A 121,073-nucleotide genomic window follows, 5' to 3' on the forward strand; every position below is an offset into this window, starting at 1 on the left:
TCTACGTCCTCTTCCAAAATTACAACTCTTGGTTTAACTACGTATCTTTGTTTGCGGATCTGTGGTGTATCCTTTTTTCCTTCCCCCCCTCAACGTGATGTATCAAGATATTAACATTTTATATCCCGCCTGCGGCGGTTTTTGCTGTTACGATTGCATTGTCAATTTTGATTGTCTGTATCGGAAGTATATTTTTACTGTTATGCAAAAATCTTTTTTCAATAAATATACATTTAAATAAAAAAATAAAAAAACAACAATATTAAACCAACCACTGATTCAAAACCAAAATACCGAATTTGGCCATTAGCGCGATCAACATTTCGTATGTAGGCGCCCCGTGACATGGCGTTAATGTACATGGGGGGGACTCAAAAATTTGGAGGGTAGTTTAAGTGCTTGGGAGGGAAAGTTGAATGTTTTCCACTTAACTTTATTGCTATAAAATAATGGACTAATAGCCCCCCATATGTTAGTATTGTTGGTTGTGACAGGTTCTCTTTAATGACAGTCTATTAGGTCCCCCTCACGTCTCTCCTGCCCTCCACTGACGATAACGGAGAGCAGACTGGGCTCCATTCCCAGCTTCTCTGTCCACAGCGGTCTGGAATGATGGCTCTGAACCCAGAAGTGACCTAATACACATCACTTCCGGGTTCATTCTAGCTAGGGGTGATCAGCGAGCGGATGTTCTCTGGTCTCCCTCTGCTCTACCTGAAAGCCCCCACCATGCCAATGTTGAGCCTGCAGGTGGGATATTGGAGCCCGGCAAACATGGTGGGGAGTCTAGGGAAGCCATCCAGTGGCTGTATAGAGGTTACAGGCCCTGTGATGATGTCTAAGTGCGCACTTATTCTTCACCAGAAGGTTCCAGAAGGTTACTGCTAGTCTCTCTGACAAATGATTCCACCATTGTAGGTAGGTTGGGGGAAGGTTTCCCTGAGCATCGTAATTTGGTGTTTAGTCATTTCTATTTGCCATGCCTGTAAAATATCTAAACCTCCAGTTTGCCGATACTCTGATACAGGTAATATCATCGATTTCCAAAACCAGGAATGAGTCGAAGAAGGATCCATATCGTGTCCAATTATGAAGCAGATGTCCGGCCTCACTCACAGCTTTACTGTCAGATCGAAGTGTAGCACCCTTTAGTATGTGCTAGCGGTTAGTGTAGTGTGGATTAGAAACATAGTTTAGCTCAGGGCCAAGCCTGAGCTATGGAATCTGGGTCAGAGTTCAGGGTTGGGTGACTTTGGTCTACAAGTTTGGAGAATATTCCAGAATTAGTTGGTGGAGGTTAGGAGGAGCTGTTTTGAATATTTATAGAGCCTCAGCCAATCCTCAGAGGCTGGCTGAAAGGGCGCTGTGACCACTTCATAAATAGTCATGACCCATGCCAGCAGGGGCAGTCGGTGGAAGATGGAGATACAGTGCTGAGGAGGCTGTCATGGCCCTCAGGGCTGCTCCCTAGTCGGGAGGGGGTTGTCCACTCGGGAGGGGGGTGTCCTGCCTTGGGCCGGGGCTCAGGTGTTGGTGTTAGGGTTAGGCTTGAAGACCACTTGCTATAGCAGTTGCCAGACTACATCCGATCAGCAGGATTGGTATACAGGCAGCCACCCGGGCAGATGACGCAGGCTCACCTGACGTGTGGAGTCTATGTACGAATCGGTCTTCACCAGAGCTCCTGATGGTGGAGAAGGATTAAGCTACAGTGGTGTGAAAAAGTGTTTGCCCCCTTCCTCATTTCCTGTTCCTTTGCATGTTTGTCACACTTAAGTGTTTCGGAACATCAAACCAATTTAAACAATAGTCAAGGACAACACAAGTAAACACAAAATGCAATTAGTAAATGAAGGTGTTTATTATTAAAGGTGAAAAAAAATCCAAACCATCATGGCCCTGTGTGAAAAAGTGATTGCCCCCTAAACCTAATAACTGGTTGGGCCACCCTTAGCAGCAACAACTGCAACCAAGCGTTTGCGATAACGTGCAATGAGGCTTTTACAGCGTCCTGGAGGAATTTTGGCCCACTCATCTTTGCAGAATTGTCCTAATTCAGTTACATTAGAGGGTTTTCCAGCATGAACGGCCTTTTTAAGGTCATACCACAACATCTCAATAGGATTCAGGTCAGGACTTTGGCTAGGCCACTCCAAAGTCTTCATTTTGTTCTTCTTCAGCCATTCGGTGGTGGACTTGCTGGTGTGTTTAGGATCATTGTCCTGCTGCAGAACCCAAGTTGGTTTCAGCTTGAGTACACGAACAGATGGTCGGACATTCTCCTTCAGGATCTCTTGGTAGACAGCAGAATTCATAGTTCCTTTTATCACGGCAAGTCTTCCAGGTCCTGAAGCAGCAAAACAGCCCCAGACCATCACACTACCACCACCATATTTTACTGTTGGTATAATGTTCTTTTTATGAAATGCAGTGTTCCTTCTACGCCAGATATACTTGGACACACACCTTCCAAAGAGTTCCACTTTTGTCTCATCGCTCCACAGAATGTTGTCCCAAAAGTCTTGGGGATCATCAAGATGTGTTGTGGAGAAATTGAGACGAGCTTTGATGTTCTTTTTGCTCAGCAGTGGTTTTCTCCTTGGAACTCTGCCATGCAGGCCATTTTTGCCCAGTCTTTTCCTGATGGTGGAGGCATGAACGCTGACCTTAACTGAGGCAAGTGAGGCCTGCAGTTCCTTGGACGTTGTTGTGGGGTCTTTTGTGACCTCTTGGATGAGTCGTCGCTGCGCTCTTGGGGTAATTTTGGGTGGCCGGCCACTCCTGGGAAGGTTCACCACTGTTCCATGTCTTCGCCATTTGTGGATAATGGCTCTCACTGTGGTTCGCTGGATTCCCAAAGCTTTGGAAATGGCTTTATAACCCTTTCCAGACTGATAGATCTCAATTACTTTCTTTCTCAATTGTTCCTGAATTTCTTTGGGTCTCGGCATGATGTGTAGCTTTTAAGGATCTTCTGGTGGACCTTACTGTGTCAAGCAGCTCCTATTTAAGTGATGCCTTGATTGTGAACAGGTGTGGCAATAATCAGGCCTGGGTGTGGCTAGAGAAATTGAACTCAGGTGTGGACAACCACAGTTATAGTATGTTTTAACAAGGGGGGCAATCACTTTTTCACACAGGGCCATGATGGTTTGGATTTTTTTTCACCTTTAATAATAAACACCTTCATTTACAAATTGCATTTTGTGTTTACTTGTGTTGTCCTTGACTATTATTTAACCACTTGCTTACTGGGCACTTAAACCCCCTTCCTGCCAAGACCAATTTTCAGCTTTTGGTGCTCTCACACTTTGAATGGCAATTACTCAGTCATGCAACACTGTACCCAAATGAATTTTTTGTCCTTTTTTTCCCACAAATAGAGCTTTCTTTTGGTGGTATTTGATCACCTCTGGGGTTTTTATTTTTTGCGCTATAAATGAAAAAGACCGAAAATTTTGAAAAAAAACGCATATTTCTTTGTTTCTGTGACAGAATTATGCAAATTATAAATTTTTCTTCATAAATTTTGGCCACAATTTATACTGCTACATATCTTTGGTAAAAATAACCCAAATTAGTGGATATTATTTGGTCTTTGTGAAAGTTAGAGAGTCTACAAGGTGTGGTGCAAATCGCACAAAATTGATCACATCTGATGTACTGGTGGCCTCTCTCGCTTCTTGCGACCCGAACAAGTCAGGAAAGTACAAATACCCCCCAAATGACCCCTTTTTGGAAAGTAGACATTCCAAGGTATTTACTAAGAGGCATAGTGAGCTTTTTGATGTTGTCATTTTTTTTCCCACAATTCTTTGCAAAATTAAGATTTTTCATTTTTTTTTTCTCCACAAAATTGTCATTGTAATAGGTTATTTCTCTCACGTGGCATGTGTATACCACAAATGACACCCCCCAAAAAATTCTGCTACTCCTCCTGAGTATTACAATACCACATGTGTGGGACTTTTTCACAGCCTGGCCACATAGAGAGGCCCAACATGCAGGTAGCGCCATCATGTGTTCTAGGAACATAAATTACACATCTAACTTGTTGACTATTACACTTTTGAAGCACCAGGACAATGACACGTGACACTGATGACAGATGGCACTGATACGTGGCAATGATGACACTTATACGTGGCACTGATGACAGGTGGCACTGATGACAGATGGCACTAATATGTGGCACTGATGACAGATGGCACTAATATGTGGCACTGATGACACTTGGCACTTATAGGTGGCACTGATGACACGTGGCACTAATACGTGGCACTGAAGACACGTGGCACTAATACGTGGCACTGATGACAGATGGCACTAATACGTGCCACCGATGACAGATGGCACTAATACATGGCACCGATGACGCGTGACACTGATGACAGATGGCACTGATAAGTGGCATTGATGACACGTGACACTGACAACAGATGGCACGTGACACTGACAGGTGGCACTGATGACAGATGGCACTAATACATGGCACTGATGACAGATGGCACTATGTGGCACTGATGACACGTGGCACTGATGACAGATGGCACTTATACGTGACACTGATGACAGATGGCACTGACGACAGGTGGCACTGACAACAGGTGGCACTGGGGTGGATGGCACTGGGGGCAGGTAGCACTGGGGTGGATGGCACTGGGGGCAGGTAGCACTGGGGTGGATGGCACTGGGGCGGATGGCACTGCTGGGGGGAGGATGGCACTGCTGGGGGGAGGATGGCACTTTTTTTTTTTTTACTTTTTTTTTTTTTTTACTAGAGGCAGAACGGCTGCCGCTGCAGCCGTTCATCTCTCCCCTCTCACACTGTCTGTGCGAGGAGGGAGAGCGGCGCTGAGAGATGATCTCATATGTTTACATATGAGATCATCTCCCATTGGACACGCCGATCCCCGGGGGACACGGCGAACACAGAACTTCCGCGATGCGCGCCCGCGGTGGCGCGCATTGCGGAACTAAACATCAGGACGTCCAGGGACGACCACCCGGACGAACGTGCCTGCTCTACGGCCGTCATTCGGCTATAGGGCGGGCGCGAGGTGGTTAAATTGGTTTGATGTTCCGAAACACTTAAGTGTGACAAACATGCAAAGGAACAGGAAATGAGGAAGGGGGCAAACACTTTTTCACACCACTGTATGTGTTAGTACCAGGTCACGGTCCTCAGGATTGCCTTACCAAGAGGTGAGAAAACCGACTTCCAGTAGCAGATAAGCAGGTAAGGATCAAAGAAAATCTTGGTCAGTAAACAAGCCAAAAGTTCAGGGCTGGTTGACTCTGGTCTACAAGGTTGGAGAATATTCCAGAATTAGTTGGTGGAGGTTAGGAGGAGCTGTTTTGAATATTTATAGAGTCTCAGCCAATCCTCAGAGGCTGGCTGAAAGGGCGCTGTGACCACTTCATAAATAGACATGACCCATGCCAGCAGGGGCAGTCGGTGGAAGATGGAGATACAGTGCTGAGGAGGCTGTCATGGCCCTCAGGGCTGCTCCCTAGTCAGGAGGGGGTTGTCCACTCGGGAGGGGGGTGTCAGGGTTAGGCTTGAAGACCAGTTGCTATACCAGTTGCCAGACTACATCCGATCAGCAGGATGGGTATACAGGCAGCCACCCTGGCAGATGATGCAGGCTCACCTGACGTGCGGAGTCTAAGTACAAACCGGTGTTCACCAGAGCTCCTGATGGTGGAGAAGGATTTAGCTATGTGTTAGTACCAAGTCGCGGTCCTCAGGATTGCCTCACCAAGAGGTGAGAAAACCAACTTCCAGTAGCAGATAAGCAGGTAAGGTTTAAAGAAAATCTTGGTCAGTAAACAAGCCAAAAGGTCAGTAGCGAGTAGTTGCAGTTTGGAATCAGGCAGAAGTGTAGTTGAGGAACAAGCCAAGGGTCGATAACGAGTGGCAGCAAAATATGGAGAGCAGCAGAGAAAACGAGAGCAAGGTACTGATTGAGAAAGCACAATGTCCGGGCAAAGAGCAAGTACAGAGGCATGGCTTAAATCAAGAAGTTCATGGGAAGAGCAAAGAGTTCAAGGGTCAGCAGAAGTCAAGGCAGAGTTGTCCAATGGATCAGACAGGGTACTCTCCAGCATCTCATGTAGCTCAGCAAGAAGAGTCCCGCCAGACACAGCCAAGGTCCCAGGTTCAAGTCCAGGCCCTGACCGTACTACACTCTTCCCAGGACATCCCCTGTGCTGGCTTTGAGAGAAAACCTCTGGTGGAATTATCTTCTTAATATAGGGTCATAGAAAAACTACAATGTAGCGCTAAAGAAAATTATAATGAAAATGTGAAGTGTATAACACTACAGAAAAGTCCAAATCTCAAATGATTAAATGAGTCTTTGAAGTTTTGTGAAGTACAAATATAAAACTCAAATGTGATAATTCACACACAGAGTGTGTACCAAAAAAGTTAAAATGTTGTGATGTGTCACACAAAATATAAACCGAAAGGTGATCCGAGACACGCTTCACTTCAGTGACATCGAAGTAGATAAAAGTGCGTGAACACTAGGTCGTGCAGGCATATATAGATGGAACCCCCGATGAGACCACGCCAATCTATCCGCCACTGGAAGGACTGTAGAATTCTGAATTCTGAGTCAGAATTTTTTTTTTTTTAAAGTTGCTCGTCTTTCAAAACGCTTGTTAACCTTACTCGTTAACCAAGGTCCCACTGTAGTTTAAATATTTCTCAAACCATTAACTCTGAAGTTTGTTCAGCAGAAGGTACCCCTTAACAGGTACAAAATGAGCCATCTTAGTGAGACCGTCAACAACGACCAAGATAGTAGTCATTTCTTTTGAGGGTGGTAAATCTTCCACAAAAGTCCATAGAAATTTACCCCCATGGTCTTCAGTGGGTATTGATTAATACTGCAATGCTATTAAAGTTCATGTGCGTGTAAAGGCAGGTGTCCCAATACTTTTGGTAATATCGTGTATTTCTCTCCCCCTTGGTGGGAGTGGAGATGACCCCCATCTATAAGGATATACAGTACATATACACACAGCACAAGGCCGTGTTCACACTACGAGACGTTTCTCTGGGCTGCAGTTCCTCTGAGCTCCACAAGGTGGTGATCTTCTCACTTATACCATAGAGACAGGAAGTCTCTATGGAAGACAGGAAGTGATGTCAGGTACAGACAGGAAGTGATGTCAAGTATTAAAAAGGAAGAGAAGGACAAAAGGTGAGTCAGACGGAAGTAGAGAGGAGACGTCGCTGGAAGTGGCACCAGAGGAGGTAATAAGATCTTATCTTCTATTTACACCCAGTAACCCCCCCCCCCCCCCCGTCATGTCTGTCCTCTTCCTCCATAGTCACTGTGACGTCTTTTATCTCCAGCAGATGATGATACACACATATATAGTGTGGGAACCTAGATTACCCCCTTCAGGGGCAGAACATTCCCCCCACTTACGGGGCCGGAACATTCCCTTTATTTCTGAGATTTGTCACCTTTTCCAGCAATTACTTTCTCACCAGGGATGGGCAAATGGTTCGGCCCGGGCATGAGTTCTGTTCGAACATTGGCTGTTCGCCCGTTCAATGAACACCTGAATTGTCGGCCATTCGACAGGCCGAACGAACACAATGCATTGCGCCACCCCACACAGTGCATTGGGATTCCCGATTGGCTGAAGCAATGAAAGCTTTGCCCAATAAGAGCACCGAGCACTGTCAGAGCCATGATTGGACGCGATCATGATGACTCTATCCAATCGTTGCTCTTAGTCCCTGCTCCACACTATAAAAGTATTCTTCCCATAGCGGCCATTTTTAGTGTGATATCAGTGTGGAGAGAGATAGAACAGGGCTCTGTTCCGGGCTACTAACAGTTAGTGTGCGGTTCTGATTCTATTGTCAGTGTAGAGTATCAGTTTAGTGTAAATCTAGTGACAGTTCAGTGTATGTGTAGTGCGACCATTCATCGTTTCATTAGTGTCAGTTTATATTGTCAGGGCAGGTTTACTGCAGTATATTTCAGTACGTTCCTGTATGATTAACGCAGTATATTGCAGTGCGTTAGTGCATGTTTACTGCAGTATATTGAGGTGTGTTAGTGTGCGTTTAATACAGTATATTGAGGTGTGTTAGTGCACCTTTACTGCAGTATATTGAGGTGTGTTAGTGTATGTTTACTACAGTATATTGAGGTGTGTTAGTGTACGTTTACTGCAGTATATTGAGGTGTGTTAGTGTATGTTTACTGCAGTATATTGAGGTGTGTTAGTGTACGTTTTACTACAGTATATTGAGGTGTGTTAGTGTACGTTTACTGCAGTATATTGAGGTGTGTTTAGTGTACATTTACTGCAGTATATTGAGGTGTGTTAGTGTACGTTTACTGCAGTATATTGAGGTGTGTTAGTGTACGTTTACTGCAGTATATTGAGGTGTGTTTAGTGTACATTTACTGCAGTATATTGAGGTATGTTTAGTGTACATTTACTGCAGTATATTGAGGTGTGTTAGTGTACGTTTACTGCAGTATATTGAGGTGTGTTAGTGTACGTTTACTGCAGTATATTGAGGTGTGTTAGTGTACGTTTACTGCAGTATATTGAGGTGTGTTAGTGCACGTTTACTGCAGTATATTGAGGTGTGTTAGTGCACGTTTACTGCAGTATATTGAGGTGTGTTAGTGTACGTTTACTGCAGTATATTGAGGTGTGTTAGTGTACGTTTACCGCAGTATATTGAGGTGTGTTAGTGTACGTTTACCGCAGTATATTGAACTGTGTTAGTGTACGTTTACCGCAGTATATTGAGGTGTGTTAGTGTACGTTTACCGCAGTATATTGAGGTGTGTTAGTGTATGTTTACCGCAGTAAATTGAGGTGTGTCAGTGTACGTTTACTGCAGTATATTAAGGTGCATTAGTGCATGTTTACTACAGTATATTGTCATGCGTCAGTGCAGTTTTACTGCAGTATATTGTAGTGTGTCAGTGAGGTGTGTGTGTAGTGAGTACTCAAATTGAAGTGCATCCAACACCACTTTCCATTGATTAGGCCTTTTTCTAGTACCTGTGCAGTCGATCGCCTTGTTGCAACGTGCAAACTTTTGTCTCAAGCACATCAAGCGTGGCAAAAACACCAGCCATTTGGGTACCACGTGCTTGACAAGGCATTGAACCTCCCACCACTCAGCCCGTTGGCAAGAGCACCTGAAAGCCACACAAAAGGGATGCAATTCTGTTCCACCTCCTTACTCACCTCAGTCTGCCCCCCGCTATACCCCATGACCTCCCAGCAGCCTCCACTGACCGGGATGATGATATAGCGCAGTGGCGTCACGTGGGTTGTCAGCGCCCAGGGCAAGGCAAGCAATTAGCGCCCCCTAACCTGTGGACTATGTCATTTACAACATATTGTATAGAGTGCAGGGATCAGGAGTAACTAACCTACAAAACTGCATGTAGAGTGCAGCAGTCAGGATGAACCCTCCGTTCACATCAGAGTCCCCACCGTCCCCCCTTACATCACAGTCCCCAGCATTTCCCTATAAGTCATGGTTCCAGGTCCCTCTTTACATCAGAGTCCACATTGTTCCCCCCTTTACACCAAAGTGCCCCCCCCCCCTTACATATTTTCCTTTACATCAGAGTCCACAGAGTTCTCCTTTTAAATCAGATTCTCCCCAGCATTTCCTCCTTACATCCCCAGCGTTTCCCTTTACATCAAAGTCCACAGAGTTCCTCTTCACATTAGAGTCCCTCTCTTAAATCAGAGCCTCATTTACATCATAGTCTCCAGAGTTCCCCTTTACACTGTAAGAGGGTACTCTGCAGACTCTGATATAAGGGGGAGTTCTGGGAACTCTGATTTTAAGGGAGAAAGCTGGGGACTGGTCTAAAAGGGAACTCTGTGGTCACCAAAGCTTCCTCTTGCATCAGAGTTTCCAGAGTCCCCCTTAAACTTCCATTCTTCAGTCCCTCACAGTCTAGGGCAATGCAAGTCCCAGCACAGCAGGCTGCCATACCTCAGTCCCCAAAGAGGGCATGGAAAATCCCACTATAGCAGGCTGCCCTTCCTCCCCGAGGAAGACGTAATGCCCTCTGTGGGAGGCATGGCAGTCGGCTATGCTGGGATTTTTAGTGCCCTCTGTAGGGGACTGAGGAATGACTGTCTACTATGCTGGGACCTTTGCCCTCTGTAGGGGTCTGAGCAATGGTAGCCTGCTATGCTGGGATTTGTAGTGCCCCTGTGGGGACTGAGACGTGGCAGCCTGCTATCCTTGGATTTGTAGTGCCCTCTGTGAGGAATCCTCAGTCCCCCCTCAGTCTAGGGCACTACAAGTCCCAGCATATTGAGCTGTCATTTCTCAGCCCCCCCCCCCCACAGCTGGGGGACAGACTACACAGGGTTAAACATCCAAAGGAGAGCTCCAATCAAAACTACTAATGATGTACAAAGAGTCCATATGCTATATAATGTCACAGTCCCGGTCCCCTTCACCCTCCCCCCCCGGGCACGGCTAACACTCATCATGGCCCCTCATCACTAGAGGGGCGGTGCTGGGTCTCTAACAAGTGGAGGCTGAGCAGGTACAGCAGTGCGGCCTCTTCTATGGAGCATTAGAGCGGCACAGGGGCAATGCCCCCCTGCCCAGTTTGCCCCCAGGGGCCTTCTCTTTTTCTGCCAAACCCCCAGAGACCTTCTCTTTCTCTGCCAAACACCCAGGGGCCCTCTCCTCCTTCTCCATGTGCCCTCTCCTTCTCCATGTGCCCTCTCCTTCTCCATGTGCCCTCTCCTTCTCCATGTGCCCTCTCCTCCTTCTCCATGTGCCCTCTCCTCCTCCTTCAAACACCCACTCAGGAGCCCTCTCCTCCAGTCACCCAGGTGCCCTCTCCTTCTCCTCCAGTCACCCAGGTGCCCTCTCCTTCTCCTCCAGTCACCCAGGTGCCCTCTCCTTCTCCTCCAGTCACCCAGGTGCCCTCTCCTTCTCCTCCAGTCACCCAGGTGCCCTCTCCTTCTCCTCCAGTCACCCAGGTGCCCTCTCCTTCTCCTCCAGTCACCCAGGTGCCCTCTCCTCCTCCAGTCACCCAGGGACCCTCTCCTTTTTCTCCAGCCACCCAAGGGCCCTCTCCTGTTCCCTCTTCCGCCCAAGGGCCCTCTCCTGTTCCCTCTTCCGCCCAAGGGCCCTCTCCTGTTCCCTCTTCCGCCCAAGGGCCCTCTCCTGTTCCCTCTTCCGCCCAAGGGCCCTCTCCTGTTCCCTCTTCCGCCCAAGGGCCCTCTCCTGTTCCCTCTTCCGCCCAAGGGCCCTCTCCTGTTCCCTCTTCCGCCCAAGGGCCCTCTCCTGTTCCCTCTTCCGCCCAAGGGCCCTCTCCTGTTCCCTCTTCCGCCCAAGGGCCCTCTCCTGTTCCCTCTTCCGCCCAAGGGCCCTTTCCTGTTCCCTCTTCCGCCCAAGGGCCCTCTCTCCTGTTCCCTCTTCCGCCCAAGGGCCCTCTCTCCTGTTCCCTCTTCCGCCCAAGGGCCCTCCCTCCTTTTCCCTCTGTCACCCAAGAGCCCTCTCTCCTTTTCCCTCTGTCACCCAAGAGCCCTCTCTCCTTTTCCCTCTGTCACCCAAGAGCCCTCTCTCCTTTTCATCCAGCCACCCAGGGGCCATCTCCTTTTTCCTCCAGCCACCCAGGGGCCCTCTCCTTTTTCCTCCAGCCACCCAGGGGCCCTCTCCTTTTTCCTCCAGCCACCCAGGGGCCCTCTCCTTTTTCCTCCAGCCACCTAGGGGCCCTCTCCTTTTTCCTCCAGCCACCCAGGGGCCCTCTCCTTTTTCCTCCAGCCACCCAGGGGCCCTCTCCTTTTCCTCCAGCCACCCAGGGGCCCTCTCCTTTTTCCTCCAGCCACCCAGGGGCCATCTCCTTTTTCCTCCAGCCACCCAGGGGCCCTCTCCTTTTTCCTCCAGCCACCCAGGGGCCCTCTCCTTTTTCCTCCAGCCACCCAGGGGCCCTCTCCTTTTTCCTCCAGCCACCCAGGGGCCCTCTCCTTTTTCCTCCAGCCACCCAGGGGCCCTCTCCTTTTTCCTCCAGCCACCCAAGGGCCCTCTCCTTTTTCCTCCAGCCACCCAGGGGCCCTCTCCTTTTTCCTCCAGCCACCCAGGGGCCCTCTCCTTTTTCCTCCAGCCACCCAGGGGCCCTCTCCTTTTTCCTCCAGCCACCCAGGGGCCCTCTCCTTTTTCCTCCAGCCACCTAGGGGCCATCTCCTTTTTCCTCCAGCCACCCAGGGGCCCTCTCCTTTTCCTCCAGCCACCCAAGGGCCCTCTCCTTTTTCCTCCAGCCACCCAGGGGCCCTCTCCTTTTTCCTCCAGCCACCCAGGGGCCCTCTCCTTTTTCCTCCAGCCACCCAGGGGCCTTCTCCTTTTCCTCCAGCCACCCAGGGGCCTTCTCCTTTTCCTCCAGCCACCCAGGGGCCTTCTCCTTTTCCTCCAGCCACCCAGGGGCCTTCTCCTTTTCCTCCAGCCACCCAGGGGCCCTCTCCTTTTCCTCCAGCCACCCAGGGGCCTTCTCCTTTTCCTCCAGCCACCCAGGGGCCCTCTCCTTTTCCTCCAGCCACCCAGGGGCCCTCTCCTTTTCCTCCAGCCACCCAGGGGCCCTCTCCTTTTCCTCCAGTCACCCAGGGACCCTCTCCTCTTTTCCCCAGCCATTCTGGACCCCATGAACCACTCAGGGGCCCTCACCCCCTTTCCTCAGTAAACAGTCCAAATATGTAATCAGGCTGCAGAGGGACCAGTCGGGGACGTGGTTTCCTGCATGTTCCAGGGCCAGGGCGGAGATCTCTTCCCCTGGAGAAGGTGCAATGTGCATTCATCACCAACAATCAGAGCCAACAAGACCCCGATCATCACCACCAGCACGGTGGCCCTCGCAGCCCAGAATTTGCAACAGCCGAGTAATGCAGAGTGGGCTAACAGACTGGGCAGCTGCTTTTTGGTGACACCCACCGCCCGACTCCTCCACATTCTAGAATTACATGGGAAGGGCAATCTGGGGTCAGTATTGATGGCCACAGTGAAGGGACTGCGGTGCACTGCTCCAACTCCAACATCCTAGAATTTATAGCAATCTTCTACTGCCCGAGTCCCCACTGGGGAGATTCCCCTGATTGCGCCCCTCTACTAAATGTTGCACCTGGAGCAGCTGTCCCAACTATCCCCCCCCCCCCACGCTACGCCACTGCCAGTGTGTCCCAGGTCCTTGCAGCACATCTGCTAGTAGTACACAACCATCTGTAGACTATAGCCAGCTAATTTCTCTGCCTCATCTGCTTCAGCGGAAAAAAATAAAACACAGTCACTGCCACCCACATGTCTAACGTCTAAATGCAAGTTGTCAAATCTGCTGGCTCTATAACTTCTGCCTTTCCATCTGGTGGATTCTGCCGAATGTGCTGTACCACAATGGCGGGTTCCCAGTCACTATTTCTTTTCACATAAGGCCACTCCAGCTCTCTACCATCATGCAATAGGCAATCTTGTGGCATTTTTGGGCAAGGCAGTCAGCCGTAAAGTTCACGTTACTGCTGACTCGAGGTCCAGTAAGCATGGTCAGGGATGATATATTTTGTTCATGGCACACTGGGTAACTGTACTTGCAACCCGGAAAAGGATGCAGGATAGGGTTCAGTGCTGCAGCTTGTTTTGCTGCCACATCCCAATACAGCTAGTGGTGAAGATGCAAGCTTTCTCAGCACCACCCCCTGCCTCCTCCTCCGTGCCCTCCTCTACTGAATTCTCCTATGAACCACAAGTACCCCCTAAGCGTTCAAGGGGCTATTCAATGAGTCCGGATAAAAGATGCCATGCAGTGCTTCAGCTGGTGTGTCTAGGGGAAAGGAACCACACAGGAGCAGAGATTCTTGCAGCTCTGTAGGGGCAGGCCCCCGAGGTGGTTCAAGCCATGTCAGCTGAAGCCAGGAACCTCCTGTCCATCCTTAGACAGGGAAAGTTGACATGTTCCATGCATGGCACATGTCCTCAATTTCAAGCGTTCATACACAGTCACTGCTCAGTTGGCTGAAATTCAGCAAGAATTCCACCTGCCCCTAAGCCGCCTGATTTGTGACATGCCTACCAGGTGGGACTCGACTTTGGCAATGCTGAAGCGGCTGTACATGCAGCAGAGGGTTGTCAACGAGTGCCTGTGTGAGTGTGGCACAACGACAGGCTCTGGCCGGCTTGGCTTTTTTCCCCACACCAATGGATACTCTTAAAGGATGCATGCACTGTACTGTTCACCATTTGAGGAGGCCACAAGAATTATGAGCTGTACCAATGCATGCATCAGTGACACAATCCCTATTGTGTTCCTGCTGGAGCAGACTCTGTGTGGCATTGTAGACCGAGCACTCTAGGCAGAGCAGCGGGAAGAAGAGGAGGACTTCCTTTCTTCTCAAGGCCCACTTTATGCAGACACCATTCTTCCTATGCCACAGACCACACAAGAGGAGAGGGAGGGGGAAGGATTCTGGAAGATTGAAGCAGAGGAAGACCTACTTCAAACCTTAAGAGGTGGTTTTCAGTGGGAAGAGGCAGTTGTGTAATCCTCAGTGACCCCGTGGACTCTGCTTCTCATGCCTCCACAAACTTGCGGTGCATGGGCTTCCTCATTCTTCAAAGCCTGCAAAAAGGACCCAAGTATACGTGGCATCAAGGAGAAGGATCACTATTGATTGGCAACCCTCCTAGACCATCGTTACAAGGGGAAAGTTTTAGAACTCATCCCGTCCCCACAGAGGGAGCAAAAGATTACATTTCTTGAGGACACCTTTAAGATGAGTTTATCTAATGCTTTTTCTGACTCTAGTAGGTTACAGTGTCGTGGAAATGTAGTTTTGAGGCTTCTGTTGTTCAAGAGAGGAGCGGCAGAGAAGGGGGCCACCTTAGTAATGCATTTTACAATTTTTTTGGTCCTCAGCGCCCAGTGCTGTCAGCTTCCACACCCCTTAAAGAGCGTCTACATCATGTGGTGGGTGATTATCTGGTTGCCAAAAACAGACATGGAGAGCTTTCCAGTTGATGATCTACTGGGTCATGAGAATAGACCACTGGCCAGGACTTGCCCAGTATGCAATTGAGCTGCTGGGCTGCTCTACATCCAGCGTGCTTTCCAAACGGGCATTCAGTGCTGGCAGAATTTTTTTTTTTTACTGATAATAGAGCGTGTCTGTCCACCGACTCTGTGGATCGGCTGACATTTTTTTAAAATGAATCAGTCCTGCATTACCAGCAGCTATGAAGCCCTGATGCTGATGTCGCTGATTTATGTAACCATTGTTTGCTCAATTGCATATAAGCCTTTAAAATGTGCTCATAGGCTTTAATAGGGGTTCCTTATTCTGTTTCGAACTTTCCTAATGTTTGAAAGTTCTGTTGCAAACTGAACAGGTGGTAGTTCGGCTCATCCTTACATCTCACCTCATCAGTCCATACTAACGGTTTATACGATAATATGGGATGTGGTTGGGGAGGGGGGGGGAGATAGGGGTGGATTTATAATGCATATGGTTGTATTTTATAAGCTTTATTCAGAAGAGGGAAAACAACTATTCATGTGTCTGGATGGCGACTGTATCATTGTGTGTGTCAGGTTCCTATAAGGTGTCAGCTTATCACTGTCTATTTCTCCATGGAGGAGTGGGAGTATTTAGAAGGACACAAGGATCTCTACAAGGACGTCATGATGGCCAATCAGCCGCCCCTCCCATCACCGGGTAAGAGGAGACTTTATTGTAAAGGAGAGAGCAGTATGGAGGATCCACCTAGATCCCCCATCATCTGATAAACACATAGAAACAATGTATTCAGTCAGTGTGTGTGTTTCCTACAGATGGATCCAGTAATGGGAACCCACCAGAGAGATGTCCCCGTCCTCTGTATTCCCGGGATTCCACACAGGAAGGTCACACCATCCCCCACCATCATCAGGTAGATGAGGAACAATCACTGATAGTATCATTAGGATCTGTACATTATCTGCATTGTTATCATTGATGTCATTTTTATTTTATCTTCAGAGTGGGAACTTGAGTGAGTTTAAAATTGTTATTAAAGAAGAGATAAAAGAGGAGGATGATGAGGATGGGGTGATGGAGGAAGAACACAAAGATCTGTACCAGGACACCATGGTGGAGTCATCCAGATACAGGAACCCACCAGAGAGATGTCCCCGTCCTCTGTATTCCCAGGATTCCACACAGGAAGGTCACACCATCCCCCACCATCATCAGGTAGATGAGGAACAAATATTTTAATTTAAAATTGTTATAAAAGTGTGTTTTTTTTTTTTTTTGTTTTTTTTTTACAATAAGTGTTTTATTATATCTTTCAGAATGAAAACCCCAAGGATAATATTGTTGTAAAAGAAGAGTATAAAGAGGAGGATGAGGAGTATGGAGTGATGGAGGAGTTTTCAGAAGGACACAAGGATATGATGGAGCCACCAAATACCAGGAACCCACCAGAGAGATGTCCCCGTCCTCTGTATTCCACACAGGAAGGTCACACCATCCCCCACTGTTACAAGGTTGGTGGGACGGAGATCATAAGACACAGACTCATCGAGATGATGTGTGGATTTGTGATATCACAATATTAAATCTTCTATCTTACAGATGATATTTTCTCTCATTTTCTTGGTTTAGAGTGGAGATCCAATGGATATAGAATTTGAGGTGAAATCAGAAGAAGAAGAGAGGTATGTGAGGGATGATCAGCAGTCTATGGAGGAGGATGGAATAACGGGGACATTTATAGAGGAGGACACTCCTACAGAGATCAGCACAGGTGGGTCATTAACACTAAATACATTCCTCCACCCATACTGCTCACTGATTGGTCCAGAGTAGGGCGGGGGCTGGGTGATATCAGCCTGTAATCCCCTGGTCACTTTCCTGAGCTGTGTTCCCCGTCCTGTATTCCTGGATTTCTCTCCGATAATCTTCCTTCTCTGTGCTGCCGACACAATTTATGTATCTAGACTGGATTTATGGAGATTCTGGGGATCAGCTGGCAGCAAAATGTTCATTTTCACCATAGGCGTTACTAGATCTAGGCACCTGGGGTATGTACCTTGGGTCTTCTGCCCCATACCCGGGTCTAGTAATATCCCAGGCAGGGTAATTCCCCCGGGGTTACTTGCTCTGTTATTTGCTGGCTGTGCCGGGTGGAGGGATATGTCTGTATAGTCTCAGACCCAAGTCACTGAGTGCAGTCTCAGGAGATGGGAGGAGCGGTGTGGGACCTCTGCAACTTGTCTCCAGTAATTATTTCAGCCACCAATATTATGAGTCCTGACCCCTGCACTATATACTCTATGTTCATATATAGAGTGCTTAATTCGATTGCAATGCCCTTGGAAAAGTAGTTCAATTTGACGTAGCGCTCAGCTGGAGACTGTCTGACCCCGGCCGCCTGAGTTTCATCATCAAACAATTATTGGTCATCACAGTTCCCAGTAGAGGTATAAAGAGAGGAGTAGAAGGACATGGAAGCATCCAGTATCTTGTGCGGGGGCGGCACTAATATGGCCGGTAGACGGGCAAATACAGGAAATCGAAGTGGGGGTGGGGTCGGGTCTGGCCAAATAAGCAAGTGAGCACCCAGCCTTGTTACTATGTTCAAAAATGTTTTGGTTGGTATAAAGCATCTTCCGTTTAGTAAGGTTTAGGAGCTGAAGCTCAAACTCCCAACATTTCCATAACCAAATCTCCTGATTATGCTGGGAGGGGAAGATCAGCTCCATAGTTGCCCTCCATCTGGACCATAGCTATCTCCATCCCCTGAGTACATAGCTGTGTGTTTTTACCTAAAATACCAGTAATGGACATACAAAATCCCTTGGAACCCATTTACTAGTTACCTTGAGGGGGGAATTGTAAGATCCTCAGAGGCAAAGCTACCTGATGTGGGCAGAGTCCTGGTTTAGGGGAACCAATCAGCTGATGTCTAGTAATAATCTTTGTATTTCTATTTTAGTAGATGGACGGGAGATGAGGAAAACCTCAGAGGATTGTCTCACTTTGTCTCCAGACTGTAAAGTAGAAGATGAGGACATCACACAGTATAGTCCAGGAGAAAACCCGACTACCTCAAATGTCCATCCGGCACCACACAGTGTAGATGGACCATCGTATTCCTCTTATCCCGAGGAACCTCAGACTGTGCGGGACGGTGCCGGACCATCGTATTCCTCTTATCCTGAGGAACCTCAGACTGTGCGGGACGGTGCCGGACCATCGTATTCCTCTTATCCCGAGGAACCTCAGACTGTGCGGGACGGTGCCGGACCATCGTATTCCTCTTATCCCGAGGAACCTCAGACTGTGCGGGACGGTGCCGGACCATCGTATTCCTCTTATCCCGAGGAACCTCAGACTGTGCGGGACGGTGCCGGACCATCGTATTCCTCTTATCCCGAGGAACCTCAGACTGTGCGGGACGGTGCCGGACCATCGTATTCCTCTTATCCCGAGGAACCTCAGACTGTGCGGGACGGTGCCGGACCATCGTATTCCTCTTATCCCGAGGAACCTCAGACTGTGCGGGACGGTGCCGGACCATCGTATTCCTCTTATCCTGAGGAACCTCAGACTGTGCGGGACGGTGCCGGACCATCGTATTCCTCTTATCCCGAGGAACCTCAGACTGTGCGGGACGGTGCCGGACCATCGTATTCCTCTTATCCCGAGGAACCTCAGACTGTGCGGGACGGTGCCGGACCATCGTATTCCTCTTATCCTGAGGAACCTCAGACTGTGTGGGACGGTGCCGGACCATCGTATTCCTCTTATCCCGAGGAACCTCAGACTGTGCGGGACGGTGCCGGACCATCGTATTCCTCTTATCCCGAGGAACCTCAGACTGTCCGGGATGGTGCCGGACCATCGTATTCCTCTTATCCTGAGGAACCTCAGATTGTGCGGGACGGTGCCGTCCTTCCAACAGATAAGACGTTTTCCTGTACTGAATGCGGGAAGTGTTTCCGTTTTAAATGCCGTCTCAATGCGCATAAAAGATCTCACACAGGAGAGAAGCCAAACGTGGAAAAAACGTATGCCTGTCCGGAGTGTGGGAAATGTTTTTCACGGAAGGCCAATCTTCACACACATCAGACATCTCACACAGAAGAAAAGCCGTATTCTTGTTCTGAGTGCGGGAAATGTTTTTCGTTAAAGTTCGGTCTTAACAGACATCAGAAATTGCACACGGGCGAGAAGCCGCATTCCTGTCCCGATTGTGGGAAATGTTTTGAAATGAAATCAGAACTTTTCACACATCAGAAGTCTCACACGGAGGAGAAGCAATTTTTCTGTTCCGAGTGTGGGAAATGTTTCTCATTGAAGTCCAGTCTTTTTAGACATCAGAGATCCCATACGGGGGAGAAGCCGTATTCCTGTTCTGAATGCGGGAAATGTTATTCACAGATACACCATCTTCACACACACCAGAGATCTCACACTGGGGAGAAACCATATTTTTGTTCTGAGTGCGGGAAATGTTTTTCAGTGAAGTCCCTTCTTTCTATACATCAGAGATGTCACACAGGTGAGAGACCGTATTCCTGTTCGGAATGCGGTAAATGTTTCGCAGCAAGTTCAGGCCTAGCCAAACATCGTAAGTCTCACATGGAGGTGAAGCCATTTTCCTGTTCTGTGTGCGGGAAATGTTTTGCAGTGAAGTACTATCTTTTGCTACATCAGACATTGCACACGGGTGAGAAACCGTATTCCTGTTCTGAATGCGGGAAATGTTTTGTATTAAAGTCGCGCCTTGTCATACATCAGAGATCTCACATGGAGGTAAAGCCATTTTCTTGTTCTGTGTGCGGGAAATGTTTTGCAGTACAATCAGACCTTGTCAAACATCAGAGGTATCACACGGAGCAGAAGCAATTTTTCTGTTCTGAGTGCGGGAAATGTTTTTCGCAGAAAAACCACCTTTTTAGACATCAGAGTTCTCACACGGGTGAGAAACCGTATTCCTGTTCTGTGTGCGGGAAATGTTTTGCAATAAAATCGGACCTTGTCAAACATCAGAAGTCTCACACGGAGGAGAAGCAATTTTCCTGTTCTGAGTGCGGGAAATATTTTTCACAGAAGGGCTCTCTTTTTAGACATCAGAGATTGCACACGGGGGAGAAGCCGTATTCCTGTTCTGAATGCGGGAAATGTTTTTCACAAATAGCCCATCTCTCCAGGCATCAGAAATCTCACACGGGGGAGAAGCCGTATTCCTGTTCTGATTGCGGGAAATGTTTTGTGGAAAAATCACAACTTGTCATACACCAGAGATCTCACACGGGGGAAAAGCCGTATTCCTGTCCTGAGTGCAGAAAACGTTTTTCACGGAAGACGTATTTATATGCACATCAGAGATCTCACATGGGGGAGAAGCCACTTTCCTGTCCTGAGTGAGGGAAATGTTCCTCACTGAAGTCCTGTCTTCCTGTACATCAGGGGGTCCCACACAACCCTGGAGGTGTATTAGTGAGTGCGGGAAATGTCTTGTATATGAATGTTGCTGGACATGTGGGGAAGAAGCACCCCCTGATATACACCTCAGATATACTCCATGGCTGATCTCCATCATGGAAGAAACAGTTGATAAGGAGATCAGAGATCACCAAAGACATGGATGAAGTGTTGTACCGTGTCGGCCATTGATAGCAGGAGAAAAATAAAAATGGAGTCATTACCTCTCATTGGCTGAGTACATTCTGTGGTATGGAGACTTGGAGGTTTATTTTTCTCTTGCAAGAAGTCTGTTTTCTCAAGTCGTCTTCCAAGACGAAACACGTTAACCCCACCACTTAAAAGGCGGCCCTCTAGGCCTTTTAAAATAAAAATGGAGTCATTACCTCTCATTGGCTGAGTACATTCTGTGGTATGGAGACTTGGAGGTTTATTTTTCTCTTGCAAGAAGTCTGTTTTCTCAAGTCGTCTTCCAAGACGAAACACGTAAACCCCCACCACTTAAAAGGCGGCCTTCTAGGCCTTTTAAAATAAAAATGGAGTCATTCACTTCTCATTGGCTGAGTACATTCTTTGTTGTGGAGACTTAGAGGTCTATTTATGAATAAGTAAACAAATAGTTGATGGAATGCGGCACAGGTCTGCCCAGCTGTGAAGAATATTGTCCATATTTTATATAACTCAGTGATTTTCTATGCTCATTGCCTCCATCTAGTGTCCATAATTCTGTATCGTAAAAATTTTACAGATGGAGGTATTTTAGGAAAAATACTTTCTTATGGCCACTAGATGGAGCTGACAATCATAGGAAATCACTGTGTTAGTTACAATACGGCCAGAATTGATCACATCTGGGCTCATTCTTGTCACCCTCGTCCAACAAATCTTCTGTACATTGACCCCTTGGTTCCCGTCATCAGGCATGGTTTCCTACAAGTCCCGGAGATATTCTACCCATACACTTATGACTACAGTAGACATCGAAGAACATAAACCACCAATATTAAACCAACCACTGATTCAGAACCAAAATACCGAATTTGGCCATTAGAGCGCGATCAACATTTCGTAATGTAGGCGCCCGTGTCTTGCTGGGGGAGAGGTTTATGGGAAGGTTGGAGGAGTATTTAAACTAGGATTGAGGGGGGAGGATGAACTAGAATTCCATCGGGCAGACAGGTCAGTTAGGGGGTCAGACATTAACGGAGGGTGGAATGGGGATAGATGGAGGGGAGGATTATGGCAGGTGACAAGAAAGTTACCATGTTGCGAACAAACATTGGAAGTTATGGTACGATTGGTATTACTGAAAAAAAAAATAGGCAAAACACTAGAGCAAGATGTAATAATGTATTAAAGTGTTTGTTCACCAATGCCAGACGTCTGCCGAGCAAAACCGGTGAGTTGGAAGTTCCGGTGCACGAGGAGATCTATGATGTAATCGGTATTGCTGAAACTTGGCTTCAATATTCACATGACTGGGCTATTAATATTCCTGGCTGTGCACTCTTTCGGAGAGACAGGGTAAAAAGGAAAGGGGGTGGGGGTCTGTCTCTATGTGAGAAATGATCTCAAAGCGAGTGTGAATGAGGTCTCAACTGATGGAGAGTGCGATTTGGCTGAGGCATTATGGGTGGAACTGCATACAGATGTGCGTAGTTCACAGTTAACCATTGAAGATTGTTAAAGACCTCCCAATGTTAATGAGGAGGTGGAGACTCAGCTCCTTGCACAGATGGAAAGGGCTGGGATGGTGATAATAATGGGGGTTTTTAACTACCCTGAAATTCACTGGAGTAATAGCACTGCTGGGACAGTTAAAGGGCAAAAGTTTATAAACCTATTACAGGACAATTTTATGGTCCAGTTTATTGAGGCCCCAACTAGGAATGATGCTCTGCTGGACCTGGTAATCTCAAACCATGCAGAGCGTATTACGAATAGTTACATAGTTAGTAAGGTTGAATAAAGACACCAGTCCATCCAGTTCAACCTGAGTGAGGTGTCTACAATTGTCCCTATCCCTTACACACTCACATCGGTCCCTACCCTCAAGGAGCCCACAATCCAAGGTCCCCATTCATATACTAAGGCAAATTTTGAACAGAAACCAATTAACCTACCTGCATGTCTTTGGAGTGTGGGAGGAAACCGGAGTACCCGGAGGAAACCCACGCAGGCACAGGGAGAACATGTAAACTCCAGGCAGGTAGTGTCGTGGTTGGGATTTGAACCAGTAACCCTTCTTACTGCTAGGTGAGAGTGCTAACCACTGTGCCACCCATTACTAATGTTCATATTAAGGAACATCTGGGTAGCAGTGACCAAAACACAATTTCGTTCAATGTTAGATGTAAGCAAAAAAAAACACATACGGGTAAGATAAAAACACTTAACTTTTCAGAGAGCAAATTTTCCAAGGATGAGGGCTGCTCTCCAGTACTTGGGCTGGGAAGGACTATTGGCATCAATGGACACAGAACAGAAATGGGAATTCTTAAAAAAAAAGACTGTGAACTCACTGCAAAGTATATTCCCATGGGCAATAAGCTTAAAAGGTTAAAAATAAAACCTATATGGCTCACAGCCAAAGTTAAAAAAAAAGCTATAAACAATAAGAAAAGAGCTTTCAAAAAAATATAAAAATGAAGGAACACTATCATCGTTTAAATGTTACAAAAAATATAACCGAATATGCCAAAAGGAAATCAAGTATGCAAAAATTCAAAATAAATGACAGATTTCAAAAGATAGTAGGACAAACCCCCAAAAATACTTTAAATAGATTAATAGTAAAAAGGTCAAGTCTGAGCATGTAGGCCCTTTACACAATGATTTAGAGTGGGTGACTGGGGACAAAGAGGAGGATAATTTAGTAAATTCTTTCTTCAGCTCTGTGTATATAAAGAGCATGGGGGAGCTCATGTCCATAATGGGGGTGGTAGTGACACAGCCCCAAATGATCCATAATGGCTTAAAAGTGATATGGCTCAGAAATATTTGGACAGAATAAAGGTGGGTAAAGCACCTGGACCAGGTGGCATCCACCCACGGATCCTAAAAGAATTGAGCTCTGTCATTTCAAAGCCATTGTATCTAATATTTAGGGACTCGTTAATGACTGGAATGGCACCACTGGATTGGCGTAGGGCCAATGTGGTGCCCATATTTAAAAAGGGATCAAAGTCTTTACCAAGTAACTATAGACCTGTTAGTGTAACTTATATAGTCGGGAAGTTACTGGAGAGCTTATTAAAGGGCCACGTAGGCGAGTTCTTGCTGGAAAAAAAATATTTTAAGCAACAGACAGCATGGGTTTGCGAAAGACAGAAGGTGTCAAAGAAACCTGATTTCTTTTGATGAGGGTGGAAAAGTAAAACCTTGGACAGAGGGGATGACGTGGACGTGGTATACTTGGACAGAGGGGTGGCGGTGGACGTGGTATACTTGGACAGAGGGGTTGTTGTGGACGTGGTATACTTGGACAGAGGGATGGCGGTGGACGTTGTATACTTGGACAGAGGGGATGACGTGGACGTGGTATACTTGGACAGAGGGGTGGCGGTGGACGTGGTATACTTGGACAGAGGGGTGGCGGTGGACGTGGTATACTTGGACAGAGGGTGGCGGTGGACGTGGTATACTTGGACAGAGGGATGGCGGTGGACGTTGTATACTTGGACAGAGGGGTGGCGGTGGACGTGGTATACTTGGACAGAGGGATGGCGGTGGACGTGGTATACTTGGACAGAGGGATTGCGGTGGACATGGTATACTTGGACAGAGGGGTGGCGGTGGATGTGGTATACTTGGACAGAGGGGTGGCGGTGGACGTGGTATACTTGGACAGAGGGATGGCGGTGGACGTGGTATACTTGGACAGAGGGCTGGCGGTGGATGTGGTATACTTGGACAGAGGGGTGGTGGTGGACGTGGTATACTTGGACAGAGGGGTGGCTGTGGATGTGGTATACTTGGATTTTGCAAAAGCGTTCAATACAGTTCCACACACAAGGCTCATGTGTAAGGTAAAGTCTACAGGTTTGGAAAGATCAGTTTGTAAATGGATAGAAAACTGGTTGTCGTGGTTAATGATTCTTACTCTGAATGGTGTAAGGTTATCAGTGGTGTACCCCAAGGTTCAGTGCTGGGACCCTTACTTTTTAATATCTTTATAAATGATATTGGGCCTGGGATTAAAAGTAACATTTCCGTCTTTGCAGATGACACCGAGCTATGGAATGGAATAACCTCCTTACAGGATGTCTCCAACTTACAAGCCGACCTCAATGCTCTGTCTAATTGGGCAACTATGTGGCAAATGAGGTTTAATGTTGATAAATGTAAAGTTCTGCACTTGGGGCAAGAATATGCATCATACATACTAGGGGGAGTACAACTGGGGGGATTCGTGGCGGAGAAGGATCTGGGGAAGTCTTTGGTGGAGAAATATCTGCCGGGATCCATGGCGGAAAAAGATCTGAGGGGATCCATAGTGGAGAAGGATCTGGGGGAGTCTTTGGTGGAGAAGGATCTGGTGGGATCCATGGCGGAGAAGGATCTGAGGGGATCCATAGTGGAGAAGGATCTGGGGGGTCCATAGTGGAGAAGGATCTGGGGGAATCCATAGTGGAGAAGGATCTGGGGGGTCCATAGTGGAGAAGGATCTGGGGGGAGTCCATAGTGGAGAAGGATCTGGGGGGATCCATAGTTGAGAAGGATCTGGGGGAGTCCATAGTGGAGAAGGATCTGGGGGGGTCCATAGTGGAGAAGGATCTGGGGGAATCCATAGTGGAGAAGGATCTGGGGGGATCCATAGTGGAGAAGGATCTGGGGGGATCCATAGTGGAGAAGGATCTGGGGGGTCCATAGTGGAGAAGGATCTGGGGGTTTTGGTAGATCATAAGCTCAATAATAACATGCAATGCCAAGCTGCAGACCCCAAAGACAGCAAAGTCCTTTCCTGTATAAGAGAGGTATGGACTCCAGAGAGGGAGATATCATCTGTACAAATCATTAGTAAGACCTCATCTGGAATATGCAGTTCAGTTTTGGGCTCCAGTTCTCAAAAAGGATATCGGGGAACTGGAGAAAGTGCAGGGAAGGGCAACCAATCTGATAAGAGGCATGGAGGAGCTCAGCTATGAGGAGAGATCAGAGGAACTGAATTTATTCTCTCTTGAGAAGAGGAGATTAAGGGGGGATATGATCACCATGTATAAATACATAAGGGGTCCATATAGTGAACTTGGTGTTGAGTTTATTACTTTAAGGTCATCACAGAGGACAAGGAGGCACTCTTTACGCCTAGAGGAAAAGAGATTTCATCTCCAAATATGGAAAGGTTTCTTCACAGTAAGAGGTGTAAAATGTAGAAGAGACTCCCTCCAGTGGTGGTTCTGGTCAGCTCAGGTAGCTCAGTGAGAAGAGTCACCACCAGACAGAGCCGAGGTCCCAGGTTCAATACCAGGCCCTGACATCTGGAAGGATCCTGCCATAACACACGGGGGGAACGCCTTCCTTGAGGCACAGGAACAAGAGAGGACAACACTGCTGGGGACCAACAAGGGGGAGACAGCCACTGGCGTAGCCAGCCTCTGACTGGGAGCTTATAGCGATTCAGCTATGGTGTGTGAAGGAGACTGTATAATGGAAGGTGTCCCTGAAGTTTTGTTGAAGTCAAGTGGGCATCTCATAACCTCCCACCCCAATCCAAGATATTGGGGTGGGACGTGGACTGTTCTCTGACGCTGGGGTGCTTGTGAAGATATGGTGTGCAGAAGTGGGGGATCAAAGTTGATCTGCAGCTCCTTAGGGGGTGCTCTATATAAGGGATCCACCGATGTGCTCCAGGCAGTGCAGTACAGGGCTGTAGGTATTGTTTTCTGAGGGGGGGAGGGGTTCAGCATTGGGTACCCAAAGGAAAATAAATGGGGAATTGGAGGTTTGATAAAATTGCACTAACAGTGGGAGGGGCTTAACATTTGAACCTACACATCGTGCACAAGATCACATATTCCACGGACCTTGTACCCAGGGGCGGAACTACGGAACTATGGGGCCTGCAGTCGAGTGGGGGCCCGGTGAGGATGAGAGCACCGCCGGCACAGTCTCCCAGCCAGGGGAAGAGAGAGGAGAGGAAGAAGCGAGCTGTCCGGATCAGCAGAGAGCCGAATTGCCCGCTGTAATAGCTTTCATTAGAACTTGCAGTGTTCCCGGGGCTCACGTCACACAGCTCCACCTCTTGGCCCGGCGCCTTTGATAGAACGCCGGGCCAATGCGGAACCTGTGGCGTCGTCAAAGGCGTCGGGCCAAGAGGTGGAGCTATGTGATGATGAGCCCCAGGAAGATGGGAAGTTCAAATGAAAGCTATTACAGCGGGCAATCCCGCTCTCTGCTGATCCGGGCGGCTTGCCTCTTCCTCTGCACAGGTGAGGCTGTATTGGGAACTGGTCATGATGTATGGGGCACAAGTCACACCGCATTTGGCACAGGTCACGCTGTATGGGACAAACGTCATGCTATATGGGGCACAGGTCATGCTGCATGGGGCACAGGTCACACTGCATTGGGCTGGTCACTCTGTATGGGAAAAAGGTCATGCTGCATTGGGCACAGTTCATGCTGCATTGGGCAGGTTACGCTGTATGGAGCACAGGTCATGCTGCATGGGGCACAGGTCACGCTGTATGGGACAAACGTCACGCTGTATGGGGCACAGGTCACGCTGCATTGGGCTGGTCACTCTGCATGGGGCACAGGTCATGCTACATTGGGTACAGTTCACGCTGCATTGGGCAGGTTATGCTGTATGGAGCACAGGTCATGCTGCATGGGGCACAGGTCTTGCTGCATGGGGCACAGGTCACGCTGTATGGGACAAACGTCACGCTGTATGGGGCACAGGTCACGCTGCATTGGGCAGGTCACTCTGCATGGGGCACAGGTCTTGCTACATTGGGTACAGTTCACGCTGCATTGGGCAGGTTACGCTGTATGGGGCAAAGGTCATGCTGCATTGGGCAGGTTATGCTGTATGGGGCACAGGTCATGCCGCATTGGGCTGGTCACTCTTTATGGGGCACAGGTCATGCTGCATTGGGCACAGTTCACGCTGCATTGGGTAGGTCATGCTGTATGGGGCACAGGTCATGCTGCATGGGGCACAGGTCACGCTGTATGGGACAAACGTCACGCTGTATGGGGCACAGGTCACGCTGCATTGGGCAGGTCACTCTGCATGGGGCACAGGTCTTGCTACATTGGGTACAGTTCACGCTGCATTGGGCAGGTTACGCTGTATGGGGCAAAGGTCATGCTGCATGGGGCACAGTTCACGCTGCATTGGGCAGGTTATGCTGTATGGGGCACAAGTCATGCCGCATTGGGCTGGTCACTCTTTATGGGGCACAGGTCATGCTGCATTGGGCACAGTTCACGCTGCATTGGGTAGGTCACGCTCTATGGGGCACAGGTCATGCTGTATGGGGCACAGGTCACGCTGTATGGGACAAATGCCACGCTGTATGGGGCACAGGTCACGCTACATTGGGCAGGTCACGCTGTATGGGGCACAGGTCATGCTGCATTGCGCACAGTTCACGCTGCATTGGGCAGGTTATGCTGTATGGGGCACAGGACATGCTGCATTGGCAGGTCACGCTGTATGGGGCACAGGTCATGCTTCATTGGGCACAGTTCACACTGCATTGGGCAGGTTACGCTATATGGGGCACAGGTCATGCTGCATTGGGCACAGTTCACACTGCATTGGGCAGGTTACGGTGTATGGGGCACAAGTCAGGCTGCATTGGGCAGGTTATGCTCTATGGGGCACAGGACACGCTGCATTGGGCAGGTCACGCTGTAAGGGGCACAAGTCATGCTGCATTGGGCACAGTTCACACTGCATTGGGCAGGTTACGCTGTATGGGGCACAGGTCATGCTGCATTGGGCACAGTTCACACTGCATTGGGCAGGTTACGGTGTATGGGGCACAAGTCATGCTGCATTGGGCAGGTTATGCTCTATGGGGCACAGGACACGCTGCATTGGGCAGGTCACGCTGTAAGGGGCACAAGTCATGCTGCATTGGGCACAGTTCACACTGCATTGGGCAGGTTACGCTGTATGGGGCACAGGTCATGCTGCATTTGTCACAGTTCACACTGCATTAGGCAGGTTATGCTGTATGGGGCACAGGTCATGCTGCATTGGGCACAGTTCACACTGCATTGGGCAGGTTACGCTGTATGGGGCACAAGTCATGCTTCATTAGGCTGGTTATACTGTATGGGGCATAGGACACGCTGCATTGGGCAGGTCACGCTGTATGGGGCACAGGACACGCTGCATTGGGCAGGTCACACTGTATGGGGCACAGGACACGCTGCATTGGGCAGGTTACGCTGTATGGGGCACAGGACACGCTGCATTGGGCAGGTCACGCTGTATGGAGCACAGGACACGCTGCATTGGGCAGGTCACGCTGTATGGGGCACAGGACACGCTGCATTGGGCAGGTCACGCTGTATGGGGAACAGGTCACGCTGCATTGACACTAGGGCGGCTGTGGGGGGGGGGGACTGTTTGCAGGGGGCCCCAATACAACATTTTGCTATGGGGCCCTGTGATTTCTAGTTACGCCCCCTGCTTGTACCCACAAAATATTCTTTAATGACTGAGCCACAAGGGAGAGTCACGGAGACACACATAAACCTCAGCACAACCATTGGTATAAATGGAACTTTTCCATCAGATGTGACTTTCTACACACAGCCGACCTTCAGGAAGATCTTTAATAACATCCTGACCACTGAGCCACCAGCGAGTGTTCTACAATATAGCATAAGGCTGGGATCACACTACACACGGATGTGGCTGGCAGCAGGGGTCCGGTGCCTCCCTGTTCTCTGCTTTAGGGACGAATCAGGGGCAGAATTCTAGCCTAAATTCAGCCCTGCAACGGAGCCAAAGATGCAAAGGACTCCTGTGCAACTAATATATCTGAACTGACTTCCATAGAGAGCCGGTCACAGTCTCCTCTCATGCGAAACCCACATCCAATTTGCACTAGAGCAAACCCAACCTAAAGGATGCAGGGGTCAGGAGTATATCATATACAGCCCAGGGTATAGAGTGCAGTGTTCAGGAGTATATCATATACAGCCCTGTGTATAGAGTGCAGTGGTCAGGAGTATATCATATACAGCCCTGTGTATAGAGTGCAGTGGTCAGGAGTATATCATATACAGCCCTGTGTATAGAGTGCAGTGGTCAGGAGTATATCATATACAGCCCTGTGTATAGAGTGCAGTGGTCAGGAGTATATCATATACAGCCCCTGTGTATAGAGTGCAGTGGTCAGGAGTATATCATATACAGCCCTGTGTATAGAGTGCAGTGGTCAGGAGTATATCATATACAGCCCCTGTGTATAGAGTGCAGTGGTCAGGAGTATATTATATACAGCCCTGTGTATAGAGTGCAGTGGTCAGGAGTATATCATATACAGCCCTGTGTATAGAGTGCAGTGGTCAGGAGTATATCATATACAGTCCTGTGTATAGAGTGCAGTGGTCAGGAGTATATCATATACAGCCCCTGTGTGTAGAGTGCAGTAGTCAGGAGTATATCATATACAGCCCTGTGTATAGAGTGCAGTGGTCAGGAGTATATCATATACAGCCCTGTGTATAGAGTGCAGTGGTCAGGAGTATATCATATACAACCCTGTGTATAGAGTGCAGTGGTCAGGAGTATATCATATACAGCCCTGTGTACAGAGTGCAGTGGTCAGGAGTATATCATATACAGCCCTGTGTGTAGAGTGCAGTAGTCAGGAGTATATCATATACAGCCCTGTGTATAGAGTGCAGTGGTCAGGACTATATCATATACAGCCCTGTGTATAGAGTGCAGTGTTCAGGAGTATATCATATACAGCCCTGTGTATAGAGTGCAGTGGTCAGGAGTATATCATATACAGCCCTGTGTATAGAGTGCAGTGGTCAGGAGTATATCATATACAGCCCTGTGTACAGAGTGCAGTGGTCAGGAGTATATCATATACAGCCCTGTGTGTAGAGTGCAGTAGTCAGGAGTATATCATATACAGCCCTGTGTATAGAGTGCAGTGGTCAGGACTATATCATATACAGCCCTGTGTATAGAGTGCAGTGTTCAGGAGTATATCATATACAGCCCTGTGTATAGAGTGCAGTGGTCAGGAGTATATCATATACAACCCTGTGTATAGAGTGCAGTGTTCAGGAGTATATCATATACAGCCCTGTGTATAGAGTGCAGTGGTCAGGAGTATATCATATACAGCCCTGTGTATAGAGTGCAGTGGTCAGGAGTATATCATATATAGGGATGGGGGCGAAAGGTTCAGGCCGGGCATAAGTTCGGCCCTGACAATGCCCGTTTGGGTGTTTGCTAAACACTTGAATTTTCTGCGCGCTCTGTGGGATGTTGGCCAGCCACAGTTAATAGGTTGTTAAGGAGCTGGGCCGGGACGCCAACTGCCACGTCCTTAACAATGGGAAAAAAAATGTAAAAATAAAAAATGAAAAAAAGAAATTCAAAAAAAACATTGCCGGCAATAGAAAATATAAAAAAAGAGCATGGGGGTTCCCCCCAAAGTCCATACCAGACCCTTATCTGGGCATGAAAGGGGGGGCATGAGTGAGCCCCTCCCCCCCCTGAACCATAGAAGGCCACATGCTCTCAACATGGGGGGTTGCTTTTGGGGCAGGGGATGTAAGAAGGGGCTTCCATATCCTGCCCCATGTGAACGAGTAGCAGTACATTGTACCGCTACTCATTCACCAAAACAAATGTCAAAAATAATGAAAACCGTCTTTTGACAATTAATTTATTTAAAAAAATTTAAAGAAAAGGAAAAAAATGTCCCCCGTTGTAAATCCACGACGATCGACGCACTTACATTAGTGAAACATGGGAGAAGGACCCCCTTATATCAGAGGTCAGTGTAGTGGTCCCTTACATTGGTGACCAATAGGAGAAGGACATTTTTACATCGTCATCAGTGGGAAGACTTCCACTCTTACAGATCATTGATGTCAGTTGTCACTGAGAGACAGAAATTGTTCATTGCTCAAGGAACCCCTAGAAACCTTTGGAGGAACCCTGGCTGAGAAAGTCTGGACTAGGCAGTAATATATTTCTCTCCCCCTTGGTGGGAGTGGAGATGACCCCATCTATAAGGATATACAGTACATATACACACACAGCACAAGGCCGTGTTCACACTACGAGATGTTTCTCAGGGGTTGCAGTTCCTCTGAGTTCCACAAGGTGGTGATCTCACCTCTACCATAGAGACAGGAAGTCTGTATGAGGATAGGAAGTGATGTCAGGTACAAACAGGAAGTGATGTCTTGTATAAATATGAAGCTCCGGGTGAGAGGTGAGTCGGGAGGAAGTAGAGAGGAGACATCTTTGGAATTAGCAGTAGAGGAGGTAATAAGATCTTATTTTTTATTTACACCCAGTAACCCCCCCCCCCCGTCATGTCCGTCCTCTTCCTCCATAGTCACTGTGATGTCTTTTATCTCCAGCAGATGATGATACACACATATATAGTGTGGGAAACTAGATTACCCCCTTCAGGGGCAGAACATTCCCCCACTTATGGGGCCGGAACATTCTCTTCCTTTTGGAGATGTGTCACCTTTCCCACCATTCACCTTCTCAGTCTATACTAACAGATTATATGATAATATGGGATGTGGTGGTGGGGGAGGGTGTGTATGATTATAATGCACATGTTTATATTTTATAAGCTTTATGTAGAAGAGGGAAAATAACTATTCCTGATGTCTGTGAAGGTCCCACACAAGGGATGTGTCTGGATGGTGACTGTATCATTGTGTGTGTCAGGTTCCTATAAGGTGTCAGGATGTCACTGTCTATTTCTCCATGGAGGAGTGGGAGTATTTAGAAGGACACAAGGATCTCTACAAGGACGTCATGATGGCCAATCAGCCGCCCCTCACATCACCGGGTAAGAGGAGACTTTATTGTAAAGGAGAGAGCAGTACGGAGGCTCCACCCATCCCCCATCATCTGATAAACACCTAGAAACAATGTATTCAGTCAGTGTGTGTGTTTCCTACAGATGGATCCAGTAATGGGAACCCACCAGAGAGATGTCCCCGTCCTCTGTATTCCCGGGATTCCACACAGGAAGGTCACACCATCCCCCACCATCATCAGGTAGATGAGGAACAATCACTGATAGTATCATTAGGATCTGTACATTATCTGCATTGTTACCATTGATGTCATTTTTATTATATATTCAGAGTGGAAACCTGAGAGATCCTAAAGTTGAGGTTAAAGAAGAGATAAAAGAGGAGGATGATGAGGATGGGGTGATGGAGGAGACAGAGCATCATCAGGTAGATGATTAACAATTATTGGTAGTTCTGATTTGTACACAGCATGATTGTTACAATGAATGTTTTATTATATATTCAGAGTGGAAACCTCGGGGATGATAATATTGATGTTAAAGAAGAGTATAAAGAGGAGGATGAGGAGTATGGAGTGATGGAGAAGTTTTCAGAAGGACACAAGGATATGATGGAGCCACCAAATACCAGGAACCCACCAGAGAGATGTCCCCGTCCTCTGTATTCCCGGGATTCCACACAGGAAGATCACACCATCCCCCACTGTTACAAGGTTGGTGGGGCGAAGGTCATGGAGATGATGTGTGTATTTTCTATGTGATGTCACAATAATAAATCTTCTATCTTACAGATGATATTTTCTCTCTCATTTTCTTGGTTTAGAGTGGAGATCCAATGGATATAGAATTTGAGGTGAAATCAGAAGAAGAAGAGAGGTATGTGAGGGATGATCAGCAGTCTATGGAGGAGGATGGAATAACGGGGACATTTATAGAGGAGGACACTCCTACAGAGATCAGCACAGGTGGGTCATTAACACTAAATCCATTCCTCCACCCATACTGCTCACTGATTGGTCCAGAGTAGGGCGGGGGCTGGGTGATATCAGCCTGTAATCCCCTGGTCACTTTCCTGAGCTGTGTTCCCCGTCCTGTATTCCTGGATTTCTCTCCGATAATCTTCCTTCTCTGTGCTGCCGACACAATTTATGGATCTAGACTGGATTTATGGAAATTTTTACCATAGGTGTTGCTTGACCCAGACACCTGGGGTATGGTTGGTTCTTCTGCCCCATGCCTGGGTCTAGCAAGACCTCTGACAGAAGAATTCTCCCGGGGTTACTTGTTCTGTTGTCTGTGCCGGGTGGAGTGATATGTCTGTACAGTGGGGCAAAAAAGTATTTAGTCAGCCACCAATTGCGGAAGTTCTCTTATAAAGACGAGAGAGGCCGGTAATTGTCATCATAGGTGTCACCTCTACTAGGAGAGACAAAATGTGGAAACAAATCCAATCACATTGTCTGATTTTTGAAAGAATTTATTTGCAAATTCTGGTGGAAAATAAGTATTTGGTCCCCTACAAACAAGCGAGATTTCCATCTCTCACAGACCCGTATCTTCTTCTATAAGAGGCTCCTCTCTCCTCCACTCATTACCTGTATAAGAGGCTCCTCTCTCCTCCACTCATTACCTGTATAAGAGGCTCCTCTCTCCTCCACTCATTACCTGTATTAATGGCCCCTGTTTGAACTTGTTATCAGTATAAAAGACTCCCGTCCACAACCTCAAACCGTCACACTCCAAACTCCACTATGGTGAAGACCAAAGAGCTGTCGAAGGACACCAGAAACAAGATTGTAGGCTGGGAAGACTGAATCTGCAATAGGCAAGCAGCTTGGTGTGAAGAAATCAGCTGCGGGAGCAATAATTAGAAAATGGAAGACATACAAGACCACTGATAGACACCTGTCCACAACACTCCAAACTCCACTATAGTGAAGACCAAAGAGCTGTCGAAGGACACCAGAAACGACATTGTAGACCCACACCAGGCTGGGAAGACTGAATCTGCAATAGGCAAGCAGCTTGGTGTGAAGAAATCAGCTGCGGGAGCAATAATTAGAAAACGGAAGACATACAAGACCACTGATAATCTCCCTCGATCTGGGGCTCCATGCAAGATCTCACCCCGTGGCGTCAAAATGATCACAAGAACGGTGAGCAAAAATCCCTGAACCACACGGGGGGACCTAGTGAATGACCTGCAGAGAGCTGAGCCCAACGTAACAAAGGCTACCATCAGTAACACACTACACCGCCAGGGACTCAGATTCTGCAGGGCCAGACGTGTCCCCCTGCTTAAGCCAGTACATGTCCGGGGCCCGTCTGAGGTTTTCTAGAGAGCATGTGGATGATCCAGAAGAGGATTGGGAGAATGTCATATGGTCAGATGAAACCAAAGTAGAACTGTTTGATAGAAACACAACTCATCGTGTTTGGAGGAGAGAGAATGCTGAGTTACAACCAAAGAACACCATACCTACTGTGAAGCATGGGGGTGGCAACATCATGCTTTGGGGCTGTTTCTCTGCAAAGGGAACAGGACGACTGATCCGTGTACATGAAAGAATGAATGGGGCCATGTATCGTCAGATTTTGAGTGCAAACCTCCTCCCATCAGCAAGGGCATTGAAGATGAAACGTGGCTGGGTCTTTCAGCATGACAATGATCCCAAACACACCGCCCGGGGCAACGAAGGAGTGGCTTCGTAAGAAGCATTTCAAGGTCCTGGAGTGGCCTAGCCAGTCTCCAGATCTTCACCCCATAGAAAACCTTTGGAGGGAGTTGGAAGTCCGTGTTGTCCAGCGAAAGCCCCAAAACATCACTGCTCTAGAGGAGATCTGCATGGAGGCCAACATACCAGCAACAGTGTGTGACAACCTTGTGAAGACTTACAGAAAACGTTTGTCCTCTGACATTGCCAACAAAGGAGATATAACAAAGTATTGAGATGAACTCACATATTGACAAAATTGTGATTGGATTTGTTTCCACGTTTTGTCTATATTGTACATTACATACTCCTGACCCCTGCACTATATTCTCTATATTGCACATGACATACTCCTGACCCCTGCACTATATACTCCTATATTGTGCATTACAAACTCGTGGCCCCTGCACTATATACTCTATATTGTACATTACATACTTCTGACCCCTGCGCTATATTCTCTATGTTGTAGTCAACATAGACTATATAGTGCAGTCAAGTTCCTCCTCCCCCAAACTCGCTCATCCCATGTCCCATGTCTTTAGGTAAAACACCTATTTGGGTGTTTTTACCTAAAATACCATAAATGTTCCTCAGAGGACCCATTTACTAGTTACCTTGAGGGGGGAATTGTAAGATCCTCAGAGACAAAGCTGCCTGATGTGGGCGGAGTCCTGGTTTAGGGGAACCAATCAGCTCATGTCTAGTAATAATCTTTGTATTTCTATTTTAGTAGATGGACGGGAGATGAGGAAAACCTCAGAGGATTGTCTCACTTTGTCTCCAGACTGTAAAGTAGAAGATGAGGACATCACACAGTATAGTCCAGGAGAAAACCCGACTACCTCAAATGTCCATCCGGCACCACACAGTGTAGATGGACCATCGTATTCCTCTTATCCCGAGGAACCTCAGACTGTGCGGGACGGTGCCGGACCATCGTATTCCTCTTATCCTGAGGAACCTCAGACTGTGCGGGACGGTGCCGGACCATCGTATTCCTCTTATCCCGAGGAACCTCAGACTGTGCGGGACGGTGCCGGACCATCGTATTCCTCTTATCCCGAGGAACCTCAGACTGTGCGGGACGGGGCCGGACCATCGTATTCCTCTTATCCCGAGGAACCTCAGACTGTGCGGGACGGTGCCGGACCATCGTATTCCTCTTATCCCGAGGAACCTCAGACTGTGCGGGACGGTGCCGGACCATCGTATTCCTCTTATCCCGAGGAACCTCAGACTGTGCGGGACGGGGCCGGACCATCGTATTCCTCTTATCCCGAGGAACCTCAGACTGTGCGGGACGGTGCCGGACCATCGTATTCCTCTTATCCCGAGGAACCTCAGACTGTGCGGGACGGTGCCGGATCATCGTATTCCTCTTATCCTGAGGAACCTCAGACTGTGCGGGACGGTGCCGGACCATCGTATTCCTCTTATCCCGAGGAACCTCAGACTGTGTGGGACGGTGCCGGACCATCGTATTCCTCTTATCCCGAGGAACCTCAGACTGTGCGGGACGGTGCCGGACCATCGTATTCCTCTTATCCTGAGGAACCTCAGACTGTGCGGGACGGTGCCGGACCATCGTATTCCTCTTATCCTGAGGAACCTCAGACTGTGCGGGACGGTGCCGGACCATCGTATTCCTCTTATCCCGAGGAACCTCAGACTGTGAGGGACGGTGCCGGACCATCGTATTCCTCTTATCCCGAGGAACCTCAGACTGTGCGGGACGGTGCCGGACCATCGTATTCCTCTTATCCCGAGGAACCTCAGACTGTGCGGGACGGTGCCGGACCATCGTATTCCTCTTATCCCGAGGAACCTCAGACTGTGCGGGACGGTGCCGGACCATCGTATTCCTCTTATCCTGAGGAACCTCAGACTGTGCGGGACGGTGCCGGACCATCGTATTCCTCTTATCCTGAGGAACCTCAGACTGTGCGGGACGGTGCCGGACCATCGTATTCCTCTTATCCTGAGGAACCTCAGACTCTGCGGGACGGTGCCGGACCATCGTATTCCTCTTATCCCGAGGAACCTCAGACTGTGCGGGACGGTGCCGGACCATCGTATTCCTCTTATCCCGAGGAACCTCAGACTGTGCGGGACGGTGCCGTCCTTCCAACAGATAAGAGGTTTCCCTGTACTGAGTGCGGGAAGAGTTTCTATTTTAAATTCAATCTCGATGAGCATAAAAGATCTCACACAGTTGAGAAGCCACTTTCCTGTCCTGAGTGCGGGAAATGTTTTTTAAAGAAAGCCCATCTTTTCCTACATCAGAGATGTCACACAGGAGAAAAGCCGTATTCTTGTTCTGAGTGCGGGAAATGTTTTTCAGGAGAGCATAGTCTTAAGAGCCATCAGAGATCTCACACAGGAGAAAAGCCGTATTCCTGTCCTGAGTGTGGGAAATGTTTTATACGAAAATTACAACTTGTCACACATCAAATGTCTCACACGGGGGAAAAGCCATTTTCCTGTTCTGAGTGCGGGAAATGTTTCTCATCGAAATCCTGTCTTTTTATGCATCAGAAATTGCACACGGGGGAGAAGCCACATTCCTGTTCTGAATGCGGGAAATGTTTTATAAAGAAAGCCAATCTTTCTCGCCATCAGAGATCTCACACAGAAGAAAAGCCGTATTTTTGTTTGGAGTGCGGGAAATGTTTCGCAGTAAAATCAGACCTTGTCAAACATCAGTTATCTCACACGGAGGTGAAGCCTTTTTCCTGTTCTGAGTGTGGGAAATGTTTTTCTAGGAAGTTCAGTCTTTCTGTACATCAGAGGTTGCACACGGGTGAGAAACCATATTCCTGTTCTGAGTGCAGGAAATGTTTCACAGTAAAATCAGACCTTGTCAAACATCAGAGATCTCACACGGAGGAGAAGCCATTTTCCTGTTCTGAGTGCGGGAAATGTTTTTCACAGAAATCCTATCTTTCCAGACATCAGAGATCTCACACGGGGGGAGAAGCCGTATTCCTGTCCTGAGTGAGGGAAATGTTCCTCACTGAAGTCCTGTCTTCCTGTACATCAGGGGGTCCCACACAACCCTGGAGGTGTATTAGTGAGTGCGGGAAATGTCTTGTATATGAATGTTGCTGGACATGTGGGGAAGAAGCACACCCTGATATACACCTCAGATATACTCCATGGCTGATCTTCATCATGGAAGAAACAGTTGATAAGGAGATCAGAGATCACCAAAGACATGGATGAAGTGTTGTACCGTGTCGGCCATTGATAGCAGGAGAAAAATAAAAATGGAGTCCTTACCTCTCATTGGCTGAGTACATTTTGTGGTATGGAGACTTAGAGGTCTATTATTCTCTTGCAATAGGTCTGTTTTCTCAAGTCGTCTTCCAGGACGAAACGCGTAAACCCCCACCACTTAAAAGGTGGTCCTCTAGAACGTTTAAAATAAAAATGGAGTCATTACCTCTCATTGGCTGAGTACATTTTGTGGTATGGAGACTTAGAGGTCTATTATTCTCTTGCAAGAGGTCTGTTTTCTCAAGTCGTCTTCCAGGACGAAACACGTTAAACCCCACCACAGGGGTTTACAGGTTCTCTTTAATGACAGTCTAATAGGTCCCTCACGTCTCTCCTGTCCTCCACTGAAGATAATGAAGGGCAGACTGGGCTCCATGTACAGCTTCTCCGTCCACGACCACCAGAAATGATAAAAATAAACCCGGAAGTGACCCAATACATATCACTTCCGGGTTCATTCTAGCTAGAGGTGATCAGCGAGCGGATTTTCTCTGGTCTCTCTCTCTCTTCTCTACCTGACAGCACCCACCATGCCAAGTGCTAGGCCTGCAGGTGGGATATCAACACCCACCATGCCAAGTGCTAGGCCTGCAGGTGGAATATCAGCACCCACCATGCCAAGTGCTAGGCCTGCAGGTGGAATATCGAAGACCAGGCAACGTGGTGGTGAGTCTATGGAAGCCATCCAGTGGCTGTATAGAGTTTTCAACCCTGTGGGATATCGGCACCCACCATGCCAAGTGCTGGGCCTGCAGGTGGGATATCGGCACCCACCATGCCAAGTGCTGGGCCTGCAGGTGGGATATCGGCACCCACCATGCCAAGTGCTGGGCCTGCAGGTGGGATATCAGCACCCACCATGCCAAGTGCTGGGCCTGCAGGTGGGATATCAGCACCCACCATGCCAACTGCTAGGCCTGCAGGTGGAATATCAGCACCCACCATGCCAAGTGCTAGGCCTGCAGGTGGGATATCAGCACCCACCATGCCAAGTGCTGGGCCTGCAGTTGGAATATCAGCACCCACCATGCCAAGTGCTGGGTCTGCAGGTGGGATATCAGCACCCACCATGCCAAGTGCTGGGCCTGCAGGTGGGATATCAGCACCCACCATGCCAAGTGCTAGGCCTACAGGTGGAATATCAGCACCCACCATGCCAAGTGCTGGGCCTGCAGTTGGAATATCAGCACCCACCATGCCAAGTGCTGGGTCTGCAGGTGGGATATCAGCACCCACCATGCCAAGTGCTGGGCCTGCAGGTGGGATATCAGCACCCACCATGCCAAGTGCTAGGCCTACAGGTGGAATATCAGCACCCACCATGCCAAGTGCTAGGCCTGCAGGTGGAATATCAGCACCCACCATGCCAAGTGCTGGGCCTGCAGGTGGGATATCAGCACCCACCATGCCAAGTGTTAGGCCTGCAGGTGGGATATCAGCACCCACCATGCCAAGTGCTGGGCCTGCAGGTGGGATATCGGCACCCACCATGCCAAGTGCTAGGCCTGCAGGTGGAATATCGAAGACCAGGCAACGTGGTGGTGAGTCTATGGAAGCCATCCAGTGGCTGTATAGAGTTTACAACCCTGTGACGACGTTTGAGACCACACTTATCCTTCACCAGAATGTTCCAGAAGGGTACTGCTGGTCTTTGTGACAAATGATTCCACCATCGTAGGTAGGTTGGGGGGAAGGTTTCCCTGAGCGTCGTAATTCGGTGTTTGGCAATTTCCACCGTTGGCCACGCCCATGAAATATGGTATCTAGATTTCCATACCCAGGAATGAGATGAGGAAGGATCCATATCGTGTCCAATCAGGAAGCAGATTTCTGGCCTCACTCACAGCTTTACCGTCAGATCTAAGTGTAGCACCCTTTAGTATGTCCTAGCAGTTGGCGTAGTGTGGATTAGATGTTAGAGAAGGTAAAAACATAGTTTAGCTCAGGGCTAAGCCTGAGCTATGGAAGATGGGTCAGGGTTTACTAGAGGTCAGGGCTGGGTTTCTCATCTTGGCGGCTCTCTGGTGCCTCCCCTTGGTCTAGAAGGTTGGAGAATCTTCTAGAATTAGTGAGTGGAGGTTAGGAGGAGCTGCCTTGAATATTTATGGAGCCTCAGCCAATCCTCTGAGGCTGGCTGGAAGGGGGCTGAGACCACTTCATAAATAGACATGGCCGATGCCAGCTGCCGCAGTCGGGTGGAAGATGGAGATGCAGGGCCGAGGAGGCTGTCAGTGGCCCTCAGGGGTTCCCCCTAGTCTTGAAGGGTGTCCTGCCTTGGGCCGGGGGCTCAGGTGCTGGAAGAATCCTGCCATAACACATGGGGGGGAGCCCTTTCTGGAGGAACGGGAGTAAAAAGAGGACAGTGTGAGTAGACCAGCACTGCTGGGGACTAACAAGGGCCACGCCATTGGCCACGCCCGTAAAATATCGAATCCTCGTGTTTGCCCATACTCTGTGTGACGGACAGCCCCTGTCAGTGATAGATGGTGTGTATGTGCCACACAAAAATCTTGAGGCTCTTAAGGTAAATGGGTGGAAGTGAGAGATCTGTAGGCAGCAAGGGGTTAAGCCCTAGCCACACCTTGCGCCCCACCTGAGGTATAATTTTGCCTTACCTGGGTAAATCAGTGGTGGTGCTCAGGGCCGGGACAAGGGGTGGGCAGGAGGGACGGCTGCCCCTGGCGCAATGGTTTATTTCAGGGGTAGGGGGCACCCTGACCCTAACCCTAAGGGAAAGGGGGGTGCAGTTTGGCATCTTTGACCTGGGCACTGGATGACCTTGTCCCGGCACTGGTGGTGCTGATAGAGGAGAAGCAGGCTGTGAGGGAACATGCCTGCAAAACTGGAGCAGACCCAGTGAGGACTATTTATTAACCAGGGGGCTTTCATTTGTTTTGATGGACTGTTGCTTTGGGACTATCTTTTCTACCCCTGCGTGGCAAACCTTTTCTGTTTGCTGACCAAATAAACATGTCCATGAAGCCCTTAACCTTGGATTACCTCCCCGAAATATCTTCACTTAAAGCTGACCTCCCACATTTGATACCGGACTGGTAATATTATAGATTACCATAACCAGGAATGAGATGAGGAAGGATCCATGTCGTGTCCAATCAGGAAGCAGGTTTATGGCCTCACTCACAGCTTTACCGTCAGATCGAAGTGTAGCACCCTTTAGTATGTGCTAGCAGTTGGCGTAGTGTGGATTAGAAGTTAGAGAAGGTAAAAACATAGTTTAGCTCAGGGCTATGCCTGAGCTATGGAAGCTGGGTCAGGGTTTACTAGAGTTCAGGGCTGGGTGACTCAAACAGGCAGCTCTCTGGTGCCTTCCCCTGGTCTAGAAGGTTGGAGAATCTTCTAGAATGAGTGGGTGGAGGTTAGGAGGAGCTGCTTTGAATATTTATGGATCCTCAAAGGCTGTCTAGAAGGGGGGGCTGAGACCACTCCATAAATGGACATTAGCCATGCCAGCAGGGGCAGCTGGGTGGAAGATGGAGATACAGTGCTGAGGAGAAAAAACAAATTGTTACCCCAGCTCTACTGCCAATATAAAAGTCCATGAACTGTGGTCCGGTGCTCTAGCCAGGGTGTTAAGGCCTCGCAGGTACGATTCTTGGATCAGGAAGGCTGACAACTTGGATGCTCTTGAATAAAAGTACTAATGAGTACCGTGCTGATGAGGCTGTTGGTGGCCCTCAGGGGTGCCCCCTAATCTGGGTAGGGGGGGGGGGTGTCTAGCCTTACGCTGCGGCTTGGGTGCTGGAAGGATTCTACCATAACACATGGCAGAAGCCCTTCCCGGAGGCACGGGAGCAAGAGAAGAAAGCGTGAGTAGATCAGCATTGCTGGGGACTTACAAGAAAGCAAGATACTAGAAGCAGTAATTAATGGAAGCAGATACCAGGGGACAGGATATAGGTCAGGCTCAGGCAGGGACAAGGCTTTCAGGGGCAATACTGAAGCCCTGAGCCTCAGTGAAGAGTTGGCTTATATACTCCCAGCAGTTCCACATCAGGTGCAGCTTGATTATCAGTATGTACATCTGCTGGGGGCCACCAGAACGGCACCCTTCGGTGTTAAATGCAACAGTGCCACCAGCAGGTGAGCCAAGCAATAACACCGGTCCTGACAGTTCCCCCTTCCCCCGTAAGGAGTGGCCTCCGGACACTCCATTCTGCCTTTGACCTGACAGTCCATGTGGGTGCGGAAAAGTCTCCCCTCCGTGTGTGCGGACTTCTTTGCACTTTTCAGGCCACAGGCACATCAGGCTGGGCAGCGAGCAGAGGCACATCAGGCTGGGCAGCGAGCAGAGGCACATCAGGCTGGGCAGCGAGCAGAGGAACATCAGGCTGGGCAGCGAGCAGAGGCACATCAGGCTGGGCAGCGAGCAGAGGCACATCAGGCTGGGCAGCGAGCAGAGGCACATCAGGCTGGGCAGCGAGCAGAGGCACATCAGTCTGGGCAGCGAGCAGAGGCACATCAGTCTGGGCAGCGAGCAGAGGCACACCAGGCTGGGCAGCGAGCAGAGGCACACCAGGCTGCGCAGCGAGCAGAGGCACATCGGGCTGGGCAGCGAGCAGAGGCACATCAGGCTGGGCAGGGGGAATGGAACCACCAGGCAGGGTATCTGGAATGAGACCACCAGGAATGGGACCACCAGATAGTGTATCAGGAACGGGGACCACCAGGCCGAGCATCAGGAACGAAACCACCAGAGAGGGCATCAGGAATGGGACCACCATACAGGGCATCAGGAACGGGACCACAAGACAGGGCATCAGGAACGGGACCACCAGACAGGGCATCAGGAACGGGACCACCAGGCAGAGCATCAGGAACGGGACCAACAGACAGGGTATTAGGAACGGGACCAGAGTCCCCCCCCCCCCCCCTTAACCTTAAGGAGTGGCCTCAGGATGCTGACTGTTCTCCGTCTTTGGGTTGGTTGTGAAGATTCAGTGAAATCATCCTGAGCTGTTATTAGCTATAAAAGGGAAGGGGTGGGGATCGTCTTCACAATCTTGTCCATATCTTGGGCTGAGATCTGCAATCCCCACCCCTTTGCTTAAATAGTAGGGATCCTCAGTGATGTCAGACATTCAAGAAGGTGCAACCGCTTCTTCATTAGGAAGCAGTGAAAGTGGGAAGTTGTCATATATAGAAGCGGTAGGAATATCGCCTTCGTGTATGCACGGCTCCAGCCAAACGTGTGGGGGGGGGGGGGTGTGGGGCAGGGGGCAACACCGCCAAAGTTTGAATTGAACCATCGGCTCATCCCTACTCTTTAACAACTACGCGGAGCATCAGTTGAAGAGTTTCAGCCTATATGGCCTGGCCTTAGTCATAACCACCATGGGAGAAGGACCCCCTTATATCGTTGGTCAGTGTAGTAGTCCATTACATTGGTGACCAATGAGTGAAGATCCCCCTTATATCAGTGGTCAGTGTAGTGGTCTTTTACATTGGTGACCAATGAGTGAAAGACCCCCCTATATCAGTGGTCAGTGTAGTGGTCCTTTACATTGGTGACCAATGAGAGAAGGACCCCTTTATATCAGTGGTCAGTGTAGTGGTCCCTTACATTGGTGACCAATGAGTGAAGGACCCCCTTATATCAGTGGTCAGTGTAATGGTCCATTACAGTGGTGACCAATGAGTGAAGGACCCCCTTATATCAGTGGTCAGTGTAGTGGTCCATTACAGTGGTGACCAATGAGTGAAGGACCCCCTTATATCAGTGGTCAGTGTAGTGGTCCATTACAGTGGTGACCAATGAGAGAAGGACCCCTTTATATCAGTGGTCAGTGTAATGGTCTCCTACATTGCTGACCAATGGGAGAAGGACCCCCTTATATCTAGACATGTGCAGTTTGTTTTGTTCCAAATAAATATTTGGACAAATTTTTCATTATTTGGACCAATGGGAGAAGGACCCCCTTATGTCAATGGTCAGTGTAGTGGTCCCTTACAGTGGTGACCAATGGGAGAAGGACCCCCTTATGTCAATGGTCAGTGTAGTGGTCCCTTACAGTGGTGACCAATGGGAGAAGGACCCCCTTATATCATCAGTAGAAAGACTGCCCCCCTTACAGATCATTGATGTCAATTGTTACTGATAGACAGAAATTGTTCATTGCTCCAGAAACCCCTAGAGACCTTTGGAGGAACCCTGGCTGAGAAAGGCTGGACTAGGCAGTAATATATTTCTCTCCCCCTTGGTGGGAGTGGAGATGACCCCATCTATAAGGATATACAGTACATACACACACAGCACAAGGACGTGTTCACACTACGAGACCTTTCTTGGGTCTGCAGTTCCTCTGAGATCCACAAGGTGGTGATCTTCTCACTTCTACCATAGAGACAGGAAGTCTCTATGGAAGACAGGAAGTGATGTAGGGTACAGACAGGAAGTGATGCCAGGTATAAATAGGAATTTCCAGGTGAAAGGTGAGTTGGGAGGAAGTAGAGAGGAGACGTTGCTGGAAGTGGCAAGACGATGGACAATCAGCCGCCCCTCACATCACCGGGTAAGAGGAGACTTTATTGTAAAGGAGAGAGCAGTACGGAGGCTCCACCTAGATCCCCCATCATCTGATAAACACATAGAAACAATGTATTCAGTCAGTGTGTGTGTTTCCTACAGATGGATCCAGTAATGGGAACCCACCAGAGAGATGCCCCCGTCCTCTGTATTCCCGGGATTCCACACAGGAAGGTCACACCATCCCCCACCATCATCAGGTAGATGAGGAACAATCACTGATAGTATCATTAGGATCTGTACATTATCTGCATTGTTACCATTGATGTCATTTTTATTATATATTCAGAGTGGAAACCTGAGTGAGTTTAAAATTGTTATTAAAGAAGAGATAAAAGAGGAGGATGATGAGGATGGGGTGATGGAGGAAGAACACAAAGATCTGTACCAGGACACCATGGAGGAGTCATCCAGATACAGGAACCCACCAGAGAGATGTCCCCGTCCTCTGTATTCCCGGGATTCCACACAGGAAGATCACACCATCCCCCACCATCATCAGGTAGACGAGTAACAAATATTGGTAGTTATGATTCATATACAAGTGTGTTTGTTACAATGAATGTTTTATACATAGTAGGTGAGGTTGAATAGACACAAATCCAAGAAAGTCCAACCCATGTGTGTGATTATATGTCAGTATTACATTGTATATCTCTGTATGTTGTGGTTGTTCAGGTGATTATCTAATAGTTTCTTGAAACTATCGATGCTCCCAGCTGAGACCACCGCCTGTGGAAGGGAATTCCACATCCTTGCCGCTCTTACAGTAAAGAACCCTCTACGTAGTTTAAGGTTAAACCGCTTTTCATCTGATTTCAGTGAATGGCCTGGTGTCTTATTAATTTCCCTTTTGTGGAAAAGTTTTCTCCCTATTGTGAGGTCACCAGTCCAGTATTTGTATATTGTGGGGTCACCAGTCCAGTATTTGTATATTGTGGGGTCACCAGTCCAGTATTTGTATATTGTGGGGTCACCAGTCCGGTATTTATATATTGTGGGGTCACCAGTCCAGTATTTATATATTGTGGGGTCACCAGTCCGGTATTTATATATTGTGGGGTCACCAGTCCAGTATTTGTATATTGTGGGGTCACCAGTCCGGTATTTGTATATTGTGGGGTCACCAGTCCGGTATTTATATATTGTGGGGTCACCAGTCCAGTATTTGTATATTGTGGGGTCACCAGTCCGGTATTTGTATATTGTGGGGTCACCAGTCCGGTATTTATATATTGTGGGGTCACCAGTCCGGTATTTATATAATGAAATCATATCCCCTCTCAGGTGTCTCTTCTCCAGAGAGAAGAAGTTCGGAGCTCACAACCTTTCCTCATAACTAATATCCTCCAGACCCTTTATTAGCTTTGTTGCCCTTCTTTGTAGTCGCTCCATTTCCAGTACATCCTTCCTGAGGACTGGTGCACAGAACTGGACAGTATACTCCAGGTGCGGCCGGACCAGAGTCTTGTAGAGGGGAGAATTATCCTTTTATCTCTGGAGTTGATCCCTTTTTAATGCCAATATTCTGTTTGCTTTGTTAGCAGCAGCTTGGAATTGCTGAGCCCATCATCTACTAGGACCACCAGGTCCTTCTCCATCCTAGATCCCCCCAGAGGTTCCCCTCCCCCCAGGTCCTTCTCCATCCTAGATCCCCCCAGAGATTCCCCTCCCCCCAGTCTATAGATTGCATTCAGATTTTTGCCTCCAAAATGCATTATTTTAAATTTTTCTACATTGAACCTCATTTGCCATGTAGTTGCCCCTCCCCCCATTCATTTGTTAAGATCATTTTGCAAGGTTTCCACATCCTGCGGAGAAGTTATTGCCCTGCTTAGCTTAGTATCAGCCACAAATACAGAGATTGAGCTGTTTCCCCCATCCCCATCCTCCAGGTCATCTATGAACACATTAAATAGGATTGGTCCCAGCACAGAACCCTGGGGGACCCCACTACCCTCCCCCGACCATTCCGAGTACTCCCCATTTATCACCACCCTCTGAACTCGCCCTTGTAGCCAGTTTTCAATCCATTTACTCACCCTATGGTCCATGCCAACGCACCTTACTTTGTACAGTAAACGTTTATGGGGAACTGTGTCAAATGCTTGTGCAAAATCCAAATACACCACGTCTACGGGCCTTCCTTTATCTAGATACACCACATCTACGGGCCGTCCTTTATCTAGATACACCACATCTACGGGCCTTCCTTTATCTAGATACACCACATCTACGGGCCTTCCTTTATCTAGATACACCACGTCTACGGGCCTTCCTTTATCTAGATACACCACGTCTACGGGCCGTCCTTTATCTAGATACACCACGTCTACGGGCCTTCCTTTATCTAGATACACCACATCTACGGGCCTTCCTTTATCTAGATACACCACGTCTACGGGCCTTCCTTTATCTAGATACACCACGTCTACGGGCCTTCCTTTATCTAGATACACCACGTCTACAGACCTTCCTTTATCCAGATACACCACGTCTACGGGCCTTCCTTTATCCAGATACACCACATCTACGGGCCTTCCTTTATCTTGATACACCACATCTACGGGCCTTCCTTTATCTAGATACACCACGTCTACGGGCCTTCCTTTATCTAGATACACCACGTCTACGGGCCTTCCTTTATCTAGATACACCACGTCTACGGGCCTTCCTTTATCTAGATACACCACGTCTACGGGCCGTCCTTTATCTAGATACACCACGTCTACGGGCCTTCCTTTATCTAGATACACCACATCTACGGGCCTTCCTTTATCTAGATACACCACGTCTACGGGCCTTCCTTTATCTAGATACACCACGTCTACGGGCCTTCCTTTATCTAGATACACCACGTCTACAGACCTTCCTTTATCCAGATACACCACGTCTACGGGCCTTCCTTTATCCAGATACACCACATCTACGGGCCTTCCTTTATCTTGATACACCACATCTACGGGCCTTCCTTTATCTAGATACACCACGTCTACGGGCCTTCCTTTATCTAGATACACCACATCTACGGGCCTTCCTTTATCTAGATACACCACGTCTACGGGCATTCCTTTATCTAGATACACCACATCTACGGGCCTTCCTTTATCTAGATACACCACGTCTACGGCCTTCCTTTATCTAGATACACCACGTCTACGGGCCTTCCTTTATCTAGATACACCACATCTACGGGCCTTCCTTTATATAGATACACCACGTCTACGGGCCTTCCTTTATCTAGATACACCACGTCTACGGGCCTTCCTTTATCTAGATACACCACGTCTACAGCCTTCCTTTATCTAGATACACCACGTCTATGGGCCTTCCTTTATCTAGATACACCACGTCTACGGGCCTTCCTTTATCCAGATACACCACATCTACGGGCCTTCCTTTATCTTGATACACCACATCTACGGACCTTCCTTTATCTAGATACACCACATCTACGGGCATTCCTTTATCTAGATACACCACATCTACGGGCCTTCCTTTATCTAGATACACCACGTCTACGGCCTTCCTTTATCTAGATACACCACGTCTACGGGCCTTCCTTTATCTAGATACACCACATCTACGGGCCTTCCTTTATATAGATACACCACGTCTACGGGCCTTCCTTTATCTAGATACACCACGTCTACGGGCCTTCCTTTATCTAGATACACCACGTCTACAGCCTTCCTTTATCTAGATACACCACGTCTATGGGCCTTCCTTTATCTAGATACACCACGTCTACGGGCCTTCCTTTATCTTGATACACCACATCTACGGGCCTTCCTTTATCCAGATACACCACATCTACGGGCCTTCCTTTATCTTGATACACCACATCTACGGACCTTCCTTTATCTAGATACACCACATCTACGGGCCTTCCTTTATCTAGATACACCATGTCTACGGGCCTTCCTTTATCTAGCTACACCACGTCTACGGGCCTTCCTTTATCTAGCTACACCACACCTACGGGCCTTCCTTTACTCAGATACACCATGTCTACGGGCCTTCCTTTATCTAGCTACACCACACCTACGGGCCTTCCTTTACTCAGATACACCACGTCTACGGGCCTTCCTTTATCCAGATACACCACATCTACGGGCCTTCCTTTATCTAGATACACAACATCTACGGGCCTTCCTTTATCTAGATACACCACGTCTACGGGCCTTCCTTTATCCAGATACACATCTACTGGCCTTCCTTTATCTAGATACACCACGTCTACGGGGCTTCCTTTATCCAGATACACCATGTCTACGGGCCTTCCTTTATCCAGATACACATCTACGGACCTTCCTTTATCTAGATACACCACGTCTACAGACCTTCCTTTATCTAGATACACCACGTCTACGGGCCTTCCTTTAGCTACACCACGTCTACGGGCCTTCCTTTATCTAGATACACCACGTCTACGGGGCTTCCTTTATCTAGATACACCACGTCTACGGGCCTTCCTTTATCTAGATACACCACGTCTACGGGCCTTCCTTTATCTAGATACACCACGTCTATGGGCCTTCCTTTATCTAGCTACACCACGTCTACGGGCCTTCCTTTATCCAGATACACCACGTCTAGGGACCTTCCTTTATCTAGATACACCATGTCTACGGGCCTTCCTTTATCCAGATACACATCTACGGACCTTCCTTTATCTAGATACACCACGTCTACGAGCCTTCCTTTATCTAGATGGCAACTCACCTCCTCATAGAAGGTTAGTAGATGGTTTGGCAAGAACGATTCTTCATGAATCCATGCTGATTACTGCAAATGATACCGTTCTCATTACTAAAATCTTGTATATAGTCCCTTATCATCCCCTCCAAGAGTTTACATACTATTGATGTTAGACTGACTGGTCTGTAATTCCCAGGGATGTATTTTGGGCCCTTTGTAAATATTGGAGCTACATTGGCTTTTCTCCATTCTGCTGGTACCATTCCAGTCAGTAGACTGTCAGTAAAAATTAGTAACAATGGTCTGGCAATTACTTGACTGAGTTCCCTAAGTACCCTCGGGTGCAACCCATCTGGTCCCGGTGATTTATTAATGTTAAATTTCCCAAGTCTAATTCTAATCCTGTCCTCTGATAACCATGGAGGTTCTTCCTGTGATGTGTCATGGAGGATAAACACTGCAGTTTTGGTTACTGAAGCCCCCCGATTCCCTCGTGAAGACTGAGGAGAAGAATAAATCCAATACCTTCGCTATCTCATCCTTTGTAACCAGATGTCATTCCTCATTCTTTATATGGGCCAATATGGTCTGCCCTCCCTTTTTTACTGTTTACATACTTAAAGAATTTCGTGGGATTTTTTTTTGCTCTCCTCCGCTATGTGTCTTTCATGTTCTATCTTAGCCGTCCATATTGCACCCTTACAATTCTTGTTGCATTCTTTATAAAGTCTGAATGCTGATGATGATCCCTCAACCTTGTATTTTTTTTTTAATTTTTTATTATATCTTTCAGAATGAAAATCCCAAGGATAATATTGTTGTAAAGGAAGAGTATAAAGAGGAGGATGAGGAGTATGGAGTGATGGAGGAGTTTTCAGAAGGACACAAGGATATGATGGAGCCACCAAATACCAGGAACCCACCAGAGAGATGTCCCCGTCCTCTGTATTCCCGGGATTCCACACAGGAAGGTCACACCATCCCTCACTGTTACGAGGTTGGTGGGACGGAGCTCATGGAGATGTGTGAATTTCTTCTATGATGTCACATTAATAAAGCTTATGTTTCATGGTTGATATTCTGTTTTTTTTTTGGTTTAGAGTGGAGATCCAATGGATATAAAAGTTGAGGTGAAATCGGAAGAAGAAGAGAGGTATGTGAGGGATGATCAGCAGTCTATGGAGGAGGATGGAATAACGGGGACATTTAAAGAGGAGGACACTCCTACAGAGATCAGCACAGGTGGGTCATTAACACTAAATCCATTCCTCCACCCATACTGCTCACTGATTGGTCCAGAGTAGGGCGGGGGCTTGGAGATCAGTCTTATGGACCTTCCTTTGTGCACTGGTGCGCAGTCATGTTGGAACAGGAAAGGGCCGTCCCCAAACTGTTCCCACAAAGTTGGGAGCATGAAATTGTTCATGACGCCTTAAGAGTTCCTTTCACTGGAACTAAGGGGCCAAGCCCAACCCCTGAAAAACAACCCCACACCATAATCCCCCCCTCCACCAAATGATTTAGACCAGTGCGACACGCAAAAAATCACACATGCTCAGATTCAACTACGAGACGGAAGCTATTGGCTATTGAACTTCCTTTTTCTAGTTTTTCATCACTGTCACTCCTATAAAAGACAGTTCTCGTTGTTTCCTCGCTCTCTGACTAAGGTCCATGAATAAAGAAATGATCTGGTAGGAGATCAGAGGACCCATTTACTAGTTACCTTGAGGGGGGAATTGTAAGATCCTCAGAGACGAAGCTGCCTGATGTGGGCGGAGTCCTGGTTTAGGGGAACCAATCAGATCATATCTAGTAATAATAAGCCAAATGGTCTGGGGCTGAAGTGGTTAAACAATTCTACTTATAATTTGTCCTAAGTCACAACCTTTATATTTTTACCTTATAACAGAATTATCATTAGGTCAGTAGATACTAAAATTGTAATCGTATCTGTGGCCTGGAATATAATATGTATAATTTGAATGACTTATAACCACATGTATTTTAAACACAATACAATACAAAATATCTTCTTTGTTTTGTGAAATGGGACATTATTGTTCAGGCAAATCTGTTTCAACACCAGGTTTGTATAATCTAAAAATGGTTGATCCGATGAAATCATATGTTTTCCAAGTTTTCAATGGATCCGCCATTTTTTTTTTTTTGTCACTCCTATAAAAGACAGTTCTCGTTGTTTCCTCCCTCTCTGACTAAGGTCCATGAATAAAGAAATGATCTGGTAGGAGATCAGAGGACCCATTTACTAGTTACCTTGAGGGGGGAATTGTAAGATCCTCAGAGACAAAGCTGCCTGATGTGGGCGGAGTCCTGGTTTAGGGGGACCAATCAGCTGATGTCTAGTAATAATCTTTGTATTTCTATTTTAGTAGATGGACGGGAGATGAGGAAAACCTCAGAGGATTGTCTCACTTTGTCTCCAGACTGTAAAGTAGAAGATGAGGACATCACACAGTATAGTCCAGGAGAAAACCCGACTACCTCAAATGTCCATCCGGCACCACACAGTGTAGATGGACCATCGTATTCCTCTTATCCTGAGGAACCTCAGACTGTGCGGGATGGTGCCGGACCATCGTATTCCTCTTATCCTGAGGAACCTCAGACTGTGCGGGATGGTGCCGGACCATCGTATTCCTCTTATCCCGAGGAACCTCAGACTGTGCGGGAAGGTGCCGTCCTACCAACAGATAAGAGGTTTTCCTGTGCTGAGTGCGGGAAGTGTTTCTTTTTTAAATTCAATCTCGATGAGCATAAAAGATCTCACACAGTTGATAAGCCGCATTCCTGTCCTGAGTGCGGGAAATTTTTTTTAAAGAAAGCCCATCTTTCCCTACATCAGAGATTTCACACAGAAGAAAAGCCATATTCTTGTTCTGAGTGCGGAAAAAGTTTTTCGGGGAAGCTTGGTCTTAACAGCCATCAGAGATCTCACACTGGGGAGAAGCCGTATTCCTGTCTTGAGTGCGGGAAATGTTTTGGAAGAAAATTACAACTTGTCACACATCAAATGTCGCACACAGGAGAGAAGCCGTATACCTGTTCGGAGTGCGGGAAATGTTTTTCATCGCAGTCCTGTCTTTTCAAACATCAGAAATATCACACGGGTGAGAAGCCCTATTCCTGTTCTGAATGCAGTAAATGCTTCGTAGTAAAATCAGACCTTGTCAAACATCAGAGGTCTCACACGGAGGTAAAGCCATTTTCCTGTTCTGAGTGCGGGAAATGTTTTTCTAGGAAGTCCAGCCTTTCTATACATCAGAGATTGCACACGGGGGAGAAGCCGTATTCCTGTTCTGAATGCCGTAAATGCTTTGTAGTAAAATCAGACCTTGTCAAACATCAGAGGTCCCACACAGGTGAGAAGCCTCATTCCTGTCCTGAGTGCGGTAAATGTTTTACACGGAAGTCCAAACTATATGCACATCAGAGATCTCACACGGGGGAGAAGCCACTTTCTGATCCGGAGTGAGGGAAATGTTCCTCACTGAAGTCCTGTCTTCCTGTACATCAGGGGGTCCCACACAACCCTCGAGGTGTATTAGTGAGTTTGGGAAATGTCTTGTATATGAATGTTGCTGGACATGTGGGGAAGAAGCACCCCCTGATATACACCTCAGATATACTCCATGGCTGATCTTCATCATGGAAGAAACAGTTGATAAGGAGATCAGAGATCACCAAAGACATGGATGAAGTGTTGTACCGTGTCGGCCATTAATAGCAGAAGAAAAATAAAAATGTAGTCATTACCTCTCATTGGCTGAGTACATTTTGTGGTATGGAGTCTTAGAAGTCTATTATTCTCTTGCAAGAGGTCTCTTTTCTCTCTTTCCTCATTGGCTGAGTACATTTTGTGGTGTAAAACCTTGCAAGAGGTCTTTTTTCTCAAGTCGTCTTACCAGGACAAAACACGTTAACCCCCACCACTTAAAAGGCAGCCCTTCTATGCCTTTTAAAATAAAAATGGAGCCATTACCTCTCATTGGCTGAGTAAATTTTTTGGTGTAAACTCTTGCAAGAGGTCTGTTTTCTCAAGTCGTCTTACCAGGACGAAACGCGTTAACTCCACCACTTAAAAGGTGGCCCTCCAGGCCTTTAAAAATAGGAGTCATTACCTCTCATTGGCTGAGTACATTTTGTGGTATGGAGACTTCGAGGTCTATTATGAATAAGAATACAAATAGTTGATGGAACGCGTCACAGGTTTGCCCAGCCGTGACGAATATTGTCCATATTTTATATAACTCGGTGATTTCCTATGATCATTGCCTCCATCTAGTGTCCATAATTCTGTATCACAATGTAGCCCCCCCCCCCCCGGGTCTACTGAAGGCATGGGGTGAGCTTGCATGTACCCCAGGGCTGAGTCCTTGACTATAATGGGGAGTTTTGAACAGAAATTGGTCATCAGTCACTTTTGATCTTTTCAAAGCTTTAATGGAAAACGTGGAAGGCGGTAGTAGAAGAAAAGAGGGTTGGGGGTCTCCGTTACCAGGAGCAGATCACTTATAGACTCTTTGGATCCAGAAAAAGTACAGCTTCACCGTACCAGAACCTTTGAGCCGACCCGGCGATATTGCAAGCAGGTTTTGAGATTGTAGAACAAGATTCGGCTTCACAGTGTTGGGACCTATAAGCCGACCCGGCAACACTGTAAGCAGGTTTTAGATGTAGGCGCGTCCTTCAAACGAGTCACCCTTCTGGAAGACCAGCCTGCGTCCTGGCTCTCTCCACCATGGGTCCTCCCCCTGGATCTTCTCTATTTGGTTTGGTTTCCTCTACGCTGGACAAGACAGCCTAAGGACCACCTCCAGGATTAGTAGGCCCCAGACAGGCTTCTAGGCCTACTTGCAGAGCTCACTTCAGCAGCACATCCCCAGGCCAGGAGGGCCTGAGGAAAGAGAGCGCATGGCCCAGCCCAAATATATATATCCTCTCCCAGAATGCACCAGTGACCAAGAACCTCCTACTGGGCTGGCTGGAAGAAAAATAAATATCCATAACTCAACCTAGTTGTACTTCTCATACTGGCCCTGCGGTACAAGTGACACCTACTGGTGACAGTGAGAAATGTACAATCTAATTGAGTTTAGGGAAAGACCAGATAAACCGTACAATCAAGCTGAGCGGCCTACAGCCCCAGCCCGAAACTACCTTCACTCCAGTTTAGGACCAGGGGGCTACAACAATATTTTTACAGATGATGGAATTTCAGTAAAAATACTTCATTATGGCCACTAGATGGGGCTGACAATCATAGGAAATCACTGTGTTACAATAAGAATATGGCCAGAATTGATCACATCCGGGCTCATTCTTCTCACACTCGTCCAACAAATCTTCTGTACATTGATCCCTTGGTTCCTGTCATCAGGCATGGTTTCCTACAAGTCCCGGAGATCTTATACCCATACACTTATGACTACAGTAGACATCGAAGAACATAAACCAACCACTGATTAAAAACCAAAATACCGAATTTGGACGTTGGCACAATCAATATTTCGTATGCAGGCGCCCGTGACATGGTCTTCATGTACAGGGGGTGGGTAGTTTAAGTGCTTGGGGGGGGGTAAAGTGAATGTTTTCCCCTTTTTTTTCCACTTAACCTTGGGTGGCTGTCATATGCCGTCCTTAGGTTGAAGTGGCTATATCGGGATGACGGATGCTGCTGCAAAGTAAAAGCAATCATAGCAGCTGTTTAGCCGCTTGATTGCTTTTACTGGCGGCGGGAGAGGGGGGCGTCCTGGTGCTTCTCCTGGCTTGCCCGTGCCATTGGCGAGCCGGAGAATGAATCTGCCGGCGGCTGACGGTTTACTATAGAGCTGACCTTGGACCAGATGGTCCCCAGCCATCTCTATGACCCTTATGCCGCGTACACACGATCGGATTTCCGCCAACAAAACCGTGGATTTTTGAAGGTTGTTGGCTGAAACTTGTCTTGCATACACACGGTCACACAAATGTTGGCCAACAATTACGAACGTACAAGACGTACGGCGAGCCGAGAAAAAGGAAGTTCAATAGCCAGTGCGGCTCCTTCTGCTTGATTCCGAGCATGCGTGAACTTTTGTGCGACGGACTTGTGTACAAACGATCGGACTTTCCGACGACAACGTTTTGTCGGCGGAAAATTTGAGAACCTGCTAAGCCAACATTTGTTGGCGGAAAGTCCGACAGCAAATGTCCGATGGAGCGTACACACGGTCGGACATTCCGACAACAAGCACACATCCAACATTTCCCGTCGGAAAATCCGACCGCGTGTACGCGGCAATAGAGGCTGGAAGCAACGTCATGACGTCACTTCGGGCACCGATGGATGTAAACACTGCCGTTTGTTTTGCTTTTTTTGATCTTGGGCTTTCCAGCCTAGAGGAGAGATGTGGGGACTTATAGACCCCACATCTCTCCATAAAGAGGACATGTCATTTGGGATGTTTACATTTCTTGTAATAGGAATAAAAGTGATCTAAAAAATATATATAAGTGTAAAAATAAAATACATTTTATAGCTCTCCCATCCTCCCGTGCTCTAACGCATACGTAGGTCAGACCCGCATATGTAAATGGCGTTCAAACCACAGTTGTGAGGTATCACCGCGAACATTAGAGCGGAGCAAAAATTCTAGGACAAGGCCTTCGCTGTAATTTTAAACTGGTAACGCACTGAAATATACAACGTTAAACTTACAGTAACGCAATAAAGTATATGGCATTAAACTTGCAGTAACGCACTTGAAATATACGGCGTTAAACTTGCAGTAATGCACAGAACTATATGGTGTTAAACTTGCAGTAACACAATGACATATACGGCGTTAAACATGCAGTAATGCACAGAGCTATACGGTGTTAAACTTGCTGTAACACAATAAAATATATGGTGTTAAACTTGCAGTATCGCACTGAAATATACAGCGTTCAACTTGCAGTAAAGCACACAACTATATGGTGTTAAAGGGAAAAATAAACTGCGCTTGGGTGAAGCAAAAACAAACACAAACTACTAACAATCTATAAGGAAGGCGGCAGCAATAAATGTGATACAAACACCTAACAGCAATGAGAAAATACAAAAAGCTGCGCCAACATAAAAGTAACCTATAAATAAACACCCCTAAAAAAAGGATTATTTTTTATATATGTGAAATGTGAATAGTTGATATATTCAAAACTTCTAAATAAAAAGTAACAATTAATAAGAATTCATCCTCACAAAGTTCATAAAGGAGTCCATAAATGATCAACAGTTGCGGTCCTAAATGGAAACACCACGGTGGTTGAACAAACTCAGATGCGCACAAGTGCCCGTCACCATATAGTGAGTGCGCTTACCAGATGGAACTTTGGTTAGAGCGTTATGACCATATCATCAATCGCGTCAGAATATTCCTCTTTTTAGTAGATCAGCTCACCGAAATGAACAACAGCACTCTTATAAGCACATCTTAATCCACGATCCCAAAAAATACTATCAGTAGCTCGAGGGAAAAAGAGGGAACCAACATAGTGTGATACTGTTTGGAGGATTTATTAAAGTAAAAAGTAGCGCACTTACATGAGCATCGAATAAATACAGCATGCATAGAAAGAACATAAAAAGCCGGCCGGCATTCAGGAGCCCGTCCTCCTCTCCTACAACGTGATGGCGTCACTGCGTGCCTTTCCCAGACGCGTTTCGTCATACCTGACGTTGTCAATGGGGAACGGGCAGCGCAGTGACGCTCCACCTTATATAACCAAGGCTGAAACCAAACCTCGTTCTGAGATGCAAGATTCAGTCACACGTCGCCATTTTAGTTAATGGCGAATAGCCCTAAACATTGCGCGATATGGTGTTAAACTTGCAGTAATGCACAGAATTATATGGTGTTAAACTTGCAGTAACACAATGACATATACGGCGTTAAACATGCAGTAACACAATGACATATACGGTGTTAAACATGCAGTAACACAATGACATATACGGCGTTAAACATGCAGTAACACAATGACATATACGGTGTTAAACATGCAGTAACACAATGACATATACGGTGTTAAACATGCAGTAACACAATGACATATACGGTGTTAAACATGCAGTAACGCACAGAGCTATACGGCGTTAAACTTGCAGTAATGCAATAAAATATACTGTCTTAAACGGTTATTACACTCACACTGACTGAACTACCCCTATATTCACACTAATGTAAAAATGAATGTACGTAAAAAAGTTTTAAAGCGTAACTTATTGAGATGCCGGAGTTTGGCACTATTCCGCAACTGTGCGCAATTTTAAAGTGTGACATGTTAGATATCTATTGAGTGTTTTTTTTTTTTTTTTTAATTGAATCCATCATTGAAGCCTTGTCCATTATTGCAGCTTTGTCCATCATTGAAGCCTTGTCCATCATTGCAGCCTTGTCCATCATTGAAGCCTTGTCCATCATTGAAGGCTTGTCCATCATTGCAGCCTTGTCCATCATTGAAGCCTTGTCCATCATTGCAGCCTTGTCCATCATTGAAGCCTTGTCCATCATTGAAGGCTTGTCCATCATTGCAGCCTTGTCCATCATTGAAGGCTTGTCCATCATTGCAGCCTTGTCCATCATTGAAGGCTTGTCCATCATTGCAGCCTGTCCATCATTGAAGCCTTGTCCATCATTGCAGCCTTGTCCATCATTGAAGCCTTGTCCATCATTGCAGCCTTGTCCATCATTGAAGCCTTGTCCATCATTGAAGCCTTGTCCATCATTGCAGCCTTGTCCATCATTGAAGGCTTGTCTATCATTGCAGCCTTGTCCATCATTGAAGGCTTGTCCATCATTGCAGCCTTGTCCATCATTGCAGCCTTGTCCATCATTGAAGGCTTGTCCATCATTGCAGCCTTGTCCATCATTGAAGCCTTGTCCATCATTGAAGCCTTGTCCATCATTGCAGCCTTGTCCATCATTGAAGCCTTGTCCATTATTGCAGCCTTGTCCATCATTGAAGGCTTGTCCATCATTGCAGCCTTGTCCATCATTGAAGCCTTGTCCATCATTGCAGCCTTGTCCAACATTGAAGCCTTGTCCATTATTGCAGCCTTGTCCATCATTGCAGCCTTGTCCATCATTGAAGCCTTGTCCATCATTGCAGCCTTGTCCATCATTGCAGCCTTGTCCATTATTGCAGCCTTGTCCATCATTGAAGCCTTGTCCATCATTGCAGCCTTGTCCATCATTGAAGCCTTGTCCATCATTGAAGCCTTGTCCATCATTGCAGCCTTGTCCATCATTGCAGCCTTGTCCATTATTGCAGCCTTGTCCATCATTGAAGCCTTGTCCATCATTGCAGCCTTGTCCATCATTGAAGCCTTGTCCATTATTGCAGCCTTGTCCATCATTGAAGCCTTGTCCATTATTGCAGCCTTGTCCATCATTGAAGCCTTGTCCATCATTGCAGCCTTGTCCATCATTGAAGCCTTGTCCATCATTGAAGCCTTGTCCATCATTGCAGCCTTGTCCATCATTGCAGCCTTGTCCATTATTGCAGCCTTGTCCATCATTGAAGCCTTGTCCATCATTGCAGCCTTGTCCATCATTGAAGCCTTGTCCATTATTGCAGCCTTGTCCATCATTGAAGCCTTGTCCATTATTGCAGCCTTGTCCATCATTGAAGCCTTGTCCATCATTGCAGCCTTGTCCATCATTGAAGCCTTGTCCATCATTGAAGCCTTGTCCATCATTGCAGCCTTGTCCATCATTGCAGCCTTGTCCATTATTGCAGCCTTGTCCATCATTGAAGCCTTGTCCATCATTGCAGCCTTGTCCATCATTGAAGCCTTGTCCATTATTGCAGCCTTGTCCATCATTGCAGCCTTGTCCATCATTGAAGCCTTGTCCATCATTGAAGCCTTGTCCATCATTGTAGCCTTGTCCATCATTGAAGCCTTGTCCATCATTGAAGCCTTGTCCATCATTGAAGCCTTGTCCATCATTGCAGCCTTGTCCATCATTGAAGCCTTGTCCATCATTGAAGCCTTGTCCATCATTGAAGGCTTGTCCATCATTGCAGCCTTGTCCATCATTGAAGCCTTGTCCATCATTGAAGCCTTGTCCATCATTGTAGCCTTGTCCATCATTGAAGCCTTGTCCATCATTGAAGCCTTGTACATCATTGCAGCCTTGTCCCCTTGTCAGTTTTATTTTCAGCTTTTATTTTTTTAAATGGCGCCGCCGAGATGTCCTGTGTATCTCAGGGGCGCTCGGTAGTTCTCGGCCGCCTTCGGCCCTTCTCGTTGGCTTTCGGCCCTAGTCGGCTTTCGGTCCTTCTTGTTGGCTTTCAGCCACCTTTGGCCCTTCTCATCGGCTTTCAACCACCTTCGGCCCTTCTCGTCAGCTTTCGGCCGTTATCTGCAGTTTTCGGCTGCCGAGAAGGGCCGAATGCCAACGAGAAGGGCTGAAGGCGGCCGAAAGCCGCCGAGAAGGGCCAAAAGCCGCAGAGAAGGGCCGAAGGTGGCTGAAGAGCCTCCAAAATGGTGGAGGATCGGCGTATAACACGCACCTGCGATTTTCCCCTGATTTTAAGGGGAAAAAAGTGCGTGTTATACGCCGATAAATACGGTAATTCTCTAACAAAAAATTGCCAGAATAGGCCTAGGCTGAAAGTAGTTAACTTTATTGCGATAAATTAATGGACTAATAAATAATAACACCCAATATGTTAGTATTATGTTGTGACAGGTTCTCTTTAATTAGACATGAAGGTTCTATTAGGTCCCTTACGTCTCTCCTGCCCTCAACTGAAGATAATGGAGAGCAGACTGGGCTCCAGTCACAGCTTCTTCATCCACAGCGGCCAGGAATGATAGAACTAAACCTGGAAGTGACCCCATACACATCACGTCCGGGTTCATTCTAGCTAGAGGTGATCGGCGAGTGGATGTTCTCTGGTCTCTCTCCTCCACCTGAAAGCCCCCACCATTCCAACGCTGGGCCTGCAGGTGGGATATTGGAGCCAGGCAAACATGGTGGGGGGGGGGGGGGGTCTAGAGAAGCCATCCAGTGGCTGTATAGCGTTTACAACCCTGTGACGATGTCTGAAAAAGCACTTATCCTTCACCCAAATGTTCCAGAAGGTTACTGCTGGTCTCTGTGACAAATGATTCCATCATTGTAGGTAGGTTGGGCAAGGTTTCCCTGAGCATAGTAATTTGGTGTTTGGCAATTTCCACCATTGGCTCTCACGGAGCTCTGTTCAATCCATCATCGGAAAATGGAAAGAGTATGGGCACAACTGCAAACCTACCAAGACATGGCCGTCCACCTAAACTGATCGGGCCGGGCAAGGAGAGCATTCATCAGAGAAGAGCCAAGAGGTCCATGGTGACTCTGGAGGAGCTGCAGAGATCCACAGCTCAGGGGGGGGAATCTGTCCACAGGACAACTATTAGTCGTCTCTCCACAAATCTGCCCTTTATGGAAGAGTGACAAGAAGAAAGACATTGGAGAAAGAAAGTCATAAGAAGTCCTGTTTGTAGTTTGTGAGAAGCCATGTGGGGGAGGGGGCAGCAAACATGTGGAAGAAGGTGATCTGGTCAGAGGAGACCAAAATTCTACTTTATGGCCTAAAAGCAAAACGCTATGTGTGGGGGAAACTAACACCGCCCATCCCCCGAACACACCATCCCCACCGTGAGACATGGTGGTGGCAGCATCATGTGGTGGGGATGGTTTTCTTCAGCAGGGACAGGGAAGCTGGTCAGAGTTGATGGGAAGATGGATGGAGACAAATACAGGACAATCTTAGAAGAAAACCTGTTAGAGTCGACAGAAGACTTGAGACCGGGGCGGAGGTTCCCCTTCCAGCAGGACAACGACCCGAAACATCCAGCCAGAGCTACAATGGAATGGTTTACATCAAAGCATATTCATGTGTTAGAATGGCCCAGTCACAGTCCAGACCTAAATCCCATTGAGAATCTGTGGCAAGACTTGAAAATTGCTGATCACAGACGCTCTCCATCCAATCTGACAGAGCTTGAGATATTTTACAAAGAAGAAGAATGGGCAGAAATGTCCTCTCTAGATGGGCAAAGCTGGTAGAGACACCCCCAAAAAGACTTGTAGAGAAAGGGGGTTCTACAAAGTATTGACTCCGGGGGGCGCCATACAAATGCCCCTCCCTCCACACTTTTAACATATTTATTTGTATCATTTTCCTTCCACTTCACAATTATGTGACACTTTGTGTTGGTCCATCACAGAAAATCCCAATAAAATACATTGATGGTTTTGGTTGTAAGAGGACAAAATGTGGGAAATTTCAAGGGGTATGAATACTTTTTCTAGGCACTGTACAGCCCAGGGTAAAGAGTGCAGTGGTCAGGAGTATATAATCTCTCTACTAGGGATGAGCCAAAAGAAAGGGGGAGGCATATACCAGTGGCGGCCGGTGGTATATTTCCTTGGGGGGGGTGGCAAACAGTTCACAGCCATCCAGCCCAATCCCCCCTAGGTTGGGTCACCCGCTTCACATTTCCTCCCTATCCTGGTCAGGTTGGTCATTCAGTCACCTGAAACACTTACCCCAGGCAGTGCTTCTAGATAGGCGATGAGCTTCCCCTGTGTTTCCCTCTCGTGAATCACAGCGGCGTCCTCACTGTGCGTCTCCTCCCTCGGCCAATAGGGGAGCTTCTCCTTTTCGCCAATGGAGAAACGGGTCTCGGGATCCACTTCCTGATTGGCTGGGAGGCAGTATCAGTCTTACAATAGCGAATATTCAAGAAAAAGGGGGATAAGAGCCAAGACATCCATCCCATTACCCTGATCGGTATCCCCTACCCCAACAATAATGCAAGGTCATCCGTTAACGCTCAGTTAGAAATCCATTGGGACTAGTGTAGTGGTCCCTTACATTGGAGACCAATGGGAGAAGGACCCCCTTATATCAGTGGTCACTTACATTGTTGACCAATAAGGAACCAACATGGAACCCCTAGAAACCTTTGGAGGAACCCTGACTGAGAAAGGCTGGACTAGGCAGTAATATATTTATCTCCCCCTTGGTGGGAGTGGAGATGACCCCCATCTATAAGGATATACAGTACATACACACACAGCACAAGGCCGTGTTCACACTACGAGACATTTCTCGGGGCTGCAGTTCCTCTGAGCTCCACAAGGTGGTGATCTTCTCACTTCTACCATAGAGACAGGAAGTCTCTATGGAAAACAGGAAGTGATGTCAGGTACAGACAGGAAGTGATGTCAGGTATAAATAGGAATTTCCAGGTGAAAGGTGAGTTGGGAGGAAGTAGAGAGGAGACGTTGCTGGAAGTGGCAAGAAGATGGACAATCAGCCGCCCCTCACATCACCGGGTAAGAGGAGACTTTATTGTAAAGGAGAGAGCAGTACGGAGGCTCCACCTAGATCCCCCATCATCTGATAAACACATAGAAACAATGTATTCAGTCAGTGTGTGTGTTTCCTACAGATGGATCCAGTAATGGGAACCCACCAGAGAGATGTCCCCGTCCTCTGTATTCCCGGGATTCCACACAGGAAGATCACACCATCCCCCACCATCATCAGGTAGATGAGGAACAATCACTGATAGTATCATTAGGATCTGTACATTATCTGCATTGTTACCATTGATGTCATTTTTATTATATATTCAGAGTGGAAACCTGAGAGATCCTAAAGTTGAGGTGAAAGAAGAGATAAAAGAGGAGGATGATGAGGATGGGGGGATGGAGGAAGAACACAAAGATCTGTACCAGGACACCATGGAGGAGTCATCCAGATACAGGAACCCACCAGAGAGATGTCCCCGTCCTCTGTATTCCCGGGATTCCACACAGGAAGGTCACACCATCCCCCACCATCATCAGGTAGGTGAGGAACAATGATTGGTAGTTATGGTTTTTCTACAAGCATGTTTGTTACAATGAATGTTTTATTATATATTCAGAGTGGAAACCTCGGGGATGATAATATTGATGTCAAAGAAGAGTATAAAGAGGAGGATGAGGAGTATGGAGCGATGGAGGAGTTTTCAGAAGGACACAAGGATATGATGGAGCCACCAAATACCAGGAACCCACCAGAGAGATGTCCCCGTCCTCTGTATTCCCGGGATTCCACACAGGAAGGTCACACCATCCCCCACTGTTACAAGGTTGGTGGGACGGAACATCTAAAACATGGACTGGTGGAGATGATGTGTGAAGCTTCTATCTTACAGATTATATTTTCTCTCTCATTTTCTTGGTTTAGAGTGGAGATCCAATGGATATAGAATTTGAGGTGAAATCAGAAGAAGAAGAGAGGTATGTGAGGGATGATCAGCAGTCTATGGAGGAGGATGGAATAACGGGGACATTTATAGAGGAGGACACTCCTACAGAGATCAGCACAGGTGGGTCATTAACACTAAATCCATCCCTCCACCCATACTGCTCACTGATTGGTCCATCCCCTCCACCCATACTGCTCACTGATTGGTCCATCCTTATTGGAGACGAGAAATTTGTTACGTGAATGAATTGATAAAACATGTCAGGAAATGTAACCTATTACCAGTATTGGGGGGTTATTGAATATGTACTGCGCTATGGAAGGATTGTAGTTATGGGGAATTGAAGGAACTGGAAGGATTTGATTTGTGGAAGTCTAAAGGGTTGAGGTTTAGAGCCCAATTATTTCATGTGTTAAAAAACCTTTACCCAATAAAGTAATGAATATGGGATTCCAAATCAAAGATGTTTCTTCACCGTAGACATGCTGTAGAAGGGCGGCCCTCTCCCATGAAATGAAATGTCATCTTTAATAATCTGGTTGTTGTCGGGAGGGAGGATAAGGAAGGTTTTCTATCACCTGTATGGAGATTCTGGGGATCAGCTGGCAGCAAAACTCTAAATTTTCCCCATAGGGGTCCCTCCACCTAGACACCTGGGGTATGTACCTTGGGTCTTCTGCTCGGGTCTATCCAAGATCTCAGACAGAACAATCCCCCCGGGGGTTACTTGCTCTGTTATTTGCTGGCTGTGCCGGGTGGAGGGACATGTCTGTCCAATGACGAGCGATCACTTTCTATATCTGGGTCATGTCCATTTCAGCTCTCTCCTTTCCTCACACCGATACCGAGTGTGAGGAGAAAGATACATGGCTGCACTGTGAGTTTCTGCAGCTACTAGCTTGATTCTGTGTTCCCTGCAGTGCTCATCAGTGTAGATTGGTGCCATACAGTGCTCATCAGTGTCACTACAGTGCTCATCAGTGTCACTACAGTGCTCATCAGTGCAGATTAGTGCCCTACAGTGCTCATCAGTGTCACTACAGTGCTCATCAGTGCAGATTAGTGCCCTACAGTGCTCATCAGTGTCACTACAGTGCTCATCAGTGTCACTACAGTGCTCATCAGTGCAGATTAGTGCCCTACAGTGCTCATCAGTGTCTCTACAGTGCTCATCAGTGTCTCTACAGTGCTCATCAGTGCAGATTGGGTCTCCATAGCTGAGCAGCCGCATCACCAAGTGCAACGCAAAACGTCGGATGCCGTAGTGTGAAGCACGCCACCACTGGACTCTAGAGCAGTGGAGACGCGTTCTCTGGAGCTACGAATTGCGCTATTCCGGCAATCTGATGGGCGGCGTGTCTGGGTTTGGCGGTTGCCAGGAGAACGGTACTTGCCTGACAGCATTGCGCCAAGTGCAAAGTTTGGTGGAGGGGGGATTATAGTGCGGGGGTTGTCCTTCAGGGGTTGGGCTTGGCCCCTTAGTTCCAGTTCTTTATACCAAGACATTTTGGACAATTTCATGCTCCCCGGTGTTCAAAGGACGGGACACCCAGCTGTGTCTCCCTGAATGTCCAGAGAACATTGGAGTCAGCGGAAAAGTCGTTTTGGGAGCTTGTGTATCTATGTAATTGTGTAATTTATGCTCCTAGAACACCTACAGGTGCTCCTTGGATGTTGGGCCCTCCTGTATGTGGTCAGGCTGTGTACAAGTCTCACACATGTGGTATCGCCATACTCGGGAGGAGTAACATTAATTAATGTTAAAAATGAAAAGGGTTATCGTCTCTTTGTTGATAATTACTACACCAGTTTGCAATCTTCACCGGAGGAAAACTCTAGCACGTGGCCCCCCGTGTGAGCTAGTAGGAAGGGCTTCCCGCCAAGGCTCGGTAATGCAAGACTACAACCAGGGGAGTCGGCGACTTTGCGGAACGGGGGAAATATTGGCCATCGATTGGAGGGACGAACGGGACCTCTACATGCTTTCATCAATTGACAATGACCCCCTATGTGCAAATTCCCGCGGAAGGAACGGCCCAACCCAGAAACTAGAATGTGTTCATGATTACAATTTTTTTCATGGGGGGGGAAGCCGACATCAAGGATCAGATGAGGGCTGGAGCCCTACCTTGCTGTAAGAAGAACCCACCATTGGTACAAAAATGTCTACGTTTTTTAGTTTTTTTTTAAATTTGGTAATTTATTATACATATGTGATTTACCACCAATCCACCAAGACCTCCGTATCCTTTCTTCGCCATCAAGAGGAAATTGTCACCTCCCTTTTGTAGCTTGAAGGCCCACCAGAAAGCATTCGCTCAGATGCAGGGAGCAGACTCCACAAATTATTATTATTATTATTATTCAGGATTTATATAGCGCCAACAGTTTGCGCAGCGCTTTACAATATGAGGGCAGACAGTACACTTACAATACAAATCAATACAGGAGGGATCAGAGGGCCCTGCTCGTTAAAGCTTACAATCTAGAAGGGAGGGTCAAGTTGAAACAAAAGGTAATAACTGTGGAGGATGAGCTGATGGAGAAAATGAAAATACAGTTGTTAGGTGTGGGTGGGGTAGGCTTCTCTGAAGAGAAGGGTTTTCAGGGATCGTCTAAAAGCTAATAAAGTAGGAGATAAGCGGACAGATTGGGGTAGGGCATTCCATAGGATTGGGGAGGCTTTGTCAAAGTCCTGGAGACGAGTATGGGAGGAGGTGATGAGGGAGCGAGAGAGCAGGAGGTCTTGAGAGGAACGAAGAGGACGAGTAGGTTGGTATTTAGAGACTAAGCTAGTGATGTAGCTGGGGGCAGAGTTGTGGATGGCTTTGTATGTAATTGTTAGTATTTTGAATGTAATTCTTTGGCTGAGCGGAATCCAGTGGAGGGATTGACAGAGAGGAGTAGCAGACACAGAGCGATTGGTAAGGTGGATGAGTCTGGCAGCGGCATTCATAATGGATTGAAGAGGTGATAGACTATGTAGAGGTAAGCCAATGAGAAGGGAGTTGCAGTAGTCGAGGTGAGAGATGACCAGCGTGTGAATTCAGAGCTCTGTGGTGTGATTGGTTAGAAAGGGGCGTATTTCGGAGATGTTGCGGGGGTTGAGGCGGCAGGATTTGGACAGCGATTGGATGTGTTGCTTGAAGGAGAGTTCAGAGTCCAGGACTACACCTAGAACCTTGGCATGTGGGGATGGGCTTATGGTTGTGCCATCGATTTTGACAGTGAGATCAGGGGAAGGGGCATATGGGGGAGGAAGAATTACAAGTTCTGTTTTGGATAGATTGATTTTGAGGAAGTGGTGTGACATCCAGACTGATATATCTGATAGTAAATTAGTGATAAGTGAGGAGACAGAGGGAGTGAGCTGAGGGGTAGAGAAATAGATCTGGGTGTCGTCAGCATAGAGGTGGTATTGGAAGCCGTGGGAGGCTATCAGTTGACCCAGGGAGGAGGTATAGATTGAAAATAGGAGCGGTCCAAGAACAGAACCTTGGGGGACCCCAACAGAGAAAGGAAGAGGAGAGGAGGAAGTAGAGTTGTAAGAAACGCTAAAAGTGCGGTTGGATAAGTAGGAAGAGAACCATCGTAAAGTACGGTCACGGAGACCAAAGGTGTGGAGTTTTTTGAGAAGGAGGGGGTGGTCAACCGTATCAAAGGCAGCAGAGAGGTCCAGGAGGAGGAGTACAGAATAATGTCGTTTGGTTTTGGCCGTTAGTAGATCGTTTGTTAGTTTTAGGAGAGCAGTTTCTGTGGAGTGTTGAGGACGAAATCCAGACTGAAGGGGATCAAGAAGGCTATTATCAGCGAGGTGGTCACTCAGTCGGTTGTAAACCAGACGTTCGAGTAGTTTGGATAAAAAGGGGAGCAAGGAGATGGGGCGTAGGTTGTTAGGATTGGATGGGTCCAGTGAGGGTTTTTTAAGTATGGGTTTGACAAGTGCGTGTTTTAGAGAGTTGGGGAAGATGCCAGAAGAGAGGGAGAGATTGAAGATGTGGTTTAGAGAGTGTAGCATAGAGTCAGAGGGTGAACGCAGCATTTGTGAGGGAACAGGATCCAGGGGGCAGGTGGTAAGGTGGACATTACCAAGTAGTTTAGCAACTTCGTCTATAGTGGTGGGGTTGAAGGAGGGAAGTAATGATTGTGCCTGTGGGCATGATGTGTAAAAAGTCCCTCCCAGAAAAAGAGGCCCAGAATGTAAAAAAAAAAAAAAAATGTTGGGGTGCTCCAGAAGAGGAGTTAGACGAGACACCAGTTTTTATTGTCCCCAGTGTCCTTCCCAACCAGGCCTCTGCCTAGGTGACTGTTTCCACCGTTACCATACTTCTCTACATTATTAGTAAAGTATAGTAAATGTCATTTTGAATGTCTGCCATTTGCCTTCACGCCCCTAAAGCCCCTGCCTGCTCCTGAAATGACCCTGGACTGTTTATTGACCACGGCTTGTTGTGAACAAACATAGTCAAAACACAGCCAGAGTTCAGGAACCCGGAACGGATAGTCAGACAAGCCAAACGTCAGTGAGCCGGAGATGAGCGTAGTAAAACAGCAAGCAGGATCTGGAGCCAGAAGGGATGTCGGCCAAGCAAGTCTTTTAACAGGAACGCAGGAGATAGTCTCTGTGATGTTGACCAAGGCGAAGGCAGAGATCCTCTGAGCTGGACGGTTTAAGTAGGCAGGACTGACGAGCAGGATATCATCAACAGCTGAGTAACTGTGGAGAGATGGGAGCTGGCAATTAGCCGACAGCTGAGCGGCCCAGCTCAGTGCAGGAAGGGCTGAGCCCGGCCCTAACAATATCCAATAACAGGAGGTCTCTCAGTATATCCCTTAGGGTGTTTCTCACAGTTTATCTGTCACGTACCTGGTGTTGGAGCCCAGAATGCAGGGAGCGGCCTCTCGTAAGCCTCTGGCTCAAGAACCCCTGGTACTGGAGACAGGGACTCAAGAGTTCAGAGGACACAAGTGCCTGATAGATGGCAGGTGTGGGACTGGTCCGGACCTCTGAAGTAGCAGGAGAAGGGCAGGCAGGAACAGCAAGCTGGAACTGGTGACTGGAACACCGCAGACAGCTGGGAGGAGTTCTGTAGTACAGCAGGATCTGCAGGCTGTGAAGTGGTGCGCAGGAACACCTGAAAAAGCGGAAGTATGGAGGTGCCTGAGCTTGGCATGAACTCTGAAACAGCTGACAGTGAGGAGGTGCCCTGTAGTACAGCAGGAGGGCTGGATCGGCAGGTTGCAGGAAGGTGCTCAGAGGTCAGGCAGTAACACAGGCAGAGTCAGACAGGCTGGATTAATACTAGCGGGCAGAGCAGGTATCAAACGGAGGCGGAAGGGTAGTCGAGGTACAGGCCGGGTCGGTAACAGGCGGGCAGCGATCAATCCAAAGGAAGAGGCAGAAGGGTAGTCGGACAGGCCGGGGTCGGAGGCAGGCAGCAAACAGACATCGTCAGGAACAGGCCGGGTAGACAGGAATCAAGTCAACTGGTAACAGGTAGCAGGGTCATAGGAAACACTGTAGACTGGTCCACAAGGAGGCACAGTGACAGATTCCCTTAAATAGCCCTCTGGGCGCCAAAAACAATCACTCTGCACGCAAACCCGCGCGCGTCCGCCCGTACGTGTCATCACGCACCCGCGTGTGCCCGTTCACGCTGTCTCGCATCCGTGTGCGCCAGTTAGCTCTTAGGATAGGGATTCTGCGGGCAGGTCTTCCACATACCGCCTGATTACCGGGACGTCCTTCTTGACATTATCCCATAATATGCCCCTATTATGGGATATAATGGGAGAATGTGTTCAAGCAAGTGGAATACAGGGGATGGAGTAGATAAAGCTTATAAGGGGCAGGGCTCCTGGGAAGTGGGAGGGGTCAGTAAGGAAGGGCCGGATCTGGTACCCCCACCATCTTCAAACTTCACCAGCCTCCACTGGTACATGCTATGTTTTAGAAGTATGAAGGGCCAAAAAATACAGCTAACTCATTTTTATTGGCTCTCTGCCCTCCCTCGGTGGCTTTCAGGAGGCAATTAACCTCCTTTGAATTGTTGAACGTTGAGCAGTCTCCAATGAGAAACCACTATTTCCCTGACCTATCAACTACTGATCACGCAGCCTCTGGACTTTAGACCTCCCTATATTGCCAAATGGGAGCTGGGAGTGCAATTTACAGAGAAACAAATTGATCCGCTCCTCCTTTTTGCCCCACAAAAACATACCATTTGCGTTTTTGTTTCTGTATTTCCGCATGTTCTTCCTTCTTAACCACTTAAGCCCCGGACCGATTTGCAGCCAAAGGACCAGGCCCCCCCCCCCTTTTTTTTTTTTTTTTTGGCGATTCGACACTGCGTCGCTTTAACTGACAATTGCGCGGTCGTGCGACGTGGCTCCCAAACAAAATTCATCATCGTCATTTTTTTTCTCACAAATAGAGCTTTCTTTTGGTGGTATTTGATCACCTCTGCGGTTTTTATTTTTTGCGCTATAAACAAAAATAGAGCGGCAATTTTGAAAAAAATTCAATATTTTTTTACTTTTTGTTATAATAAATATCCCCCAAAAATATATAAAAAAAAACATATTTTTTCCTCAGTTTAGGCCGATACGTATTCTTCTACATATTTTTGGTAAAAAAAATTGCAATTAACGATTATTGATTGGTTTGCGCAAAAGTTATAGCGTTTACAAAATAGGGGATAGTTTTATAGCATTTTTATTAATATATATTTTTTTTTTTTACCAGTAATGGCGGTGATCGGTGATATTTATTGTGACTGCGACATTGTGGCGGACACATCGGACATTTTTGACACCTTTTTGGGACCATTGTGATTTATACAGCAATCAGTGCTATTTAAATGCACTGATTCCTGTGTAAATGACACTGTCAGTGAAGGAGTTAACCACTAGGGGGCAGTGTAGGTGTTATGTATGACGTTATGTGTTTTTTTTTTTATTGTAGGGGGCGTGGCCTGGCATGTGACGTCACTGATAGTCTTTCCCTATAAAAGGGAAGAGACGATCGGTGACAGCCACAGTAGGAAGCACGGGGAGAGGTTTGTTTACACAGACCTGTCCTCGTTCTTCAGCTCTGTAACCCGATTGCGGGACACCAGCGGCGATCGGGTCCGCTGGTGCCACGGTCACAGATCTCAGGACCGGGTTGGGAGCGCGCTGCCGGCGGCGTGCTCCCGACCCACGGCTGGGCACTGAAAAAGCAACGTACAGGTACGTGCTTGTGCCCAGCCGTGCCATTCTGCCGACGTACATCGGCGTGAGGCGGTCCTTAAGTGGTTAAAGAATAAAAAAAAAATGTATGAAGGGCCTTCAAAAGTGAAGGTTCTCAGGAAATCAGATTTGTAATTTATGTCCCTAGAACACCTGATGGTGCTTCTTGGATGTTGGGCCTCCGTATGTGACCAGGCTGTTAAAAAGTCTCACACATGTGGTGTCGCCATACTCAGGAGGAGTAGCAGAATGTACTTTGGGGTGTATTTTTTTTTGGCATTCACATGCTATGTGTTTATGAATGGACAACTTTAGGTAAAAGGAAAAAAAAAATTTTAATTTTATTTTCCACATTTTCAAAAAACTTGTGGAAAAAAATGATATGTTCCAAAGACTCATTATGCCTCATAGAATACACATTGGGTGTTTGCTTTACAAAATTGGGTCATTTTGTATGGTGCTCCAGGAGAATTCAAAAATACGATAGGTTGTCAGGAAATTAGATGTGTAATTTATGTCCCTAGAACGCCTGAAGGTGCTCTTTGGCTGTTGGGCCACTTTATGGCTTTATTTTGGGGTGTAATTTTTGCTATGTATATGCTATGTGTTAGAAATATCTTTATAAATAGACAACTTTGAGTAAAAAAAAACAAAACTTTTTTTTTTAATTTTCTTTCTGCATTTTCCAAAAAACTGTGGAAAAAAAATGACATGCTCAAAAGACTCATTATGCCTCAAAAGACTCATTATGCCTCATATAATATTCATCGGGTGTTTGCTTTCCAAAATGGGGTCATTTTGTGGGCGTTTCCATTCTCCTGGTGCTTCAGGGCCTTCAAAAATAGGGTAGGTTGTCAGGCAATTAGATGTGTAATTTATGTCCCTGGAATGCCTGAAGGTGCTCTTTGGATGTTGGTCCTCTGTATGTGGCCAGGCTGTGTAAAAGTCTCTCACGTGGTTTCGCCATACTCAAGAGGCGTATCAATGTATTTTGGGGTGTCATTTTTGCTATGTACATGCTATGCGTTAGAAATAGCTTATAAAAAGACAACTTTGAGTAAAAAAAAAAAAATACTTTTTTTATTTTCTTTCCGCATTTTACGAAAAACTGTGGAAAAAAAACATGTTCAAAAGACTCATTATGTCTCCTAGAATATACCTGTCACGTACCTAGTAGACGAGCCCGGAATGCAGGGAGCGGCCCCTCGTATCCCCTGGCTAATGAACCCCTGGAGGTGGTAACAGGAATTCAAAAGTTCAGAGGGCACAAGTGCCTGGCAGATAGAGGCAGGTCCGGATAAGCAGCAGAACACCGACAGCGACTAGATAGGGCCGATGGTAATCGGCTGGTGTTGGCAGGCACAAGTGGGTAGACTGGCAGGCAGACGATCGTCAGCGGGGACGGCAGTCACAAGAAATCCAACGGGTTGGCAGGAACAGCGGAGTCGGGTGCAGGCCGGGTCAGCAGGAAGCGGTCAACGTAGTACAAGAGGATGAGGCAGAGACGTGGTCAGACAAGCAAGAAGTCGTAGGCGGGCAGCAACGGATCGAGGTCAAGAACAAGCCGGGTGACAGGAACCAAGGTAACAGGTACAGGTACTGAATAGCAGGATCTCCGAACACGCTGTAGACTGGACAGCAAGAAGGGAATGGAGCAAGGACCTTAAGAAGCCTTTAGGGCGCCAAAACGGTCGCACGACGAGTCAGCGTGCCCCCGCGAGTGGCCGTGCGCCCGTTCGTGACCCCACGTGCACGCGTGCGCTCGTTCATGCCGACGCGAGTGCGTCCGTTCGCTTTAGCGCGCATCAAAGGGGAACGACGGGTTCTCAACGACAGGCTTCTGCGGGTAAGTCTCCCGTGTGCGACCGGAACGCCAGGACGATCGTGACAATACCTTGGGGTGTTTACTTTCCAAAACTGGGTCATTTTGTGGGTGTTTCCATTCTCCTGGTGCTCCAAAGCCTTCAAAAGTGTGAGAGGTAGTCAGGAAATTAGCTGTGTAATTTTATGCTCCTAGAACACCTACAGGTGCTCCTTGGGTGTTGGGCCTCCTGTATGTGGCCAGGCTGTGTACAAGTCTCACACATGTGGCATCGCCGTACTCGGGAGGAGTAACAGAACATGTTTTGGGGTGTAGTTGCCTATCCCTTAGTCCCTAAGTATGCCTATGCTGGGTGTGAGATATAACTTGTCAATGTGACAATTTTGTGGGGGGGAAAAAATTCTTACATTTCCAAAGAAATGTGGGAAAAAAATGACAACATCAAAAAACTCACTAGGCCTCTTACTAAATACTTTGGAATGTCTCATTTCTTAAAAAAAAAAAAAAAAAAAAAATACAAATTTCATACGAGTACAGTGTTACATGAGTGATTGTTATTCGAAGTGTGACAGCTTTGGCGGCACTTATAGGCACTGAGCAGTCACTTATAAGCGGCATTGATTGGCAGCACTGATAGGTGGCACTGATGGTCACTGGAAGCACTGATTGGCAGCACTGGTGGGCACTGGCAGCACTGATGGGTGGCACTATTGGGGCTGCACTGATAATAAGGACATTGATCATCCGTGTCTTGATTTATCACATGTAGATGTCCCATCACTCTGGCCGGTTACCGGCTCTCCTCTCCTGGCGTTGTGAAGAAAGTACTGCCAATAACCGGCAAGTGGACATGTGCGGTTCGTTCCGTTCCGAATTAATATTCGGACAGATTTTTTGTGAGATCCGATTTAGTGATTTCAAAGAAAATTGCAAAAGAAGGCCTAAAACGAATTCCAAATACGAATTCTGAATACAAATTGAATGAATCAAACCCAATTTAACGGAACTAAATAACTAGCCCGGTATGGAAGTGTTTATAGAAATAGGCCGATACGGGTCACATTTTTAGTGGGGTTTAGAAATTAATACAATCAGCGCCATAGAAAGGGGGGGGGGAAGGATTCCCGCATGTAGGGCTGCTGTAAAAGTGCGGAGGAGAAAGGGGTTTAAAGTGGCTGTACGTTCTTCTGGGGTCCTCCGCCAGTGCCTCAGGCTCCTTGTCAGGTCACCTGAGACCAGGTGACAGATGCACTCCGTAGGAGTCGGAAGTGCACCGCTAGGTAGTGGACCTAAGGACTGACTGCTGCGGATTGTACCCAGGGAGATTCAGGACACAGGTCTACAGGATCACTAACACAGATCCCAATGGGAGCTGGAGCATAGATTCCCCAGGGCGCGGAGTCTAAGAGCCAGCGGGTGTTTGTCAGAGCCTCCAGTGGTGAGGATGGACTTCGCTGCAGTCTGGCTCCAGGTCGCGGCCCCTAGGGTCTCACAGCTCACGCTCACAGTAGACTACAGGAGAAGGAAGCAGCAGGCTGGGACGACAAGGATAGTAAAGGGATAAGGCAGAGGTCAGGGCAACCAGCAGACAGGAACAACAGAGTACACGCCAAAGGTTCAGGGTCACAGGCAGACAGGGATAGTCGGGGACATGCAAAAGGTCAAGGTCATAGGCAGACAGGAATCGTTGAGAACACGCCAAGGTCGGTAACAGAGACAAACATAGAGCACATGGCAAGCAGAAAACAGGAAGCCAAACACACAATGGATACACAATGGTTGATCAGCACTGTTGGCTTGCGGTGCACAGGTTAATATAGGGTTCCCTGATAGGGCCTGGGGTGGAGCCATGCTTAGAGGAGAGGTTATAAAAACAGCCAGGTGAGAGTGGCTGGCCTCTTAGTCAGAACACATGAGGGGAGGTAAGCAACCAGAGGAAGATCACTACATAACCATGACACTCCTTCTCTTCATCGGGTGCCCCAAAACTGCTTTCCATGGTGGCACCCGTGCGGGCACGCTCTTGAGTCCCTCTGCTGCATCCATTGACTCGGGAGTGAGCCCCGCTCCCCCGTCACAGGATTTGATTGACAGCAGCAGGAGTCAAAGGCAGGCATCCCAATAATTTTGGTGTAGCCCTAACCCCCGAAGGAGCTGCTCGTTAGATTGGGCTTACCGTTACCTTCTTTCTCTTCACTTCACATTTAGGGGTGTCCCGTGGTAGGTGGCCCAGTAACTTGAGAGACTGACAACAGGTCTACTCAAATGGATTTTATTTGCAAAAAACGTAGACAATGAACAGCCTCTCAAAAATAGGATCAGAGGGTTAGGAAGGAAGTTCAGGTACAGTGTCAAAGTCAATGTTGAAGAACTTTTCATCCAGAGAATAGCCATTCGCAACTGGATGATCACTCAGGTTGGACAGTCCCTCTCTCACAAGGTCTCGCAGCCAACAAGGTGCTTCCTCAGGAACAAAGTCTCTGCCAGAGACGTTGTTGTAGGACACGTAGGAAAACTAAGCTTGTACAACACTCGTGTGATTCGTGGATCTTTCAGCCAGCTTGGTGATATCCACGAGACCGGATTCTCTTGGGTACTTCAGCCCTTCCAGGCTCTTGCTAAGAAACCAACCCGTACGTGGCCTTCTTCTGAAGAGGCCTCCCCTGGAATTCTACGAAGCTAATGGGTCTCTCCCAAACCAGAGACGGCACCCAAACACCTCAGAATCCTCCTTTTTAGTTTCCTTGCCCGGGCTAGCCAGCCCCAAGACAACAAGATCGGGTGGATCCGCACTTCAGGCCACAGCCTTCCTGGGGGCTGGTCAGGAGGACCACGACCATGAAGTCAGTACATCCTTCTAGACCGGAAAAACTCCGAAACCACGTGACGTCCGCATCTTAAATACCCTCTCCCAGAAAGCACAGCGAGAGCACCACTCCCACTGGGCGGGCTCCGAGAGAGAGTAACTTAAGCACCCAACCAGACCATAGCTCCATGCCTGCCAGAAGAGACAGCGCCCCCCTGTGGTCAGGCTGAACATCTCATAGTCCAGTCAGACTGATGCTGAAGTCCAAATTTTAGACAATTGTACCCGAACCAGACTGCCGTTTAGGTGTAACCTTAAATTCAGGAGCCGTCACTACATTGGTAATCTAGTGTACATAATCAAACAATTGGTCATCACAGTTACCAGTAGAGGTATAAACCGAGGAGTAGAAGGACATGGAAGCATCCAGAATCTTGTGTGGGGGGCGGCACTAATATGGCCGGTAGACGGGCAAATACGGGAAATAGAAGTGGGGGGGTGGGGGGGGGTCAGGTCTTGCCAAATGAGAAATCGGCAGTAAGAGCCCAGCTTTGGAACCATGTTCAGAAATGTTTACTCCCTACGTTACCATAACCAAGTCTACCGATTATGCTGGGGGGTAGACATGTGCAAAAGGAAAAAGTTTGTTTAGTTTCGTTTCATTTTAATTCGTTAATTCATTAATTTTGTTTAGTTATATTCGTTAACTTCCTTAAATTCGTTTTCGGATTTCGTTTAGTTTTCTACCGAATTCGAAAAATCGGCCACATTCGAAAATATTTCAACCAAATTCGAAAATATTTCTACCGGATTCGAAATGATTTCAACATGATTCGACATTATTTCAACCACATTCGAAAATATTTTGTGACCCGACTTTATGGCCATGTATCTCGGGGTCACTTGGTGCTAGACACTTCAAATTTGGATATGTTGTAGAGCTAGTACTATTGTGTGTGCATACCACATTTGGGGTTTCTAGCTATAAGTGACCCCGAGATATGTGGCCCCAAAATCGGGTCGCAAAATGCTATTAGTTAATAGAGCAGAGAATGACATTTTGCGACCCGATTTTGGGGCCACATATCTCGGGGTCACTTATAGCTAGAAACCCCAAATTTGGTATGCAAACACAATTGTACTAGCTCTACAACATATCCAAATTTGAAGTGTCTAGCACCAAATGACCCCGAGATACATGGCCCTAAAGTCGGGTCACAAAATATTTTCGAATGCGGTTGAAATAATGTCGAATCATGTTGAAATAATTTCGAATGTGGTTGAAATAATTTCGAATCATGTCGAATTCATTCGAATTCATTTGTTATATTTCTTTCGTATTCGTTGTAATTTGTTATTTTTTTATTCGGACATTCGGATGCATCCGAATGTCCGAAAGATGCAAAATTCGGCCGAATTTCGATTTGTTACGAAACGAATTGCACAAGCCTACTGGGGGGGGGGGGGGGGGGATCAGCTCCATAGTTGCCGTCTATCTGAATCATAGCTGTCATCCCTGACTACATATCTGGGTGTTCTTTACCTAAAATACCATAAAAGTTCCTCGGAGGACCCATTTACTAGTTACCTTGAGGGGGGAATTGTAAGATCCTCATGCCGCGTACACACGATCAGAATTCTCCTCAGAAAAAGGTCTGATGGTTTTTTCCCGACGGAATTCCAATGGAATTCCGCTCAAGCTGTCTCGCCTACACACGGTCACATCAAATTCCGATCGTTTATAACGCGGTGACGTACAACACGTACGACGGGACTAGAAAAAGGAAGTTCAATAGTCAGTAGCCAATAGCTTCCGTCTCGTAGTTGAATCTGAGCATTGTGTGATTTTTGGCGTGTCGGAATTGCATTACACACGATCGGAATTACCGATATAAAGTTTTTCCGTCGGGAAAATTGAGAACGCGCTATCAATTTTTGGCTGGCAGAAATTCGGACAGCTAAATTCCAACGGAGCGTACGCACCGGTCGCATTTTCCGATTGAAAAGCTCTCATCGGTCTCTTTCTGGCCGGAATTCCGATCGCGTGTACGCGGCATCAGAGACAAAGCTGCCTGATGTGGGCGGAGTCCTGGTTTAGGGGAACCAATCAGCTGATGTCTAGTAATAATCTTTGTATTTCTATTTTAGTAGATGGACGGGAGATGAGGAACACCTCAGAGGATTGTCTCACTTTGTCTCCAGACTGTAAAGTAGAAGATGAGGACATCACACAGTATAGTCCAGGAGAAAACCCGACTACCTCAAATGTCCATCCGGCACCACACAGTGTAGATGGACCATCGTATTCCTCTTATCCTGAGGAACCTCAGACTGTGCGGGACGGTGCCGGACCATCGTATTCCTCTTATCCCGAGGAACCTCAGACTGTGCGGGACGGTGCCGGACCATCGTATTCCTCTTATCCCGAGGAACCTCAGACTGTGCGGGACGGTGCCGGACCATCGTATTCCTCTTATCCTGAGGAACCTCAGACTGTGCGGGACGGTGCCGGACCATCGTATTCCTCTTATCCTGAGGAACCTCAGACTGTGTGGGACGGTGCCGGACCATCGTATTCCTCTTATCCTGAGGAACCTCAGACTGTGCGGGACGGTGCCGGACCATCGTATTCCTCTTATCCCGAGGAACCTCACACTGTGCGGGACGGTGCCGGACCATCGTATTCCTCTTATCCTGAGGAACCTCAGACTGTGCGGGACGGTGCCGGACCATCGTATTCCTCTTATCCTGAGGAACCTCAGACTGTGCGGGACGGTGCCGGACCATCGTATTCCTCTTATCCTGAGGAACCTCAGACTGTGCGGGACGGTGCCGGAACATCGTATTCCTCTTATCCCGAGGAACCTCAGACTGTGCGGGACGGTGCCGGACCATCGTATTCCTCTTATCCCGAGGAACCTCAGACTGTGCGGGTCGGTGCCGGACCATCGTATTCCTCTTATCCCGAGGAACCTCAGACTGTGCGGGACGGTGCCGGACCATCGTATTCCTCTTATCCCGAGGAACCTCAGACTGTGCGGGACGGTGCCGGACCATCGTATTCCTCTTATCCCGAGGAACCTCAGACTGTGCGGGACGGTGCCGGACCATCGTATTCCTCTTATCCCGAGGATCCTCAGACTGTGCGGGACGGTGCCATCCTTCCAACAGATAAGAGGTTTTCCTGTGCTGAGTGCGGGAAGAGTTTCTATTTTAAATTCAATCTTGATGAGCATAAAAGATCTCACACAGTTGAGAAGCGGCTTTCCTGTCCTGAGTGCGGGAAATGTTTTTTAAAGAAAGCCCATCTTTCCCAACATCAGAGATCTCATACAGAAGAAAAGCCGTATTCCTGTACTGAGTGCGGGAAATGTTTTGTACAAAAATTACAATTTGTCACACATCAAATTTCTCACACAGGAGAGAAGCCATTTTCCTGTCCTGAGTGCGGGAAAGGTTTTTTAAAGAAATCCCATCTTTCCACACATCAGAAATCTCACACAGAAAAAAAGCTACATTCTTGTTCTGAGTGCGGGAAATGTTTTTTAAAGAAAGCCTATCTTTCCCAACATCAGAAATCTCACACAGAAAAAAAGCCATATTCCTGTCCTGAGTGCGGAAAATGTTTTTCAAGGAAGTCCTATCTTTTTATTCATCAGAGATTGCACACGGGTGAAAAACCGTATTCCTGTTCTGAATGCGGGAAATGTTTTGCAAACGCATCAGGCCTTCTCTCACATCAGAGGTCTCACACGGGGGAGAAGCCATTTTCCTGTTCTGAGTGCGGGAAATGTTTTTCATCAAAGTCCTATCTATTTATGCATCAGAGATTTCACACGGGTGAGAAACTGCATTCCTGTTCTGAATGCGGGAAATGTTTCTTAACAAAATCAGCCCTTGCCACACATCAGAGGTCTCATACGGAGGAGAAGCCATTTTCCTGTTCTGAGTGCGGGAAATGTTTTGTACGAAAATCACAACTTGTCATGCATCAGAGGTCTCACACGGGGGAGAAGCCGTATTCCTGTCCTGAGTGCGGAAAATGCTTTTCAAAGCAGTACTCCCTTTACAGACATCAGGCATTGCACACGGGGGAGAAGCCGTATTCCTGTCCTGAGTGCGGGAAATGTTTTGTACGGAAATCATATCTTATCATGCATCAGAGCTCTCACATGGAAGAAAAGCCGTATTCCTGTCCTGAGTGCGGAAAATGTTTTACACGGAAGGCCAATCTTTCCGTACATCAGAGATCTCACACGGGGGAGAAGCCACTTTCCTGTCCTGAGTGAGGGAAATGTTCCTCACTGAAGTCCTGTCTTCCTGTACATCAGGGGATCCCACACAACCCTGGAGGTGTATTAGTGAGTGCGGGAAATGTCTTGTATATGAATGTTGCTGGACATGTGGGGAAGAAGCACCCCCTGATATACACCTCAGATATACTCCATGGCTGATCTTCATCATAGAAGAAACAGTTGATAAGGAGATCAGAGATCACCAAAGACATGGATGAAGTGTTGTACCGTGTCGGCCATTGATAGCAGGAGAAAAATAAAAATGGAGTCATTACCTCTCATTGGCTGAGTACATTTTGTGGTGTAAACTCTTGCAAAAAGTCTGTTTTCTCAAGTCGTCTTCCAGGACGAAACACGTTAACCCCACCACTTAAAAAGCGGTCCTCTAGGCCTTTTAAAATAAAAATGGAGTCATTACCTCTCATTGGCTGAGTACATTTTGTGTTATGGAGACTTAGAGGTCTATTATGAATAAGAAAACAAATAGTTGATGGAACGCGTCACAGGTTTGCCCAGCCGTGACGAATATTGTCCATATTTTATATAACTCTGTGATTTTCTATGATCATTGCCTCCATCTAGTGTCCATAATTCTGTATCACAATGTAGCGCCCCCCCCCCCCCCCGGTCTACTGAAGGCAGGGTGTCACCTGGAGAGGAAGGGGGCCAGCTAGCATGTACCCCAGGGCTGAGTCCATGACTATAATGTGGAGTTTTGAACAGAAATTGGGCGCCAGTCACTTTTGATCTTTTCAAAGCTTTAATGGAGAATTGGAAGGAAGTAGTAGGAGAAAGGGTTGGGGGTCTCCGATACCAGGAGCAGATCACTTATGGACTCCTTGGATCCAGAAAAAAGTACAGCTTCATCGTACCAGAACCTTTTAAGCCGACCCGGCGATATTGCAAACATGTTTTCAGATTGTAGAACAAGATCCAGTTGCACAGTGTCGGGACCTATAAGCCGACCCGGCAACACTGTAAACACGTTTTTAGATGTAGGTGCGTCCTTCAAACGAGTCCCTTCTGGGAGACCAGCCTGCATCCTGTCTCTCTCCACCATGGGTCCTCCCCTCTGGGTCTTCTCTATTTGGCTTGACTTCTTCCACTCCGGGCAGGACAGCCTAAGGACCACCTCCAGGATTAGTAGGCCCCAGACAGGCTTCTGGGCCTACTTGCAGAGCTCACTTCAGCAGCACATCCCCAGGCCAGGAGGGCCTGAGGCAAGAGAGTGAGCACATAGCCCAGCCCAAATATATATATCCTCTCCCAGAATGCACCAGTGGCCAAAAACCTCCTACTGGGCTGACTGGAAGAAAAGTAAATATAACTCAACCGAGTTGTACTTCTCATACTGGCCTGCGGGACCAGTGACCGCTACTGGTGACGGTGAGAAACGTACAACCTAATTGAGCTTAGTGAAAGACCAGATAAATTGTACAATCAATCTGAGCCGCCTACAGCTCAGCCCAAAACTACATTTTACATTAAAGTGCATCTGGAAAGTATATACAGAGCTTCACTTTTTCCACATTTTATGATAAATCCTTATTCCAAAATTGGATTACATTTATTATTTTCCTCAAAATTCTGCAAACAATCCCCCACAATGACAACGTGAAAGAAGTTTGTTTTGAAATTTTTGCAAATTTATTAAAAATCCAAAACGAAAAAAAATTCCATGTGCATAAGTATCACAGGCTCCTCCCATGTGCATAAGTATCAGACTCCACCCATGTACATAAGCATCATAGGCTCCTCCCATGTACATAAGTATCACAGACTCCTCCCATGTACACAAGTATCACAGGCTCCTCCCATGTACATAAGTATCATGGGCTTCTCCCCTGTACATAAGTATCACAGGCTCCTCCCATGTACATAAGCATCACAGGCTCCTCCCATGTACATAAGCATCACAGGCTCCTCCCATGTACATAAGCATCACAGGCTCCTCCCATGTACATAAGTATCACAGGCTCCTCCCATGTACATAAGCATCACAGGCTCCTCCCATGTACATAAGTATCACAGGCTCCTCCCATGTACATAAGTATCATGGGCTTCTCCCCTGTACATAAGTATCACAGGCTCCTCCCATGTACATAAGCATCACAGGCTCCTCCCATGTACATAAGCATCACAGGCTCCTCCCATGTACATAAGTATCACAGGCTCCTCCCATGTACATAAGCATCACAGGCTCCTCCCATGTACATAAGTATCACAGGCTCCTCCCATGTACATAAGCATCATGGGCTCCTCCCATGTACATAAGTATCACGGGCTCCTCCCCTGTACATAAGTATCACAGGCTCATCCCATGTACATAAGCATCATGGGCTCCTCCCATGTACATAAGTATCACGGGCTCCTCCCCTGTACATAAGTATCACAGGCTCCTCCCATGTACATAAGTATCACGGGCTCCTCCCCTGTACATAAGTATCACAGGCTCCTCCCCTGTACATAAGCATCACGGGCTCCTCCCCTGTACATAAGCATCACGGGCTCCTCCCCTGTAAATAAGCATCACAGGCTCCTCCCATGTACATAAGTATCACGGGCTCCTCCCATGTACATAAGTATCACGGGCTCCTCCCCTGTACATAAGCATCACGGGCTCCTCCCCTGTAAATAAGTATCACGGGCTCCTCCCATGTACATAAGTATCACGGGCTCCTCCCATGTACATAAGCATCATGGGCTCCTCCCCTGTACATAAGTATCACAGGCTCCTCCCATGTACATAAGCATCACAGGCTCCTCCCATGTACATAAGCATCACAGGCTCCTCCCACATACACAAGTATCACAGGCTCCTCCCATGTACACAAGTATCACAGCCTTTGCCGTGACACTCAAAGTTGAGCTCAGGTGCCTCCTGTACCCACTGATCATTCGTGAGATGTTTCTACAACTTGATTGGAGTCCATTTTTCAACTAAATTTTACAAATTTGTTCATTAAGAAATAATAAAATTAACGAAAACGAATTTACCGAAATCCAAAAAATCTGAAAATGAGAAAATCCGAAAATTCAAAAGTACGAAAATTCGAAATCTGAAATAACTGACTATAATAACTATATTTATTATTTAACTATTAGGTAATGGAATTTCCTTTTCAAATTTGGTGAACATAACGAATACAAATTTATCCGAAGTTACGAATTAGCCGAAATAACGAATGGAACATAACAAATGAATAAATAATAATAATAATAAAAACTTTTTATTATAATTATTATTTATTATTATTAATTTGTTACGTTCCACTCGTTTAGATGCGACATTCACTATTGCGGATAATTCGTACCTTCCGATAAATTCGTATTCGTAGCGTTCACTAATAGCCAAATTTGAAAGGAAATTCCAATACCTACAATTTAATAGTTATTATTAGTTATTATTTCAGATGTTCAAACTTTCGGATTTTCAAACTTTCGAAGTTACGAATTTATTCGAAATAACGGATTTCGCCCATAACGATTGACTCGAAAAAACAAAACAAAACCAAAAACGAATGAAACTAAACCTAACACGCTTTCTTTTTTCGGCAGTGCACATGTCTAGTGGAAGTCATGTGACCTCCTTAGGTTGAAGTGGTTCTATCGTGGATGATCGGGTGCAGCTGCAGGGCATCATCCACATATCTTTTATTTCATCCGGCGATTCCCTCCAAAGTAAAAGCAATCATAGCGGCTGCTTAGCCTGCTTGATTGGTTTTACTGGCGGCGGGAAAAGGCGTCCCCTCCCGTCAAAAAAAAAAAAAAGCTCTGGGTTCGGCTCAAGCAGGGTTGAGTGAACTTCAGAGAAGATCGGACGCCGAACCCTATTGAGATCAACGTATCAAGAATGTGCATTTTCGGATGGCCAATGCTCTGAGGAGCACGTACCAAAATATTTTTTTAATTCACCCCAGATGCCATAGGCCTGTGCAGAGGGTGTGTCGGCGGGGGGGGCCTCAGAGAAAGGAATTGGGAGAGGAGGTTAGGAGGAGGAACTGCCTGGAGTATTCATGAGGGCCCTGACCAATCCCCAACAGATGGGCTGGCCCTCAAATACTCTGGGTCAGCCCAGCTGGGGGCAGTGGAGTTCGGGTGGAAGCTGGAGATGGAGTGTTAAATGCCCAGATGCCATAGGCCTGCGCAGAGGGTGTGCCGGGGGGGGGGGGGGGGGCTCAGAGAAAGGAATTGGGAGTGGAGGTTAGGAGGAGGAACTGCCTGGAGTATTCATGAGGGCCCTGACCAATCCCCAACAGATGGGCTGGCCCTCAAATACTCTGGGTCAGCCCAGCTGGGGGCAGTGGAGTTCGGGTGGAAGCTGGAGATGGAGTGTTAAATGCCCAGATGCCATAGGCCTGCGCAGAGGGTGTGTCGGGGGGGGGGCCTCAGAGAAAGGAATTGGGAGTGGAGGTTAGGAGGAGGAACTGCCTGGAGTATTCATGAGGGCCCTGACCAATCCCCAACAGATGGGCTGGCCCTCAAATACTCTGGGTCAGCCCAGCTGGGGGCAGTGGAGTTCGGGTGGAAGCTGGAGATGGAGTGTTAAATGCCCAGGTGCCATAGGCCTGCGCAGAGGGTGTGTCGCCAGGGGGGGGGGGGGCTCAGAGAAAGGAAATGGGAGTGGAGGTTAGGAGGAGGAGCTGCCTGGAGTATTCATGAGGGCCCTGACCAATCCCCAACAGATGGGCTGGCCCTCAAATACTCTGGGTCAGCCCAGCTGGGGGCAGTGGAGTTCGGGTGGAAGCTGGAGATGGAGTGTTAAATGCCCAGATACCATAGGCCTGCGCAGAGTGTGTGTCGGGGGGGGGGGGCCTCAGAGAAAGGAATTGGGAGTGGAGGTTAGGAGGAGGAACTGCCTGGAGTATTCATGAGGGCCCTGACCAATCCCCAACAGATGGGCTGGCCCTCAAATACTCTGGGTCAGCCCAGCTGGGGGCAGTGGAGTTCGGGTGGAAGCTGGAGATGGAGTGTTAAATGCCCAGATGCCATAGGCCTGCGCAGAGGGTGTGCCGGGGGGGGGGGCTCAGAGAAAGGAATTGGGAGTGGAGGTTAGGAGGAGGAGCTGCCTGGAGTATTCATGAGGGCCCTGACCAATCCCCAACAGATGGGCTGGCCCTCAAATACTCTGGGTCAGCCCAGCTGGGGGCAGTGGAGTTCGGGTGGAAGCTGGAGATGGAGTGTTAGGCTGTCGGTGGCCCGTGAGGGTGCCCCCTAGTCTGGGGTGGGGTGAACTTGGGCCTGGGCTCCCGAAGGAGCAGAAGGGACCCCTCTTCACAACACACAAGAGGTGTCCTGACTGGAGGCACGGGGAACAAGGAGAGGACAGCAGGAGAACACTGCTGGGCAAATCTCCAGGGAGGAAGACAGCTGGGTGGGCTGGTGAGGGATACGGTTTGAGAGGACTGGGTGCAAGCAGTCTGGAGTCAATCTGGTAGGACTGTTGAGAAGTAGCCAGGAGGGCTAGAGAAAGGGGCAGCTGCAGCCAGGTGGGCTGGCAGTGTCTGAAGAGGTGGTGCTGGCATCAGTAGCCACAGGAGGAGGACAAGGACTTTTTGCTACACTACCAAATTCTTTAAGTATATAAACCGTAAAAAAAGGGAGGACAGACTATATTGGACCCATAAAGAATGATGAGGAAGGAGATCTGGTTACAAAGGATGGGGAGATGGTGAAGGTATTGAATTTATTCTTCTCCTCAGTCTTCACGGGGGAATCGGGGGGCTTCAGTAACCAAAACTGCAGTGTTTATCATACATGACACATCACAGGAAGCCCCTCCATGGTTAACATAATTAGAAATAGACTTAGGAAACTTAATATTAATAAATCACCGGGACCAGATGGCTTACACCCGAGGGTACTTAGGGAACTCAGTCAAGTAATTGCCAGACCATTGTTCCTAATTTTTACTGACAGTCTACTGACTGGAATGGTACTAGCAAATTGGAGAAAAGCCAAAGTAGTACCAATATTTAAAAAAGGGCCCAAAATACATTCCTGGGAATTATAGACCAGTCAGCCTAACATCAATAGTATGTAAACTCTTGGAGGGGATGATAAGGGACTATATACAAGATTTTAGTAATGAGAACGGTATCGTTAGCAGTAATCAGCATGGATTCATGAAGAATCGTTCTTGCCAAACCAAACTACTAACTTTCTGTGAGGAGGTGAGTTGCCATCTGGATAAAGGAAGGCCCGTAGACGTGTATCTGGATAAAGGAAGGCCCGTAGACGTGGTGTATCTGGATAAAGGAAGGCCCGTAGACGTGTATCTGGATAAAGGAAGGCCGGTAGACGTGGTGTATCTGGATAAAGGAAGGCCCGTAGACGTGGTGTATCTAGATAAAGTAAGGCCCGTAGACGTGGTGTATCTAGATAAAGTAAGGCCCGTAGACGTGGTGTATCTAGATAAAGGAAGGCCCGTAGATGTGGTGTATCTGGATAAAGGAAGGCCCGTAGACGTGGTGTATCTAGATAAAGGAAGGCCCGTAGATGTGGTGTATCTAGATAAAGGAAGGCCCGTAGACTTGGTGTATCTAGATAAAGGAAGGCCCGTAGACGTGGTGTATCTAGATAAAGGAAGGTCCGTAGACGTGGTGTATCTGGATAAAGGAAGGCCGGTAGACGTGGTGTATCTGGATAAAGGAAGGTCCGTAGACATGGTGTATCTGGATAAAGGAAGGCCCGTAGACTTGGTGTATCTAGATAAAGGAAGGCCCGTAGACTTGGTGTATCTAGATAAAGGAAGGCCCGTAGATGTGGTGTATCTAGATAAAGGAAGGCCCGTAGACGTGGTGTATCTAGATAAAGTAAGGCCCGTAGACGTGGTGTATCTAGATAAAGGAAGGCCCGTAGATGTGGTGTATCTGGATAAAGGAAGGCCCGTAGACGTGGTGTATCTAGATAAAGTAAGGCCCGTAGACGTGGTGTATCTAGATAAAGGAAGGCCCGTAGATGTGTATCTAGATAAAGGAAGGCCCGTAGATGTGGTGTATCTGGATAAAGGAAGGCCCGTAGACGTGGTGTATCTAGATAAAGGAAGGCCCGTAGATGTGGTGTATCTAGATAAAGGAAGGCCCGTAGACGTGGTGTATCTAGATAAAGTAAGGCCCGTAGACGTGGTGTATCTAGATAAAGGAAGGCCCGTAGATGTGGTGTATCTGGATAAAGGAAGGCCCGTAGACGTGGTGTATCTAGATAAAGGAAGGCCCGTAGATGTGGTGTATCTAGATAAAGGAAGGCCCGTAGACTTGGTGTATCTAGATAAAGGAAGGCCCGTAGACGTGGTGTATCTAGATAAAGGAAGGTCCGTAGACGTGGTGTATCTGGATAAAGGAAGGCCGGTAGACGTGGTGTATCTGGATAAAGGAAGGTCCGTAGACATGGTGTATCTGGATAAAGGAAGGCCCGTAGACTTGGTGTATCTAGATAAAGGAAGGCCCGTAGACTTGGTGTATCTAGATAAAGGAAGGCCCGTAGATGTGGTGTATCTAGATAAAGGAAGGCCCGTAGACGTGGTGTATCTAGATAAAGTAAGGCCCGTAGATGTGGTGTATCTAGATAAAGGAAGGCCCGTAGATGTGGTGTATCTGGATAAAGGAAGGCCCGTAGACGTGGTGTATCTAGATAAAGTAAGGCCCGTAGACGTGGTGTATCTAGATAAAGGAAGGCCCGTAGATGTGTATCTAGATAAAGGAAGGCCCGTAGATGTGGTGTATCTGGATAAAGGAAGGCCCGTAGACGTGGTGTATCTAGATAAAGGAAGGCCCGTAGATGTGGTGTATCTAGATAAAGGAAGGCCCGTAGACGTGGTGTATCTAGATAAAGTAAGGCCCGTAGACGTGGTGTATCTAGATAAAGGAAGGCCCGTAGATGTGGTGTATCTGGATAAAGGAAGGCCCGTAGACGTGGTGTATCTAGATAAAGTAAGGCCCGTAGACGTGGTGTATCTAGATAAAGTAAGGCCCGTAGACGTGGTGTATCTAGATAAAGGAAGGCCCGTAGATGTGGTGTATCTGGATAAAGGAAGGCCCGTAGACGTGGTGTATCTGGATAAAGGAAGGCCCGTAGACGTGGTGTATCTAGATAAAGGAAGGTCCGTAGACGTGGTGTATCTGGATAAAGGAAGGCCGGTAGACGTGGTGTATCTGGATAAAGGAAGGTCCGTAGACATGGTGTATCTGGATAAAGGAAGGCCCGTAGACTTGGTGTATCTAGATAAAGGAAGGCCCGTAGACTTGGTGTATCTAGATAAAGGAAGGCCCGTAGACATGGTGTATCTGGATAAAGGAAGGCCCGTAGACTTGGTGTATCTAGATAAAGGAAGGCCCGTAGACTTGGTGTATCTAGATAAAGGAAGGCCCATAGACGTGGTGTATCTAGATAAAGGAAGGCCCGTAGACGTGGTGTATCTGGATAAAGGAAGGCTCGTAGACGTGGTGTATCTAGATAAAGGAAGGCCCGTAGACGTGGTGTATCTAGATAAAGGAAGGCCCGTAGACGTGGTGTATATAGATAAAGGAAGGCCCGTAGATGTGGTGTATATAGATAAAGGAAGGCCCGTAGACGTGGTGTATATAGATAAAGGAAGGCCCGTAGACGTGGTGTATCTGGATAAAGGAAGGCCCGTAGACGTGGTGTATCTAGATAAAAGAAGGCCCGTAGACGTGGTGTATTTGGATTTTGCAAAAGCATTTGACACAATTCCCCATAAACGTTTACTGTACAAAATAAGGTGGGTTGGCATGGACCATAGGGTGAGTACATGGATTGAAAACTGGCTACAAGGGCGAGTTCAGAGGGTGGTGATAAATGGGGAGTACTTGGAATGGTCGGGGTGGGTAGTGGGGCCCCCCAGGGTTCTGTGCTGGGACCAATCCTATTTAATTTGTTCATAGATGACCTGGAGGATGGGGATGGGGGAAACAGTCCAATCTCTGTATTTGCGGATGATACTAAGCTAAGCAGGGCAATAACTTCTCCGCAGGATGTGGAAACCTTCCAAGAAGATCTGAAGAAATTAAAGGGGGGGAGGGGCAACTACATGGCAAATGAAGTTCAATGTAAAATAATGCATTTGGGTGGCAAAAATTTGAATGCAATCTATAGACTGGGGGGAGGGGAACCTCTGGGGGGATCTAGGATGGAGAAGGACCTGGGGGTCCTAGTAGATGATGGGCTCAGCAATGCCAAGCTGCAGCTAATAAAGCAAACAGAATATTGGCATTAAAAAGGGATCAACTCCAGAGATAAAAGGATAATTCTCCCCTCTACAAGACTCTGGTCCGGCCGCACCTGGAGTATACTGTCCAGTTCTGGGCACCAGTTCTCAGGAAGGATGTACTGGAAATGGAGCGACTACAAAGAAGGGCAACAAAGCTGATAAAGGGTCTGGAGGATATTAGATATGAGGAAAGGTTGTGAGCTCTGAACTTATTCTCTCTGGAGAAGAGACGCCTGAGAGGGGATATGATTTCATTATATAAATACCGGACTGGTGACCCCACAATATACAAATACCGGACTGGTGACCCCACAATATATAAATACCGGACTGGTGACCCCACAATATATAAATACCGGACTGGTGACCCCACAATATATAAATACAGGACTGGTGACCCCACAATATATAAATACCGGACTGGTGACCCTACAATATACAAATACCGGACTGGTGACCCCACAATATATAAATACCGGACTGGTGACCCCACAATATACAAATACCGGACTGGTGACCCCACAATATATAAATACCAGACTGGTGACCCCACAATAGGGAGAAAACTTTTTCTCAAAAGGGAGTTTAACAAGACTCGTGGCCACTCATTAAAATTTTAAGAAAAGAGGTTTAACCTTAAACAACGTAGAGGGTTCTTTACTGTAAGAGCGGCAAGGATGTGGAATTCCCTTCCACAGGCGGTGGTCTCAGTAAGGGGCATCAATAGTTTCAAGAAACTATTAGATAATCTCGCAACATACAGGGATATACAATGTAATACGGACATATAATCACACACATGGGTTGGTCATTTTTCAATCTTACCTACTATGTTACTATGTATGTAACTACCAAAGGGGCCTGCGGTCCCTGCCTGTAAAGGTCATTTGCTATTGGTCGGATTGCACTATTGTTAGACCATTCGTACAGTGCCAGCCGGTCCTGGGAGTTGTAGTTCTAGCAAGGAAGATTGTGCTGGAGGTAGAAGGAGAAGTGTAAATACGGACTGTATATAGTTGTGTCCCTGAAGAGTTCTACTTTGATCAAGTGGGCCCCCCATGATACCCTAAACACTGTCCAAGTTCAGTACCCCTAATAAAATACAGAAAAAAAGCTGCAAGGACTGTTTCTTGACTTCAGAGTGCTGTGGAAAATTCTGTGTGCCTGGCTGTGCAGATTGGGAGATACCTTCATTCTGCAGGGGAGTCGCGCTACACGATAAAAAGGAAGGGGTGGGGATAGTTGTCACAATATAGTCCAAATATGGCCAAATCTAGATGATGTCACTGCAATCCCCAACCCTTTGCCTAAATAGTAGGGATCCTCAGTGATGTCAGAAGATCCAGAAGGTGCAACTGCTGCTTCATTAGGAAGCAGTGAAAGTGGGAAGCTGTCATATACAGAAGCGGTAGGAATATCGTCTTCATGTATGATGCACGGCTCCTGCCGAACAAAGGGGGGCGACACCGCCAAAGTTTGAATGGAACTATCGCCTCATCCCTACTCTTTCAGAACTAGACTGAGCATCAAGCCTATCATTTATCACTGATTGCCATACTTTCATCTCAGCCGAATAACATTTTAGTTTCACTAGAACTTGGAGTAATTCCTCGTGGTCAGTGTAGTGATCCCTTACATTGGTGACCAATAGGAGAAGGACCCCTTATATCAATGGTCAGTGTAGTGGTCCCTTACATTGGTGACCAATGGGAGAAGGACCTCATATCAGTGGTCAGTGTAGTGGTCCTTAACATTGGTGACCAATGGGAGAAGGACCCCCTTATATCAGTGGTCCCTTATATTGGTGACCAATGGGAGAAGGACCCCCTTATATCAGTAGTCAGTGTAGTGGTCCCTTACATTGATGACCAATGGGAGATGGACCCCCTTATATCAGTGGTCAGTGTAGTGGTCCCTTACATTGGTGACCAATGGGAGAAGGACCCCCTTATATCAGTGGTCCCTTATATTGGTGACCAATGGGAGAAGGACCCCTTATGTCAGTGTAGTGGTCCCTTACATTGGTGACCAATGGGAGATGCACCCCCTTATATCAGTGGTCAGTGTACTTGTTCCTTACATTGGTGACCAATGGGAGAAGGACCCCCTTATATCAGTGGTCCCTTATATTGGTGACCAATGGAAGAAGGACCCCTTATGTCAGTGTAGTGGTCCCTTACATTGGTGACCAATGGGAGATGGACCCCCTTATATCAGTGGTCAGTGTAGTGGTCCCTTACCTTGGTGACCAATGGGAGAAGGACCCCTTATGCCAGTGTAGTGGTCCCTTACATTGGTGACCAATGGGAGAAGGACCCCCCTTATATCGGTGGTCAGTGTAGTTATTCCTTACATTGGTGACCAATGGGAAAAGGACCCCCTTATATCAGTGGTCGGTGTAGTGGTCCCTTACATTGGTGACCAATGGGAGATGGACCCCCTTATATCAGTGGTCCCTTATATTGGTGACCAATGGGAGAAGGACCCCTTATATCAGTGGTCAGTGTAGTGGTCCTTAACATTGGTGACCAATGGGAGAAGGACCCCCTTATATCAGTGGTCCCTTATATTGGTGACCAATGGAAGAAGGACCCCTTATGTCAGTGTAGTGGTCCCTTACATTGGTGACCAATGGGAGATGGACCCCCTTATATCAGTGGTCAGTGTACTTGTTCCTTACATTGGTGACCAATGGGAGAAGGACCCCCTTATATCAGTGGTCCCTTATATTGGTGACCAATGGGAGATGGACCCCCTTATATCAGTGGTCAGTGTAGTGGTCCCTTACCTTGGTGACCAATGGGAGAAGGACCCCTTATGTCAGTGTAGTGGTCCCTTACATTGGTGACCAATGGGAGAAGGACCCCCTTGTATCAGTGGTCCCTTATATTGGTGACCAATGGGAGAAGGACCCCTTATGTCAGTGTAGTGGTCCCTTACATTGGTGACCAATGGGAGATGGACCCCCTTATATCAGTGGTCAGGGTAGTTGTTCCTTACATTGGTGACCAATGGGAGATGGACCCCCTTATATCAGTGGTCCCTTATGTTGGTGACCAATGGGAGATGGACCCCCTTATATCAGTGGTCAGTGTAGTGGTCCCTTACCTTGGTGACCAATGGAAGAAGAACCTCCTTATATTGTCATTAGTGGGAAGACTGCCCCCCATACAGATCATTGATGTCAGTTGTCACTGAGAGACAGATATTGTTCATTGCTCAAGGAACCCCTAGAAACCTTTGGAGGAACCCTGGCTGAGAAAGGCTGGACTAGGCAGTAATATATTTCTCTCCCCCTTGGTGGGAGTGGAGATGATCCCATCTATAAGGATATACAGTACATACACACACAGCACAAGGCCGTGTTCACACTACGAGACGTTTCTCTGGGCTGCAGTTCCTCTGATCTCCACAAGATGGTGGTGATCTTCTCACTTCTACCATAGAGGCAGCAAATCTCTATGGAAGACAGGAAGTGGTGTCAGGTAATGCCAGGAAGTGATGTCAGATATAAAAAGGCAGAGCGTGACCCAGGAGGATGTAGAGCGGAGACATCGCTGGAAGTGGTAGCAGAGGAGGTAATAAGATCTTATTTTCTATTTACACCCAGTAACCCCCCCGTCATGTCCGTCCTCTTCCTCCATAGTCACTGTGACGTCTTTTATCTCCAGCAGATGATGATACACACATATATATAGTGTGGGAACCTGGATTACCCCCTTCAGGGGCAGAACATTCCCCCACTTATGGGGCCGGAACATTCTCCTCATATTGGAGACGTGTCACCTTTCCCACCAATCACCTCATCAGTCTATACTAACGGATTATATGATAATATGGGGGGGTGGATCTATAACGCACATGTTTGTATTTTATAAGCTTTATGTAGAAGAGGGAAAATAACAATTCCTGATGTCTGTGAAGGTCCCACACAAGGGATGTGTCTGGATGGTGACTGTATCATTGTGTGTGTCAGGTTCCTATAAGGTGTCAGGATGTCACTGTCTATTTCTCCATGGAGGAGTGGGAGTATTTAGAAGGACACAAGGATCTCTACAAGGACGTCATGATGGACAATCAGCCGCCCCTCACATCACCGGGTAAGAGGAGACTTTATTGTAAAGGAGAGAGCAGTACGGAGGCTCCACCTAGATCCCCCATCATCTGATAAACACATAGAAACAATGTATTCAGTCAGTGTGTGTGTTTCCTACAGATGGATCCAGTAATGGGAACCCACCAGAGAGATGTCCCCGTCCTCTGTATTCCCGGGATTCCACACAGGAAGGTCACACCATCCCCCACCAACATCAGGTAGATGAGGAACAATCACTGATAGTATCATTAGGATCTGTACATTATCTGCATTGTTACCATTGATGTCATTTTTATTATATATTCAGAGTGGAAACCTGAGAGATTCTAAAGTTGAGGTTAAAGAAGAGATAAAAGAGGAGGATGATGAGGATGGGGTGAAGGAGGAGTCGGAGTCTCTAAAAGAACACAAAGATCTGTACCAGGACACCATGGTGGAGTCATCCAGATACAGAAACCCACCAGAGAGATGTCCCCGTCCTCTGTATTCCCGGGATTCCACACAGGAAGATCACACCATCCCCCACCATCATCAGGTAGATGAGTAATGAATATTAGTAGTTCAAATTGTTATAGTGTTGTGTTTGTTACAATGAATGTTTTATTATATCTTTCAAATTGAAAACCCCAAGGATAATATTGTTGTTAAAGAAGAGTATAAAGAGGAGGATGATGAGGATGGGGTGATGGAGGAAGAGCACAAAGATCTGTACCAAGACACCATGGAGGAGTCATCCAGATACAGGAACCCACCAGAGAGATGTCCCCGTGAAAACCTCGGGGATGATAATATTGATATTAAAGAAGAGTATAAAGAGGAGGATGAGGAGTATGGAGTGATGGAGGAGTTTTCAGAAGGACACAAGGATATGATGGAGCCACCAAATACCAGGAACCCACCAGAGAGATGTCCCCGTCCTCTGTATTCCCGGGATTACACACAGGAAGGTCACACCATCCCCCACTGTTACAAGGTTGGTGGGACGGAGATTATAAGACACAGACTCATCGAGATGATGTGTGGATTTTCTATATGATGTCACAATAATAAATCTTCTATCTTACAGATGATATTCTCTCTCATTTTCTTGGTTTAGAGTGGAGATCCAATGGATATAGAATTTGAGGTGAAATCAGAAGAAGAAGAGAGGTATGTGAGGGATGATCAGCAGTCTATGGAGGAGGATGGAATAACGGGGACATTTATAGAGGAGGACACTCCTACAGAGATCAGCACAGGTGGGTCATTAACACTAAATCCATTCCTCCACCCATACTGCTCACTGATTGGTCCAGAGTAGGGCGGGGGCTGGGTGATCTCAGCCTGTAATCCCCTGGTCACTTTCCTGAGCTGTGTTCCCCGTCCTGTATTCCTGGATTTCTCTCCGATAATCTTCCTTCTCTGTGCTGCCGACACAATTTATGTCTCTAGACTGGATTTATGGAGATTCTGGGGATCAGCTGGCAGCAAAATGTTGATTTTCACCATTGTTGTTACTCGACCCTCCAAATCATTGGATTCAGGTGATCCAATCACCTCCATGGCCACAGGTGTATAGAATCACACACCTCGGCATGCAGACGGCTTCTACAAACATTTGTGAAAGAACGAGTCTCTCTCAGGAGCTCAGTGAATTCAAGCATGGTACCGTAATAGGTTGCCACCTGTGCAATAAGTCCATGCGTGAAATTTCCTTGCTACTAAATATTCCTTTGTCAAAGTGGAAGCAACTGTGAACAAGAGCAACTCAGCCATGAAGCGGTAGGCCACGTAAAATGACAGAGCGGGGTCAGCGCATGTGCAAAAGTCACCGACTGTCTGCAGAATCAGTAGCCACTGACCTCCAAACTTGGTGTGAACTTCAGATTAGCACAACAACAGTGTGTAGAGAGCTTCATGGAATTGGGTCTCCATGGCCGAGCAGCTCCACCCAAGCCTTCCATCACCAAGTGCAACGCAAAGTGTCGGGTGCCATGGTGTAAAGCACGCCACCACTGGATTCTAAAGCAGTGGAGTGACCAATCACGCTTCTCTGTCTGGCAATCCGATGGATGTGTCTGGGTTTGGCAAGTGGCAGGAAAACGGTACTTGCCTGACTGCATTGTGCTAAGTGTAAAGTTTGGTGGAGGGGGGATTATGGTGTGGAGTTGTTTTTCAGGGGTTGGTCTTGGCCCCTTAGTTCCAGTGAAAGGAACTCCTTAAGGCGTCGGCATACCAAGACATTTTGGACAATTTCATGTTCCCAACTTTGTGGGAACAGTTTGGGGATGGCCCCTTCTTGTTCCAACATGACTGCACACCAGTGCACAAAGCAAGGTCCATAAAGACATGGATGAGCTAGTTTGGGGTGGAGGAACTTGTCCTGACCTCAACCCCGTAGAACACTTTTGGGATGAATTGGAACAGAAACTACAAGCCAGGCCCTAGAACTCCTAAAGGTGCTCTTTGGGTGTTGGGCCTCTCTATGTAGCAAGCCTGTGAAAAAGCTACAACATCAGTGCATTACCTCACAAATGTTCTTCTGGAAGAATGGTCAAACATTCCCATAGACACCCTCCTAAACCCTGTGGACGGTCTTCCTAGAAGAGTTGAAGCTGTTATAGCTGCAAAGGGCGGGCCAACTCAATATGGAACCCTACGGACTAAGACTGGGATGCCATTAAAGTTCATGTGCGCGTAACGGCAGACGTCCCAATACTATTGGTAATATAGTGTAAGTGCACCTTCATCAGCACCCATTAGTGCAGCCACATCTGTCCCATGGTCCCTATGCCAGCAGTTTGTCACCACAACCAACAGTCACCAGTATATCGAAACATTTTTTTCCAGTGAGGAGGTACACCAAATACTAAGCTTGAACAATGAGAGTAGTAGGGAACTCTGTGTCTGGATCTGATTCTGATTCCGTTTTAAGCAGTGGGTCTACTACTGGATCGGAGGATGAGGAAAGTGTGCCCACCAAACGAAGACATGCTGGCGAGGTGTAGGCTACTACAAGTAGAGCAGTGGCATCCACCAGCACCTCAGTGCCATCCGCCATTAACGCAGGGGCATCTTCCAGAAATGGAGTACCTTTGCATGAAAGTCCAGGTACTAGTGGGCTCTCACCTCAGCCCCAAAGGGTTAGGACCCGTGCCAGCCTTCAATATGCCCTTCAAAACCCTTTGTGGCTTTTCCATAACTCAGGAGCAGCTAATATCCTACCCTTTAATACCCAGCTAAGTGTCTACGTGAACACGGAGAATTTTTCCCCATTGATTTTTTTTTTTAATTAGTTATTGCAGATGACTTCTTACGTTCAGTTGTGGCCCATTTTAACCTAAATGTCCAACAATTCATATCGAGGAACCAAGGTTCAAGTTACGCCCGTCCCTATGAGTGGAGGGCACTAACAGTGAGAGGGAATTAGAATCTTATTGGGCCTCACAGTCCATATGGGACTCGCCAAAAAAAACATGAGTTACACTCATACTGGTCCTCCCACCCCTTCCATCACATGCCAATCTACCCAATCCAATTCCTCCATTACAGCGATAACACCCAGTACCCTCCCCGAAAGGGCCCTGCATATGACAAATTGTATAAAATCCGGCCACTTCTAAAAAAACATTTCTCTGAGAAATGAACCCAATTATTTATTCACAAAAATATCTGAGTGGATGAGACACTTGTACTCTTCACTGGCAGGCTGGACTTCAAGCAGTTTATCCCCAGCATAAGGGCCCGATATGGGGTTAAACTCCACAAGTTATGGGACAGAGCCACGGGGTACACCTATGCTTTCCCTGTGTGATACCCAGCTGTATCCCCCTGAATGACCATATCGGGTCAAGCTGAAAAGTCCTTTGGGAGCCTCTATATCCACTCGTTGAAAAAAAGGTTATCTCTACGGCGATGATTACTTACATCAGTTTGCCTTTTTTCCCGCAATCTTCACCAGAGGAAAACTCTAGCATCTGGCCCCGTGAGAGCTATTATAAAGTGCTAGTTAATGCAAGACTACAACTAGGGGAGTCAGCGACTTTGCAGAACGAGGAAATATTGTCTATCAAGTGGAGGGACAAATGACACGTCTACATGCATTCATCAATTCACAATGACCCCCTATGTGCAAATCCCCATAGGGAACGGCCCAACCCAGAAACCAGAATTCATTCATGATTACAATTTGTTCATGGGGGGGGGGGGGGGGGTTGGGGTTGACTTCAATGATCAAATGATCCAGCCCTACCTTGCTGTAAGAAGAACCCACCATTGGAACAAGAAAGTCTCTTCCTTTTTTTTTCTTTTTTTTTTCAATTTGGCCATTTATAATACATATGGCATTTACCGCAAATCCACCAAGGCCCCCGTATCCTTTTTTTTTCTGTTATCTAGAGAAAATTGTCACTGCCCCTTTGTACCCTGAAGGCGCACCAAAAAGCATTCGCTCAGATGCACTGAGCAGACTCCATGAATGCCATTTTACTAAAAAGTCCCCCCCCCCCTGAGAAAGAGGCCAAAGATGTAAAAAACTATGTTGGATGAGCTCTAGAAGAGGAGTTAGCAGAAACACCAGTTTTTATCGTCCCCAGTGTCCTTCCCAACCAGGCCTGTGCATAGGTGACTGTTTCCACCGTTACCATACTTCTCTACCGTAAACGTAATGCCATTTTCCTTCACACCTCTTATGCCGCTGCCTGCTCCTGAACTGACCCTAACCTGTTATTTTACCACACTACTGCCTGCCGCCTAAATAGAACATACCTCTACCTGCTTGGGAACTGAAACTCTCCATAACTCAACCTGCTCCAGAACTGACCCTGGCCTGTTACTTGACCACGCCACTGCCTGTGGCCCAAACTGTCCATGACTCTTTCTGCTCTGGAACTGACCCTGGCCTGTTACTTGACCACGCCACTGCCTGCCGCCTAAACTGTCCATACCTCTACTTGCTCTGGAACTGACCTTGGCCTGTTATTCGACCATGCTTCTACCTGTTGCCTAAACTGTCCATACCTCTGCTTGCTCTGGAACTGACCTTGGCCTGTTATTCGACCATGCTTCTACCTGTTGCCTAAACTGTCCATACCTCTACTTGCTCTGGAACTGACCCTGGCCTGTTATTCGACCATGCTTCTACCTGTTGCCTAAACTGTCCATACCTCTGCTTGCTCTGGAACTGACCCTGGACTGTTTATTGACCACATTTTTTGCCTGCCGCTTGGACTGATTTTTTTTTACCCTGCAACTGTAGTATTGGGATTCATGATAACACGGTAATCTCACATATGTGATGGGCTCCAGAATAGTGTTTTTGGTTTTCTCCGGGCTTTGTCATTACCAGATTAGGGCCTGGCAGCCCGGCGGCTTCAAAGAGATCTGGGCGGGAAAAGCCTCTACCCCTGTGCCCAGGTCTTACCTGACAGAGGCCCTAAGCCTGATATTTCTACCTGCTTCTGACTTACTGCCATCATGCCTGTGCCTGCCGCATGACCTGACCACACCTCTGCCTACTACCTGTACTATGGACCATGTTCCTACCTTCTACCAGGACCAATATTTTGGCTGTGCTGACCATGTCTCTGCCTGGACAATTCTTTTGGCTGTTGCTGACCACATCTCTGCCCTGCTGCCTAGACCAATGCTTCGGTTGTGATGAATATCTCTGCCTGCATGCAGCCTGTAATGAATTTGGACAGTATTCCTGCCTGGACAATTCCTTTCACTGTCATTGACCATGTCCCTGCCTACTGCCTGGACCATTGCTCTCCTTTTGTGGACAGCTGCACTACTAAAACCACAGGTAATCTTTTGTTTACCCTTTGCTCAGCAGAATGTATTTTGGGGTGTAATTTTTGGTATGTACATGCCATGTGGTAGAAATAGGAAGGGCCTCCAAAAATGTGATGGGTTGCCGTGAAATTAAATGTGTAATTTATGCTCCTAGAATGACTGAAGGTGCTCCTTGGATGTTGGGCCTCTCTATGTAGCCAGGCTTTTTAAAAGTCTCACACATGTGGTATCGTCATACTCAGGAAGAGTAGCAGAATGTATTTTGGGGTGTAATTTTTGCTATGTACATGTTATGTGTTAGATATATCTTATAAATGGACTTTGCGTAAAAAAAAAAAAAAGTTTTCATTTTTTTTCTCCACATTTTCTGAAAACTTGTGGAAAAAACTGACATTTTCAAAAGACTCATTATTATGCCTCTTAAAAAATAAGTTACAGTGTTTGTTTTCCACAATGGGGTAATTTTGTGGGTGTGTTCACTGTTCTGGTGCTCCAGAACCTTAAAAAATATAATTGTCAGGAAATTAGATGTGTAATTTTATGCTCCTAGAATACCTGAAGGTGCTCCTTGGATGTTGGACCTCTGTATGTGGCCAAGCTGTGTAAAAGTCTCAAACGTGGTTTTCTTTTCTTTTCACATTTTCCGAAAACTTGTGGGAAAAAAACGTCACGTTCAAACATTATGCCTCATAGAATATACATTAGGGTGTTTTTCCATTGTCCTGGTGCTCCAGGGACTTCAAAAATGTGAGAGGTTGTCAGGAAATGAGATGTGGAATATATGGCCCTAGAACGCCTAAAGGTGCTCTTTGCATGTTTGGCCTTTGTATGTGGCCAGGCTGTGAAAAAGTCTCACACGTGTGGTATCGCCATACTTGGGAGGAGTAGCAGAATGTGGTTTGGGGTGTAGTTACAAGTTTGCTTATGCCTTCTGAGATATAACTTGTTAATATGACAATTTTGTGGTTAAAAAAAAAAAAAACGTAATGTTCCAAAGAATTGTGTGAAAAAATGACAACTTCAAAAAACTAGATAAAAAAATAGACCAAATAATATCCCACTAATTTGGATTCTTTTTACCAAAGAAATTTACACGTATAAATTTCAGTCAAAATTTATGAAGAACCATTTACTAAATTTGAAAAATTTGCTGCAGTAGAGAAAGTTTTTCACCTAATGCATAGAATGCAAACCTTGAGGCTTTACGACCACTTTAATAATTGTTTAAATTTGACATACTGCTCAGCTGGGAAACTATCTGGACAAGGGGCTTTATGAGAAGGTAGCTGTGACATGGCAAGTTCAATTTCTTCTACAGAAATTGGGACATCTAAGGCTTCCCGCTTACGTGTGGACAGGGAGGGAAGAGGCACCTGAGTTACGCCATATTACTAAAAGTATTGGGACGCCTTCCTTTACTCGCACATGAACTTTAATGACATTCCAGTCTGTAGGGTTCAATATTGAGTTGGCCCACCCTTCACAGCTTTAACTGCTTCAACTCTGCTGGGAAGCCATGTTCCCAACTTTGTTGGAACAGTTTGAGGATGACCTCTTCCTGTTCCAAAATGACTGCACACCAGTGCACACAGCAAGGTCCATAAAGACATGGATGAGCTAATTTGGGGTGGAGGAACTTGTCCTGACCTCAACCCCCCTAGAACACTTTTGGGATGAATTGGAGCAGAAACTACAAGCCAGGCCCTAGAACGCCTAAAGGTGCTCTTTGGGTGTTGGGCCTCTCTATGTAGCAAGCCTGTGATAAAGGTACAGCATCAGTGCCTGACCTCACAAATGCGCTTCTGGAAGAATGGTCAAAAATTCCCATAGACACCCTCCTAAACCTTGTGGACGGCCTTCCCAGAAGTGTTGAAGCTGTTATAGCCGCGAAGAGTGGGCCAACTCAATATTGAAGCCTATGGACTAAGACTGGAATGCCATTAAAGTTCAGGTGCGTGTAAAGGCAGGTGTTCCAATACTTTTGGTAATCTAGTGTACATAAACAATTGTTGGTCATCGCAGTTATCAGTAGAGGTATAAAGAGAGGAGTAGAAGGACATAGAAATATTCAGTATCTTGTGCGGGGGCGGTACTAATATGGCCGGAAGACAGGCACATATGAGAAATAAAAGTGAGGACGGGGTAAGGTCTGGCCAAATAAGCAAGTAAGCCTTGTTACCATGTTCAAAATGTTTTGGTTGGTATAAAGCATCTTCCCTTTATAGTAAGGTCCAAGTGCCGGAGCTCAAATGCCCTACAATTCCATAACCAAGTCTCCTGATAATGCTGGGGGGGATCAGCTGCAAAGTTGCCCTCTGCCTGAACCTTAGCTGTCTCCAACTCCTGGGTTCATCGCTGGGTATTTTTTTACCTAAAATACCAGTAATGGACATACAAAGTTTCCTCGGAACCCATTTACTAGTTACCTTGAGGGGGGAATTGTAAGATCCTCAGAGACAAAGCTGCCTGATGTGGGCGGAGTCCTGGTTTAGGGGAACCAATCAGCTCATGTCTAGTAATAATCTTTGTATTTCTATTTTAGTAGATGGACGGGAGATGAGGAAAACCTCAGAGGATTGTCTCACTTTGTCTCCAGACTGTAAAGTAGAAGATGAGGACATCACACAGTATAGTCCAGGAGAAAACCCGACTACCTCAAATGTCCATCCGGCACCACACAGTGTAGATGGACCATCGTATTCCTCTTATCCTGAGGAGCCTCAGACTGTGCGGGACGGTGCCGGACCATCGTATTCCTCTTATCCCGAGGAACCTCAGACTGTGCGGGACGGTGCCGGACCATCGTATTCCTCTTATCCCGAGGAGCCTCAGACTGTGCGGGACGGTGCCGGACCATCGTATTCCTCTTATCCCGAGGAACCTCAGACTGTGCGGGACGGTGCCGGACCATCGTATTCCTCTTATCCTGAGGAACCTCAGACTGTGCGGGACGGTGCCGGACCATCGTATTCCTCTTATCCTGAGGATCCTCAGACTGTGCGGGACGGTGCCGGACCATCGTATTCCTCTTATCCTGAGGATCCTCAGACTGTGCGGGACGGTGCCGGACCATCGTATTCCTCTTATGCCGAGGAACCTCAGACTGTGCGGGACGGTGCCGGACCATCGTATTCCTCTTATACTGAGGAACCTCAGACTGTGCGGGACGGTGCCGGACCATCGTATTCCTCTTATCCTGAGGAACCTCAGACTGTGCGGGACGGTGCCGGACCATCGTATTCCTCTTATCCCGAGGAACTTCAGACTGTGCGGGACGGTGCCGGACCATCGTATTCCTCTTATCCCGAGGAACCTCAGACTGTGCGGGACGGTGCCGGACCATCGTATTCCTCTTATCCTGAGGAACCTCAGACTGTGCGGGACGGTGCCGGACCATCGTATTCCTCTTATCCCGAGGAACCTCAGACTGTGCGGGATGGTGCCGGACCATCGTATTCCTCTTATCCTGAGGAACCTCAGACTGTGCGGGACGGTGCCGGACCATCGTATTCCTCTTATCCCGAGGAACCTCAGACTGTGCGGGACGGTGCCGGACCATCGTATTCCTCTTATCCTGAGGAACCTCAGACTGTGCGGGACGGTGCCGGACCATCGTATTCCTCTTATCCCGAGGAACCTCAGACTGTGAGGATCGGTGCCGCCCTTCCAACAGATAAGAGATTTTCTTGTACTGAGTGCGGAAAGTGTTTCTATTTTAAATTCAATCTCGAGGAGCATAAAAGATCTCATACAGTTGAGGAGCAGCATTCCTGTCCTGAGTGCGGGAAATATTTTTTAAAGAAAGCCCATCTTTCCCAACATCAGAAATCTCACGCAGAAGAAAAGCCATATTCTTGTTCTGAGTGCGGGAAATGTATTTTAAAGAAATCCAATTTTTACCAACATCAGAAATCTCACACAGAAAAAAAGCAGTATTCTTGTTCTGAGTGCGGGAAATGTTTTTTACAAAAATCATATCTTGTCACACATCAAATGTCCCACACAGGAGAGAAGCCATTTTCCTGTTCTGAGTGCGGGAAATGTTTTTCATGGAAGTCCTATCTTTTTATACATCAGAAATTGCACACAGGTGAGAAGCCGTATTCCTGTTCTGAATGCGGTAAAGGTTTCGTACAAAAATCAGCCCTTGTCTCACATCAGAGGGCTCACACGGGGGAGAAGCCATTTTCCTGTTCCGAGTGTGGGAAATGTTTTGTCCGAAAATCAGCCCTTGTCTCACATCAGAGATCTCACACGGGGGAGAAGCCATTTTCCTGTTCTGAATGCGGGAAATGTTTTTCATCGAAGGACTATCTTTTTATGCATCAGAAATTGCACACGGGGGAGGAACTGCATTCCTGTTCTGAATGCGGGAAATGTTTCGTAAAAAAATCAACCCTTGTCTCACATCAGAGTTCTCACACGGAGGAGAAACAGTATTCCTGCTCTAAGTGTGGGAAGTGTTTTTCATTTAAGTCCAGTCTTTACAGACATCAGAGATCCCACACGGGGGAGAGGCAGTTTCCCTGTCCTGAGTGCGGGAAATGTTTCTCACAGAAGCCCCATCTTTATACACATCAGAGATTGCACACGGGGGAGAAGCCGTATTCCTGTCCTGAGTGCGGAAAATGTTTTTCGCGGAAGTCCAACCTTGAAAGACATCAGAGATCTCACACAAGGGAAAAGCCGTATTCCTGTCCTGAGTGAGGGAAATGTTCCTCACTGAAGTCCTGTCTTCCTGTACATCAGGGGGTCCCACACAACCCTGGAGGTGTATTAGTGAGTGCGGGAAATGTCTTGTATATGGATGTTGCTGGACATGTGGGGAAGAAGCACCCCCTGATATACACCTCAGATATACTCCATGGCTGATCTTCATCATGGAAGAAACAGTTGATAAGGAGATCAGAGATCACCAAAGACATGGATGAAGTGTTGTACCGTGTCGGCCATTGATAGCGGGAGAAAAATAAAAATGGAGTCATTACCTCTCATTGGCTGAGTACATTTTTTGGTGTAAATTCTTGCAAGAGGTCTGTTTTCTCAAGTCGTCTTCCAGGACGAAACACGTAAACCCCACCACTTAAAAGGCGGTCCTCTAGGCCCTTTAAAATAAAAATGGAGTCATTACCTCTCATTGGCCGAGTACATTCTGTGGTATGGAGACTTAGACGTCTATTATTCTCTTGCAAGAGGTCTGTTTTCTCATGTCGTCTTCCAGGACGAAACACGTAAACCCCACCACTTAAAAGGCGGTCCTCTAGACCTTTTAAAGTAAAAAAATTGAGTCATTACCTCTCATTGGCTGAGTACATTTTGTGTTATGGAGACTTTGAGGTCTATTATGAATAAGAAAACAAATAGTTGATGGAATGTGGCACAGGTCTGCCCAGCCGTGACGAATATTGTCCATATTATATATAACTCAGTGATTTCCTATGATCATTGCCACCATCTAGTGTCCCTAATTCTCTATCACAATATTTTTTACAGGTGAAGGAAAAATAATTCATTATGGCCACTAGATGGGGCTGACAATCATAGGAAATCACTCTGTTAGTTACAATACGGCCAGAATTGATCACATCTGGGCTCATGCTTGTCACACTCGTCCATCAGATCTTCTGTACATTGACCCCTTGGTTCCCGTCATCAGTCATGGTTTCCTACAAATCTCGGAGATATTCTACCCATACACTTATGACTACAGTAGACATCGAAGAACATAAACCAACAATATTAAACCAACCACTGATTCAAAACCAAAATACTGAATTTCAACATTTGCGCAATCAACATTTCTTATATAGGCGTCCATGACATGGCGTTTATGTAGGTGACACATCCACACAGGACACAGGGGGTCCATCCACACAGGACACGGGGCGGCCCCCTCCACACAGGACACCGAGGACCCATCCAAACAGAACACAGGGTCCATACATGGGGGAGCATCAACACAGGACACGGGGGGGGGGGGGGGGGAACCATCCACACAGGACACGAGGGGGAACCCATCCACACAGGACACGGGGGGGGACTCATCCACACAGGACATGAGGGGGAACCCATCCACACAGGACACGAGGGGGAACCCATCCACACAGGACATGAGGGGGAACCCATCCACACAGGACATGGGGGGAACCATCCACACAGGACACGAGGGGGAACCCATCCACACAGGACACGGGAGGACCCATCCACACAGGACACGGGGGGAACCATCCACACAGGACATGAGGGGGAACCCATCCACACAGGACACGAGGGGGAACCCATCCACACAGGACACGAGGGGGAACCCATCCACACAGGACACGAGGGGGAACCCATCCACACAGGACACGAGGGGGAACCCATCCACACAGGACACGAGGGGGAACCCATCCACACAGGACACGAGGGGGAACCCATCCACACAGGACACGAGGGGGAACCCATCCACACAGGACACGAGGGGGAACCCATCCACACAGGACACGAGGGGGGACTCATCCACACAGGACACGAGAGGACCCATCCACACAGGACATGAGGGGGAACCCATCCACACAGGAAACGGGGGGGGGGGACTCATCCACACAGGACACGGGGGAACCCATCCACACAGGACACGGGGGGAACTCATCCACACAGGACACGGGAGGACCCATCCACACAGGACACGGGAGGGCCCTGTTTTTCTTGTGTCTATCTAGCAAGGTTACTTTTCATTATAAGCAAGGAAACTCAGATCTCTGCAGTGTGTAAATGTGCTTTTACTATACAAAAATGCTGTACATACAAAACTATTACAATATTAGGAATACAATACAAGACTGACAGATATCTATAGCAAGGTGCCTAGCAAATAAGCAGAAACTATGGTCTATACACAATAAAAGTATGCTTAGAAGTTACTTAACTCCGGTTACGTGTGCGTTCATGATCTCCGTTGCTTCTGGGGATCAGGCATCATCTTCTTGGCTGGAACAGATTTGAGTGTCCTTGGTTCTAATGCATGATGAGTGGCCTGTTATGTACAGCCTTGAAATAAAGGACATTCTACGAAGTAGCATTCGTCTCAATGTATATTTACTCAGAAAATCTCCGTACAGAGGACCACACCTTCCAAGGGGTTGTTGTGGTTGTGGTGGAGAATACAACTTGTAACAGCGTTTTTATAAAAAAATGATAACATTACAATTTATGTGTGGGAAAGAGTCAAAATAGAAAAATACACGATACATTCCAGGATGATCTATTTCATATTTCACATGGTCATTTTTGCCATAACACAATAACAACTTTAAAGGTCATTCTGACTTTATCTTATAAACAGGGACTTTCCATAAAAACATTTGAACATCATTTCTGGGAATAATATGCTTTATCTCATGTCAACAGTACAGGACATCTCATGTGAAGCAAATAACAAGTGAACAACAAGATATGTGTTGCAATATTGAGAATACCCAAGAAGAATTAAAAAACATTATATAAAGAAATACATTCTTATATTGAAGGGGAACTCTGGGTTATATACAGATATGTGATACATATGTCTTCATATCTTGACAGCCTCACTATCGGTCTCTTCTGCTCCTTTTATCTGGGCTTTTGTTTTACCAGTTTGTTGACAATGGTTACAAACTTGTTTACCTTAACAACTAAACTGTCAACAATTCCCAATGTTACCAAGGCATTCGTTTGAGAAACCTCCTCAGATAAACCTAATCTCTGTTAAAAAACTAATCTGATTGCTATTGTATCACAATGTTATAGAAAAAAAACGTATATTTTATATCAAACGCGACACATTCCGCCCTTGATTTTTCTCTCCGACTAAACACACAAAATCTCTTCATTACTAAGAACTCATTCTACACAATAATTTTCCTTGAATGCAACCCCTCCCATATTTCTGTCTCTGAGAAGGTGCTTCAGTCTTCGGGCTAAAAGTTCATTAGAAAGTCCATTCTAAAGTTCTTTAGAAACAAGGCTTGTAATACATCAATGGCCTTGCTCTCCACAGCTTTTGTAGTCTTCCATTATTCTATCTATCATGAAACCACTTTTCTCTGGATCACATTGGAGACAGCCTGTGGAGTGGGAAACAAAGCGGATTATCCGTTCCTTATAATAATACATAAACAGTAGACCCCGCCCCTTCCACTACAATCTCTCCTCTAACTGGCTTCTTGCCTGGATATCTGACCAACACTTTGCCACCTGCCTGTATCCACTTCTGACCCTCCCAAAGAACATCAATAGGGATTCTCTCTCTCTATAGCCCTCTCTCTCTCTATAACCCTCTCTCTTCCCCCTGTCTTTTTTTTTCTATCCCTCTCTCCCCCATCTATCTCCCCTCCCCCTCTTTATCCCCCTCTCTCTCCTCCCCCTCTTTATCCCTCTCTCTCCCCTCCCCCTCTTTATCCCTCTCTCTCCCCTCCTCTCTCTCGATCTCTCTATCTCTACCCTCCTCTCTCTCTCTACCTCTCCTCTCTCTTTCTCCCCTCCCTCTCTCTCTCTCTCTCCCCCTCTCTCTCTCTCGACCCTATCTCTCCCCCCTCCCCCTCTCTCTTCCCCCTCCCTCTCTTTCTCAAAAATACCCCCTGGCCAAAACAAGGCAATGAGGACAGGAGGAGATCATGTTTTATGAATGATTGCAGGGATGGGGTGGGGTAGGGCTGGGCAGGTCTAGGCATGCCTGTCTAAGAACGACCGACAACCTTTTCAGGGAGTGAAAATGGCCGCTTAGCAAATTCAGATAAAGGGAGATAGGGTTGTCGGTAAAGAACAGGAAGAAGCTGATTGTCTGGCTTAGATAAGGCATTCTAAGCTAAACAATCAGCTAGCCAGAAAATGAATAATATCAAAGATAAAGATATTTAACATACTATTAATGGGGAAAAAAAAAACATTTTTGACTGGAGTTACCCTTAATTGCTATGAGATAATGGACTAATAGCCCCCCATATGTTAGCATTTTGTTGTGAGTTCTCTTTAATGAGACATGAAGATTCTATTAGCCCCTGTACACACGGTCGGAAATTTCGACAACCAAATCCGTCGGATTTTGTCCGTCGGATCTTGTTCGAAACTGTTGCATACACACAGTCGGACTAAGTTGTCGAAAAATCCGATCTTTCAGAACGTGATGGCGTAATTTCGTTACGATGGGACTACATTCAGGCTAGTAGCCAATAGCTTTGATGTAGGAATTTGATCTGAGCATGCGTGGCACTTTGTCCGATCAAAATTCTCTACACATGATCGGAGTATGTCCGATCGGACCAGTTGGTCGGGAAATATTTCCAACAAGTTGGAAAATTGGGTCCGACGGATATTCCGACGGAATCAGTCCGATGCAGACCACACACAGTCAGATTATGCAACAACACGGTCCGATAGGACACATTCCGATGGATTCTCCGACTGTGTGTACAAGGCTTTAGACCCCTCATGTCTCTCTTGCCCTCCACTGAAGATAATGGAGAACAGCTTGGGCTATATTCACATCTTCTCTGTTCACAGCGGCCAGGAATGATAGAACTAAACCTGGAAGTGACCCAATACACACCACTTCCGGGTTCATTCTAGCTAGGGGTGATCAGCGAGCGGATGTTCTCTGGTCTCTCTCTCCTCTACCTTACAGCACCCACCATGCCAGTGCTGGGATATCGGAAGCCAGGCAACATGGTGGGGGGGGGGATCTGGGGAAGCCATCCGGTGGCTGTATAGAGGTCACAAACCTCCCCTTGTGATGATGTCTGAGAGCTCCCTTATTCTTCACCAGAATGTTCCAGAAGTTTACTGCTAGTCTCTGTGACAAATGATTCCACCATTGTAGGTAGGTTGGGGGAAGGTTTCCCTGAGCATCGTACTTTGTTGTTTGGCAATTTCCACCATTGGCCATGTCTGTAAAAGATCTAAACCTCGGGTTTGCCGATACTCTGATACCGGATTGGTAATATCATAGATTTCCATAACCAAGAATGAGATGAGAAAGGATCCATATCATGTCCAGTCCTGAAGCAGATTTCTGGCCTCTCTCACAGCTTTACTGTCAAATTTTATGGGATCCACCAATGTTCTCCAGGCAGTACAGTACAGGGATCATGTTATTTTTTTTCCTAAGGGGGGGTTCAGCGTACCCTGAGGAAAATAAATAGGCGATGAATTGGGGGTGTGGTAAAATTGCAGTGGGCTGGGCTTACAATTTGAACCTACGTATAGTGCACAAGATTCCATATTGCACAGGTCTTGTATCCATAAAAATACGCTTTAATGACTGAGTCACGATGCAGAGTCATGGAGACACACACAAACCTCAGCACAATCATTGGGAAAAATTTAACTTTTCCATCAGATGTGCTTTTCTACACACAGCCGACCTTTAGGAAGGTCTTCAATAACATCCTGAACACTGAGCAACCAGCGACTGTTGTACAATATAGCATAAAGGATGCAGGGGTCAGGAGTATATCCATTACAGTCCAGTGTATAGATTGCAGTAGTCAGGAGTATGTTCTATACGGCCCATGATACAGAGTGCAGTGGTCAGGAGTATGTCATATACAGCCCAGGTTACAGAGTGCAGTGGTCAGGAATATATCATATACAGCTCGGGGCTTTTTTTTTTTTTTTGAATCTGGAAGCCCTATTAATAATAGAAGGGCCTCCAGAAACCACTCCCACATGAATGAGTATAGGTTACATTGTACTTAATGGTATATCACTAGCTGAACGACAGCACCCTGAGCTGTCATTGGCCATTGTAGCACCCTCTAGTGTGCTAGAAGTAGATATTTTGTTAGAGTAGGTTCATTTTTCAGGATTGGCTGGTATCCAAGCCTGTGTTGTTTTATCTGGGCCAGATGAGTGACTCAGGGAGGGCTGGAGGACTCACAGGCATCATCTCTAAGACCTCCCCCTACTTCTAGAAACTTGGAAAATATTCTAGAAGGATGGGAGCGGAGGTTAGGAGGAGCTACCTGGAGTATTCATGAGGGCACTGACCAATCCCCCACAGATGGGTTGGCAAGGGGCAGGCCCCCGCAAATAGTCTGGGTAAGTCCAGCTGGGGCAGTGTGAAGAATGCTTGGAAGATGGAGTCTTAGGCTGTCGGTGGCCAGTGAGGGGGGGGGGTTGTTATCTCAGGCCTGGGCTCAAGTGCAGAAGGGACCCTCTTCACGACACACAGAGGTGTCCTGACAGAGGCATGGGAGCAAGGAGAGGACAGCAGGAGAACACTGCCAGGTATATCTCCCAGGAGGACGACAGTCAGGTGTACTGGTGGCTGATACAGTCGGTGAGGACTGGGGGCAAGCAGTCTGGGATGGATTCAGAGTCACTCTGGGAGGACTGTGGAGTCTTAGCCAGGAGGGCTAGAGAAAGGGGCAGCTGCAGATAGGCGGGCTGGCAGTGCCTGAAGAGGTGGTGCTGGGATCAGTAGCCACAGGAGGACAGTTGGGCACTAGGACTTTTTGCTACACTACCAAAGGGGCCTGCGGTCCCTGCCTGTAAAGGTCATTTGCTATTGGTCTGATTGCGCTCATGTCAGAGCATTCATACAGTGCCAGCCGGTCCTGGGAGTTGTAGTTATAGCAAGCAAGATTGTGCTGGAAGTAGAAGGAGAAGTGTATATACGGACTGTATATAGTTTGTAGGGAACTTACAAATCGGCTGAGCCGAGGTACCAAAAGCCGATTTCCGAAAAGCTCAGAGACAGAACTTGTTTATTGCTCAAGGAACCCCTAGAAACCTTTGGAGGAACCCTGGCTGAGAAACGCTGGACTAGGCAGTAATATATTTCTCTCCCCCCTTGGTGGGAGTGGAGATGACCCCCATCTATAAGGATATACAGTACATACACACACAGCACAAGGCTGTGTTCACACTACGAGACGTTTCTCGGGGGCTGCAGTTCCTCTGATCTCCACAAGATGGTGATCTCACTTATACCATAGAGATAGAAAGTCTCTATGGAAGACAGGAAGTGATGTTGGGTACGTACAGGAAGTGATGTCAGATATAAAAAGGAAGTGCCGCGAGTCATGAGGAAGTAGAGAGGAAACGTCGCTGGAACTGGCAGCAGAGGAGGTAATAAGATCTTATTTTCTATATACACCCAGTAACCCCCCCCCCCGTCATGTCCGTCCTCTTCCTCCATAGTCACTGTGACGTCTTTTATCTCCAGCAGTCGATGATACACACATATATAGTGTGGACACCTAGAATAACCCCTTCAGGGGCAGAATATTCCCTCACTTACGGGGCCGGAACATTCTCTTCATATTGGAGACGTGTCACCTTTCCCACCAATCACCTCATCAGTCTATACTAACGGATCATACGATAATATGGGATGGGGGTTTTATGTAGAGGTGGATTTATAATGTATGTTTTAACAGTAAACATTTATCTCTGATGTCTGTGAAGGTCCCACACAAGGGACGTGTCTGGATGGTGACTGTATCATTGTGTGTGTCAGGTTCCTATAAGGTGTCAGGATGTCACTGTCTATTTCTCCATGGAGGAGTGGGAGTATTTAGAAGGACACAAGGATCTCTACAAGGACGTCATGATGGCCAATCAGCCGCCCCTCACATCACCGGGTAAGAGGAGACTTTATTGTAAAGGAGAGAGCAGTACGGAGGCTCCACCCATCCCCCATCATCTGATAAACACATAGAAACAATGTATTCAGTCAGTGTGTGTGTTTCCTACAGATGGATCCAGTAATGGGAACCCACCAGAGAGATGTCCCCGTCCTCTGTATTCCCGGGATTCCACACAGGAAGATCACACCATCCCCCACCATCATCAGGTAGATGAGGAACAATCACTGATAGTATCATTAGGATCTGTACATTATCTGCATTGTTACCATTGATGTCATTTTTATTATATATTCAGAGTGGAAACCTGAGAGATCCTAAAGTTGAGGTTAAAGAAGAGATAAAAGAGGAGGATGATGAGGATGGGGTGATGGAGGAAGAACACAAAGATCTGTACCAGGACACCATGGTGGAGTCATCCAGATACAGGAACCCCCCAGAGAGATGTCCCCATGGAAACCTCAGGGATGATAATATTGATATTAAAGAAGAGATAAAAGAGGAGGATGAGGAGTATGGAGTGATGGAGGAGTTTTCAGAAGGACACAAGGATATGATGGAGCCACCAAATACCAGGAACCCACCAGAGAGATGTCCCCGTCCTCTGTATTCCCGGGATTCCACACAGGAAGATCACACCATCCCCCACCATCATCAGGTAGATGATTGACAATTATTGGTAGTTATGATTTATACAAAACCATGTTTGTTACAATGAATGTTTTATTATATCTTTCAAAATGAAAACCCCAAGGATAATATTGTTGTTAAAGAAGAGTATAAAGAGGAGGATGAGGAGTATGGAGTGATGGAGGAGTTTTCTGAAGGACACAAGGATATGATGGAGCCACCAAATACCAGGAACCCACCAGAGAGATGTCCCCGTCCTCTGTATTCCCGGGATTCCACACAGGAAGGTCACACCATCCCCCACTGTTACAAGGTTGGTGGGACGGAGGTTATAAAACACACTTATAGAGACAATGTGTGGATTTTTATGTGATGTCACAATAATAAAACATTTAACAGATGATATTGTCTCTCATTTTCTTGGTTTAGAGTGGAGATCCAATGGATATAGAATTTGAGGTGAAATCAGAAGAAGAAGAGAGGTGTGTGAGGGATGATCAGCAGTCTATGGAGGAGGATGGAATAACGGGGACATTTATAGAGGAGGACACTCCTACAGAGATCAGCACAGGTGGGTCATTAACACTAAATCCATTCCTCCACCCATACTGCTCACTGATTGGTCCAGAGTAGGGCGGGGGCTGGGTGATATCAGCCTGTAATCCCCTGGTCACTTTCCTGAGCTGTGTTCCCCGTCCTGTATTCCTGGATTTCTCTCCGATAATCTTCCTTCTCTGTGCTGCCGACACAATTTATGGATCTAGACTGGATTTATGGAGATTCTGGGGATCAGCCGGCAGTAAAAGTTTGATTTTCACCATAGGTGTCACTCGACCTAGGCACCGGGGGTATGTACCTTGGGTCTTCTGCCCCATGCCCGGGTCTACCAAGATCTGACAGAACAATTCCCCCGGGGTTACTTGCTCTGTTATTTGCGCCGGGTGGAGGGATATGTCTGTCCAATGACGAGTGATCACTTTGTAAATCGGGGTCATGTCCTTTTCAGCTCTCTCATTTCCTCACACCGATACCGAGTGTGAGGAGAAAGATACATGGCTGTAGCGTGAGTTTGTGCAGCTATTTGCTTGATTCTGTGCCCTACAGTGCCCTGTTGGTGCTCATCAGTGCCAGCTTATCAGTGCAACAACATCAGTGCACATACACTATATTGCCAAAAGTATCGGGACACCCCTCCAAATCCATTGGTTTCAGTTGTTCCAATCACCTCCATGGCCAGAGGTGTATAGAATCACACACCTCGGCATGCAGACGGCTTCTACAAACATTTGTGAAAGAACGGGGTCCAGGAGCTCAGTGAATTCAAGCGTGGTACCGTGATAGGTTGCCACCTGTGCAAGTCCATCCTTGAAATTTTCCTTCCTACTAAATACTCCATGGTCAAAGTGGAAGCAACTGTGAACAACAGCAACTCAACCACAAAGTGGTAGGCCACGTAAAATGACAGAGCGGGGATCAGCGAATGCGCAGAATTTCGCCAACTGTCTGCAGAGTCAGTAGCTACAGACCTCCAAACTTGGTGTGAACATCAGATGAGCACAACAACAGTGTGTAGAGAGCTTCATGGAATTGGGTCTCCATGGCTGAGCAGCTCCATCCAAGCCTTCCATCACCAAGTGTCGGATGCCGTGGTGTGAAGCACGCGGTCCCCGGATTCTACAGCAGTGGAGACGTGTTCTCAGGAGTGACGAATCACGTTTCTCTGTCTGGCAATCCGATGGACGTGTCTGGGTTTGGCAAGTGCCAGGAATTCGGTACTTGCCTGACTGCCTGGGATTATGGGGGGGGGTTGTTTTTCAGGGGCTGGGCTTGGCCCCTTAGTTCCAGTGAAGGAAACACTTAAGGCGTCAGCATACCAAGACATTTTGGACAATTCCATGCTCCCAACTTTGTGGGAACAGTTTGCGGACGGCCCCTTCCTGTTCCAACATGACTGCCCACCAGTGCACAAAGCAAGGTCCATAAAGACCTGGATGAGCGAGTTTGGGGTGGAGGAACTTGACTGGCCTGCACAAAGTCCTGACCTCAACCCCCATAGAGCATCTTAGGGATGAATTAGAGTAGAGACTGCGAGCCAGGCCTTGTCCAACATCAGTGCCTGACCTCACAAATGTTCTTCTGGAAGAATGGTCAGACATTCCCATAGACACCCTCCTAAACCTTGTGCACGGCCTTCCCAGAAGAGTTGAAGCTGTTCTAGCTGCAAAGGGTGGGCCAACCCAATATCGAACCCTACGGGCTAAGACTGGGATGCCATTAAAGTTAATGTGCGCGTAAAGGCAGGCGCCCCAATACTATTGGCAATAGTTGTGATGGCTGTATATATAGGAGGCCTGCCCCCTGCCAATCCTAGTTGGGGATTGGTCAGGGCTCCCAGACACACCCCATGCCACTCCAATCCTCTCTCCCCCACCTCTTTTGCAGAACCTTCTGGAAACCAGAGGGATGAAGCCACATGTCAGTCACCTGCTTCTGCTCTAAACCTACCTACACTGGCTGAAACAAAAAGTAACTACCTCTGGCAAGGTAGAGGGTGCTACATGTAAAAAAAAAAAAAAAAAAAATGTTGGGGTGCTTCAGAAGAGGAGTTAGACGAGACACCAGTTTTTATTGTCCCCAGTGTCCTTCCCAACCAGGCCTCTGCATAGCTGACTGTTTCTGGCATTCCCATACTTCTCTAAATTATTAGTAAAGTATGGTAAACGTAATTTTGAATTCCTGCCATTTGCCTTCACGTCCCTAATGCCACTGCCTGCTCCTGAACTGACCCTGGACTGTTTATTGACCACGCCTCGGCCTGCCTCCTGAACTGAACTTGGCCTCTTATTCGACCATGGCTTGGCCTGCTTCCTAAACTGTCCATACCTGCTTCCTAAACTGTCCATACCTCTGCCTGCTCCTGAACTGACCCTGGATTGTTTATTGACCACGCCTCAGCCTGCCTCCTGAACTGTCCATACCTCTGCCTGCTCCTGAACTGACCCTAGGATTGTTTATTGACCACGCCTCAGCCTGCCTCCTGAACTGTCCATACCTCTGCCTGCTCCAGAACTGAACTTGGCCTCTTATTCGACCATGGCTTGGCCTGCTTCCTAAACTGTCCATACCTCTGCCTGCTCCAGAACTGACCTTGGCCTGTTACTCGACCACACCTTGGCCTGTTATTCGACCACGCCTTGGCCTGCTGCCTAAACTGTCCATACCTCTGCATGCTCCTGAACTGAAAGTGACCTGTTATTTGACCACGCCTCTGCCTGCCGCCTAAACTGTCCACACCTCTGCCTGCTCCTGAACTGAAAGTGACCTGTTATTTGACCACGCCACTGTTTGCTGCCTAAACTGTCCATTTCTCTGCCTGCTCCGGAACTGACCTTAGCCTGTTATTTGACTGCGCCTCTGCCTGTCGCCTAAACTGTCCACACCTCTGCCTGCTCTAGAAATGACCCTGGACTGTTTATTGACCACGTTTTTTGCCTCCTGCTTGGACTGATCTTTTACCCTGCTTCTGTACTAGTGATATTCATGATAACACAGGGGTCTCACATATGTGAGGGGCTTCAGAATTGTTTTTTTCCGAACTGAGAAAACGTTTTTGGTTTTCTCCAGGTTTTGTAATTCCTGGATTAGGGCCTGGAGCCCAGAGGCTTCGAAGAGATTTGGGTGGGAGATGCCTCTACCCCTGTGCCCAGGTTTTACCCGACTGAGGCCCTAAGCCTGATATTTCTGCCTACTGCCATCATGTCTCTGCCTGCCGCATGAACCTAACCACACCTCTGCCTACTACCTGTACTATGGACCATGTTCCTACCTTCTACCAGGACCAATATTTTGGCTGTGCTGACCATGTCTCTGCCTGGACAATTCCTTTGGCTGTTGCTGACCACATCTCTGCCCTGCTGCCTAGACCAATGCTTTGGCTGTGCTGACAATATCTCTGCCTGCAGCCTGTAATGACTTTGGACTGTATTTATGCCAGGACAATTCCTTTCACTGTCATTGACCATGTCCCTGTCTACTGCCTGGACCAATGCTCTCCTTTGTGGACAGCTGCACTAGTAAAACCACAGGTAATCTTTTGTTTACCCTTTGCTTAGCAGAATGTATTTTGGGGTGTAATTCTTTGTATGTACATGCCATGTGGTAGAAATAGGAAGGGCCTTGAAAAATGTGATAGGTTGTCAGGAAATTAGATGTGTAATTTATGTCATTAGAACACCTGACGTGCTCCTTGTATGTTGGGCCTATGTATGTGGCCAGGCTGTGTAATCTCACACATGTGATTTCGCCATACTCAGTAAGAGTAGCAGAATGCATTTTGGGGTGTCTTTTTTGCTATGTACATGCTATGTGTTATAAATATCTTATAAATTGACTACTTTGTGTAAAAACAAGTTTGAATTTTCTTTCCACATTTTCAGAAAACGTGGAAAAAAATGACATGTTCAAAAGACTCATTATGCCTCGTATAAAATATGTTGGAGTGTTTGCTTTCCAAAATGGGGTCATTTTGTGTTTTTTTTCACTGTCCTGGTGCTTAAAAAAAATGTGATTGTCAGGAAATTAAATGCGTAATGTATGCTCCTAGAATGCCTGAAGGTGCTCCTTGGATGTTGGGCCTCTGTATGTGGCCAGGCTGTGTAAAAGTCTCACACATGTGGTATCGCCATACTCAGGAAGAGTAGCAGAATGTATTTCGGGGTGTAATTTTTGGTATGTACATGCTATGTGTTAGAAATATCTTATAAATCGACAACTTTGTGTGAAATAAAATGTGGTTTAATTTTCTTTCCACATTTTCCGAAAAACTTGTGGAAAAAACTGACATGTTCAAATGTCTGATTTATGCCTCATAGAATATACATCAGCGTTTTTGCTTTCCAAAACGTGGGTGTTTTCCATTGTCCTGGTGCTCCCAGGGTCTTCAAAAATGTGATAGGTTGTCAGAAACTTAGATGTGTAATATATGGCCCTACAACGTCTAAAGGTGCTCTTTGCATGTTGTGCTTCTGTATGGGGCCAGGCTGTGAAAAAGTCTGACACATGGTATGGCCATACTCAGGAGGAGGAGTAGCAGAACGTAGTTTGGGGGTGTATTTTTTGGTATTTGCATGCTATTTGTTAGAAATATCTTTATAAATGGACAACTAAAAAAAAAGTAAAAAAAAAATATGGTTTCATTTTCTTTTCACATTTTCTGAAAACTTGTGGGAAAAATTGACCTGTTCAAAAGACTCATTCTGCCGTATAGAATATACAGTACATCGGGGTGTTTGCTGTCCAAAATAGGGTAATTTTTTTGGATAATTCCATTGTCCTGGTGCTCCAGGGCCTTTAAAAGTGTGATGGGTAGTCAGGAAATTAGATGTGTAATTTATGGCCCTAGAACGCCTAGAAGGTGCTCTTTGGATGTTGGGCCTCTGTATGTAGCAAGCCTCTGAAAAAGTCTTTCACCTGTGAAAAAACATTCAGATAGACACCCTCCTAAACCTTGTGGACAGCCTTCCCAGAAGAGTTGAAGCTGTTATAGCTGCAAAGGGGGGGTCAACTCAATATTGAATCCTATGGACTAAGACTGGGATGCCATTATAGTTCGTGTGTGTAAAAGCTTCCCAATACTTTTGGTAATATAGTGTACATAATCAAACAATTGTAGGCCATCAGTTAAGGTATAAATAGAGGCGTAGAAAAACATAAAAGCATCCAGTATCTTGTGCGGGGGTGGCACTAATAGGGGAACCAATCATCTCCTGTCTAGTAATAATCTTTGTATTTCTGTTTTAGTAGATGGACGGGAGATGAGGAAAACCTCAGAGGATTGTCTCACTTTGTCTCCAGACTGTAAAGTAGAAGATGAGGACATCACACAGTATAGTCCAGGAGAAAACCCGACTACCTCAAATGTCCATCCGGCACCACACAGTGTAGATGGACCATCGTCTTCCTCTTATCCTGAGGAACCTCAGACTGTGCGGGACGGTGCCGGACCATCGTATTCCTCTTATCCCGAGGAACCTCAGACTGTGCGGGATGGTGCCGGACCATCGTATTCCTCTTATCCCGAGGAACCTCAGACTGTGCGGGACGGTGCCGGACCATCGTATTCCTCTTATCCCGAGGAACCTCAGACTGTGCGGGACGGTGCCGGACCATCGTATTCCTCTTATCCCGAGGAACCTCAGACTGTGCGGGACGGTGCCGGACCATCGTATTCCTCTTATCCTGAGGAACCTCAGACTGTGCGGGACGGTGCCGGACCATCGTATTCCTCTTATCCCGAGGAACCTCACACTGTGCGGGACGGTGCCGGACCATCGTATTCCTCTTATCCTGAGGAACCTCAGACTGTGCGGGACGGTGCCGGACTATCGTATTCCTCTTATCCCGAGGAACCTCAGACTGTGCGGGACGGTGCCGGACCATCGTATTCCTCTTATCCCGAGGAACCTCAGACTGTGCGGGACGGTGCCGGACCATCGTATTCCTCTTATCCCGAGGAACCTCAGACTGTGCGGGACGGTGCCGGACCATCGTATTCCTCTTATCCTGAGGAACCTCAGACTGTGCGGGACGGTGCCGGACCATCGTATTCCTCTTATCCTGAGGAACCTCAGACTGTGCGGGACGGTGCCATCCTTCCAACAGATAAGAGGTTTTCCTGTGCTGAGTGCGGGAAGAGTTTCTATTTTAAATTCAATCTTGATGAGCATAAAAGAGCTCACACAGTTGAGAAGCGGCTTTCCTGTCCTGAGTGCGGGAAATGTTTTTTAAAGAAAGCCCATCTTTCCCAACATCAGAGATCTCACGCAGAAGAAAAGCCATATTCTTGTCCTGAGTGTGGGAAATGTTTTTTAAAGGAATCCCATCTTTCCCTACATCAAAAATCTCATACAGAAAAAAAGCAGTATTCTTGTTCTGAGTGCGGGAAATGTTTTGTACAAAAAATACAATTTGTCACACATCAAATGTCTCACACAGGAGAGAAGCCGTTTTCCTGTTCTGAGTGCGGGAAATGTTTTTCATCGAAGTCCTGTCTTTTTATGCATCAGAAATTACACACGGGGGAGAAGCCGTATTCCTGTTCTGAATGCGGGAAATGTTTTGTAAAAAAATCAGCCCTTGTCTCACATCAGAGGTCTCACATGGAGGAGAAGCCGTATTCTTGTTCGGAGTGCGGGAAATGTTTTTCATCGAAGTCCTATCTTTTTACACACCAGAGATTGCACACGGGTGAGAAATTGCATTCCTGTTCTGAATGCGGGAAATGCTTCGCAAAAAATTCATCCCTTGTCTCACATCAGAGGTCTCACATGGAGGTGAAACCATTTCCCTGTGCTGAGTGCGGGAAATGTTTTTCATCGAAGTCCTATCTTTTTATACACCAGAGATTGCACACGGGTGAGAAGCCGTATTCCTGTTCTGTATGCGGGAAATGTTTCGTAAAAAAATCAGCCCTTGTCTCACATCAGAAGGCTCACATGGAGGAGAAGCCGTATTCTTGTTCTGAGTGCGGGAAATGTTTTATGGAAAAATCGAGACTTGTCTTACATCAAAGATCTCACACTGGTGAGAAGCCGTATTTCTGTCCTGAGTGCGGGAAATGTTTTTCTTGTAAGTCCAATCTTTCTGCACATCAGAGGTCTCACGTGGGGGAGAAGCCGTATTCCTGTGCTGAGTGCGGGAAATGTTTTTCTAGAAAGTCCTATCTTTCCGCACATCAGAGATCTCACACGGGGGAGAAGCCGTATGCCTGTGCTGAGTGCGGAAAATGTTTTTCATTTAAGTGCAGTCTTTCCACACATCAGAGATCTCACACGGGGGAGAAGCCACGTTCCTGTCCTGAGTGAGGGAAATGTTCCTCACTGAAATCCTTTCTGTACATCAGGGGGTCCCACACAACCCTGGAGGTGTATTAGTGAGTGCGGGAAATGTCTCGTATATGAATGTTGCTGGACATGTGGGGAAGAAGCACCCCCTGATATACACCTCAGATATACTCCATGGCTGATCTTCATCATGGAAGAAACAGTTGATAAGGAGATCAGAGATCACCAAAGACATGGGTGAAGTGTTGTACCGTGTCGGCCATTGATAGCAGGAGAAAAATAAAAATGGAGTCCTTACCTCTCATTGGCTGAGTACATTGTGTGGTGTAAACTTTGGCAAGAGGTCTGTTTTCTCAAGTTGTCTTCCAGGACGAAACACGTTAACCCCACCACTTAAAATGTGGTCCTCTAGGCCTTTTAAAATAAAAATGGAGTCATTACCTCTCATTGGCTGAGTACATTTTGTGGTATGGAGACTTAGAGGTCTATTATTCTCTTGCAAGAGGTCTGTTTTCTCAAGTCTTCTTCCAGAACGAAACGCGTTAACCCCACCACTTAAAAGGCGGCCCTCTAGGCCTTTTAAAATAAAAAACTGAGTCACTACCTCTCATTGGCTGAGTACATTCTGTGGTATGGAGACTTAGAGGTCTATTATGAATAAGAAAACAAATAGTTGATGGAATGTGGCACAGTTCTGCCCAGCCGTGACGAA

At 47.2% G+C, this 121,073-nt stretch overlaps 5 protein-coding genes across 5 annotated transcripts; all 5 read left to right on the plus strand.

Annotated features, from left to right (window-relative positions):
• Positions 1-7,198: 7,198 nt before the first annotated feature.
• On the plus strand, positions 7,199-120,808 carry LOC143955445 (uncharacterized). The gene is made up of 10 exons (XM_077465491.1): positions 7,199-7,267; positions 15,609-15,732; positions 15,849-15,946; positions 16,036-16,248; positions 63,413-63,625; positions 63,706-63,912; positions 64,011-64,152; positions 78,039-80,176; positions 101,740-103,945; positions 119,328-120,808. The coding sequence occupies exons 2-10, from the start codon at positions 15,648-15,650 to the stop codon at positions 120,380-120,382; spliced, it is 6,357 nt and encodes a 2,118-aa protein (XP_077321617.1). The 5' UTR covers positions 7,199-7,267; positions 15,609-15,647; the 3' UTR covers positions 120,383-120,808.
• On the plus strand, positions 17,505-20,720 carry LOC143955336 (uncharacterized). Its single transcript, XM_077465405.1, has 2 exons — positions 17,505-17,558; positions 18,385-20,720. The coding sequence occupies exons 1-2, from the start codon at positions 17,505-17,507 to the stop codon at positions 20,431-20,433; spliced, it is 2,103 nt and encodes a 700-aa protein (XP_077321531.1). The 3' UTR covers positions 20,434-20,720.
• On the plus strand, positions 32,615-53,513 carry LOC143955737 (uncharacterized). The gene is made up of 5 exons (XM_077465858.1): positions 32,615-32,734; positions 45,319-45,531; positions 50,524-50,727; positions 50,831-50,972; positions 52,124-53,513. Exons 2-5 carry the CDS (start codon positions 45,391-45,393, stop codon positions 53,224-53,226), a joined length of 1,590 nt encoding a protein of 529 aa, XP_077321984.1. The 5' UTR covers positions 32,615-32,734; positions 45,319-45,390; the 3' UTR covers positions 53,227-53,513.
• LOC143955605 (uncharacterized) lies at positions 33,519-38,494 on the plus strand. Its single transcript, XM_077465690.1, has one exon. It carries the CDS (start codon positions 35,867-35,869, stop codon positions 38,201-38,203), a length of 2,337 nt encoding a protein of 778 aa, XP_077321816.1. The 5' UTR covers positions 33,519-35,866; the 3' UTR covers positions 38,204-38,494.
• Positions 89,342-93,755, plus strand: LOC143956064 (oocyte zinc finger protein XlCOF7.2-like). Its single transcript, XM_077466191.1, has 2 exons — positions 89,342-92,992; positions 93,391-93,755. The coding sequence occupies exons 1-2, from the start codon at positions 92,876-92,878 to the stop codon at positions 93,580-93,582; spliced, it is 309 nt and encodes a 102-aa protein (XP_077322317.1). The 5' UTR covers positions 89,342-92,875; the 3' UTR covers positions 93,583-93,755.
• Positions 120,809-121,073: the final 265 nt, after the last annotated feature.

The sequence above is a fragment of the Lithobates pipiens genome, unplaced genomic scaffold, assembly GCF_037356315.1.
Source record: "Lithobates pipiens isolate NorthernLeopardFrog02 unplaced genomic scaffold, aLitPip1_a1.2 Scaffold_35, whole genome shotgun sequence".
NCBI lineage: Eukaryota > Metazoa > Chordata > Amphibia > Anura > Ranidae > Lithobates > Lithobates pipiens.

Excerpts from the sequence above, each read along its gene's own strand:
- LOC143955445 (XM_077465491.1), top strand. The coding sequence starts at position 15,648 with ATGGAGGAGTGGGAGTATTTAGAAGGACACAAGGATCTCTACAAGGAC. Across the intron at positions 15,733-15,848 it reads GCCGCCCCTCCCATCACCGG|ATGGATCCAGTAATGGGAAC; the intron begins GTAAGAGGAGAC and ends TGTTTCCTACAG. Across the intron at positions 103,946-119,327 it reads GAAGTCCAACCTTGAAAGAC|ATCAGAGATCTCACGCAGAA; the intron begins ATCAGAGATCTC and ends ATCTTTCCCAAC.
- LOC143955605 (XM_077465690.1), top strand. The coding sequence starts at position 35,867 with ATGTGGGCGGAGTCCTGGTTTAGGGGAACCAATCAGCTCATGTCTAGT.
- LOC143956064 (XM_077466191.1), top strand. The coding sequence starts at position 92,876 with ATGGAAGACAGGAAGTGGTGTCAGGTAATGCCAGGAAGTGATGTCAGA. Across the intron at positions 92,993-93,390 it reads TGGAAGTGGTAGCAGAGGAG|GTTCCTATAAGGTGTCAGGA; the intron begins GTAATAAGATCT and ends TGTGTGTGTCAG.
- LOC143955336 (XM_077465405.1), top strand. The coding sequence starts at position 17,505 with ATGGAAGCATCCAGTATCTTGTGCGGGGGCGGCACTAATATGGCCGGT. Across the intron at positions 17,559-18,384 it reads CTAATATGGCCGGTAGACGG|GAACCTCAGACTGTGCGGGA; the intron begins GCAAATACAGGA and ends TCTTATCCCGAG.
- LOC143955737 (XM_077465858.1), top strand. The coding sequence starts at position 45,391 with ATGGAGGAAGAACACAAAGATCTGTACCAGGACACCATGGAGGAGTCA. Across the intron at positions 50,728-50,830 it reads CCATCCCTCACTGTTACGAG|AGTGGAGATCCAATGGATAT; the intron begins GTTGGTGGGACG and ends TTTTTGGTTTAG. Across the intron at positions 50,973-52,123 it reads TCCTACAGAGATCAGCACAG|TAGATGGACGGGAGATGAGG; the intron begins GTGGGTCATTAA and ends TTTCTATTTTAG.